Genomic DNA, 144,179 nt, shown 5'->3' with positions numbered 1-144,179 from the left:
TCAGCAGAGGACCCTTTAAACCTTTAAGCTACCCAGTTCTTCAATCCTTCCTTAAGCCTTCCAGTTCTTCCATTTGACCAATTTGGCTTTTCAAGCTGTTGACTTTTTTTTCATGACACTCCTTCATCACTCTCATTTTTCTTTCTATTTTTTCCTCTACCTCTCTTACTTTTCCCTCTACTTTATCTTCAAAGTCCCTTTTGAGCACTTCTATGGCCTGAGACCAATTCATATTTTTCTTGGAAGCTTTGGATGTAGGTGCCCTGATATTGCTATCCTCTTCTGAAGGTGCCCCTTGATCTTCCTTGTTACTAAAGAAACTTTCTCCAATCCGCATCTTTCTCTATCTGCTCATCTTGCCCATCTTTTACTTGACTTTTAACTCCTTCTTAAAATGGAGCCCTGCTTCCAGGATGTAATTTCCCAAGCTTCAGGGGGTCTAAAGTGATACAATTTAAGGAGGGGCAGGTTCTTCACTTGCCTGGCCTGTTCTCTGCTCTATGCCAACTTGCTAATTTACCAGGCAGCAAAACTTTGTGTGCTGTGGTTGTTAGCTCTGAAGATCCTGCACCCCTCCCCCACCTGGGCCACCACCACTCAAGCCTGCTTCCTGGTTCCCAGCAGGGGCAAAACACCCTAGTTCTGCCTCAGCGCCAGCAGAGACCCCTGTAATCTTCCCCTGGACAGCTGCTCAGCCCTCTCAGCAGACCATGACCTTAGTTTCAGATGACACTGGTGCTGCAACTGATTTAGAGGCTCCAGGGGCAAGGCCTGCCCGGGATTGGATCTGTGTCAGCCTGATCACAAGGTTGGGCTCCACTCCTGCCCTGGCATGGCAGCTCCCTCCTGCTGACCTTCTAAGCTGTCTTTGGCTGGAAAATAATCTCAGCCCATTCTTTTGTGGGTTTTGCTGCTCCAGGAATTGTCCTATGGAATTATTTGGAGGTTTTTTTGAGCAATCATGTCATGAGTTCCAAGAGCTTTCTTCTGCCATCTTGGCTCTGCCCTGGAAATCCCCCCCTTCCAGTACTTCAATCTCCCCAACTCTCATGATAACTGTCTCCATTCCACCTCAACCATGGACAAAAGTTGTCAAACCTTCTCTTCCCCTACTCCATGGTCAATTGAATTTGTCTCAGGTGCCAGAATTCCTAGTTATGGCTCTGATCAGTATAGTCCATCTATTGAAGAGGCAACCCAAGGGATATTGCTAAAGAAGATGATGTGGGAGCACTGTCGCAGCTCCCTCCTACCTAACAAATACTAGAAATTCTACCATTAGACACTTATTCTTTTGGTTCTAATAGACTGTCCAGGGGTCTATTACTACAATAGAAGTGACTCAAGCAGGGAAACACATCCCACCCATAGGTTGGGACCCAGACAAAGTGGGCCTGAAAAATCTGTTGGATTTGAAGACCTGAGTTAGAGTCATAATTCTGCCAAGAACTAGTCATCCTCTGTGAACTTTAGTTTCTTCATCCCCAAAATGAGACCAATCACATTTACCTTGACAAATGAGCATCACATGAGACATTGTAGGTAAGAGTGCTATGTACATGTGAGTAGTCAGGTGTCATTGGAAGTTTGTCTTAGGTGCCTTAATACTAGTTTTGTTAAAGTGGGAGGAAAAAGAACCAATATATATATATATATGTGATGGTCAGTGACCTTCCACTCCAGGGAGTAGAAGTGACATAAATACTAGTAGATACAAACTGAGTTTGTTTCAGGCCTGCCTCACAGGCTTGGAATTCTGGGTGGGTGTTGGGAAAGGGGAGGCATAACCTGAGACACACCCAACAATTAATTTCTTCTCTACCTTATCAGCTGAGCCAGGTGAAACTGAAGCCCAAGACAGGACAAATTCCAGTTACAGGGCTGATAACAGCTTACATGGAAGTGACTAGCTCAAGAAACGAAATTCTATTCCAATATTCACCTGTACCTTTCCAATTCCACCATGCTCCAATCACATGAGTAGGGAGGGATCAGAGAATACTTAGGCTATACCATGGAAAGCTTGGCAGGGGCAACATTATAGACAGAGGGATTTGGTGAAACCAACTCCTACCTCCCGAAGCTATATCCTTTCTTATATCATCTTATGATGTCACCTGACTCCTATTGCTTACCTTGCTCCTACCTTTTTGATTCTTCTGCCTCTGCCTAGAGGCAGCTAGCTGGTGATGCAGTGGACAGAGCACAGACCTCAGACACTTGATAAGCTGTGTGACCCTGGGCAAGTAATTTAACCTCTGTTAGCCTCGATTTCCTTAACTATAAAATGGGGATAATAACACCTATCTCCCAGGGTGGTTGTGAGGATCAAAAGAGTCTGTTTGTGAAAAACACTTAGCACAATGATTGGCACATAGTAGGTGCTATATAAATGCTTATTCCTATCCCACACTTCCCTTCAACCTCTCAAGTTTGTGGACACATTGTAACCCCAAATCTGACTGTGGAGGTGGTAAAAGAAGAAATGAAACTCTCATGGGGTGAGAGAAATCACTCCATCCTACGCCCATTCTTTTTTGCCCTAGCCAAGATTGGTGTTGAGGCAGAATCCAAGATGTGACCCACTCATTTTCTTTGATTCCCCAAGGCAACACTGAGGAGGGCAACTGTGGCTAGGGGGTGGTATGGGGGTGGCCCTAGAAAAGACCAGGGTATGACTCGGAAAGCAGAGGTCTAACATGTCTTGACTGTCAATTTAAGGAGATTTTAGGTATAGAGAAGGAAAAAAGAGGAGAGAGGAATAATGAATGGGGGTCATATCACAGGATTATGGCTCTGGAGTAAAAAGGGATCCCCCAAATCATCCAGTCTAATCCCATTATTTTATAGAGGAGAGAAGCAGGGTGGTTAAATGTTCCACCAAGGCTGGGCAGATAGTAAGCCTCAGAGGCAGGATTTAGCATCAGACTATAAATTTAGGACTAGAAGAGGAGCCTTAGAAGTTATCTATTCCAATCCCTTCATTTTGCTGCAGAGAAAACTGAGGACTAGAAAGTCTACATGATTTGTCCAAGGTCACACAGGTAGGAAGCATCAAAAGCGAGATCTGAACCCACATTCTCTGACTCCAAAGCCATTCTGTCATGAACCCCAGGCCATTCAGCCATGGACCTTGGTTCTTTAATCCCAAAGTTAGTGCTCATTCCCCTGTAACAGAAAGAAACTTGAAGGGCAGCAAAGAAGGAAACCATGGGGAGGAAAAGAGAGGAAAATGGGAAATGGGATGGGGAGGAAGTACCTGGAAAGACTTAGAGAAAAAGGAGGTCTGAGAGTAGGAAAGAAGAGAAGGGGATTAGGAGGGGGTGGAGAATGAGGGTGTTGAAATATTAAAATGGGGAGAGGGTAATGAGGGACACAGAGGGAGAGAAGAGAAAGGGGGGGGGAAGACCTAAGAAGAGGTGTTTTGTAAGGAGAGGTCTCCAACACTAATCTTTGCCTCACAAAAGACTCCCCTTGTTGGGGATAGAGACATCTGAGGCTTGGGAATCCAGGAAGGGAGCTCCACTCACCTGTCTTAGCAGCAACGAACTGGGAAACTGGGAGCTGAAGTACAAAAGGCAGGAGCCAGAAGGTCAGCATCTCCTACCCCAGAGGTTCCAATTCTGCCCAGCCCTTCTGCCTTTCAGTCTGTCCCTGTCACCCTTGGCAGTGTCTGGAAAAGTGATCTCTCCAGGAAAAGAAACCAGGAAATAAATGGATCTTGTGAGAAACCTTTGACCTCTGAAGTTTTATGTCAATCCGGAATCTAAACCTGGACCAACCCAGGAAAGCTATCTCCACTGAGTGGGTTATGGAGAAGGGTCTCCAGTCCCCTGGCTAAAGGGCAATGGGTGGGGAATCCCATCTGTTTGACATTTTCACAGCCCCATTGGCAGACAAGTCAGGAGAAAGAGATGAGGAATTACAATTTATAACCCTAAGAATAATGATACTGGGGCTAGGAAGCAGCTGATTGCAAAGTAGTGGAGGGAATAAGAAACATTGGGGGAGCAAATACTAGAGCGTGAGTGCTAAAGCTTAGAAAACTGTGGAATATCTGGGAAGGGGAAACTGAGGCAGAAAGTAGAGCTGACACAGAAATTGTTGATTTGACACATTCCCCCTTGAAACGAGAGAGAGAGAGAGAGAGAGAGAGAGAGAGAGAGAGAGAGAGAGCAAAGATAGGGTGGAGGGCAAAGGGAACCAGTAGGGAAAAAAAAAAGAAGTGGGGAGACAAATGCAGAAAAATAATAAATCCAGGTCTCTCTGGTCTTAGTATAATTTGGGGGCTCTTAGTTCATCCTCTCCAGTTTCCCTTTGTACTTTTGCCTGATAATTATTTTGAGAATAGCTCCAAACTCACAAAGCATATTAATTTTTTCCAGCCAAGTACAAATTACTATTCTAAGCTTGATTGATATTACACAGACCTTGGCACCTAGTTAGCAAGAATAATTATGCCCTGGGTATGCTTCTCCCCAGCCTGCTCCATCCTAATTCCCTGACCCCACCCTGAAGTAGTATAGGGGTGTCCCTGGGTCTCTCTGTCTCCCAACAACTATATGCAATGTCTAATTAACTTTGTTTTCAAAAGTTAATTTGAAGGCACTTTGCAAACTGCCTGTTCCCAGGTGTTAGAATGATTAGTGAATGGCTCTGGGCAGGGAAATATGATAGGCATACAGCTGCATGTGAGGCCCCTGCTCTATCCACTGAGTCACTTAGTAGCCCATTCTCCCCTACTACCTTTACCTTGCCAAGTGTAAGTAAGGGGCTTTCTGGAGCTTGGGAGAAGCTGGGCAGATGAGTGGGAGATTGAAATAAGAGAGAGACCAAAGTAGAGCAGAGGACATTTGGGGTCATTTTGGGGAGTGAATTCCAATGTACTCAGTAATTGAACCTTAGCATGCAATATTTTAGTAATGATATTACATAATATACAAGATATAACATACAAAGAAGACGTAACTCCTCCCTTTGTCATACCAACCCAGATTAGGGTGTACTTCTCCTTTCCCCTGGATTAACAGGGTATATATCCCATGCTAAAAAAAAAAATCTGACACCTCACCCATCATCCCCCTCCTCTACTTTCCTAAAGTATTAAGGAGTTAAAGAAATTCAGGGTACTTCCCACCATAGCCTAGGCTTAATGGCTTGCCTTCCCAACATGCCAACACTTCCTGGATCCACCCATCCCTTTTGCCCCTCTCCGTCAGGGTCATAGGTAAGCTCATATAAATGGTTCCAACCCAGAAATAAGAATTCCTGTGAGGTAAAGAATTCTTGGGTTGAGCTTCTCTCTGGCCGTCTTTCTCCCAACCCTCCAAGTCAATAATTACTTCCCCACCCAGGCGTTATTGTTTACTAGTGTATCTCAGCTTTTAACAGTCTTTTAAATTCCCTAAGGACAAGAGGCATGTCGAAGCTTCTTTCTTAATCATCTTTTATTTAATTACATTCTTTTCTTTTAAAAAATTTGAGGTCCAAGTTCTCTCCCTTTCTCACCCCTTCCCCATCCACTGAGAAGGCAAACAATATGATATCAATTATATATGTGAAATCGTGCAAAATGCACTTCTATATTAGCCATATTTCCAAAAAAACAAAAAGTGATAAAATTATACTTCAATTTGCACTCAGAGTTTCACAGTTCTCTCTCTGGAGATGGATAGCATTTTGTCGTCATGAGTCTTTTGGAACTCTCTTGGATCATTGTATTGATCAAAGTAGCTGTTATGTTATTATGTACAATGATCTCCCAATTCTTCTTACTTCACTTTGCATAGATCGACACCTTCATTATTTCTTATAGTACAGTAGTAGTCTAGTATAATCATATGCTACAAGTTGTTCAGACATTCCCCAATGTATGGGCATCCCCTCAATTTCCAATTCTTTACCACCACAAAAAGAACTGCTATAAATAATTTTTACATGTTTTCCTTTTTCTTTTATCTCTTTGGGGGTACAGACCTAGTAGTGGTATTACTAGATCACAGTTTTTATACTCCTTTAGGCATAGTTCCAAGATTATACTCCAGAATGGTTGGCCCAACAATTCATTAATGTACCTGTTTTCCTTCATCTCCTCTGGCATTTGTCATTTCTGATATGCATGAGAGTTGTTTTAGTTTACCTTTCTCCAAACAATGATTAAGAGCATTTCTTCAAATGATTATAACTAGCTTTGATTTCTTCTGAAAACTGCCTGTTCATATCTTTTGATCATTTATCATTTGGGAGATAGCTCTTATGTTTACAAATTTGACCCATTCCCTAATATATTTGAGAAATGAGACCTTTATCAAAGAAACTTGTAAAATTTTAAAATGTTACTTCATTGTCTATGGTATCTTTTATCAAAGTGTAGTTTTCCTGATTATCTCTTTCAATTAGGTCTAATTTCACTTTTGTTTTGTCTGAGATCATGATTGCCACCCCTGCCCTTTTTATTTCAGTTGAAACTGCTCCAGCTCTTTATTTAAACTCTGTGTATTGAAAATGTTTCTCTTGTGTACAACATATTGTTGGATTCTGGTTTCTAATCCATTCTACTATCTGCTTCCATTTTATGAATGAGTTTATCCCATTCCCATTCCCAATTATGATTATTTTGTTATATATTAGTTAAATATTATGATCTATCCTATTTTCTTCTGTTTATCTTTCTCTCTCTCTCTCTTTTTGTGTCCCTCCTCAAAAGTCTATTTTGCTTCTGACCACTGCCTCCCTTAATCCACCCTCCCTTTTATCATCTCCCTCTGCAATATCTCTTATCCTCTTCCCCTCCTATTTCCTTATGGGGTAAGATAGATTTCTATACCCAATTGAATGTATATATTCTTCCCTCTTTGAACCAATGAGAGTGAGGTTCAAGCACTTCTTGCTACCACCACCCCCATTTTCCCCTCCATTATAAAATTTCTTCCTTGAATGCTTCTTTTGTGTAAGAAAAATTTCCCCATTCTATCTCTCCCTTTGCTTTTATCCTAATGCATACCTATTTTTCATCCCTACATTTTTTTTTTTTGGAGTTTATCCCAACATAATCAACTCACACCAATAATCTTTGTCTATGTAGACTCCTTCAAACTGCCCTAAACTTTATCATTATAAAGTTCTTAGGAGTTACATGTATCATCTATTTCATCTATTCGGGAATACACACATATATATGTGTGTGTGTGTGTGTGTGTGTATATATATATATGTATATGTATGTATGTATGTATGTATTCCCTATATGAGAATATAGGAATGAAACAATTTAACTTTATTGAGTCCTTTTCTATTCAACTCTGGTCTTTTCATCAGGAATGCTTGGAAGTCTGCTATTTCACTAAATATTCCTTCTCTCCCCCCACCCCCTGAAGGATAATAGTGTTTCATCAAAACAGGTTATTCTGGGTTGTAATCCTCATTCCTTTGCCTTCTGGAATATCATATTCCAAGTCTACTCCTTTAACATGGAAGCTGCTAAATCTTGTGTGATCCTGACTATGGCTCCACAATATTTGAATTGTTTCTTTCTGGCTGCGGGCAATATTTTCTCCTTGACCTGGGAGCTTTAGGATTTGGCTATAATATTCCTTGAGAGTTTCCACTTTGGGATCTCTTCCAGAAGGTGATTGGTGCATTCTTTTAATTTCTATTTTATCCTCTGAATATAAGATATTGAGGCAATTTTCCTTTACAATTTCTTGAAATATGATGTCTGAGCTCTTTTTTTTGTCATGACTTTCAGGTAGCCCAGTAATTCTTAAATTATCTCTCCTTGGGGCAGCTAGATGGCGCAGTGGATAGAGCACCGGCCCTGGAGTCAGGAGTACCTGAGTTCAAATCTAGCCTCAGACACTTAACACTTACTAGCTGTGTGACCCTGGGCAAGTCACTTAACCCCAATTGCCTCACTAAAAAATAAAAAATAAAAATTATCTCTCCTCAATATATTTTCTAGGATTGTTTTTTTTTTCCAGTGAGCTATCTTCTATTTTTTCATTAATTTGACTTTGCTTTATTGTTTCTTAGAATTTCATGGACTTACCTAGTTTCTACTTGCCCAATTCTAATTTTGAAGGAATTATATTTTCTTCAGTGAGTTTTTTATAGCTCTTCTTCCATTTGGCCTATACTGCTTTTTAAGGAGTTCTTTTCTTCAGTGAATGTTCATGCTTCTTCTACTATTAGGTAGATTCTGTTTTTTAAGGTGTTATTTTCTTCAGTATTTTTTGTGCTTCTTTTATCAAGCTGTTAATTCTCTTTTCATAATTTTCTTGCATCACTCTAATTTTTCCCCAGTTTATTCTCTATTATTCTTATCTCTCTCCTAAAAAAACCAAACAAACACCCAATTAGCATTTTTCTTTGAGGCTTTGCTTGTAGCTGTTTTCACATTGTTTTCATTTTCTGAGTTTATATCTTGATCTTCCCTGATACCTTAGTAGTTTTTTATGGTCAAGTTTTGAGGCGGGGGTTGTTTGCTCATTTTTCTAGTCTATTTCTTCACTTTGAACTTTATGTTAAAGATGGGCTCTGCTCAGGTTGGGATGGAGAGGCACTGTGCCAACCTTTAGGCTTTTTTGTACTGATATTTTCAGAGCTAGTTCTGGGGTGTCTTCAAGTTTCCAGTGCTTTCAAGATGGTATGATTCATGGAGAGGTGTAGGCACTGCTCTTCTGATCTATTCTCTGATCTTTGTCCAGAAAAGGCCCTTTGCAGTTCTATAGCTAGTGTTTCTCTTCACTCTAGAAATGTGACCAGGTCCCAGATTCACCTGCATCCACAAACACTAGCACTCTTCTTGGCCCTGACTACCAGCACTTCTCTCTGCCCTGGAACTACAACCCAGAACTGCTTATAGGCAATAGTGTTGCCAATCAGAGTCAGCTGCACCCAGTAAAGGGTGCCTTGTAATCGCTTTCTGTCCAATTGCCTGACCCCCTTACTGACTGGACTGAGAGGTCCTGAAGCTGCTACTGCTACTGTCATGGCTGCCTCCAGAGTCCACTGCTGGTGCTCTTGTACCCACCCCAGTGTTACAGACCTCTCCTGCCAACTTCCTAAGTTGTCTTGGGCTGGAAAAATGTTTCCCTCTGAACCTGTGTTGGCTCTGCCACTCTGAAATTTGATTTGAGACATTGTTTTAAAGCTATTTAGAGGAAAATGTTGGGAGAATTCAGCTGGGTCTAGGCCTCTACTCTGCTATCTTGACTCCACCTCCCTTACTTAAGTTTCCTAGAAAAGATTCTTTAGTGTTTACCACAATGCTCTCTGCATCCAGTTAGTACTTTATAAATGTTTAACTGAACTGTCAGAGACTTCTCCCCACACCCACACCCGCCCACAATTAATTTCCCAAGAAGCTGAAGGAAAGTTGATTTCATACTCTTGAGTTCTCTTTTCCATTTTCCCATTATTCCAGGCCAGTTTTTCTATGAAAAATAAAGGAGTACATTGGATTGTTATATGGATTTGAGGTCAAGAAGACATGAGTTCAAATAGAATGTTTCTTAGATGTGGGACCCTTAGCAAGTCACTTAACTGCTTGTGGCCTCACTTTCATCTCTAAAATGAGGAGGTTGTACTCAGTGTTCCTTTCCAATCAACCCTAAATCTATGATCCTTTTAATTTTTTTAATGACATCTTGACTTTTTTCCAGAATGTACTAGGACAATCCCAACTCAATGTGAGTGTGGGGGTAGGACACGGAAGTGTTTCTCCACCACCTGTAGATATAAGATAGAAAGGGGCAAAGCCACACCTCCTTGCCACCCCCACCCCAGTTTCACACAATTCAACACTTACATGTGACTTCCTTGGGTCTCAGTTTCCCTATCTCTGACATGAGGGAGTTGGACTAGAAGGAAACAGGGTTCCAGATGAGGTGGTGTGCCCAAAGTCATGAAGAAGTAGCCTGAGTTACTTATATAAAGTGAGCCCTGCCTGCTCGATGCCAGCTCTTCATCACTTTGTCTCTAGTCCTTAAGTGATCTCCCCACCCCCATCCTCAGAGGGGAATATGCCCAGTTAATAACAGCTTTTCATTTATTTTGCCTATGGTCACTTCTGGCCCAAACTGAAGAATGTGGACCGTATGATAGAGACAAGTGACCCAAAAGGCTGGAGATGTCCTGTCTCTGCACTGGACGCCTCCCTAGATTATGGCCCATAATTGTGGTGGGGGAATTTGTGTGCCAAGTAGGCATATTTATGCTAAAATTTGGCCAGAGGCTCAGTTGGAAGGCAGTGCTCTCCCCAAAAAAACTGGACAAGAGGGATCTCTTGCCAATTCCCTGAACCACACTTAATTAACATTAAAAACTGGAAAAGAGGGGGCAGCTAGGTGGTGCAGTGGAGAAAGCACAGGCCCTGGATTCAGGAGGACCTGAGTTCAAATTCTGCCTCAGACACTTGACACGTAATAGCTGTGTGACCCTGGGCAAGTCACTTAACCCTTATTGCCCCGCCCCCCCCAAATTTTTTTAAAAACTGGAAAAGATCTTTGAGATTAATATAATCTCCTTGAAGGTAATACTTGAGGGAGGAAGAGCATGATATTTTGGACATCCTCTGCCCAACCTCAGGTTTCTCCTCTGTGTCTCCTGGCCTCTCTGGCTGCTCTGATCCCTCTGTCCCTCTTGGCTTAGGAGGAATTCTCTAGCTCAGCCCTACTTTTCTCACTTTTCTTCCCATGATCTTCAAAGGCTTACAGCTGCCCAAGTACCACATGGCAAGCTAAGGCACAAACTGCATTTCAGCCCAACAAAGATACCAGTTAGTCCCTGTCACAATGGGGTGGGGAATGGTGAGGTGAGCTGGGAACTTGCCAGAGAACAACGTCATGATCCCATGGCCAGGTGTGTACATAATGTTCTGAAAGACTCAGTCTTTTTTTTTTTTTTTAACAGCCTTGAGTCACTCAGGCATCCCAATTCTTGGAACAAGGAATTTCACCTGAGATTTAAAAAAATTTTTTTTAATTTTCATAGTGAAAACATTGGACATATAACAGCATTATTTATAATTTCAAGAAAATTGAAAGCAGTCTAAATTTCCAATAATTGGAGATTAGTTTATTAATATAATGGAAAACCATAATGTGTTGGTTTGAACACATACTCTTAAAGCAACAATATTTTGGGGGGCTGATAGATTTCATTCCATTCTAATACTCCTCTAGAGAAAAGAGCACACAACCTCATGGTCCTTCTACAGCTTCCCTCAAAGTAGGAAATACAGTCTTCCTTGGAGAGCATGGGTAAAATCCCAGCAGTATCTATCACTGCTTCACATGTACAATGCTTAAACAACCTGTGTGCAAAAAGGAAAAGGGGAGACCAGATGCCCTTTGAGGTCCATGACTTATTCGGAGTCCAGTATATGTCAGAAGCAGGACTTGAATTTAGCCTTTTCTGACTCGGAGGTTGTTTCTAGTGATGCTAGGGAGGAGAGGCTAAAAAATGGCACAATTCCTGCCTTTAAGGAGGTTGCGTTCTATTGAGGAGTATGGAGGTGAGACGAGAAGAGTTGTGAGACAGATAAGTACCATAGAAGGTAGGATTATGATGGGTGCCATGGAGAGACTCTGACAGCTGTCTCTGAGGTCTCTTCCAAGTTTAAGTCTTATGGCCCTGATGAAATAATTTAGAGCAAAAAACAAAAACCCCTAGAAAAATAGAGCAAACACTAACAGGGACTATGTCAAAGGAAGAGTAAACAGCATTAAAATGGCCAAAGAAAGCAGAAAGAGACTTTTGGAGGAAGTGGCTGATGAAATGGTATGGAAATTCACTTATTCAAAAGTAAACAAGTATAGAATAATTTTGTCCAAATCTTCAATCCAGTTTGTAATATTTAATAAATACACATGAAGAATATTAGACTAGGAGTCAGGAGGCCTGTCTTCTAATTCTAGCTCGTCTAATAACTAGCTGTGATGTGATTGGTCAAGTCCTGTCCCCTTGTGGGGACTCTAAAATAAGGATGTTGGACCACCAGGCTCTAAATCTATGATCCTGTGGTTCTGTGACATCCCCCCTCAGGATCTCAGTTTCCTCATTTGTATAAGGAGATAACTAGATTGGACAATCCCTCAGGCTCATTTGCTAACTACTTCCTTCAGTTGTACACTGCTGTGAATCATGGACAGACAATAAAATTTCAAGGCTAGAAGGAGAGCCAGGTAATAACTTCCTTAGCATTCGTCTTTGTTTTCATTTTCCTGACAACAAGATAATAAAGATCTGCCCTTTGTGACATACCTAGCTAGGAAGAGAACCATTGTTGACCCTCATTCCTTTTACAAGTGAGGTTTTTGTATTCAGGGGAATAGGGATCTGGCAATCCCCCTCAGGCTGCTCCAATTTGACAAGAATTGAATGAGGAGGGAAATACCTCTCCCCCCCACCAAATATCTAGGATCTAGGGGATTTTCAAGGGAACTCAGACCACCTGTCTACCACAGGTGTAGACATGCAAATCAGAATGCAAATCCTCGTTTCTCTCTTTCCTCCTCTCCTTATCTGCCTGGAGTGGTCCACCCCAGCAGCCTTCTCTTCCTAGAAGATCCTTCTACTCCCCAGTTGTCCTCTGCTAATTGGTCAGTTTTTCCTCAAACCTCCATTTTAAGGAATTGTCCAGGCCAAGCCCATCTCCTGGCTCTGCTCCACTCTCAGACTGTCTTCTCCATTTTCCCCTGTCAATTTTTGGTTTTTATGCTTGCCTCCTACAGAAAAAAAAAAAAGAAAAAAAACAGATCAGAAAATTTATTTTCATAATGTCTCCTAAAGGAAAAATCAGATCAGAGACAGACAGGAAAAATATAGTACCAGTTTATTTGTCCCAAGAACAAGCAAGCATGAATCACGGGGAGACCCCTTCCAAAGAAGGAGCTCAAAGACTCCCTCTTTCTAAGGGTATGTAATGGGGGAAATTGGGGTACAGGTTGGGTTAGGGGATGGGGTTCTTAGGAATTCCTCTTTAAAGAATTACACCCTCTTGCACACAAAAGTAGTTAGAATAAGGTGGTAGTTTATTTAGGAGCAAGGGAAGGGAAGGATGGGGGGAGGGAAACCATGACAGAAATCCTTGGACTTCTCATGGGGAGATAGGCACAAAGCACATGGCTCAGAGGTACCAAATTTCCTCGAACAGGAGACTGAAAGGTACTTTTATAGAGGACTGATGGGAGTGGAGCATCTGCCTGTGAAAAGCTCCTTTAGTGAGGGAGAACCATCCCCCACTGGTGGTAGCTGGGGGAATTGGGTGAGGGGTGGAGGACCATCCCCCACTGGTAGTGACTAGAGGAATTCGGTGAGGGGTGGCTCTCTCTTCAGGACACAAAGGCCGCAGCCACACCCAAGGGAGACCAGAATGAAGGGTGGAATCGAAGCTGGCTCAGTCCAATTTGGTTCTGCTTATCTCTCTAGGCATTATCTGTCTTCTGGTTTAGTTTCTCAAGGAGAAGATTCCTTGATGTGCCCCAGAGAAATTCTGGGGTGCTCTGCACCCCATGACAGGTATATAAGTTTTTCTTTGTTCACTGGTTACAGAGTGTTATCAGTTTCATTAGCATGATACAAATCAACCCAAAAGCAAATACTGCAACAAGAATGGATGTAATGAAAAGCAGTTTTAACAATTTCAGTTATAACAAGTATGTAGGAGATACAGAAACACTATGATAAGATTACATGATTCCAAAGGAGTTTGTCAAGGATGAGGAGGCCCAGATGCCTCAGATGTAGGAGGTGAAAAAAGGGTTAATAGAAAAACCTAAGATCCAAGCTTTAATTCAGATATTAGCTCCAAAAGGGAGTTAGATCCTAGTTAATGGATAACTTACAAGTCAAAATGCTAGGTTCTCATACCCACAGTGACCAGCATCCATAATGGACCAAAATGGGTCAGGTCAAAATAACAATAAAGGAAAAGACTATAGAAATTCTGAAGAAATTCTGAAGAAAAATGATTATATTTTGAAACTAGCCATGGGAATCAGAAAGAGACATGCGCAGAAAAGGCCAAATTTGTCCCCAGATTCACCTTATGACGTGTAAACTCCCAAAACACACCTCCACTGAAAACGGTACCCACCTTGGGGGGTTGCTTATTTGATTTTCAGTTCTAAATCCCCCCCTCCCTTGAAAAGGCAAGAAAAACAATACCCATTACAATCTACATATATGCATATATATAGTCACACAAAATAAATTTCTGCATTATCCATGTTCCATGTAAAGATAGTTTTTAACATTAATTTTTTTTGGGGGGGGGCTGGCCAATTGGGTCATAGGTAGTAATTGTCAAGTGTCTAATGTCAGATTTGAACTCAGGTCCTCCTGACTCCAGGGCCAGTGCTCTATCCACTCTACCACCTAGCTGTTCCTAGCCATGTTCCAAAAAAGGAGGAGGAGGAGGAGGAGGAAGAGGAGGAAGAAAGAAAAAAGAAACAATTTGTTCATTAAAAGGGCAGAAAGCAGCCTGTAGAGATAAGGTATTTACTCAGGGTATACATGGCTACTGTGTTTTGTTTCCTAGCATCTGATTTTCATATGACTGACTTCGGAAGTGGTAGCTGGGCAACCATGCACTCCAGAACTATTTGTGATTATTGGACACATATAATTACATGGTTATGGTTTATCTGGCAGAAATAGGGATTTTATTAATCACCATGAGCTAGATATGATTTTTATTTTTTTCAACTGTTAAAAAATGATTGGTGGGAAAGAGCTGTGGCAGAAGAAAGGAAATTAATTCCCTGCCACCTGCTGCCAGTAAGAGAAAGAATTTACTGCTGTAAGAATAGAGTTGCCTGTGCCCCGCCCTGCCTCCAACCCATTTTTTGCTCTGATATCTTAACTAGATGAGATTATGATTGAATCAGACAATCAGAAATAAGTGGGAACAAGGCTTTTTGAATCAGTCAAAGCTTGTTTGGGACACAGTCAATCCTTTAGCAATTTGTATAAATTTGTATATCTCAGAACCAGGAGGGAGAGATTTTATGGGTCTGGGCTTTGATTTTGGAGCAAGCATGGCATTTCCAGAGCACATTTGAGTAGCAAAGGGAGGATTGAATTAAGGCAGAAATGGGAGATATCATTAGCTCTACAGGACACTTGGAGTGGAAGACCCAGGAAGGGTTACCTCTTCCCCCAACTTCCCTTCCAAAGACCTACCTATCCACCTGCCATTTTAATTACCAAAACATTTCCAGTGAATTGAATTTTGCCTCTACCACAAAAAGGTCAAGGGTCAACAACAGATAGAGAGTGCAAACATCTGCTTATGTCATGGGGCGCAGAGCACCCCAGAATTTCTCTGGGGCACACCGAGGAATCTTCTCCTTGAGAAACTAAACCAGAGGACAGATAAGGCCTAGAGGAACCAAATCGGACTGAGCTAGCTTGGGATTCCTACCCTTCATTCCGGTCTCCCTTATCCTGGGGAGATAAGTTTGGGTGTGGCTTCGGCCTTTGTGTTCTGAAGAGGGATCCGTAGCCACCCCTCACCCAATTCCTCTAGTCACTACTAGTGGGGGATGGTCCTCCACTCCTCACCCAATTCCCCCAGCTACCACCAGTGGGGGATGGTCCACCTTCATTAAAGGAACTTTTCACGGGCAGATGGTCCACCCCCATCAGTCCTTTATAAAAGTACCTTCCGGTCTCCTGTTCGAGGAGATTTGGTACCTCTGAGCCATGTGCTTTATGCCAAATCTCCCCATGAAAAGTCTAAGGATTTCTTTCATGGTTTCCCTCCCCCCACCCTTCCCTTCCCTTGCTCCTAAATAAACTATCACCTTGTTCTAACTATGTTTTGTGTGCAAGAGGGTGTAATTCTTTAAAGAGGAATTCCCAAGAACCCCAACCCCAACCCGTACCCCATTTTCCCACCATAACACTTAGATGTTTAGAATTTCCCTAACTTGGGGCTTAGAGTTGATAGGAATGCTGTGTCTGCCTCAGTTGGTAGGATACATTATTCAAGTCCTGGGGGCTTCTCCCCCCTACCATCTCCACCATTCTTCCCTTTTTTCTGCTGAGTTGACAGTTAACTAGTAGAGCATATTCCTCTCAGATAAGAAAAAAATAGTAATTCAAGCCCTAAAGGCTTATTACCACTCCCCAAAATTTCCCTTCCTTTTTCCCTGCTGAGTCAACAGAGGTTTCCTGAAGTTAGATAACAAAGAATTGTAAAATCTCAGGGTCTGGTGGTCTCACGAGGTGGGGGCAGCAGTGACGCCACATCTGGGGGTGGTCTACATATTTAGAAGTGTCTGGAAGAATGTGAACCCAGATGGGGGAGGGACCTTGCATTAGATCTAGGATAAAAAGGGGAACTTCACTGGGACAAGTCGCACTACTCCTTTGGAATATCTGCCCATTTTTGCAAGATTGGAAATAAAATGGCCTTCCTTCTTTGTACTAGACCAAGAGTCGTGCCTCAGTTTACCCATTTCTAACAGAATTATTGTGAATGAATTCAGTAATTTTCACCAAAAATAAACTCACTAAAGCTGAAGACAAGGAAAGCAAGTAGACTTTGTAGACCATTAGGGCTTAAAATGAATTATTGTTGGAATACAGTATTACACGACCTTTACTTGTACTGTCCCCTGTTACCTGGGAGATAGAAACCCCCTCAGATCCCAGACAAGGATGCAGAATTGGGAAAATTGTACAAATCCCAGGCTAAAGGTCTCTGCCCTTTCTCTGAAAGAATTTAGCACCACCTGAAGAAAAGAGTGGCCCACCCTGAAAAGGAGCAGAGTAATCCCCAGAAAAGCAGCCCAGCTTAGTAGGAAAAGACATCCAGGCCAGAAGTTCATGGGCTGTGAATTGCCTGCTCTTCATACAGGACACATGTGTATTAGTGACAAGGGTAGGCTTGGTTTTATGGATGGCATGTTACTGTTATAATTATTCTTGCTTAACCTTCTATTATCCCGGGGCAGCTAGGTGGTGCAGTGGATAGAGCACCGGCCCTGGATTCAGGAGGACCTGAGTTCAAATCTGGCCTCAGACGCTTAACAATTACTAACTGTGTGACCCTGGGCAAGTCACTTAACTCCAATTGCCTCACCAAAAAACAAAAACAAAAACCTTCTATTATCCCAAAGCCTCCTCATTAGTAGAAATGAATGCTCTGCCCTGCATGGGGTGTAGGGGTGGTGAATGGGGCAGAGTTGGCAAGAGGTGAGAGAGCTCCAGGCTTTTCCATGTTTTGGGGGGTTTTCAAGTTTTGAGTTGCTTTGGGCACTTTTGGCTTCTGTGAGGGAAAAAGCAATCCTCTTCTCAATAATTCTCTGGAACTCAGCAGCAATGTGACAAAGGCTCTTTATTTCCTTCTCGTGAGAAGGAGGCACCCTAGTGTGCAGCTAGTGGGTGCAAAGAAAGGGGGCTCACAGACCCTGTTTTATACCCTAGTCCATAATGGGAATGGACCCTCCCCTTTTCATCATTGGTCCAATTACTCAAGGGTTACAATCTATGCGCAAAAAGTAGCTAATCAGAATGCGGTATTCCCACCCCTCTTCCTTGTATGGGCATAACTCAGGAGTGGACCTTATACTTCCTTATATGGACACAACTCTGGAGCGGACCTTATTGAGACCAGGGCTCCTTGAACCATGTGACCTTGCTAACCTGAGGGGGAGGAGGGGATCTGGGACCTTTGTCCTACAAACAGGTCAGGGGAAGTATGACTGACTGTTATATCCACATTGAGAGGAGACAACTACCGATTTTCTCACAGCTTCCAGCTTTGAGAGAGAAGATAGAAGGGGTCAACACCCCTTCAAGGTTGCTGAAGGAAAAGACTCTGGGAAGAAGCCAACATGAGAGGAGCTGGCAGTCTCCATCATGTCCCTATTCCCAGCTAGCTACTATAGAGACTAAAGGGAATCCCCCTTGGGTGAGATCTAGCACTCACTCGTGCTCTCTCTCTCTTTCTCTCTGTCTCTGTCTCTGTCTCTCTCTGTCTCTGTCTCTCTCTCTCTCTCTCTCTTGTTACTTCATCCCCAGTGAATGAAACAGAAATCAGAAGTTAGCTTGAATCTGCAAATCATATCTCCTAGACTAACAATATTTAAGGGAGCAGATAAATAGAATTCTAGGAGGAGAGAAGAGAAGAATCTCTGGCCCCAACTTCCTGCTCCTCTTTCTGGCAGGAATTAAAATCTCCCTTGGAGAAGAAGAGACTAGAGATGTCTATTCTGCCTCTCTTTGAGCCACACAAATGATACTCTCATACTATGGGCCTCACTACATACAGGGCTCTATATATTTGGATTAAAACTTAATGGAAGGGGGCAGCTAGGTGGCACAATGGATAGAGCACCGGCCCTGGAGTCAGGAGTACCTGAGTTCAAATCCGGCCTCAGACACTTAATACTTACTAGCTGTATGACCCTGGGCAAGTCACTTAGCCCCAATTGCCTCACTAAAAAAAAAAAAAAAAAAAAAACCTTAATGGAGGGGGCAGCTAGATGGAGTACTGGCCCTGGAGTCAGGAGGACCTGAGTTCAAATCTGGCATCAGACACTGGATACTTACTGGCTGCATGACCCTGGACAAGTCACTTAACCCCAGTTGCCTCACCCCAAAACAAACAAACAAAAAAACCCCACCTTGATGGAAGGACCAAAGAACTGGAGATAAACTGGCCATGTTTATTCTGGCTGGTTTGTCAAGTTCAGGTTTCAGAGAACCACTGGCAGACTTTGCTGTTGACACTGTGACTGTAAGAGGAGAACCTCTTAAAAAGAAGGTGAACCCTGAAAAGAAGCAAGCAACTCTTTCAAAATCATCTAAAAATGATTAATCACTCAAAAAAATCAAGAAGCTGGAAAAGGTCACTCATTAGATGATCACTACTGAAGATGCTATATTTCCTGTGAAACATTTGGATAAAGAAAGACAGTGCCCTGACTTGGAAGGGAAAGTGAAAAGAGGGTAAAAGCTGCTCCTAGAATCTGAACTGCTCTACAAAGTATCATCTCAGGTAAGACTGAAGCCTGCTTCCCTATGATAGAAAAGGACCCACACTCCTCAGCAACCCTCAGTGACCAGGCTCCTATCACTAAAGTTGGAATGAAAGATAGTCTGAGGGGAGATTGTTCTTCCTTGTAGGATTCTGAGTTCACAGAAAATGGAGCAAAGTAAAAAAAGGGAAAAGGACCCACATGTACAAAAATATTTATAGCTTCTCTTTTTGTGGTGGCAAGGAATTGGAAATTGAGGGGTTGCCCCTCAATTGGAGAATGGCTGAACAAATTGTGGTATATGAATGTAATGGAATTCTATTGTGCTGTAAGAAACGATGAGCAGGAGGAGTTCAGAGAAACCTGGAAGGACTTGCATGAACTGAGGATGAGTGAGATGAGAAGAACCAGAAGAACATTATACACAGTATCATCAACATTATGTGATGATCAACTGTGATAGATTAGATTCTTCTCACCAATACAATGGTACAAGAAAGTTCTAAAGGACTCATGATGGAAAAAGCTCTCCAAATCCAGGGGGAAAAAAAGAACTGTGGAATATGGATTCTGATTGAACCGTACTATTTCTTTTGTTTTGGGTGCTGTTGTTTTTCTTTTTTGAGGTTTTTCATTTTTTGCTCTGATTCTTCTCTTATGACATGACTAATGCAGAAGTATGTTTAATGTTATTATATATATATATAATTTTATTTATATATATATATATAAAACCTATATCAGATTACCTGCTATCCAGAGGAGGGGGGAGAGAGGGGAGGGAGGGAGAAAAATTTGAAATTGGAAATCTTATATAAACAAACGTTGAAAACTACATGTAACTGGAAAATAATAAAATACTTTTATCAAGAAAAAAAGAAAATGGAGCAAAGTAGAAAGACATATTCATCTTCTTGGCAACCTTTTGAATTGGTGTCTGAGTGAACTCAAGGCTGATTCTGGCTGCCTTGGCTTTTCACTGAATGAGAAAGTGTGGAAAATAAAAGTTAATAGTAATAACTAACATTTATATATGTTATATATATACACATATATGCATACACACGCATATAACATATTTAATGTGCCAGGCACTGTGCTATGCACTTTACAATGATTATCTCATTTGATTTTTACAACAACCCTGGAGGTAGGTGCTATTATCCTCATTTTACAAATGAGGAAACTGAGCCCAAGAAAGGTTAAGTAACTTGCCCAGGATCACAAACCTAGTGAATGTCTAGGGCCAGATTTGGACTCACATCTTCCAGACTCTAGACTTAGTGCTCCAACCATTATACCACCTAGCTGCCCCCCAGGGTGGGGAGAGATTAATGGAATCAATTGGTTGATTCCAATGGGAATCAGAAGCTAAAAAGTAGTAGGAAAGTAGCACCTCCTCTTCTCTCCTCTGAGAGAGTTTCTTAAAGCTATAGCTGCTCCTTCTGGGAATTCCCTCTGCCTGTTAGAGGAGTTCAGGTTGTATGACCAAACTAATTCAGAGAGAGAATTAGGAGAGAGAAGTTCACATGTTTACTTCATACACTGAATCCAGGAGAGCTGGCCCCAGAGGACTCTAGAGGCCTGACTGGGAACAATGACTGCAAGGTAATGGCCAGGGATAATGGGGGTAATAGCCAGGTAAAGAATGAGTTAAATCTCACAGGCAGCAGTCTGAGGCTCAGCTTGGAGAGGGGACTGGGGAGACAGGAATGGGATAATGTCTTCACTTAAGCATTACCCAGAATAAAAGGAAGAGGACAGAGCTAGACAACTCATCAGCTTTATAATCTCCAGACTTCTGAATTGGAAGACTTGGCTTATCTGAGACCAAAGCAGACACTGCATTCCTAGCTGTCTCCTCATGCTCTTTGCCCTGTGATGGCTAGAGTCTCTCTTAGTCCCCCTTTTTAGAGCTCTTGCAGAGCACCACCTGGAACTAATCAAGAAAACTCTGGAGAATAACCATGATCCAGAAGCCAGTGTGATAATATAATTATTAATAATGTGGTATTTTGGGGACACAGAGACACTGCCCCCCCCAACTCAGGAACTCTGGCTGGTTTCTTAGTAGAAATTCAAGGAGCAGCTAGGTGGTGCAGTTGATAGAGCACCGGCCCTGGAGTCAGGAGTACCTGAGTTCAAATCCAGCCTCAGACACTTAACACTTACTAGCTGTGTGACCTTGGGCAAGTCGCTTAACCCCAATTGCCTCCCTCAAAAAAAAAAAAAAAGAAATTCAAAAGAAATGTAGATTGACCTTCCTGACTACCTAAAGGAAGTTAACTCACCTTGGTGACTCCCCCTCCCCCCAAGTCATGTCAATCAATGGACTTAAATGTTACTGGACAATTGGCTTGGATCAATGTGCAGTGACCCACCTCTACCAGAGAGAGGATAAAAATCCTTAGGGAGAGGGGGCTCTTCTTCTTCTTCGTCGTCATCGTCGTTGTTTTTGTTTTTGGTGGGCTCTTCTCTTCTTGCTGTGCCTCTACCAGATACTTATTTACCTTACCCCAGGGCAGGCTCTTCCCAGCCCCACTTCCTGGGATTCTATGCTGGGTTTGCATGCAGTCAAATTAATAATAAATGCTTGCTGACAAAAATTGGTGCAATATCCTCTAATTTATAAGTAGCAATATATTAGAAACCCCAGCTAAGTTCCCCAATAACTTAGAACAGGGACAGGCTTCCCCCCAATATTTCAAACTGTGAGATTTAAAATTGGATACTAGAGCATTAACCTCCCCTCTTTAACCTTTCCTTTAATTTATCTCCCAGACTAGTAAATAGAAGAAGCCTCTGTTCTCTAGTTAGAGCTTTTATTGTTTGGTAGTTACAAGGTGATGTTGATTAGAGGGATAGGAAAGTAGAAATACATAACAAATAGTCTTAAGTCTAAGCTTAGTCTATATTCCTATAAAACTCACCAAAAGCCCAAGGCCACCTTTGGGGGCGGGGGGGGGGGGGGGGGGAGCCTCGTCAAACACGTCAAACTGCGAGCTGGGCTGAGTCGAACTCCAGTCATTGTCTGTCTGAGCAGCGTAGCCAGTGAACCAGGAGAGCCGAAAAGACTGCCCACTTCCGTTCTCTCCTTGCCTTTTAAGCTCGCACCCCAGAAGTGGAGTGTTTAGCAGCCGGGCTGGCGTGCATAGCCCATGCCGGCAGTCGGTCTCCTCCCCGAAAGGGTGGTCCTTGAAAAACTGGCGTCTTTCCGTATTCACTAACCGACTGTTAAAAACTTTTTTACCACAAAACAAAACACCAGGAAGTGACTTGGAAGACTATTTAGAGGTTCATGATTCCAACCCCTTCATTTTATAGATGAAGAAACTGAGGTTGAGATGGATTTGGTGAATTGCCCAGGATCTCATACTTAGTAAATGACTGAAGCAGGATTCACTGATTCTCTCCATTGTGTCACCTGGGATGGGATGGGGCAGGAGGATGTAAGAACCTTTAAGAAAGGTTTACCCCTGTAAGCATAATCTAAGAAAATCCATTTCTGCACCTCCCAGAAAGCAGTGTCTCAGCAAGACTGCTAGTGCACCCTACCTACTACTACTTTTGTTGGCCACACCCCAATGTCAAAACTGCTGCAGTTGAAAGCTGGAAGGGATCTCTCCTCAGCAGCCATTAGTCCAACCAATGTGCTAGAGGAACATCCACAGTAATAGACCTGACAAGTACAGCTTCTACTTAAGGACCTTCAAGGAACTCTAGTTGGAGACAACTCTCATTGTTAATTGTTTGAATTTCCTGACATCAGGACTAAATTTTCCTTTTTGCAACTTCCACTCATTGCTCCCAGTTCTACCTTTTAGAGCTAAACAGAAAAAGACTAATGGAACATGCCCTGCTTTCTTCCTGGTCCTCACCCCACCCCTGTCCCCAACCAAATCCTCCCAAGGCCAGTTCCTTCAAGTAATTCTCATATGGCCCTTCTTCATCCTGGTTGTGCTTCCTCTTGACAATCTTATTAATGTCTTTATTACACTGTAGTGCCCAGAACTGCACACTCAGGTTCAATTGAGAACTGATGAAGGAAGACTACAGAACAACTATCACTTCCCTATTACTGGAAGCTCTGTTTCTATTCGTGTAGCCCAAGGTCACATCAGCTTCTTTGATTGTTAAATGCATATTGAGTTTGTAGTTCACTAAAACTTTCATATCCTTTTCAGAACAACGGCTATAAAATCCATGTGTCGCTCATCTTGTACTTTTTTTTTGGTGAGGCAATTGGGGTTAAGTGACTTGCCCAGGGTCACACAGCTAGTTAAAGTGTCTGAGACCCGATTTGAACTCAGGTCCTCCTGACTCCAGGGCCGGTGCTCTATCCACTGCGCCACCTAGCTGCCCCCACATCTTGTACTTTTAAAGTTGATTTTTTGTACCCAAGTACTATATTTATTTAATTGCATCTTATTAGATTCATCCCAGTATTCTAGCCAATTGAGATCTTGGATCATGATTCTGTCATTCAGTGTGTTAGCTCTCCCTCCTTCCCAACATTGTGTCATCTGCAAATTTGATGAGCTTGTAATTTACACCTTAAAGAAGTCATTGATAATGATATAAGTAGTAGCACAGGGCCAGGCTCAGATCCCTGGGGTCCTCTACTGAAGACTTCCTACATTGTGGACAAAGAACCACTAGCAACCATTTCCTGAATCCAACCCCCCATCCCCTACAACTAGTTCTGAATCCCTCTGATGGAATTATTATCTAAGACACATTTCTCCATCTTCTCTATAAAGAAGCATATGAAATACTTTCTTAAAATTTTGCTAAAATCTATTATCAATAACATTTTCCTCATCTAGTAGTTTGGTAATCCTGGTTTTTTTGTAAAAGAAAAAAAAAGGTTAATCTGGCATGTTCTTGATGAAGCCTCTTTTCAATCACCTCTTCCTTTTGTAGATGTTATCATCCACTCTAGAATTTCCCCAGGAATGGAAGTGAAGCTCACTGTCCTATCATTTGCAGAAAAGTACTTATTAAGCACCTGTCAGATACTCTAATGCTAGAGTTATGTATAAGTATATGTGTATATAATATGTATGTGCACAAATCCAGTCCTTGCTCTCTAGGAGCTCATAGTCTCAACATACAAACAACTATGTACAAACAAAACATATATAGGGTAAATAAACAAGCACTAGGGGGGATTTGAAAAGACTTCTTGGTGAAGGTGGGATTTTAGCTGGGACTTGAATCCAGAAAACAAAGATGAGAAAGAGACAGACAGACAGACAGACACACACACACACACACACACACACAGAGTTAGTTTATTCATTCGTTCATTTGTGTGTTAATTCCAGGAATGTAGGAAAATACTTGGAGTTGAGAGATCAAGTGTCTTGTGTAAGAAACAGCAAGAAGAAAGTGTCATTGGATGGCAGACTATATGAGGGAAAATAAGGTATAAGAAGATTGGAAAGGTAGGAAGGGGATATAATATGAAGGGCTTTAAAAACTAATCAGAAGGGGCGGCTAGGTGGCGCAGTGGATAAAGCACCAGCCCTGGATTCAGGAGTTCCTGAGTTCAAATCCAGCCTCAGACACTTAACACTTACTAGCTGTGTGACCCTGGGCAAGTCACTTAACCCCATTGCCCCGTAAAAAAAAAAAACAACAACTAATCAGAAGATAATATATTTTATCCTGGAGGTAATAGGAAGCCACTGGAGTTTATTGAATGGAAGGGAAGTGACAATGACATGAACTTCAGGAAAATTATTTTGGTAGCCAAGTGAAGAATGGACTGGAGTCAGGAGAGACTTGAGGCAGAAAGACTGAGAACTAGCAGGCTATTATAATAGTCCAGGTATGAGATGACAAAGGCATGTACCAGAGCAAGAGCTGGGTGAGTATATGACTTGGCAACTGATTGGATATATGGAGTGAGTGTGATGGAGGAATCAAAGATGAATAATAGTAGTTGTAGTAGCAAGCATTTATCTGGTGCTATGAAATTTGGAAAGTGCTTTATAAACATTTCATGTCATCTTCACAACATCTCTCTGAGATAGATGTTATTATTATCTTCATTTTACAGATGAGGAAACTGAGGCAGATAATAATTAAGTGACTTGCCCAGACTCACACAGCTTATCAGCGTCTAAGGCCAGATTTGAATTCAAATCCTCCTGTCTCCAGGTTCATTGCTCTATCCACTACAGTCTGGGAGGATAGTGGTATTCTCTTTTTTCTTTTTCTTTCTTTCTTTCTTTCTTTCTTTCTTTCTTTCTTTCTTTCTTTCTTTCTTTCTTTCTTTCTTTCTTTCTTTTTGGTGAGACAGTTGGGGTTAAGTGACTTGCCCAGGGTCACACAGCTAGTAAGTGTTAAGTGTCTGAGGTGTGATTTGAACTCAGGCCCTCCTGAATCCAGGGCCAGTGCTTTATCCACTGTGCCACCTAGCTGCCCCTAATGGTATTCTCTAGAGTAAAAGGGAAGTTAATAAGAAAAAGAGGGGTTTTGAGAAAAAATAATGAGCTTTTTTTAGACCTGTTGAGTTCAAGATGTCTATGACACATCTGGTTCAAATATTTAATAGGCAGTTGGAGATGGAAGACTTGGAGGTTGAGAAAAGACTGGATAAGTAGATCTAAAAAATCCATTAAATTGAGGTAGCTAGGTGGCACACTGGATAAAGCACCAGCCCTAGATTCAGGAGGACCTGAGTTCAAATGTGGCCTCAGACAGACAGTTGACACTTACTAGCTGTGTGACCTTGGGCAAGTCACTTAATCCTCATTGCCCTGAAAAAAAAATCCATTAAATTGTCTTTTGCCACTTTTTGTATCTCCAGCATAGTGACTGGCACATAGTAGCTGCTTAATAAATGTTTATTAGTTGATTGAAATAATATGAAAGAATATTTATATTTTAGATATGAGAGAAAAGAAAGAACATTTATGACAGTTCTTTTTGTTATAACTAAGAACTGTAAACAAAAGAGATAGTCATCAATTGGAGAATGGCTAAATACATTATAAGTATATAGACAGAATATTATCGCACCATCAAAAATTAAGAAAGGAGGGGGCAGCTAGGTGGCTCAGTGGATAAAGCACCAGCCCTGGATTCAGGAGGACCTGAGTTCAAATCCGTTCTCAGACACTTGATACTTACTACCTGGGTAACCCTGGGCAAGTCACTTAACCCCCATTGCCCCACAAAAAAAAATTAAGAAAGGAATGAGAAAAGTGGGAAAACTTGTATGAATTAATGCAGAGTAAAATGAGCAGGATAATTTATATAGTAACAACATGTCAAGTCAAACAGTTTTGAAAGATGTAAGGACTCTGATCAGGGCCGTGACTAGCCATGACTCCAGAGGACTGATGGAGAAACCTGCTACTCACCTCTTGACAGAAGGATGATAGATTCAATATGTAGAACAAAATATACATTTCTGGACATTTCGCAAATGTGTGATTTCTTTTTGCTTGACTATGCTTATTTTTTTTCCCATTGGAGGAATGTCAGGGGAAAGAGGGGAACTATCAGTAATCTTGCCTATAAAAGAGGTGAAAAAATGACCTAGGTGAAGGATTATTGTAAAATGCACAAAAGAAAACAGAAGGAAGTTAATAAGGAAACACAGACAAGCAAGACAACTTGGAATAAGATGCTAGGGGCAGCTAGGTGGTGCAGTGGATAAAGCACTGGCTCTGGATTCAGGAGGACCTGAGTTCAAATCCAGCCTCAGGCACTTGACACTTACTAGCTGTGTGACCCTGGGCAAGTCACTTAACCCTCATTGGCCAGAAAGAAAGAAAGAAAGAAAGAAAGAAAGAAAGAAAGAAAGAAAGAAAGAAAGAAAGAAAGAAAGTAACATGCTGAATTTCTTATATCCTCCCCCCAAAAAGCAAGCCGTATGTAGTAAAGACTCATGGTTTCTCATACAATCTCTCTTTTCTGTTTCACTTTGTATATGAAAATGTTCTCTCTTTTTGGTGTTCATTACATTCAGGAGAAAAAAAAATCCTACTGTGGAGCAGAAAGACACAGCGTTAACTTGAAGGCAGAATGGTCTTCCTGAAAAAGTAGCCTAAGTGGTTCTCCGAGGTAGTCTTGAGTGGTTCTTCAAACTTTTTGGTCCCAGGGCCCTTTACACTCTTAAGAATTATTGAGGACCCCAAAGAGCTTTCGTTATATGTTTATTCCTATAAATATTTAGAAATTAAAACATTACAAAATAATTTTGACCTCATGGACTCCTTGAAAGGATCTTGGGTCTCCTGGGGGTTTCCAGACCACATTTTGAGAACCATTGGCCTAACCCAAGAAAAGGGGGCTGAGGGAGCAGTTTCCCAAATATGCTATTGTTCAGCTAGAAGGCTTTGACTGGGCATGGGCTAGCTTTATTGCAGCCAAGGCTGTGACTGCACAGCTGTTCTTGGAGCTGAATGACTCCTGGTCTTGCTCATGAGCTCCCCCTTGTGGTTAGACTTACATCAACTCTTTCTCTTCAACCCATTTATTGCTCCTAGTTCTGTTCTCAAACTCTAACAATCTCCAGCTTTCTGGAAGCTACTCAAGCTTTCTAGACCTTTGGGTTTAGTTTCCATGACCAGGAGAAAGGTCCCTGGTTAGAAGGATGTGGGGATATCTAAGCCAGGGTAAACCCTGAATAAGGAGACATGATAGGGACCCTCCACGGGGCCCTTCTTACTTCTTTCTTTCTCCATCTTCACTTCAGACAATCCTCTTGGATCACTGAGGGAGCTCTGGGAGAAACCTCCAAAAGGAGATTAAAGTGTCAAGTCCTCCCCATGGACAGGAAGGAAAGGAAGGCCTCCCTCCTACCTTTCCTAGAAGCTACAGGTGTGATCCCACTCTCCATCTCTCCCTGGAATAAGGATGGGGGTAAAATCAGGGGAGCCAGAATTAGTTCACGTAAAGATGGGGCAGGTTCCCTAATCACCCTGCTTAGCAGCAGCAACAGGAGAGGCAGAGACAAGGAATGTCAAGGGTAGGAACTAGGGCTCCAGGGTCTTCCAACTTGAGGGTCACATTCCACAAGCAGCTGTTGTTTCTGTCCTTAGCAGAACCCAATAATAAAGGGAGGGGGTGGGGTGTTCCTTGGAGAATTTTGTCCCTAAATGGGACAGCACTCAGTTCTTTAGTAGAGGTAGTGATAGTGGGTTGAAGGGAGAGAAATGACCTACACCCCCTAACCAAAGAGGAACTTCTCCTAACCCTCCAGTGCCAACTATTAGGGGACAGTGGGGTATGATAGTAGCAAGGAGAGAGACTTAAGATTGTGGTAGGGATGGTTACTCAAAGGCTAGAAGTTAAGTCTGTAGAGTAGGGACACATAGTGCAGAAAGGCCAAGGTACAAAAGATTAGAGGCAAAACATGAAGGAATCCCTATGTGAAGTTCTTTTCTCAAGCCACCTCCCATGTTAGGCCACCATACACCACAACTGTCTTCACCCAGGATTCTCCATCCCTGTCCTACTAGGAAAGCAACCAGGCAGCCCCACCAATACCATCCCCCTATTCCCACTATGGGGCAGTTAGGTGTTACAGTGGATAGAGTGGCAAGCCTGGAATCAGGAAGATTCATCTTCCTGAGCTCAAATCTGGCCTCAGACACTTAATGAGCTGTGTAACCCTGGGCAAGTCACTTAACCCTGTTGGCCTCAATTCTTCATCTGTAAAATAAAATGGAGAAGGAAATGGCAAACCATTTCAATATCTTGGTCAAGAAACCCCCAAATAGGGTCACAAAGAGTCAAACTTGACTGGAAAAAAACACAAAACAAAACAAAGAAAAGATTTCCATTAGATGACCTCTAAGCTATCTTCCACCTACTTTCCATGACCCTTTGGGATGCCATTGAAGGCAAACCTCAGTAAATGCACAATTCTAGGATGATCTCTACCCACACTCTCGATGCCAGCCCCTACAACTCTTACCCTCCTGCACACCTAGGTGACAAACCTTCCCTAAAATGAAGAGTAGATAGGTAAGGGGATCCTACAGGTGAGGGGTAGAGGACCAGATGAGTAAGGGGAAAATATGACTTCTCTGCCACAATAGAAATTGATACTTACTTGCCCTGATCTTTTTGAGATTTCACAGAGTTGGGTTGGGATGCAGAGGAGTTAGGGCACAAATACCTCCCCCCAGGCTACCCAAAGACTTTCACACCCACCATTCTTCCTTGGAGTACTTGAGGCACATGGAATGAGTGGAGTGGGCAATCAGCCTCACCCAATGCCTCTGTTCCCCAGAGACACCCTTTTTCAGCTTACCTCAGGTCCCAGTGAGAGATTTATCACCTCTGGCCACAGAACCCCCTTTTCCATAAGGGGCACCTGTTCTTAACTCACACAAACTAGGTTCATCCCATGAGCCCAAAGAGGGTGGATCAGACTTCTCTTTCTGACTCATTATGATCCCACCCTGAAGTAGGTAAGATTTCTAAGCAAAATTTAGGTATGACTCATATCTATGGTCTCTCCACAAGGAATTAACAGTGTTCCTTCTGAAAAGGTACTCTAAGTATATAAAGCCCCTCCCACAGAGACTATGGATATTATTACTGTATATAACAATATGTTAGGAATGTAGGCTGGGTTTCCAACCGAGCCTGGAGCATTTTTTGAGATTTTCCTGATTTGTAGAGAGAATGCTGATGTGATAGTATATATCTGCATAAAGGGTAGAGTTAGCTTGAGAGCTTTGGAGAGAAGAAACATTCTTCAGGTCTTCTTTGAGAGAGTCACACGTGATTCCTGCCTCTTTTCAAGACAGATTCCAGAGAGGAGAAAGAAAAAAATTATCACAAAGACATGTAGGAAAAGCTGATTCCTCAATATATCCCTGATTTCCAGCTTGCCTCCCTACAAACTTTGGGGAATTTGCCCTTGCATGAGATCAAGACCTCTCTCAGATAAGCAAGATCTCATTTTATTTCCATATATAGAGCTCATTCCCTCATATATTTACTGGTCTATTCTAATCTGTAAGACATCAATTTCATTTTACTGCTTGCTTGGAGAAATAAGTTTACTTACTATTCACCATGATGATCCTTTGGGTAACCAGGATTGATGAGAAGGGTCCAAGTTGTTGAATTGCTAAGTGCTACCCTCCCCCCCCCCCTTAAGAGATAGTAGCCAGGAAAGACGTTTTAAATTCTTAACTAATCCTAACCCTGGACCAGCATTATTAGCCAGGGGAAAGGGGTGGTAGAGATCGACAAAATTCTAGTCTATCATCCTCTCTCTCCAAAGAGTATAGAGTGATCTGTTTTGTGACCTCTTCATAGTCTCCCTTGGAAAAGGATGGGCGAGATTCCAAAGATATCTCTCAATGCTGCCTGAAGCTGCCTGTCTCTCCATTTAGATAACCATGTGGATACATAATCAACACAGGCAGCATATCCCTTACCAGAAAGAGGAAATAAAATCTTGGGGAGTTAATAGTTAAATGTAATGGTAGAAGGTCTTTGGAGGTTGTTTGTACCCCAGAGCTAACCAAACCCACTGGAAACCTGAGGTTCAGAATGAAAATAATTGAGATTCGACTTCTACTAAGGCATTTAGAGCAGGGAGGAGATGTTCACTGAAGATAGTTGATTTAGCTGAGCACTTCTTTCCTGGGCTGGGGCCAAATGTTATAGGACAATGCTGAGCGGTCTTGGTCCAGGTTTAACCAGAATAGTTGGATACCTTAGGTACAGGATTTGAATGAAATAAGATACTCATAGTTCATTTACTTGTTAAGAAAAGGAAGTTTACTTAGCCATAGCAGGGGAAGGACATTCAATGAGAGAAGGGATGTTCATAAGGATAAAATTGATTCAATTGAGTTCAGCTTTCCTGTGTACCATTGGTCATGCTGCTTATCTGAAGCCTGACTTAGACCCTTGTGCCCTGACTGTTTCTTTACTCAGGTGACAAGGAAACTATGTTAACAATCTGAGTACCCCCTGCACCAATTATAGCTTGAGGAAAGTTTCAATACCTTTTAAGGAGAAACTAGTCTAACCTGCTTGGGCTTGGGCCTTAGGACATTACTCCCACTGCAAAGATATTATGAGAGAACTGAGCTTAAGCTGTTATTTCTTTTCTTTTCTTTAAATTTTAAATAGTATTTTATTTTTTCCAATTACATATAAAGACAATTTTCAATATTCATTTTTATAAGATTTAGAGTTCCAAATTTTTCTTCCTCCCTCCTGCCCCACTCCCCAAGACAGCAAGCAATCTGATGTAGGTTACACATGTGCAATCATGCAAAACATATTTCCACATTAGTCATGTTGTGAAAGAAGAGTCAGAACAAAAGGAAAAAACCAAACCACACACACACATACAAATTATGTGAAAAACAGTATGCTTCAATCTGTATTCAGACTCCATGAATTCTTTCTCTGGAGGTGAAGAACATTGTCCATCATGAGTCTTTTGGAATTGTCTTGGATCCTTGTATTGCTAAGAAGAGCTAAGTCATTTGCAGCTGATCATCACACAATGCTGCTGTTACTGTATACAATGTTCTCCTGGTTCTGCTTGCTTCATATCAGTTTATGTAAGTCTTCCCAGGCTTTTCTGAAAGCATCTTGCCCCTCATTTCTTTTAACACAAAAATATTCCATCACAATTATATACCACAACTTGTTTAGTCATTCCCCATTTAATGGGCATCACTTCAATTTCTAATTCTTTGCCACCACAAAAAAAGAGCTGCTATAAATATTTTTGTACACTTAAAAAAAAATCTCTTACGGATATAGACCTAGTATCACTGGGTCAAAAGGTATGTACAGATTAATAGCCCTTTGGGCATAGTTCCAAATTGTTCTCATGAATAATTGGATCGGTTCACAACTCCACCAACAATGTCCTAATTTTCCCATATCCCCTTCAATCTTTATCATTTTCCTTTCCTATCATATTAGCCAATATGATAGATGTGAGGTGCTACCTCAGAGCTGTTTTAACTTGCATTTCTCTAATCAATAGTAATTTAGAGCATTTTTTCATATGACTATAGATAACTCTAATTTCTTTTGAAAACTACCTATTCATATCCTTTGACCATTTATCAATTGGGGAATGACTTGTATTCTTATAAATTTGACTCAGTTCTCAATATATTTGAGAAATGAAGCCTTTATCACAGACTCTTTCTGTAAAAACTTTCTCTCAGTTTTTTGCTTTCCTTCTAATCTTGGTTGCATTGGTTTTCTTTGTGCAAAAACTTTTCAATTTAATTATATGCTATAATGTGAGCCCTCACAGGTGGGCAGAGCCAAAATGGAAGAGGAAAGGCTATGACTCTCCCATGCTCCCAACAAATCTGTCCACATAACTCCAAAAATAATTCCATAAGACAACTCCTGGACCAGCATAACCCACAAAAGAACAGAATGAGACTATTTTCCAGCCAAAGATGGCTTAATTAGGTGACTGGGATCATCTGTTGTTCAGGGTGAGAGAGGAGTTCAGCGTATGGCGAAGATCCAGCCCCAGGCAGGCCACACCTCCAGAGCCTCAGAATCTTCAGAGGCTTCTTCTGACACTCAGTTCACAGACTGGTGAGGGGGTCCAGCAGTTGACTGGGGGGAAATAGCTGCGGTTTCTGCTGGAGCTAAGGCAGAACTCCCATATTCTGAACCAGTAAGCAGACTAGAGTGGCAACAGTCCAGTGGGGGAGGGACACAGGCACACCAAGCTTCCAACCATAGAGAATCAGATTTCAATCAGACTTATGCTTCTGGGTTAAAGAGAAAGCAGGCCGGAGTTACTTACAGGCCAGGAAGGCTGATAATGAGCCTAATCATACCACCAGGGCCCCCTGTAGCTTGGGTCAGTGCATCCTGGAAGCAGTGCTCCACTTTAAGAAGGAGTTAAAAGCCAAGAAATAGGTGGTAAAGATGAGCAAGCAAAGAAAGCAGCAGACCATCATAAGCTTCTTTGGTGGCAAGGTAGATCAAAATACACTCTCAGAAGAAGATAATAACAAAGTCAAAGCTCCTATATTCAAAGCTTCCAAGAAATATATTAATTGGTTTCAGGCCATAGAAATGCTCAAAAGGGCCTTTGAAGAAAAAATTAGAGAAGTAGAGGGGAAAGTTAGAGAGGTAGAGGAAAAGATGGAAAGAGAAATGAGAGTGATGCAGGAGAGTCATGAAAAAAAAGTCAACAGCTTGGAAAGCCAAATTGGCCAAATGGAAAAGGAGGTACATAAATTCTCTGAAGAAAATCATTGCTTAAGAATTAGGATTGAACAAATGGAACCTAATGACTTTATGAGAAATCAAGACACAATAAAGCAAATCCAAATGAATTTTTTAAAAAGTGGGCAAAATGAAATATCTCCTTGGAAAAACAGCTGATCCAGGAGAGATAATTTGAAAACCACTGGACTACCTGAAAACTAGGACCAAAAAAAAGAGTCTAGACATCATCTTCCAAGAAATTATCAGGGGAAATTGCCCTGATATTCTAGAAGCAGAAGGTAAAATAGAAGTTGAAAGAATCCATGGATCACCTCCTGAAAGAGATCCCAAAAGAAAAACTTCCAGGAATATTATAACCAAATTCCAGAGATCCCAGGTCAAGGAGAAAATATTACAAGCAGCTAGAAAAAAGGAATTCAAATACTGTGGAGCTCCAGTAAGGATAAAGCAAGATCTAGCAGCTTCTACATTAAAGGACCAGACGGCATGGAATATGATATTTCAGAGGGCAAAGGAACTGGGATTACAACCAAAAATCACCTACCCAGCAAAACTGATTATAATCTTTCAGGGGGAAAATGGGACTTCAATGAAAAAGAGGACTGTCAGGCATTCATGAAGAAAAGACCTGAACTGAATAGAAAATTTGACTTTCAAATACAAGACCCTAGAGAATCATAAAAAGGTATACAAGAAAAAGAAATCATGAGGGAGGTTAAAAGGTTAAATGGTTTATATTCCTACATGGGAAGATAATGCTTCTAACTCATAAGATCTTTCTCAGTATTAGGGCAGCTGAAAGGAATATACTTAGACAGAGGGCACAGGTGTGAATTGAATATCAAGGGATGATATCTATAAAGCATTTATTTTTTGTTTATCCTTGATTTTTGTGGGGCAGGCAGGGTGGGGTGGCTTATGTCTAGGGCCGGATTTGGGCTTTGGGCCTCCTGGGTCCAGGACTGATACTTTGTCCACTGTGTCACCTAGCTGACCCATGATGACATCTTCAAAATAAAATTAAGAGGTAAGAGTGGAAGTGGAGAGCATTGTCTAGATTCATGAGTCCTTTGGAATTAGATCATTGTACTGCTGGAAAGAGCTAAGTCCATCATAGTTGATCATTGCACAGTATTGCTATTACTGTGTACAATGTTCTCCTGGTTCTGCTCACTTCTATATATTAGTTCATATAAGTCTTTCTTAGGCCTTTCTGAAATCATCCTACTTATAGCACAATCATATTCTATCACAATTATATACCACAACTTGTTCAGTCATTCATTCAGCAATAGATGGGCATCCCCTCAATTTCTAATGCCTTGACACCACAAAAAGAGCGGTTGTGAATATTTTTGTACATGTACTTCCTTTCCCCTTCTTTATGATGTCTTTCATATATCGACCTTGTAGTAGTAGTAGTGCTGGATCAAAGTGTTTGATAGTTTGTCAAACAACAATAGTTGGATCAGTTCACAACTTTACCAACAGTGCTTTAGTGTCCCATTCTTCCTATATCCTCTCCAACATTTATTATTTTCTTTTTTCTGTCATATTAGTCAATCCAATAGGGGTTATTTAAATGTTTCCTATGATTATAGATAGCTTTGATTTCTTCACTACCTGTTCATATCCTTTGGCCATTTGTCAATTGGGGAATGACTTGTATTATAAATTTGACTCAGTTTTCTATGTATTTGAGAAATTAAGCTTTTATCAGAGATACTTGCTGTAAAAATTGTTTCCCAGTTTTCTGCTTTCTAATCTTGGTTGTATTGGTTCTGTTTGTGCAAAACCTTTTTCATTTAATATAATAAAAATTATTCATTTTTCTTTTGTAATGTTCTCTATGTCTTGTTTGGTCATAAATTCTTCCCTTATCTATAGATCTGACATGGAAAATATCCCATGCTACCCTAATTTGTTTATTATGGTAGCACCCTTTATGTCTTAAATCACGTATCCATTTTGACCTTGTCTTGGTATATGGTGTAACATGTTGGTCTATACCTAGTTTCTGCAATATTGTTTTCCAGTTTTCCAAGCAGTTTTTTTTTTAATCAAATAGTGATTTCTTATGTCAGAAGATTGAGTTTGGGAGTTTATCAAACACTAGGTTACTATAATCATGTACTACTGTGTCTTCTGTCCCTAATCTATTCCACTGATCTATCATTCTATTTCTTGGCCAGTACCAGATAGTTTTAATGATTGCTGCTTTATAATATAGTTTGAGATATAGCACCTTCCTATGCATTTTTTCATTAATTTCATTAATTCCCTTGACCTTTTGTTCTTTGAGATGAATTTTATTATTTTTTCCTACCTCTATAGTTGCTTTTTTTTTGTAGTTTGATTGGTATGGCACTGAATAAGTAAATTAATTTAGGTAAAATTGTCATTTTTATTATATTGGTTCGGCCTCCCCATGAGCAATTGATATTTTTCCAATTGTTTAGATCTGACTTTATGAGAAAAAATTTATGTAATTATATTCATATAGTTCTTGAGTTTGTCTTGGCAGGTAAACTTCCAAGGATTTTATATTTGCAGTTATTTTAAATGCTATTTCCCTTTCTATCTCTTGCTGCTGGGCTTTGTTGGTAATATATAGAAATGCCAATAATTTATGCGGGTTTATTATATATCTAACTTTGCTAATGTTGTTAATTATTTTAAGTAGTTTTTAGTTGATTCTCTATCATCTGTAAGGAGTGATAGTTTTGTTTCCTCATTGCCTATTCTAATTCCTTCAATTTCTTTTTCTTCTCTTATTGCTATAATTAACATTTCTAGTATAATATTGAATAATAGTGGCAATAATGGGTATCCTTGTTTCATCTGTGAATTTACTGGGAAGTCTTCTAGATTATCCCTATTAGAGATAATGCTTGCTAATAGTTTTAGATAGATACTACTACTAGTCATTTTAAGGAAAGCTCCATTTATTCCTATGTTTTCTACTGTTTTTAATAGGAATAGGTGCTGTATTTTGTCAAAACCTTTTTCTGCATCTATTGAGATAATCATATGTTTTTGTTGGTTTTGTTATTGATATGGTCAACTATATTGTTTTCCTAATATTGAACCAGCCCTGCATTCCTGGTATAAATCCCACTTGGTTATAGTGTACCATATTGATGTATAGTATATGATATTGATATAATCTCCTTGTTAGTCTTTTATTTAAAAATTTTGTATCAATATTCATTAGGGAAATTGGTCTATAATTTTCTTGCTCTATTTTGGCTCTTACTGACTTAGTAACATGGTACCATGTTTGTGTCATAAAAGGAATTAGGTAGGACTCCTTCACCTGTTTTCCCAAATAGTTTATATCGTATTGGAATTAATTATTCTTTAAATGTTTAGTAGAATTCACTTGTGAATACATCTGTTCCTGGGAATTTTTTCTTAGGAAGTTCATTGATAGCTTGTTCAAGTTCTTTTTCTAAAATGGGGTCATTTAACAATTCTAGTTCCTATTCTGTTCATCTGGGCAATTTATATATTTGTAAACATTAATCAACTTCATTCAGATTGTCAGATTTATTGGCATATAATTGAACAAAATATTTCCTAATGATCACTTTGATTTCCTCTTCATTGGTGATAAATTTACTCTTTTTTATTTTTGATACTGGATATATCATTTTCTGTTTTTTAAAAAATCAGATTAACCAGTGGTTCTTCTAGGAATTCTTGTTGGACCTTTCTTTGAGGCTTCACATTTTGGCCCTACTGTTCTCTTCTAAGTTTGTGCCTTTATCTTCTTTGTCACCATAGCAACTTTCTGTATTCAAGTTCTTTTGTTGTTGTTGTTGTTTCTTGTTCATTTTTTCTGCCTATTCTGTGATGTAAGAACTTATTGCAATTCGGGACCCCATCTTTGGCTAAAATTAGAAAGCCTTGGGCATGCCCTGCAAGCCCACCACTCAGCAGGGAGATGCACAGAAAACCCGGGCACACCCTGACTCTCTCTGCCCTAGGCATGCAAGCCTCAGGCGTGCCCCACACAGCTCCCTCTGCCCTGGGCACACAAGCCTTGGGCATGCCAAGCCCTGGGTACACCCTGCACAAAATCCCCTAGCCCTGCATGCTCCACACGGAGACGCCGTGCCCAGCTGGCCTTGGGCACCACTCTTAGGGGTGCCAATAAATTAGCTTGGGGTGTGTGGGTGGTCAGCCCAAGTTTCCTGTGAGAGAAGGGTTTTTTATTCTGGAGTGGGGGTAGAAAAGGGCAAGACCAGGAGGAGGACGGCCAAGCTAGAGAAGGAGGAGACGAGATGAGACAGGTAGAGACAGAGGAAGTGACTGAGAGAGAGGGGGAGTGGGTGATAGAGGAGATGGGAGGAGGAGAAGAAGACAGAGAGAGAGAAGAATTCACAGCAGCAGGCAAGAGACACTCAGGGGATAGAGAAAGTTAAGAAAAACAGCAGAGTCTGGTGGGCAAGTTTACAGGTCATATTTCCTACTTGTTCTTTGTCCTTATTTCTAAGTTTGTTCCCCATCAATAAGCCCTGTCTTTTTGTTTTATTGAAAGGAGGCTTTTAAATCTTTTTTCTTATCAGTCTGAGAGAAGCAGTGGGGAGGGGGCAGTATGAAGAGAGGAGGCTCAGGACCCAAAGGTCCCCCTTTGTTTTCAGCCTCCCAATTAACTCTTCCCATATTAAATTTGGCCCTAACAGATTGGTGGCCCCATATAGGGCTTAACGAATCTGGGGGGGGGGTCTTTTAAAACCCCTCTTACACTGTGTGACCCTGGGCAAGTCACTTAACCCCCATTGCCCCACAATAAGTAAGTAAGTAAATAAATAAATAAGTAAATAAATAAATAAATGAAAATTTATGAAACCCCTCTTACAGACTGGCGAGGCAGCCAGGAGTTACAGTGACTTGGTGTTTTTCTGTGAGAGTTGGGCTTTGCACAGTCCCAATCTTTTGTGCTGAGGCTCAAGGTCTTACTACCAGAGGTTCTCCATTACCCAGCACCCATACCATCCATACTTGGAGAAATTTTGAATGCTGTTCACTTCCCTTGGCAGTCTACTTTCCATAGATGATGAGGTTGACACATGCATTGCCAGAGCCAGTTCAGTATTTGGGAGGCTCCAAAGGAAAGTTTGGGAGAGAAGAGGTATTAGGTTGCCTACCAAACTGAAGGTCTACATAACCATGGTGCTAATTTAATTGTTGTATGCTTATGAAACCTGGACAATGTACCAGAACCATGCCAGGAAACTGAATTGCTTCCATTTGAATTATCTTAGAAAGATTCTGAAGATCACCTGACAAGATAAGATACCAGATACTGAGGTCCTTTCTTAAGCTGAACTGCCAACTATCCAAACTCTACTACAGAAAATGCAACTCCAATGGGTTGTTTAGAGATGTCAAATGTACATTTGCCTAAAAGTCTATTTTATGGAGAACTCACACAATGCAAACACTCATATAGCGGTCAGAAGAAGTGATACAAGGACACTCTCTACATATCTCTGAAGAACTTTGGAATCATTTGTGAGACATGGGAGACACTGGCATGGGACCTCCCAGCATGGCATGCCCATATCAAAGAAGGTTCTGTGGTCTATGAACAAAGCAGAATTACAGTAGCTCAAAGGAAACATGAAATGTGCAAATTTAGAGTCATCTCCAAATGTTTGTGTGAACTATTTGTGCCCGACCTGTGATTGAGCTTCCTGAGCTTGTAATGGTCTGATCAGCCACAGCTGGACACACTGTACATTGACCCTGACATAGTGATGTCATTTTGGTCCTCATAAAGTATGAAGGGCAACAACCAATCAGAGTTCTAAAGACTTTCTTTTTAAGCTAATTTTTATTTAATTTTTTTCTCAATTACATGTAAACAAATTTTTTTAACATTCATTTTTGAAAATTTCAAATTTCAAATTATCTCCCTTTCTCTTTTCCCTCCTCCCCGCATTAAGAAGGCAAACAATTTGATATAGGTTATACATGTGTAGTTATGTAAAACATTTCCATATTTATTAGTCATGTTGCAAAAGAAAATGCAGACAAAAACAAAGAAAAACATTAAAAAGCATGCTTTAATTTTCATTCAGACAGCATCAGTTCTTTCCTTGGAAGTGCATAGCATTTTTCATTATGAGTCCTTTAGAATTATCTTGAATCAGTGTATTGCTGAGAATAGCTACGTCATTTACAGTTAATCATCATACAATATTGCTGTTATTGGGTACAATGGTTCAGCTCATTTCACATATCAGTTCATGTAAGTCTTTCTAGATTTTTCTGAAAGCATCCTTCTTCTCATTTCTTATAGCACAACAGTATTCCATCACAACTGTAAACCACAACTTGTTCAACCATTCCCCAGTTGATGGGCATCCCTTCAATTCTTTGCCACCACAAAAAAGATCTGCTATAAATATTTTTGTACAAATAGGTTCCTTTCCTTTTTTAAAAATGAAAACAAAAAACACCTCTTTTGGATATAGACCTAGTATCACTGGATCAAAATTTTATAGCCCTTTGAGCATAGTTCCAAATTGCTCTTCAGAATAGTAGGATCAGTTCACAACTCCACCAACAGTGCATTAGTGTTCCTATTTTTTCCACGTCCCCTACACATTTGTCATTTTCCTTTTCTGTCATATTAGCCAATCTGACAGGTATTAGGTAGCACCCCAAAGTTGTTTTAAATTGCATTTCTCTAAATCAATGCCAGACAGAGCATTTTCATAGCTTTAATTTCTTCTGAAAACTGCCTGTTCATATCCTTTGACCTTAATTAGGGAATAATTCATGTTCTTATAAATTTGACTCAGTTCTCTATATATTTGAGGAATTAAACCTTTATCAGAGAAACTTACTGTAAAACCCACCCCACCCCCCAGTTTCCTCCTTCCCTTCTACTCTTGGCTGCATTGGTTTTGTTTGTACAAAACCTTTTTAATTTAATATAATCATAATTACCTAGTTTATATCCTGTTTGGTCATAAATTCTTCCCTTAACTAAAGATCTGACAGGTAAAATATTTCATGCTCCCTTAATTTGATTATAATACCACCTGTTATTTCTAAATAATATGTTCATTTTGCCCTAAAGATTTTCAAAGTATTTTTTTCTCTTTAATGTTATTATCATTATATAGAATTTTCTCCTGCTTCTCTTCCTTGACTTCCTCAACACTTCCCTCTCATGGAGTTTAGTGGTGAAAACTCTATATTTGGGAACTGAGGATTCTTGGCCCCCAAGAGGGAATCACTCTTGGAGAAAGGTACTCTCTTCTCTCTTCCCCACTGCCCAGTGACCAGGTTACCAGGGAGACTAAACTAATAGAAGTCAACACCTCCAGCTGAGAGTAGAGAGAAATATACTAAAGATGGTTTCTAAAGGAAAAGGTTTCTAGAGTAAAGGCAACCAAATATTCAGAGATAAGAATAACTGTTAACTTTGAAAAGTTGGCAGCTATGGAGGTCCTATTAGTAGGACCAAGTAGCAGCATCCCCAGAGTAGCAGTGACTGATGGCAGTGTCTGCACTGGGAGGACAGGATATAGACAGTTTTGAAACCCTCAAAACCTAGCAGAGAGTGGAACCTCATGAGGACTTCAAAGGGAGAAAATGACCAAAAGATTTCTAGTAACCAGGAGCTGGATTCAGGGCAGAGGACAAGAGGAGAAATCTGAATACCTACATGTGAAAGAGACTCTAAACTGACAGGTTTAGAGTCACAGGTTTGGAGTCACAGATGATGCTGATAATAGATTATATATAGAAGACTCAGTGAACTCAGATAAAGGAATTGACCTAATGAAGACATGGTATATGAAGGAAACAGTCCAAAAGAAACACTGAACCAAGAGGAGACAGTCAACCCAGAAGAGACACTATGTGACAGACAGTCTACATAAAGGACACACTGAACTCAGAAGAGAAAAACACACAGGAAAAGAGTTCAAGCATCTATCTGTAAAACAGAAATGTACCAAGATGGTGGAGGAAAGACATTAAACACACAGAGCTCCTGATACAATCACTGCAAAAACATCAATAAAAGAACCCCTGGAGCAGAAAAACACAAAAATACAGGCTGAGATTATTCTCCATTTATAGATAAATTTCAGGGGGCCGTGCTAGACCACAAGTAAAGTCTAACCCTGTGATCAAGCTGACAGACACACCAGACACGCTGCCGGAGCAATTTAGCCTGGAGCCTCTGAATCGGCTGTAGCACTGGCATCTTCTGGAGCTGAGCATGTGGTCGGGTGAGAGGGCAGATGGGCTAGACAGGGGGCAGACAGAAACTGAAGGGGTGCCAGTGGGACAGTGGAAGAATTTGGCTATCCCACCCCAGCGGAGAACCAGGAAGAAATCCTGAGAGTCAGGAGGTTCAGGTGGGGGAGATGCGCAGGCTTGTCCGAAGCTAAGAACCATACCACAGAAAGCTTTGCTGGTTGGTTGTTTAGTAAGTAGGCTTGAAGTTATCTCTAGACCAGAGAACAGGCCAGGAGAGAGCAAAACCAGCCTTCCCTCAAACCAAAACACCTGGGACCCTCTGGAACTGGGAATAGGAGTGGAGCAAGAAGCAGCCCCCCCCTCCATGCACCCCCTCAGTGGAGAGTTTAAAATCAATTAAAAGATGAGCAAACAAAGAAAGTTCAAAACTATAGAAAGCTATTTCAGTGAAAAGGAAGATAAAGGTGCAGCCTCAGATGAGGAAATCAACCATAGGGCCCCTACATTCAAAGCTTCCAAGAAAAATATGAACTGGTCTCAGGCCATGGAAGCTCTCAAAAGGGGCTTTGAAGAAAAAATAGGAGAGATAGAAGGAAGATATAGAGAGATGGAAGAAAGAATGGAAAGAGAAATGAGAGCAATGCAGCAGAGTCATGAAAAAAAAAGTCAACAGCTTGAAAAACCAAATGGAAAAGGAGATACAAAAGCTCCCTGAAGAAAATAACTGCCTAAGAATTAGGATTGAGCAAATGGAAGCTAGTGACCTTATGAGAAACCAAGACACAGTAAAGCAAATCCAATTGAATAAAAAAAAATAGAGGGCAATGTGAAATATCTCCTTGGAAAAACAGCTGACCTGGAAAATAAAGCCAGGAGAGATAATTTGAAAATCATTGCACTACCTGAAAACCAGGACCAAAAAAAAATAGTCTAGACATCATCTTCCAAGAAATTATCAGGGAAAATTGCCCTGATATTCTAGAAGCAGAAGCTAAAATAGAAATTGAAAGAATCCATCTATTACCTCCTGAAAGAGATCCCAAAAGGAAAACCTCCAGGAATATTATAGCCAAATTCCAGAACTCCCAGGTGAAGGAGAAAATACTGCAAGCAGCTAGAAAAAAGGAATTCAAATACTGTGGAGCTCCAATAAGGATAAAGCAAGATCTAGCAGCTTCTACATTAAAGGACTGGAGGACATGGAATATGATATTCCAGAAGGCAAAAGAACTGGGACTACAGCCAAAAATCACGTACCCAGCAAAACTGAACATAATTTTTCAGGGGAAAAAAATTGAATTTCAATGAAAAAGAGGACTTTCAGGCATTTGTGATGAAAAGACCTGAACTGAATAGAAAATTTGACTTTTGAATACAAGACCCTGGAGAACAATAAAAAGGTAAACAGGAAGAAGAAATCACGAGGGACATTAAAAGATTAAACTGTTTACAGTCATACATGAGAAAATAATACTTCCAACTCATAAGAACTTTTTCAGCAAGGAATACACAGTGGACACAAGTCTGAAATGAATATGAAGGGACGGTATTTGTAAAGCATTTATTTTTTTGTATATCCTTGTTCTTTGTGGAGCAAACAAGGTGGGTTGTCTGGTGTCTGGGGCTGGATTTGGACTCTGGGCCTCTTGGGCCCAGGGCAGATGACATCTTTAAAATGTAAGGGGCTAAGGGGCAGCTAGTTGGTGCAGTGGATAAAGCACCGGCCCTGGATTCAGGAGGACCTGAGTTCAAATCTGGCCTCAGACACTTAACTAGCTGTGTGAACCTGGGCAAGTCACTTAACCTTTATTACCCTGCAAAAAAAAAGACACAAAACAAACAAACAAAAAATGTAAGGGGCTAAAATTCTAGCTAGTCTGTCTAAAATATCTAAGGAGTGCTCACCAATAAATTATAAGCTTTAGCAAGAGTTTAGACTTTTAAGCATTTATTAAGGAGAATAAGAATTTGGTGAAGAGAAAGAGAAAGGCCTAGATTCATCTATCTATTAAAGGGAGAGTACATTTCTAGCTCCACTCTCCACCAGCGTTCTGAGGAAAGAGAGTGAGAGCGCCAGTCTTGCCCCCTCTTCCTCCCACAAGCAAACGTCACTTCCTAACGCCAAAGAGCCAGATGTCCTGCCCTCAAACATTTTCTCCTCATGGCAGAGCTTTGTTACAGTAAGTCTCCAGCAGGTGGCATCATTCCAATTGTTACAGTCCCTGCTTTGTTTCTTCAAGAAACACAGGGTGTTTCCTTGATGAAACAGTCAAAAATACCCGATGCTAACAAACAATATGTTAATAACAATATAGAAAAGGGAGAGAGGAAAGTTTTGTTCAGAGGGGCAGTCCCTCATGAACCAGCACTTTGACACTGGCCTGCAGAGGGAGGGCCTCTGCAGAGAGTACATGTTACATATGGTATAAAAGAAAAACAACAAAACAAAACTGTTCATTCAAAGTCTTTGAAAGTCTTTTCTCAGGTAATTCTTGATATTTCCTCTGGGTACAGTCATGGAATGGAAGTCTTTTCAGGGGTTGATGTGTGGATGCTGGTAATCAGACAGGAAAATTTCCTACAAAATTGAGCAACTTTAAAATAGCTTTGTCAATAATCAAATCAAACAATGAGAGTTCTCAAAAACATGTCTATGGGAATTCAGAATCTTAGTTGTTATACATGAAACATATAATAAAACAAAAATTGAAACATTCTCTAAAACTTAATATTGCTAAAGTCCCCCCTTGAGGAGGGTAAATTGAGAAGACAATTGCTGTGATATTAATTTTTTAAAATAATTTTTATCTTTGTTTCATCACTTTTTGCATCATCTGCCTAATTATGCTCATGCCATTATGAGAAATTAAAGAATCTAATATAATTGGTAACAGATGTCAAGGCCAAATCCAACACTGTATTTATCATGACACCTGAGATAATTATGGGAGTTACCATAAAAGAACAGAGAAATGATGGGATATGAGTATTCCCACACTTGAGCAATATATACTGCCCTTGCAGTATGCCAGGCTTAAAATAGGTGGGTGGGATATATGTCCATGTCACTGAACATATGGAGGAAACTGAGTCAGACTTAATCATATGCATGGCATTGAGATGTCCATGTCATCAGGAATATAGGAGGGGGCATAGAAGCCAGGTGTACAATATTGTGGGAAAAAATTAAACCAAGAGAAACCAACCTCAACGTTTGTCAAAAGCCATTCCCTCAGCCGTACCTTGACTTCATGCATGTCTCCCCTCATGTGACAGTTCAGTGTCTGCTCTTGCATGTATTCTTCTTGTGATCAGATGGCATCCTGCCCAAATGGCACCTGATAACTCAGAATGAAGGCAATTAATGTCTTAAATGATAAGTTCCCATAATCCAAGTCTCATATGGATTTAAAAATTGAGGATAGTAATGATCGCAAAAAATGTGAATGTACCTTGACTCAGAATATAATATACAATTATGCAATAATTTCAAATAATACCCTTTTCTAAACTAAGTATACAATTACTTTTGTGAAAAATCGGAACATATTTAAATACAAGTTAAAACACAACACAATCTTAAAGAAAACTTTTTTTTAAAAAAAGAAAACTTTTACAAATGTTCCCCTCTTTTTAAAAAAATATGCTTATCAAAAATAATACTTCTAGAATCACTTTACACTTGCCATGGCAACCAATTTGCCAGGGAAATACTTTATAGAGTTGAATCAAATAATCAGTTGAGAGAAAAAAATAACAAAAACAAACAACTCAGAATATGGGAGCACAATACTCCCAGAATTAACATTGTATTATGAAATCAAAACCATCTTGCATTGTTTCAAAATTAGATAGATGAATGCATAGAAGAAAATACACATGGAAGAATAAAAGACAATGAAATTCAAACTAAGGAAATCTAAATGAATATAAACTTAACATTAATAAGAGTATTACAAAATATAAACTTGATCACATGACTATAAAAAGCTTTTACAAATATTCTCTTTGAAAAAAACTAAGTATAAATCACAATCTCAAAAGCATGAAAATCTCTATGAAAATAAACCCATGCCATTAATTTCAAAATGTAGATGTAATAGCATAGAAATCCTATGTAACCTCTGAACTGACATTATTTCTCTGAGTGAATTTAGAACACTTTTGATTCCTATACCTAAAATCCTCAATACTCATATCAATACCTTGCTGTTTACTTCTACATTTCTGTAAAATATATATTATTGAAATATGATGATTGTCATTTTTATTCAGCTTAAATTTGTCTTCTTTAACCCCTCTATTTTCTCTGTCAGTCCTTTCATAATATAAATGCTTTATAAGGTTACTAATTAAAGACAAAAGCAGGTTAACAAAATTATGAACAAAACAAGAATATCTGGAATTTAAAGGGTTTTCTAAGATTGGTTTGGGAGAACCACAGCCAGTCAAGTCAGAATCATAGCCAGGCTGGGGAAGGGCTGAGCCTGACTGCTTCCGTACCTGAGTAGAAGCTGCAAATGCAGGTAGAGAAAGCTGCACATGCCCAAGATCAAGTGATGGGCCAAGAGAGGAGATCTGGTGGTAAAACAGAAGCTATTTAAAATGACTAACGAATGCATAGTCTACCAGTACCAGCTGGAGCACCAGAAGCAAGAGCTGGAAGATGCTGGTGAGAATCAGAAGGAGCAGTTGTGACAGCAACCACAAGCACCCTTGACCCAGATTGGGGGATGGTCATGTCCTGCAGGAGAGCTTGCAGCTGCCTGCTGAGTTGGAGTTTCATGGCAAGGTGTGGAGGAAGAATAAGAAACCCAATTGATGTGGCTTCTGGAGAGAAGGATGCTGGGGCAAAGACACTAGAAAGAAACAGATTCAGAAGATGACAAAGGTCCTAAGGTCACTGCAAGCTGTGGCCAGACAGTGCAAAACAGGAATCCAGAAGACCAGATCTCCCTTTTTTGTATGACAGAAATGAAATGAGGAGGTGGAGCAGTTCGGGAAACAGATAGGAAAAAAAAAGATAGCTGGCATTTAGAAAACACTTCAAGGTCTGCAAAGTGATTTCAAATATTATCTCATTTGACCCTCACAACAAACCTGGGAGGTAAGAGCTTATTATTCCCCTTTTATAGATAGGGAAACCAAGGCAGACAGAGGTTAAGTGATTTGCTCAGGGTCATACAACTAGTAAGTATCTGAGGCTGGATTTGAACTGAGAACTTTCTGATTCCAAGCCCAGAACTCTATCTACTGTCCCTTCTAAACAGAAACAGCTGAAAAGCAGATTGCAATTCTGTTAGAACAAGTATCTAACACTAAAGATTTCTTTGTTTTTAAGGGATGCTTAGAAATCAGATTGATTCTGTAAATCTGGAAACAAAAGATAAAACTGCTTATTAGCAAAGAACTTGGTAAAATGCCCTTCTAGAGGTAACAGGGAGCCACTGGAGTTTATTGAGGAGAGTAGCGATATGGTCAAAATAGAAATCGAGTGAGGAGAAATGTGAAGCAAAGAGAAGACCTCCATTGCTCCCCCTAACCAGAAGTGAATTGCATTGACATGTAAAACAATCATCTGCATATCACTTACATGGTTGAGTAGACAGGGACCAAGTTCCAACTTGGAGGCTTTCTCAATAATTAAGACTTTTCTAGCCAATTTTGATCCTTCTTAGAATTTCCTCTGAAAATTTCCAAATATGACTCATTTCTAGCTCTCATCTAGAAGTCTTCTGTTATTTTGCAAGCATAGTGCTACCAAAAACTTAGAACAAAGAAGAAGTTCATTACATATAAGAGAGAATGCACAAAGAACTTTTGACTGAGCCCCTGAGGACTTCATGAACCTTCCCTTCCTTGTCTAATTGACCTCTTCCTGCCTTGCTTCAAACTTGGAGCACCTCCCTAGGACCTCAGGACCTCTAATAGGCTCCTACTTGCTAGAGCAAGGAGTCTTTAGAAGCAGTATCAAGTGAAGCAACCCACTCTTTTCATGGGCCCCACATTCACCAGTGACCTACCAATTCAGATTTATAGTGGTACGCTGGGACTGAAGCCTATTCAAGCAGGAAAAGAACTCAGAGTCACTGGAGAGTTAACTCTCCTTCCCTGGACTCACACAGTCCTAGTGAAAGCCTGCTCTTTCTTCCACGTTGTGCTGCTTTCCCAGTGCTCCAGTTCCCACAACTCTCAGCTTAAACCAACAACTCTTTGCCTGGATACTGGAACTCCCCACTGGTCTTCCATTCACTACCTCTACCTCCCACTGCCACTGTCACTGCCTCCACCTCCACTGCTGCCATCCACTGAAAGTGATACAGGAAACATAGTCAGAACATTGGGAAGAGTGCTTGGTTCAAGTAAGTTTGGGGCATGAATCCTAACCCTGAAACTGACTGTTTTCTGTTACCCTCTTCTCCAAGCCTTAGTTTTATTATTATGTTGCATTCAAAACTATATGTGATCACCTTATTTCTGTCCCAGGTTTAGGGAAAATTAGCTGGAGTTTCTAATATATTTGTTACTTATATATTAGAAGCTTTAGCAGCAGTTTTGGGCATTAAGCATTTATTAAAGCATACCAAATATTAGTAAAGAGAAAACACTTGGCTCAGAAAGTTAAGAAAAGGCCTATCAAGCCTAGAGCTCAGCCTGGCCTGTTTCTTCCTCCAAGTCCTCCTCCATGACCACGTCCGAGAGCCAAACTGAGAGTGGAAACTTCCTCTGGGTCCGGAGGAGAGGCAGCCCTTCCACACTGCTCTAAGCTCATTGGCTAGCATCATTCAAGTCTATTGATTTACTGGACTTGAGGGTGGTCCATAAGCAGAATGTGCTGAGGTCAGAGTTCAGAGAACACCCCCCCTGAGGACCAGGCCTCCAGGTAGATATGGTTCCAATCAAGTTCACTCCAAGTGAGTCAATCAGCAAAGTCAATCCAAACAATCTTAATATAATCTCCTCTAGTGGGGGCCTCTTGGCATCCCAAAACCCATTATTTTCTCACAATTATCTATAAAATAGGTACCATAATATCTACAGCACCTACTTCACAGGCTTGTTGGAGGAATCAGATGAGATAAGGTGAATACTTTGCAGCCTGTAAAGACATTATAGTTTTGTTTTGTTTTAGTCAAGGTCAATACGCCTTCAATCTAGTTAAGGTAACTCTAGTTAAAGTCTCTTTCTAGTCAGAACCACAGCCCTGCCCAGACAACATGAAAAAAGACAATTCGAGTGACTGAACCAACTTCATGGAGAAGGTCCATTTGAGCTGAACCTTCAAGGAAACTAGAGACTCTGAGAAGGGGAGAAACCAAAACTTAAGTAGAAAACCCAAGTTTAGTACCTGAGTATGTAATTACCATGTTGAAGGTAAATGGAGTATAAGATTTGGGCCTTTCAGATTTATTCCTAGACAAATATTATAACTGTCATCCACCACACTTACATAAGTCAGTATTTGAATGAATAATGAATGGAAGAAAAGCATTTCTAAAAAGCTCACTGTACCAAGCACTGACTGGGGATACAAATACAAAATCAAAGACAGTCCCTGATCTGCAGAAGCTGACATTCCAACAGGGGCTAACACACATAGATAGAGAGGCACTTTGGAGGAGATTATCAGTTGATCACATTTCTGCTAAATTTTTTTGGAGAAATTTTTTTGAAATGCCCTCACAGGCAGTCCTTTGGTAATTGAGTTCAAGTGCTACATTCCTAAAGCCTAGGGAAAGATAGTTAATTTTGCAGCAAAGGCACTTTAATAATTAAAAGGGTGCCTACTCTGAATTTCCCACCAGATACAAATTTTATTTAAACTAGTAAAAAATAATAAAAATCAAATACATTAAACATAATGCAACAAAATAATATTCAATAAAGGGTTACTGAAGAGATAATTAAAATTAATTAGAGGCTTCCTATTTGCTGATGATCTAATGGTTTACTTTATGAATCCTAGAAAATCAGCAGATACTAATTGAGACAATTGATAGCTTTAAGCAAAGTTTTATACTATTCAATAAACCCTCAGAAATCAACAGCATTTCTACATAATAATGACAAAATCCAAAAGCTAGTAATAGCAAAGGAAATTTTATTATAAATAACTACAAAATACATAAAATATCTGATGATCACACAAACTAGTCCTTAAAGAAATATTGGAAGATTGTTCAGTGCTCATAGCTTGGCCATATCTACATAATAAGAATGACAATGTTCCCAAAGTTAATTTACAGTGTTAATGCTATCTCAATCAAATTACCAATCAAATTATTATGTAAAATAATTACATAATTCATTCTGAAAAATTAAAGATCTAGAACATCAAGGGAAATAATGAAAAGATATGGGAACAAAGGAAAAGTAGCAATTCCAGATACCAAACTATATAATAAAGCAACAGTCATCAAATCAATCTGATATAGGTTAAGAAATGAAAACGGACTAGACAAGGAGAATCAGAAACAATTAACTGAATAACAGTATTCAATAAACTGGAAAACAAATTACTTAGGAAAGAACTACCCATTTGATAAAACCTTCTGGGAAAACTAGAAAGTAGTTTGACAGAAATTAGATCAAGACCTTATTCCACAATATAAATAGGCATATAATGTTTTTGTTTTTGTTTTTGTGGGGGAATGAAGGTTAAGTGGCTTGCCCAAGGTTACACAGCTAGTATCAAATGTCTGAGGCTCGATTTGAATTCAGATCCTTCTGAATCCAGGGCCAGTGCTCTATCCACTGTGCCACCTAGCTGTCCCCTGCATATAATCTTTTTTTTTTTTTTTTAGTGAGGCAATTGGGGTTAAGGGACTTGCCCAGGGTCACACAGCTAGTAAGTGTTAAGTGTCTGAGGCTGGATTTGAACTCAGGTACTCCTGATTCCAGGGCTGGTGCTCTATCCACTGTGCCACCTAGCTGCCCCTCCTGCATATAATCTTAATATTAAAGCTCATTTTTTAAAAAGCTCATAATTTGAAAAATTTTAAATAGCAGATCATATACCTCTCACAGCTCTGGGTCGGAGATGCATTCTTTTGTGTGTGTGCGTGTGTGTGTGTGTGTGTGTGTGTGTGTGTGTGTGTGTGTGTGAGGCAGTTGGGGTTAAATGACTTGCCCAGGGTCACACAGCTAGTAAGTGTCAAGTGTGTGAGGTCAGATTTGAACTCAGGTCCTCCTGACTCCAGGGCTGGTGCTCTACCCATTGTGCCACCTAGCTGCCCCTGCAGATGCATTCTTAACTAAATATGGTATAGAGACAATTACAGAAGATAAAATATATCATTTTGATTACATGAAAACAAAAAGGAAAGCAATCAAATGAGAAAAAAATTTGTATCAAATGTATCTGATAAGGGTTTGCTATCTAAGATATATAAACAATTAATAGTTATACATGTGTGTATGTATATATGTTTTATATATGCATAATGCATAAATATATGTGAAATATATTTGCACATATTTATATATATATATAATGAGATAAAATTCTCAACAAAATACTATCTAAGAGACTACAACAATATATCACAAAGATTATACATGGTGACCAAGTAGTATTTATATTAGGAATACAGGGATGGTTTAACTAAGGGAAAACATTAACATAATTGTATCAGTAACAAAAATCATATGATTATATCCATATATGCAGAAAAGGTTTTTGACAAAATACAAAACTCATTTCTATTAAGAAAAAAACAAACACTTGAAAGCGTAGGAACAAATGGTAAAAAGCTACCTAAAACTATTGCTAATCATTATTTGTTATGGGAATAGGTTAGAAACCTTCACAGTAAGATCAGGGTTGAAGAAGTCCGAATTTGAACTCAGGTCCTCCTGAATCCAGGGCCAGTACTCTACCCATTGTGCTACCTAGCTGCCCCAAGCTGACTGATTTTAGAAAAACATGGAAAGACTTGCATGAAATAATGAAAAGTGAAGTGAACCAAACCAAGAGAATGTTATATACAGTAAGAGCAATATTTTCAAAGAATAATTGTAAACAAACAAGTTATTCTGTGAACTATAAATACTCAAAGGAAAAGAAGGAAAGAAGGAAGAAGGAAGATGCTATCCACATTCAGAGAAAGAACTGAAAAATAGAACTATGCATATATATATATATATATAACATTTATTTATAAATCTGTGTCAAATAGTGGCCTTCTCTAGTGCGGGATAGGGAAGGAGGGAGACAATTTAGAGGAAAAGCATATATGCAACTAAAACAGACAAACTAGAAAACCAACAAATTTGAAAATCCCAACTATAGAAAACCCCCGAACAGAAATTCTGAAAATTAAAGAAGATATTAACAAAATGGAAAACAAAAAGAAATTGAATTAATAAATAAAACTAGGAGCTAGGGTTTTGAAGACAATGAAATAGATAAGCAATTAGCTAAATCGATTTACAAAAAGAAAGAGAAAAGCCAAATTACCAGTAATAAAACTAAAAAAAGGTAAATTAGCAACCAGTGAAGAAGAAATCATGGAAATTATTGGAAACTTTTTTTTGTCCAATGATATACCAGTAAAACTGACAACCTAAATTAAATGGATAAAATATTTATGAAAATATAAAATACCCAGATTAACTGAACAAGTAATAGAAGATTTACACAATCCATTCTCAAAAAGGAAATTGAATAAGCCTTAAATGAGTTCTCAAAGAAAAGTGCCTCAGGACCATATGGATTTATAAGTGAATTCTATCAAACCCTCAAAGAACATTTAATTCCAACATTAAATAAACTGATAAAATAGGAAAAGAAGTCCTACCAAATTCCCTTTATGATACAGAAATGTATATTAAAAGGAACAGAGAGTAAAGGAAATGTGGAGAGAAAAGGAAAAGAGAAATAGTTTAGAGGTCAGAATGACCTACGTGTAAGTGCTGCCTCTGATCTATATTAGCTGTGTAACACTGGCTAACATACTGCATCTCTCCATGTTCTAGGCCAGGGCTTCTTAAACTTTTTCCACTTGAGATCCCAGAGACATTTTTACACAACCCTTGGTATATAGGTATATAAAATGGGGCAGCTAGGTGGCACAGTGGATAGAGTGCTGGCTCTGGAGTCAAGAGGACCTGGATTCAAATAACACCTCAGACACTAGCTGTGTGACCCTGGGCAAGTCACTTAACCCCAAATGCCTTTAAAAAAACCATTCAGAGCCATCTCTACTAGTCCTGATGCATATATCTTGCCACTGGACCCAGATGGCTCTGGAGGAGAGTGAGGTTGGTGACTTTGCACAGCCCTCCCTCGCTTAAATCCAATTTAGTGCGAGTCATGACATCACCCCAATGTCATGGTCCTCTTCAAAAATGAAGGACAAACAACAATAACATAACCTTTTTACTATTGCCAATTTTTTGGGACCCCCACAAACAGTTATGTGACCCCATATGAGGTCTTGACCCACAGTTTAAGAAGCTTTGCTCTAGGTAACTCTTTTTTTTTCTTTTTTTTTTTTAGTGAGGCAATTGGGGTTAAGTGACTTGCCCAGGGTCGCACAGCTAGTAAGTGTGTGTTAAGTGTCCGAGGCCGGATTCGAACTCAGGTACTCCTGACTCCAGGGCCGGTGCTCTATCCACTGCACCACCTAGCTGCCCCTCTAGGTAACTCTTAAGACTATAAATTGCAGGGAAGGCACCAATCTGCATTGGTAGAGGGAGTTTCCCCATCTGGTCATTCCCTCTCCTGATAAAATCACTAGTATCCCTATTCTAATTGTTCTGTGTCAACTGTCCGCTTAAGAAAGGAACCTCTGATGCCTTATGACAGCCTGCTCTCAAGGACAGAGTTAGATTGTCCCTTATTTCCAGTATTCTGAGCTAAAAACAGATAAGTATCACCCAGAGTTGGTATAGGCCCTTAGGAACAGCTCAAGGATAATGGATTCTATTGCTTAACTCCTCTAAATGAGCTCAATTCAATTAAACAAATATGTATTAAATACCTATCATTGCAAAGCACAATTCATGGCATTGGGAAGATTCAAAATATACTGAGGTGGTAAGAATCTTCCTTGCCCTGATTGCAGGCTCTTCTTTCTCTGGTGAGGCCTTCCTGGGACTGGATCTGTGTCAGGGTGACTGTGGGGTTGGGCTCCACTCCTGTCTCAGCACAGCAGCTCCCTCCTTCTGACCTTCCAAGCTGTTCTTGGTTAGAAGATGATTTCAGCACATTCTTCTGTGGGTTTTGCTTCTCCGGGCATTGTCCTATGGCATTATTTCGATGTTTTTTGGAGCGATCATGTCATGAGTTCGGGAGCTCACTGCCTTTCCTCCACCATCTTGGCTCTGCCCCGGAAGTCCCAGGCCCTTCTTTCTCAAATATGGGGAGTGATAACTCTTCCTACTCCCTTTTAAAGGGCTGCATAAAGCAATCTGGAATGATTTGCATAATCTTCCCTAGGAAGGTGGGAGGCAAATGGAGAGTGGGAGGGAGCACCTTTCCAAAATCCCAGAAAACTCATTGGGAGGTGCTGACTGAGTGGGAGGCAGATTGCCCAGGTACTGACTGACAGATTGAGATAAATGAAAGGGACTCAACGAGAGTAGAAAATCAGAGCTTCAAAACGAGCAGAGAAAAAGTGACATGACAGCTTTGTGTGGGGTCTCCTCAGCTCTACCACTGAAAAGACCCCTTGTGTGAAAGGTGGATGCCATCTGTGTGAAAGAAAAACAAGACAATCTTCGAATGCTGCTGCTCCAGAGATGGCACTATCTTCTAGGGAGGAGAAACAAAGAAAGCACTGGAGTAAAGGGGAAGGCTGGGAAAAGAGGCATCTGCAGTTGAGTTGAGTGGTATCACAACTGACAAAGGCTCCTGCTGGAAGGCCCTATTCCAGCATATTACTGTAAGTCATTACTTGTTGTCCTTGCTTAAAGTCATTATTACTTTGTCCTGTGGACTGTCAGGTGTCTGGGAGAGGGTTGGCTCACCCAAAAATCTTTGAGGAATCTCTTCCCTTGCCTTGAGTTTAGATGCAAAACCTTTCTAGTCCTTTACTGTGTAAATAAAATTTTTGTGCCTATAGACCCTTTGTGTCTAAAGTGCCTGAGTGTTTTCCTTTCTTTTTTATTATATCAATATCACTTGTCAATCACCCCTCCCTTCCCAAATAAGCCCTTAATGCTAACAAAGAAGCACAGTTAAGCAAAACAGACCAACACATTGGCCATTTCTGACAACAGGTGTACAATAGATGGCACAGTGGATGGAGTGCTGGGCCTGAAGTCAAGGAATTGGACAACAATGTTGTGATTTGGGGTTTTCTTGTACAAAGAACCATTTCCTTCTCCACCTCATTTTACAGTTGAGAAAACTAAGGCAAACAGAAGTAAATGACTTTCCCAGGGCCACACAGCTAGTAAGTGTCTGAGGCCAGATTTTAATTCAGGAAGATGAGATAGGTCTTCCTGACCTATCCAATGTGCCACCTAGCTGCCCTCACACTTACTAGTTAATAGTGCCATAAGCCCTGTATGCCTTGATTTCCTTATCTATAAAATAGGGATAATAATAGTACTTATCTCCCAAGGCTATTGTGAAGATCAAATGAGATAATATTTGTAAAGTGCATTGGTAGAGGGAGCTTAGCACAGGGCCTGGCATATAATAGGTTATAATAGGCATATAAAGGTTAGCTAACATAGTAGTTCTCCTCATTTGGCACCTATAAACCATTTCTTTCTGACAGAGGACAAAAACATGATTGACTGCCAGGCCTCAGATATAGTTGGTTACTACATTGATCAGAGTTCAAAGGCCTTTCAATGCTTTTCCTTTACATTATTGATTAGCACCCAGTGTTTCCATAAAGATCCCACTGTGTTGGAGCTGGGACTGTTGACAAGAGTTTTCATAGAGACTTCTGAGGAAAGGCACCAGAAAAATGAGAGAAAGGAAACAGACAGAGTTCATATCCTCCATCTTGCTGTCACGTGAAGCGATGATGTGGCCAAGTGTTTTGTTCCCCTCTCTACCCTTAGCTAAGTTCTTCAGAGAGAAGATAACAAATAACTATTTGCTTCCTCGATAAGGATGATGATTGGTGAGATAACCATGTGATTTCATCAGGGTAGGCAACTCCTAGTGAGGACCCTCCTCTACCAGTGCAGATTGGCATCTTCTCTGCAGTTCAGAGAATCTGTCAGTGGACAGATTAAGTGAATTGTCAAGGGTCACACAGCTACTATGTGTGAGAGGCACAGATACAAAATAATATAACAGTATTTCATTCCATTCATATATCACAATTTGTTCAACTATTCTCAGTAAATGGATACCCTTTTTGTTGCTAGTTCTAAGTTACCACTTTTAAAAAAATATTGCTATAAATATTTTGGTATAGATGGGATCTTCTCCCTCCATATTTGACCTCCTTGGTATATATGACTAGGTATCACCAGGTCATTTAGCTATTTTTTAGTATAATTCCAAATTATTTATGGTTGGACCAAAGTATAGCTCCATTGACAATATATAGTGACTATAATAACATGGTAAAGAAAAACAATTTGGAAAGACTTGTGAGCCTTGATATACCAGGAATTCAGAGCACCAATAATGAACTTCCTGTCAGAAAACTTCCTGACTTAAGATGCAGAAGGGGACATATATTTTCAATGCATGAAGTTGTATTTCTTTACTCTGCTTATTTGTCACAAGGGAGGGCTTTCTCCACTTTTAATGAGGTGAGTGGAATTTGAGGGGGAATAAAGGTGATGCTTTAAAAAAGAAAAATGGAAATAAAGGTCATTAAATCATTTTTAAAATGTATTGAAATGCCCAGGAGAAAACAGAAAAAGGTTCAGAGGGAGAAAGACAATTAGGACACAAGTTCTGAGCCTATAACTTATTAGATGTCTGCTTGAAGTCTGGCCCCAAAATGGGAAGCCACTGGGAGTGGAGTGGGGGGCTACCTAGTTGCCTAAATCAGTCCAGATTCTTGACCTTTTTTTTTCCTCCAGATAAAATTGATTATAATTCTATAAAGTAACTATTTGGTCATTTTATTAGCATGGCAGTACATCTAAAAATTAATTTAGGTACTATTATAATTTTTGTTATGGTGGTATGGCCCTACCTTGAACCAAAAAAAAATGTATCCAATTATTTTTCTTCCTTTATTTCTTGTTTTTTGTTTTTTTTGCAGGCTAGTAAGTGTCAAGTGTCTGAGGTCAGATTTGAACTCAGATACTCCTGAATCCAGGGCCGGTGCTTTAACCAACCACCATGCCATCTAGCTGCCCCTCCTTTATTTCTTTAAGAAAGGCAGCATTCCAGGAAGCTGGCCAGAAAGACCTGGGTTTGAGTCTTGCCTCTAACGTAGTAGCTCTGTGACTCTGAGCAAGTCACTTCATCTCTCAGTGCTCTAAGCAACTGTCTAAGTTGTCTCTCCTGCATGAGTAGAGGGAGTTTTCTCTCCTCGGAGTTCCTATATCAATGAAATAATATGATTTCTATAAAGAGCATCCAGAATGTGTCTTGATAGCATAATGATATTGCTTAGAATGGTACATCTCTTTCTGCTATTTTTTTGTTAGTGTGTCTGAGCATTTCTAAGGGAAGACCTTTGAATGGGTCACCACTGGATGAGTTGTCTCAGGTACCAGCTGAGTGAGGATAAATAGTCAGATCAGTGAGACTAGTAATCTGATTCCACACTAGAGAGAGTGTCTGAGAACATCACATCATGGATCATCATGACATTATCACCACCACCTGGGTGGGGTTAATGAATAAAAGAAGGAAGAAGCCCCTCCTCAAAATGTACCCAGACCTTTTATGTCAGGAAAAGTTAACAAGGGTAATGAAAGTTAAGATAAAACATGGTCTTTGCCCTTTTAGAGTTTATAACCTAAGATGTGAAGCTAAATGGGGCTGGGCTTGGAATCAGGAAGACTTGAATTTAAATCTGGTCTCAGACATTGATGAGCTGTGTGATGCTGGCAAGTCACCTAACCCTGTTTTCCTCACTTTACTCATCTGTAAAATGAGCTAGAGAAGGAAATTTCAAACTACTCCAGTATCTTTGCCAAGAAAACCCCAAATGGGGTCACGAAGAGTTAGACACAACTGAACAACAAACCGAATGAGAAAAAGAAATAAGTGCAGCTAGTTATAATAGAAAAATCATTTATACTATTTTTAATATATTTATTAAAGAGGTACAAAATGCCCAAGGTTTTACGAAGGTGATGTGGGCTCATTGGGTTGTCAGCAGTAGACATGAGGAGAAAGTGTATTTTCAGGTGTAGGGAATAGTATAACCATGGGGCAAACCACCTATGTGCGGAGCCTTTTGAGGAAACAAATAGTAACCCAGTTTGCCTGGGGACTAAGAAAGCAGCTATATGAAATAAGGCTGAAGAGGTGGAGGAATACCAAATTCTGAAGAGCCTTGAATGCTAAGTACACTTTTTTTTTTTTACTTAGCAATAGGGAGCCATCAAAGAATTTTAACATTTAAGATTTTTTTTATTAAAAAGAGATGACTTTAGGGGGCAGCTAGGTGGCGCAGTGGGTAAAGCACTGGCCTTGGAGTCAGGAGTACCTGAGTTCAAATCCAGCCTCAGACACTTGACACTTACTAGCTGTGTGGCCCTGGGCAAGTCACTTAACCCCCATTGCCCCGCAAAAAAAAAAAAAAAAAAAAGAGATGACTTTGATAGTGATATGGATTGGGAAGGGGAGAGAGTTGAGGTGGAAAGACCTGTTAGTTGTTAATGAGAAGAAAAGAGAAACAGAGAAGGATGTAATAGGTCAAATCAATAAGCATTTATTAAGCCCCTATCATGTGCCTGGCACTGTGCTAAGTTCTGGTCTTAGTAATGTTGGTTATTAGAGGGGAGAAAGAGAATAATCAAAGAAATAACACTTAAAGTTATGTCCAAAGTCATCATTATGAAATCAACATCAATGCCAAATCAACAAAAGAGGCAATAAAATGGCTTTTTTATAAATCATCTTTCATCTAGAGCACTCAAAAATGTATAAGAACCTAAGGGAGAGACTACCCAAACTAGGTAGGCGACAACCCCATTTGCCATGTTCTGGGACCCCCCCTAAAGTGGATATCAGCCCCAGGTCATGAAAGTCACTTTGATTTACCCATGGGAAGGGAACTTGGAATTCATCTAGTTCAACCTCTTTATTTTAAAGAAGAGAGAAAACTGAGGCTGGGGAACTTGACTAAAGTCACACAATTAATTAATTAATAGCAAATCTGTGACAACCAGGCCTCTTTGCTCTCCACCCTTCCCATACATGCTTTTAATCCTATTTTCTCATTCAAAATTTAGCCTTATCACCCAAGTAACAATAATTTGAATAACTAGTCAAAATTATAACGATCATGTTCCTAAGGGGCGGAGCAGTATATGTTGCAGTATAAAGAGGATTTGGCTCTTAGAATCAAAGACCCTGGATTGCAATCCTGGCTCTGCCACTAACTATCTGGGGTACCCTAGGCAAATCCCTTTCACTTCTCTGGGCCCCATTTTCTTAATCTGTACATTCAAGGACTAGAAGACCTCTAAAATTCTTTCTACCTCTAAATCTTGTGATCTACTTTCCCCTCCATCCAACATCTTTCACTGCCCCTCAGGAGGTGAGAATAAAGGGAACAAGCGACGGAGAACGGTAGGAGAAACGGATCAAGCCTTGCAGGGTTTTTTTTCCACCGGACCCCCTACCCGCAACACATCTAAAGTACTGAGAGTCCCTGGCGCCACCTGGAGGTCTCCGCAGTCTTATAAGGGAGGATAGAGGAAATTTAGAGCTGATAGTGAAGATGAATCTTTGAGCCCAAGGGTAGGAAATGGCTTGGGGTGGAGGGTGGGGGGCGGGGGGAGCTGAGCTGGGACAAGAACCCTGCAATTGGCATGTCCAGGAGGGGGAACCTCTGGGTCGGACTCCTGGAAAAAATGGGGAAGGGATAAGATGTGATATCCAAGAAGAAAAACAGTCACAGGCCTGGGTTAGCCCTCTGGAAAGTTGCCTGGACTCATTAGCCGGAGTTTCTAACTAGATTAAGCAAGGGCGGAGGTGGCAGGGAGCTCAGCCTGGAGCCAGAATGGTCAAGAAGGGAAGACAAGAAAGGACACTTAGGGTCCCCATTTTTGAAGGAGCAGGAGGGACCAGCTTAGCGGGTTCTAGGGCCGGGCGGAGCAGGATGCAGAGAACAAGGCTTCCCTTAGAGCCTTCTTGCCCTGGTCCAGGGAACTTTGCCTCCCTCACCTACCTCCAGTTCTCCCCGCCCTCACTGCATGCCCTCCGCGAGGGAATTAAGATTGCCAAAGAGAAAGGCTGATGCTGACCCGGGAATGGCAGTCCAGGTATGAAGTGAGTGACAAACCCCCAGATACCCGCAAGGAGTATGTATGTGCAGCAAATGTGGGTGGATGATCGATGCCACAACCGTCCCATCCCAGAACTGCTCTCATACAAGGCTCGGGAACAGGTTGGACCCACAGGGACTAACCCGCCAATTTAGTTTTTCTCTACGAAACAAGTGATCTGCATGCTGCCCCATGCCAAGATATGTGGGGTGGGCGATAGCATGACAGACGAGGAGGCGTAACCTCCTCTCTAATGGGACCCCGGGACGTGAAGTGGTTCCGCCCCACCCCCAGTCCCGGGGACTTAGAGTTGAAAGATGCGGGGAGGTTGGCGGGGGGTAGAGTCCGGGGGCGAGAGAGATGAACCGAGGAGTGAGGGAGAAGTGGTCACGATCACGAAGGCACGGATCCCACCAACTGCCGGTGGCACTGACCAATGAATACCCATTCTGGTGATGTCATGGACCAGCCGGTTTCTGATTGGTGACCAGGGTCCGAGAACATTCCCTCCCTTCCCCCCAACACACGTTCTTGGGGAACCCAAGCCCCAGCTTCAGGATCCTCCTGAGGTTTCCAATGTTGGGTGGGGTTGAGAACCCCAGTCCTACTAAGCAGTCTTCATATTTCTTGTTGTCCTTCCCCAATGTCCACCCTCATCCCTCCTCCACGGGTTTCCTCAGTCAGGTCTTTCAAAGAGTCTTCTCCGCCCAAGGTCTCTCTCCTCCACATACACCCCATCTCACCGTAGGGAAGCTGAGAATTAGGGGGTTGGGATAGAAAGGCCTGCACTCCTGCTGACCCAGCTAGGGGAAAATATAGGTTGTGTGGGTAGACAAAACGCATAGGCAGACGTCTCCCAGTTCTGAGTTCTTTCATTAAACTGGACTCGGGTTTCTCTGCCCTAGTGTCAAGTGCCTGTGTGTTGGAGGGAGGAGGGGGTGGAATTGTCTAACACCATGTTTTGGTGTGTCTGCATCTCCGCCACACTGTGTCAATATGTGCACGGCTGACATACTGTGTGTCTTTCACTGTGTCAGTGTGGGTGCCCATGTGGCTCTATATTGTATATTATCTATAACAGTGTATATGTATAGTTGTGTTCTAACGTTTGTGTCCGTGTCACGTCTACCTCTAAAACTGGGTCTACCCCTCCCTGTATGTCAGTGTCTCTGTCACTGTAAGTGTGTCTAAGTATGTCTCTCGGCGTCTCACAGAGGGAAGGGGGGGGGGGAGATGGGCGGGGGAGCCGGAGCCCAAGCAGCCCCAGAGGGGGTGTGTGTGTGTGCCAGAGGCTGGGGGCGGGGAGGAGGCGGCGGCGGCTGTCAGAGCCGGCTTAGCCTGCGTTGGGAAAGCTCCTCCGCCTCCTGCTCCCGGCCTGCCCGGCCCAGGTAAGACCCCGGCCCCCCAGTCTGGTCTCCTCCCTCATCTCCCATACAGCGATTCTGAAACATCTGGGAAGGCGCAACCCGGGTGTATGCGTGCATCCTCAGGGCCCACAGACCCCTCACACATCCCCTGCCAGCCCTTCACCTCAACACACAACCCCCCCTCCCCCAACACACACTCCCTCCAACTCACACAAACCCCCCCACCCCCACCCCACCCCAGGCCTAGAGCCCTTCTTCTCCCATCACCGAGAATCCCAAACATACCAGTCCTCACGTTGGGCAGAGGGGGAGTAAATTCAGCGCCCCTCCCTGCCTCCCAAAGACCTGCACACACACTTCACCTTCGCTCCCCGGCAGACGCTCTAGGCTTTCCATTGCCCCTGCAATCCTAGAGAGGCCGCCACCTCCCAGGGCCAGAGCATTTTATTTCGTGTCTATTAGGTCCCTGGGGTGGGGCCGGGACTGCAATGTGGGCTCCCGGGGCCCCCAGTCCCAATATCCTCAGCTTCCTTTTCCCCAAGTCTCCTGATCCCTCCGGGGTTCCCTGCGTCCCCGCCCCCAAGGGAAATCCATCTCTATTTTACCGCTGGGGGGAGGGGGCAAGGGGGGGGAGTGTCAGCGGAAGCCCCGGGTTATAATTAGCCCCTTTCCTCGTGTTTCCTAGTTAATCCTCCTCCCCTGCTACCCCCACCCCACCGCCGAGGCGCAGAACCTCACGGGGGATCCTGAAGGCTTCAGAAGACTGGGGGGGGGGGGGAAGGGAAGGGAGATTTCCGTCCTGATCTGGGGAATTTTGATCCCTGGATGGAAATACCGGAACAGCAGCAGCTGCTGTCCCCAAAATAGAGGCTGGCTAGCCGTCCGTTCTTCTCTCCCCCTCCCCGGGATCTGGGGACCACTGGACTCCTTAGTAACCCGGGGGTCCCGTGTCCTCTTCGGACTCCTAACCCTTGCGCCCTTGCCAAAAGCCGAGGATTTCCCCACCCGGTTTCTCCGTTCCTGGGTTGGAAGTGGGGGGCATGGAAGGGGGTGAGTAGAGATGGTGGGCGGGGGGGAGGTAGGGGAAAGTAGGAGGATGCACTTTTGTCAGTGGCTGATGACCCTCGCTGGCTGAATACTGCAATTGCAGCCCCCGTACTGAGTATTGGGGAGGTGGGGAGGGCGGGGGAAGAGGGAGCGGGTCACCGAGGGCAGCTAGTTCTGGGGAAGAGCACAGCAGCTGACAGGAACCTGTGTGCCAGAGAATGGGGTCAGAACAGATCAGGGGAAGGATAGGCAGCAGGCTGAGGTTTGAGGCAGGTTCCTGGCCCAGCCCCAGAACCCCTGACCCAAGGACAATTCCACGACAGTCCTTTCTCTCTTCTTGGTCTCCAGCTTCCCCAAACTCTCTCTGGCCCCACCCTCGGTGGACTGTGGCTTTGAGGGCCATATCGTCCTCCACAGCCTCATCTCAGTTCACACAACCCAAAGAGGACGGTATCTCGCCCTTCTGAGCATGAAGCAAAGTCTCTGGGACTTTCTCTGCCTCTATCAGCCTGCCCCTCCTCTTCTGTCTCTTCCTGATAACCACTACATCCAAATCCTAATTTGCTTCTTGTTTTCTGACTTTCTTCTTCCCCTCCTCTCTCCTCTGGCCATCTCAACTCCTGTTTTTCTTTACCCTTGCAGGCACCAGGATGGCCGCTGGACTCTCTCTACTGCTTCTTCATAGTCCTTCCCCACCCCTTCTCCTTCTCCTCTTCCTCCTGGGCAGGGGGGTAGAGGCTGAAACCATTGAGGATCCTGACCTGCTGGTGACAGTAAAGGAGGGCAAGCTTCGTGGGATTCACCTCAGTGCCCCAGGGGGTCCCGTTTCTGCCTTTCTGGGTATCCCCTTTGCTGAGCCCCCAGTGGGACCTAGGCGATTTTTGCCTCCAGAACCCAAACGGGCATGGAATGGGGTCTTGGATGCCACGTCCTTCCAGCGTGTCTGCTACCAATATGTGGACAACCTGTATCCAGGTTTCCAAGGGTCTGAGATGTGGAACCCTAACCGGGAGCTAAGTGAGGACTGCCTATATCTCAATGTGTGGACACCCTCCCCCCGACCAGTGGTTCCTGCACCAGTTCTGGTCTGGATCTATGGGGGTGGCTTTTACAGTGGGGCCTCCTCCCTTGATGTATATGATGGACGATTCCTGGCCAGAGTTGAGGGCACTGTGCTTGTTTCCATGAATTACCGAGTCGGTGCCTTTGGCTTCCTGGCACTTCCAGGGAGCCGGGAGGCACCAGGCAACATGGGGCTGCTGGACCAGCGTCTGGCAATGCAGTGGGTGCAGAACAATGTGGCAGCCTTCGGAGGGGACCCAAGGTCAGTGACACTCTTTGGGGAGAGCGCTGGAGCTGCCTCTGTAGGCATGCACCTGCTTTCACCTCCAAGCCGGGGGTTATTCCATCGGGCAGTGTTGCAGAGTGGGGCTCCCAATGGACCCTGGGCCACCGTGGGGGCAGGTGAGGCTCGTAGACGAGCCACCCTGCTGGCCCGGTTGGTGGGCTGTCCCACTGGCAGCAATGACACTGAGCTGGTGGTGTGCCTGAGGACCCGTCCAGCCCAGGACCTTGTGGACCAGGAATGGCAAGTGCTGCCCCAACAGAGTGTCTTCCGATTCTCCTTTGTACCGGTTGTGGATGGAGACTTCCTCAGTGACACTCCTGAGGCCCTCATCAACGCTGGGGACTTTCACGGCCTGCAGGTAATTGTGGTTTCTGGCTCCTCATTCATTCCCCAAATTCACAAATCCTCTCAAACTCCAAAACAGCTTGGTGGAGAAGGAAAAGAAAGGAAAGTCAATGTATTTCTCCCCAATCTTACAAATGTGTTTCCTCTTTTTCTCCCCAATCTTACACATTTTCTCTTTTGCTCTCTATATTTGTCCTTTCTACCTCTCTTGGAGAGATTCTTATCTGCCCTGGTCTCTCTTTTCATCTCTCCTCCTCTTCTTGGTTCCTATTTTTCCTGTGTCTCTGTGTACCTGACTTTTTTTTTTTTTTGTCTCTACTCTTTGTCCTGTTTTTCCCAGGTGCTGGTAGGTGTAGTACAGGACGAGGGCTCCTATTTCTTGGTCTATGGGGCCCCTGGCTTCAGCAAGGATAATGAATCTCTGATCAATCGGGCCCAGTTCCTGGCTGGAGTACAGGTCGGGGTTCCTCAAGCAAGTGAACTAGCAGCAGAGGCTGTGGTTCTGCACTACACGGACTGGCTACATCCTGATGACCCCGCACGGCTTCGAGAGGCCTTGGGTGATGTTGTGGGTGACCACAATGTGGTATGTCCCGTGGCCCAGCTAGCAGGAGGACTTGCTGCACAAGGTGCTCGTGTTTATGCCTATGTCTTTGACCATCGAGCCTCTACATTGTCCTGGCCTCTCTGGATGGGTGTCCCCCACGGCTATGAGATTGAGTTTGTCTTTGGCCTTCCCCTCGAACCAACACTCAACTACACTGGCTCTGAAAGAATCCTTGCCCGTCGCTTGATGAGATACTGGGCCAACTTTGCCCGTACAGGGTCAGTTGGGTTAGGAGAATGAGGGGATGGTAATAAGATTCAGATGAGGAATAGCAAGGAGAGAAACAAGGAGACTGAGAGAAGAGGATTATAAATAATAAAGGGGGATGGATAATTGGGGTGGAGGAGAGATGAGACAGAAAGATGAGCTGGGGAAAGGAGTGAAAGAGCAATGAAAGAAAAAGCTGACTGTAAAACTGTGGAAAAGAAGGAAAGAGATGGATGAGATGAGGGAGACAATGGGAGAAAGAGATGGGGAAAGAGAAGAGATGGAGAGACCAAAGAAAGGATCTAGAACTTAAAGGTCCAAACATTTTGGAGATGAACTGAAGCCCGGGGAAGGTGCTTAAGACCACACAGATAAAAAGTGGCAGAGGTGGGATTTGTACACATATCCTGATTGCAGATCCGAAGCATCTCTTTGATTGGGGCAGGGGGTAAGGGGAAAAGGCAGCAGTCAGTCAATAAGCATTAGGAGCCTAATATGTGCCAAGCTATGAGAAGAGCTAGGGTCAAAGTACGGAAGGGAAGGGAGGAGGCACAGCTCCTGGCCGACCTGGCTCTGATCCTGCCCCCGCCCTTCCCCTAGCGATCCCAACGAGCCCCGGGAGCGTGAAGCCCCGCGCTGGCCTCCCTACACCGCGGGGGCTCAGCAGTATGTAAGCCTCAATCTGCGGCCGCTAGAAGTACGGCGAGGGCTACGCGCTCAGGCCTGCGCCTTCTGGAACCGATTCCTGCCGAAGTTGCTCAGTGCTACCGGTAAGCGGATGGCTAGGAAAGGAGGCTGGGCACCAGAGCGAAGGGCAGGAGGCTGGAGGCAGGCTGGGCAGCAGCTTGAGTGGGACGAATGGGTATCTATCTGCAGGACCCTCAGGGGATGGTGGGTGCTGGTAAGGGTGCAGAGCCTCAGAAAGGCGGTCTTGTCGCCCTATATCTCACCTCATCAGGGTGTAACCCACTCTCTTCTTCCCCTTCCCCTCCCTAGTCGGGGATGCCCAGTGCTACAGCCCCAGCCCGGCCGGAGGTGGGGCTGCCCCAGGGCGCAGGCTTGGCCGCTATGTCCTCCTCCCGCTCCTCCTCTTGTTGCTCCGATAACACACCCATCACCCCTTCCCCGGGCCCGGGTCACGGCGACTCTCCGGAGCGGCCACAGGGAGGCGTCCCGGTGTCAGGGAGCTCCAGGTCACAGCGCCCCTCCCACTCCGCCCCGCGACAGCTGTCGGCAGAGGGAGAGCCCCAGATTGGACACTTCAGGGACACGCCCCTCCCCCAGCTGGTTGTTTATGTGGAAAAGGCAATTTGTCTTTTAAAAAGAATAATCCTTCTCATCCTTCGCATGAATCTAGAGGGGAAGCTGAGGGTCTCCTGGGCGTTTCCACAACACCACGGCGCCCTAAAGGGGGACTGTTCTTTCTCAACTGTCTCTTCTCTTCTCTCCTCCCTCGTGTCGCCTTCATCACCGTCCTGCCCATTCGCTTCTTCTGTTGCATTTCTCCGCTTTCATCCTCACTCTCCTGTTTTTCTCTCCGCCCCACTCCCCTCCAATGCCTTCCCCTACATCCATGTGCTTCGGAATCCCTCCACCACGGCCACCGGCCGCCCTCGCAGATAGCCTGGATGAGGCGGAACGCCAGTGGAAGGCGGAGTTCCACCGCTGGAGCTCCTACATGGTGCACTGGAAGAACCAGTTCGACCATTACAGCAAACAGGAGCGCTGCTCTGACCTGTGAAGAGAATCAGGACCCTTGGATCCTTCCTCACTTCCAGGAAGCCGGCCTCCCCACTCTCTCCCCGGCCCCGGCCCCACAGCTGTATATACTATTTATTTCAGGGCTGGGATATAACACGGATAAAGCCGCGGGGCTGGCACCACCCTCCAGGGCTCTCTCCGCCCCCTGCATGTCCGGGGTCGAGTCCCCAACCCCCGCGGTGCCTTCGCCCCTCTGGGCCGCCAATAAACTTAGTCACAGAGTTTGTGTGAGCCTGGTGGGGGGAAAGGGGTAGGGGCTGGGCAAAGCCCCTGGGTTTGGGAAATTAGGTGAGCGCAGCTTTTGCCCCTGGGACGTTCGGCAGCAGCTGTGAATAAAATGTTTAAAAGTAAGGACGTTACAAGGGGTAGGTCCCGGGCAGCACCTAAGTGCTAAGTGGAAGAGGTGGGGCTGCTGTATGGTGGGAACGCAGGGGGCCGGCCTCTAGAGGCCTCAGACTCCCTCTTTTCCCAAGCCAGTAACGTGGAGCGGCAGGAGGCGGAGCAAAAAAGGGTCTGGTTAAGCTTCAGGGCGACCAAGGTAATTTCCGACCAGCTCAGGTAAGGGCTGCAAGCTGCAGCCCGAGGAAGAGATGGGCTATCAAGTCCAGCATCTCAAAATGTGCCGCTTTGCCCCTCCCCATTCATCTGTGCCCAAAGCCTCCAAAACCCGGAGTGTGCTAACTCAATTTTTTTGTTCTACATACAAGACACTAGGACCTACTTTTGGATGTGCATGGGAGCCAACCTGCCTCAACTTAGCCTGCCTAAACCACTCTTGGGATGGGTTGGGCTTGTGGCTATGGGTTTAGGCCACTGCTACACAGCATTCCTGGCTTGATAAACATGTTCCCGAAGTAGATCCTACATCAGAAGGCCCAGTAGCCTGTGAGAGAGAGAGAGACACATACTATCTTTGAACTTAGTGGAAAGTGTGTGTTAGGAGGAAGGTCAGAGAATTGTGAATGCTGGGGCCAAGGCAGTGTTGGTACAAGTCTGCCTGGGTAAAAAAGCCAAAATGTAGTAACTGGTTTTTCATAGACACAAACCACAAATGTACAGGTTGGTTGGGTGAGCTGGCATGAAATAGACACAGCTTTTGACTCCAAATCCTTCTACAATCTGTGTCAGAATTTAGGACTCCAGGAAAACGGATAAAATCTGATCTGAGGGGCTAATAGAAAGCTTTTATCTCTAACCAAGTCTTTTTTTGTTGTTTTTGGTTTTTTTGAGGGGCAATGGGGGTTAAGTGACTTGCCCAGGGTCACACAGCTAGTGTCAAGTGTCTGAGGCTGGATTTGAACTCAGGTACTCCTGAATCCAGGGCCGGTGCTCTATCCACTGCACCACCTAGCCGCCCCCTCTAACCAACTCTTAAGGATGGTTCTACACACATTTGGAACCTGTGAAAATTAATGACAAACACTAGACATCTTGTTATATGCAATTCTTCCTCACAACTTCAGAAGGATAAAGTCAATAAATAAAAAAGGTCTTAAGCACCTGTGATCCTTCTGTAGGTCATACCCGCCACAGGCTGATATGCTACTTTGGGATTCCACTCTGCAAACCCAGTTGCCTCAATCATGTGGAAAGCTCTTTATTGGCAGTAGGGCTAAACATACAAAAATTATTTTGGATTTGAAAGGGGGAGGAAATTATGGATACAGCAGTTGGGGGAATGGACACTGTGTTCAGAAGAAATCAACATCTTCAGGGGCATCCAGGTCACGATACTCCACAATTGCCCTTGGGTCACCACGAACCATCCTGTGAAAAAACAAGAGAAAAAACAGACAAGAGGTGAAGCTAAACTTATTAAAGTGAAGTAAGAAGAAGAGAGTATCTTAAGTCCGGAAATCTCAGATCTTACCGGTTTCGGGGTTTCCCAGGATAACCACCTTGGCCCCGGAATGAGTCATAGTTGCCACGGCCAGCACCATATGGAGCATGGGGGCCACCATATGGGGGTCCTCCTGTAGGGACTGCAGGGCGGACAGCTGCAGCTGTGCAGGAAACATGTTTAAGTAAGGACATCTATTGTTTCTTTGATTTTCTCCAGCTCCCCCAAACGATCCCACTCATCCTTTACACTCACCTCCATAGCCAAGGATAGGTGGCCGAGGCTGACCATAAGGCATCAGACCCTGGGGTGTCTGGTGTGGGTAGGGGAGTCCTGTCAGGCCTGGGGGGAGTACAGCATGGACCGGAACATGAATTACTGCGTAAGGGGGAGGGGGACAAGGGGAGGATGGATTCATGGGAATGAGTGCCCTAGAATACAGGATACCTTGGTCTTAAGATTCTTGGAAGGCCTGGGAAAAGGTAACAAATAACATTCTATCTTTTTTGGGGGGATGGGGCAATGGGGGTTAAGTGACTTGCCCAAGGTCACACAGCTAGTAAGTGTCCAAGTGTCTGAAGCTGGATTTCAGGTCCTCCTGACTCCAGGGCTGGTGCTTTATCCACTGCACCACCTAGCTGCCCCCAAATAACTACATTCTAAAGCATAACAGGAGTGATATTAATTCAAATCTCCATGAAGCACTTCTTACTTTGAGCAGGACCTGGTGGCTGAGCTGGCTTGACCTCAGGCAGCGCAGGCCGCTTAGCATCAGTGAGGAAATTGTTGAAGAAGGCCACCTCCTTCTTTACTTCCTCAATTTTCTCTGCATGCTTGTTGAAGATGTGCTTCCGTACAAACTCAGGGCCCTGGTACAGAAAAGAAAAGAATCCGTGGCCCCCTGAGCATCTGTCCAAAGACATGACAAATTCTTATTGTTCGGTCTCTGTGATCCTGTGGTTCCTACCCTTCATGGGGTTTTACTGGCAAAGATACTGGAGTTTGCCACTTCCTTTGCTTTAAGGCAAACAGAGGTTAAGTGACTTGCCCAGGATTACAGACCTAGGAAGTGACCAAGGCCACATTTGAACTCGGGTCTTCCTGACACCAAGCCCACGGCTCCATCCACTGAATCATCTAGGAAGGGCAAAAACAGATCTACTTCCCCCTTTGTTCCTTGGAGTTTTCATTTTGGGATCTCTTTAAGGAAGTGATTGGTAGACTCTTTCAATGACTATTTTATTCTCTGGTTCTAGAATACATGGGCAGTTTTCCTTGAAAATTTCTTAAAAGATGTGGTCCAGACTCTTTCTGATCATGGCTTTCAGGTAGTCTAATTATTTCTGTTGTTCCAGGTCTCTATTATGCTACAATTTCGTCCCCCTTTCAAAATACCCTAAGACACCCGGATCCCTTCACCTCAGCCTCCATCATTCCTAACCTTGAATTTCTTGCCACTGAGGGGGCATAGCCACTTGTCTTTGCCGAGCTCCTGGGTGTTGGAAGTGACAAATTTTTCCACCTCTTGCTCAGGATCTTTGCGCCCCATCTTCTGGGCTTCATCCTCTGACAAAGATTCCCGAACACTCAACAAGGGTGTCAGCTTCTCCTCAAATGTCTTCTGCCATTCTACTACTGTAGTAAAGAGAAAACTAGAGTGAAATACAGAATTGGAGGAAAGGAGATAAGAAAAAACACAGATGAGGTTAGTGAAAAATAAATACTACTGAAGACAAAATGGGGAAGTAGAGAAAGGAGGAACAAGGGCAGATACTGGATGTCTTGCCTTCTCCATGGCTGATACGATTTGGGGGTACAGGTCCTCGAACATGAATGATGCCACATCTGTTGGGCATTTCATCCTCATTGGGATATTCACAGGTGTTGTAATAGTCCAAAGAGTGCACAATGCGTAAGTACAGAAGGAGTTTGTCGAGAACCTGCAAAATATGTGATAATGATATCCTTTATTCATGCTACCTTGCCCTCTATTAATACCCTTCTCCCTTATACACATATAGGTAACTAACTCCTCCTCACCTTGAGCAGCTTCTCATCTCGTTCCACATTAATTTCAGCTGGATTCCCCTCTTTTGGAGGCTCCTCAGGGGGTCCCCCTCCACTGTTCCCCAGCAACTCTTCCTCTTCAGCACTCACTTCCTCAATCAGGTAATCAGTGATATTCTTCAGGATTGGGTTCTGAGAGGGCAGGCTCTGAATTGGGGGGGGGGGGGGGTGAGAGGAGAAAGTGGGTTATAAGAAAGGAATAAGGGCACCACCCCAGGTTGGTTGAATTGGGCTGCTTACCACATCTGGCTCTGACAGCTCAGAACCTTCCTATTCAGGAAGGCAGAATTTGAAAGGTGAGGTGAGATTCTTAATTAAATTGTGTGTACGAATCACAGAATAGTGGTCTTTGATTGGTAATGTTTTAACTTTTGTCCAGCCTATAATAGGCTCTGGCCCCACAGTGGGGAGGGAAGGGAAAGCGGCCAATAATGATAGCAGAAGAGTCTCATAATAGCAAAAAAGAAAAGAAGTTACAACCCAGATGTAATCACTGACCGTGGGCAAGGGAGGGGTCCCAGACTCAGCCCCCCAAAGTTGGGTCCTATCATCCAGGGTGTGAATCAGCTTGGCAGCCAGCTTGATGTCATTCCGCACAATCTGTTTGTGTTGAGTGATGCCATTGACATTACGAACCCGTCGAGTTAAGTCTCGATTCACACCAGGGCTCAGCTCACACTCCCGAAGCTAAAGAAGAACAGGTAATTGAAAAAGGAGCAGAAAAGAATCCAGGATACCCCGAACATGGCCCATGTTCTTATGTTTAACTACAACTACCATGCTCATACTACTGGGGACTATGAAATCCTTTAGGGAAATAACTGGTAAAGCTTATCAAATGGAAGCCTGAGATAACCACACAGGCTCAACAGATCTTGCCCAGTCTCATATATATAACCTGATATAATTTATTCCATCTATGGCACTCACCCTGATATTCTGCAGGTTCCAGCAGATTTCCTTGATGTTAACACTTCGATCAAAAGTCACCCAACCTCGACGGAAAAATCTAGGCAAAGGCAGTGGTTGGTAGTGAAAATTCAGATTAATCTAAATCAATCAAACTCTGCCTAGTCCATTCCCCTCATAGTATCCAAATATCCTGTCCTTCACAGCTCACCTCCTCTCAGGCTGGGGTTCTGACAAAGCCACGCGCATGAAGCCTGGGTATTTCTTACACAGCTGGGAGGAGAAAAAGAAAGAGGTATATTTAGAATTCACATTTCTTTTCTTCCAAGTCCCCAGCAACTAAGGGTTATTGCCCCTTATCTCGTTTCCTTCTCAGTTAGGGGGAACCAAAGGAAGACAATGTTAATTGGTCCTCTATAATGAGGCCATGATCCATTTATAAGAAAGTTTTGTAAAAGATAACCCTGAGATATCTATATCATCACAAACTGCAATCCCTTCACAAACACCTTCCCTAAAAAATAAGATAGCCCTATCTCACTCACAGAGATAATCTCAGCTCGAGGGATATTGGGTGCAATGTTGCGCATGAAGAGGGAGCAAGTCTTGTGTAGAGGTCGGGGTTTGAATTCCAGTCCAAGTGTTTCCTTGGTCTTCTCTTTAGGCTTTTCTCTATCTTCCTCTTTAGGCTTCTCCTTTTCCTTGGCAGCGTCTTCTGTGTGAGTTGGGGTGGGGTGGGGTGGTGGTGGTTAACAACTGATCTCATACCTCTTCCTCCCTCCCAATTGTATCCACCTAACCACCCCCTCATAAAAAAAGAAAAATAGATCATCAACAGGAAGTTAAACCCACCAGTCTCATCTTTCTCCTCCTCAGCCTGGACACTCTCTGACTCAGATTCAGACTCAGACACACTGCCTTCATCAAAGCTGTCATCCCCACTGTGTTTCCGGTTCCGCTTCTTACTGCTCTGTAAGGAATGGGAGGTGGGGTTGCAAAAGTCAAAGGATGAGCAGGAAATCAGGAACCAACCCCTGTCCCCAAGGCTCAATTCCTGCCCTACAAGCCCTCCACCTTCTTAGCTTCTTTCTCAGGCTCTTCTTTCTTCTCATCTTTCTCCCCGTCACCATCAGGCTTTTTGGCTTTATCATCAGACATACTATCATTCTCAGTCTACAAGCAGAGAAAAAACATGAAGGTGTTGTATCTCCCAAACAACCCACACTGGAGGCACCTTTCTCCTTAAAGGTGGGTCAGAATTTCTATCCATACCACTTCTACCCTTCCCACATCCTAGGGGCCCCCAACATTCCCAACCTGTTTGTTGTCTTCTTTGTCATCCTTATCAGTTTTTCGTTCCCCATCAGCAAGTCCTAAGCCTCCCCGTCCATCTTCTTTCTTGCCAGGTTCTCCAGGTTTCCCTGACTGCTCTTCTTCTTCTTCCTGGTCCAGAATCCGCAGGTCATGTTCTGTGCCTCCTTCCATCTTAATCACAGCTGCAGACAAAAGTTCAAAGGTTACAACCCAAACTTCCTAGTCCTAGCTTTTGACTTTCCAATACAACAAGCAAATTAAGCACCTATTATGGACAAGGCACTGTGCTAGGTGATATGGACACAGAAACAAAAAAGTCACTTCCCTCAAGCTCACGTTCTACAAAAATTCAAGGAGGAAAATAGTACAAACTACTAAGGGAAATCATATAAAGCTTTCCTTGGAGATGCATATACATTGAGCCTTGAAAGAAGTGAAGAATTCCAAGAGGCAGAGGTGAGAAGGGAATATATTCCAGACAAGGGAATAGTTTTTGTGCAAAGACATGATGATATGATTATCTAGTTGGGGGAACAAGGAGTAGGTAGGTTTAACTGGTACATAAAAGTACATGAAGGAGAGTAATAGGTAATGACTGCCAAGCTGAGGAGTATTTTATCCTGAAGGAAACTGACAGCCACTAGAGATTTCGAAAAGGGGAATAACATAGACCTGTATATTTCAGAAACAGATTTGGCATATGTATGGATAGACTGGAGAAAGGGTGACCCTGAAAGCTCAGAGTTCTACTGGGAGGCCATAAGAGAAGTGATGAGAACCTGAATCAGGGTTCTCATGTAAGAAGGGATGGTGAAACTTGTTAGAGGCAGAAACAACAATATCTGTCAACTGAATAGATGGAATGATGGAGGGGATGATAGAAAAGGAAGGGCTGATGATTAGACCATGAAAGAGTAATGAATTAGGAAGGAAAGAGAAAAAGAGAATGAGTTCTGTTCTGAACACAGAATCAGAAAATTTGAGAGCTGAAAAGAATCTTAGTGATCTTAGTTCATTCCATATAACACTGAATCTAAGATTATGATAAAAGGCTAACGTTGTCCAATAAAGTGATGATGGCTGGCAATAAGTGATGTGGAATTATAGTTTAGAAGAGGGCTAAGGTTACAGAGGACACCTAAACAAAGAGTCTACTGTAAGAAAATGAGAATTAAGTCCACAGAAATTAAGTCCATATGTCCTCTTGGGCCCAGGACATATGGGTGGGTGAGGACACCTATAGTTGGGGTTCAGTACATGGGTGATGATCTAGTAAGAGACAAAAGAATAGTCAGACAAAAGGAAAAGTAAAAGAGAAGAATTCCAAAAACTCCAGGAAAAGACAATGGTCAACAGTTTCAAATGCTAGAGAGAGATTAAGGAAGAACACTTTCAATTGAGGTCAGAAACCAGAATCCTTGGGGTTAAGAAATGAATGGGATGAAAATAATGGAGAAAAGTATTGCCTAGGTTCTCCCAAATTTCCCTCAAAACAACTAAAATAATGCCTCAAGACAAATTCTGGCATGACTGAACCAACAAAAGGATGAGGTGAAACAATTTTCCAGCCCAAGACAACTTGGAAGATTGGCAGGAAAGGTCTGTCTCACTGGGGTAAGAGTGGAGCACACAGTCCAGCAGCAGACCTTGGGGGGGGGGGGGGGGAGGGGATTGGGAGGTAATCAGCAGCAGTGGTTTCCATTACTTTCAGCCCACAGAAGGTAAAGGGGTCAAACAACTGGTCAGGAGGAGATTACAAGGGACCCTTTGCTGATACTGGGTGCAAGACTCTCTTGCACTACCCATACTTGATTCTGGGTCATAGTCCCAGGGTGAGGAGCATTAGCACACTAGAGCATGCAGCTACAGGGGTGTGGAGACCTTGGTCACAGTTCCAGGGCAGAAAAGAGTGCTTGTAGTCACTCAAAAGCCAGGATAGTAGTAAATATATCTCTCCTTAGATTATAAAGCCACATTGGAAGAGTTGAAAACTTTACAGATCCTCAGAAGTAACTTTGAAAACAACAGTGAAAAAAACTTGAAGCTTGGGATACTGCCTCCTTGACTCTGGAAGCAAGGACCAACTTTAACATAAAGTTACAAGAAATAAGCTAGAGAAATGAGTAAACAACAAAGTAAGAACCTGACCACAGAAACTTACTAAGGTAATAGGGAAGATCAAAATACAAACTTAGAAGACAACAAAGTCAAAGTAGCTACATGCAAAGCCTCAAAGAAAAATGTAAATTGGTCTCAGGCACAAAGAGATTTCTGGAAGAGCTCAAAAAGAATTTTGAAAATCAAATAAGAGAGGTTGAGGAAAAACTGGGAAAAGAAAGAAGAGTCAATGGCTTGGTAAAGATACAAAACAAAACAAAACAAACCCTGTAGAATATACCTTAAAAAAAACAAAATAAGCCAAATAGTAAAAGAAGCACAAAAATCCATTGAAGAGAACTCCTTAAAATGCAGAATTGATCAAATATAAAAGAAAAGGTACAAAATGCTCAATGAAGAAAATAATTCTTTAAAAATCAGAATTGGGCTAGGGGAAGCTCCATGAGACAAAAAGAAACAATAAAACAAAGTGAAAAGAATGAAAACAAATGTAAGAATATATGAAGTATTTCATTGGAAAAACAAATGACCTGGAAAATAGATTCAGGAGAGATAATTTAAGAATTATTGTACTACCTGAAAGCCATGAGCCAAAAAAGAGCCTAGATGTGCTCTTTTAAGAAATTATTGGTGGGGTGGGGGGCAGCTAGGTGGCGCAGTGGATAAAGCACCGGCCTTTGATTCAGGAGGACCTGAGTTCAAATCCGACCTCAGACACTTGACACTTACTAGCTGTGTGACCCTGGGCAAGTCACTTAACCCTCATTGCCCCGCCCGCCCCTCCCCCCCAATGAAGGAAAACTGTCCTGATATCCTAGAACCGGAAGGTAAAATAGAAATGGAAAGAATCTTCTGATCACCTCCTGAAGGAAATCCCCAAATGAAAACTCCTAGAATTATAGCCCAAATTCCAGAGCCCCTAGGTCAAAGAAAAAAAACAAAATTGAAGTAATGTGGAGCCACAGGCAGGATAACACAAGATTTAGTAGTTTCCACATTAAAAGAGCAGATGGCTTGGAATATATTTCAGAAGGCAAAGGAGCCAGGATTATAATCAAGAATCACCTACCCAATAAAACTGAGTACAATCTGACTTCAGACACTGACACTTAGTAGCTGTGTGACCCTGGGCAAGTTGCTTAACCCCCATTGCCCCACAAAAATAAATAAATTGGGACAGCTAGGTGGCGCAGTGGATAAAGCACCAGCCCTGGATTCAGGAGTACCTGAGTTCAAATCCAGCCTCAGACACTTAACACTTACTAGCTGTGTGACCCTGGGCAAGTCACTTAACCCCAACTGCCTTACCGAAAAACAAAAAACCAAAAAAACAAAACTGAGTACAGTCCTTCAGGGGGAAAAATGGATATTTAATGAAACAGAAGACTTCAAAGCATGCCTGATGAAAAGACCAGAGTTGAATAGAAAATCTGACTTTCAAATACAACACAAGAGAAGCATAAAAAAGATACAAACACAATAGAAATCTAAGAGATTCACTAAGGTCAAATTCCTACATGAGAAGTTGATAATTCTTTTTTTGGGGGGGGGGGTGAGACAATTGGGGTTAAGTGACTTGCCCAGGGTCACAAAGCTAATGTCAAGTGTCTGAGGCCTGATTTGAACTCAAGTCCTCCTGAATCCAGGGCCAGTGCTTTATCCACTGCATCACCTAGCTGCCCCAGGAAGTTGATAATTCTAACTCCAAAGTATCGCTATTAGGGCAGTTAGAAGGGATATATATAGAGAGAAGGCACAAGTGTGAGCTAACTATGCTTGTACGATATCTATAAAAGATAAAATTAAGGAGAAGAGGATAGCTACGATGGGATGGATAATAATCTAAAAAAAAAGTATGGAGTAGGGGCAGCTAGGTGGCGCAGTAGATAAAGCACCGGCCCTGGATTCAGGAGTACCGGAGTTCAAATCCAGCTTCAGACACTTGACACTTACTAGCTGTGTGACCCTGGGCAAGTCACTTAACCCCCATTGCCCCCCCAAATAAAAGAAAAAAAGAAAAAAGAGGGGAAAAAAGTATGGAGTAAGAAAGAGGGATGCACTGGGAGAAGAGAGAAGGGAGAAATATAATACAGTAAATTATCTCATATAAAGAAGGCATAAAAGAGCTTTTACAGTGAAGGGGGAAGATGAGGTGGTGGTAGACAACGCTTGAACCTTATTCTCACTGGAACTGGCTCAACGAAGAGAGTAACATACACAGTCATTTGGGTATAGAAATCTATTTTACCCTAAAGGGAATTAGGGAAGAAGGGATGGGGGGTGGAGTGGGGGGGTTGGGGGATTGAGCTGATAGAAGAAGAGTGGATGGGGTAGGAGCAGTCAAAAGCAAAATACCTGAGTCAAGGGACAAAGTGAAAGGAGAAACCCAGAAGGATAAACAGGAAAAAAATAGGATAGAGGGAAATAAAGTTAATAAAATGTTTATAAGGTTCTCTGAAAGACCTCATTTCTCAACTACATGAGTCAAAATCATTACTCATTCTCTAAATTGATAAATGGCTAAAGGATATGAATAGGCAGTTTTCAGATAAGAAATCAAAGTTATCTAGTCATATGAAAAAAATATTCTAAATCACTATTGAGAAATTGAGAAATGCAAACTAAAACAACTCTGAGGTACCACCTCCCACTTATCAGGATTGACTAATATAACAGAAAAGGAAAATGAGAAATGTTGAACGGGATGTAGGAAACTTGGGACACTATTGCATTGTTGGAAGAGTTGTGAACTGATCCACCCATTCTGGAGAGCACTTTGGAACTATGCTCAAAGAATTATAAAACTGTACACCCTTTGGACCAGCAAATACCATTATTAGGTCTGTATCCCAAAGGAAAAAAAAAAAAGACCTACATGTAAAAAATATAGCAAGCACTCTTTGTGGTGGCAAAGAATTAGAAACTGAGGGGATGCTCATCAACTAGGGAATGGCTGAAGAAGTTATGATACATGTAATATTGCTTGCTGTCTAGGGGAAGGAGTAGGAAAGGGAGGGAGAAAAATCTGAAATTCAAAACCTTACAAAAATGAATGTTGAAAACTATCCTTACATGTAATCATAAAGAACAAAATAAAATACTACCAAAAAAGAAGTTATGACATGATTGTGATGGAATGAGGCTGTAAGATCCTTTAATAATCCTTTAAAAATTACAAGTAGGATGCTAAGAAACTTGAGAAGACTCACAAAAATTGATGCAAAGTCTGGCAAACAGAACCAGGAGAACAGTGTACAGAGTAACATCAATACTGTAAAATTATCAACTGTAAGTGACTTAGCTATTCTCATCAATACAAAGATTCAAGGCAATTCTGAAGGACTTATGATGAAAAATATCATCCATCTCCAGAGAAAGAACTGATGGAGTCTGAATGAGAATTGAAGCAGCTTTTTTTACTTTGTTTTTCTTGTTCTTGTTGTTTTTAAACTTTTTATTTTTGAGTTTTCTTTCACAACATGACTAATATGGAAACAAGTTTTGCATTTATAATCTATATCAAATACCAAATTCCTCGTCTTCCCAATGTTGTTGTTTATCCTTCATCTTTAAAGAGGACCAATAGCATCAGAATGGTAATGTCTTGACTTGTAGATCTGAGTGAAACAGAGCTGTGCAAAGTCATCAGTCTCACTCACTCCCAAAGAGTCCAGTGGCAAGACATGTCTTGGCAGGTAGTGAATTCAGAACTTAAAAGTGCTAAAAATTATTTTTACATGTGATTGGAAATATATTAAAATATTTAAATGAGTGGCAAGAAATGAAAACAGAGCACTGGAACCCTTTTCTAGATTTGGGGGGGGGGGCGGTCCCTTCATTTTATTTCATCGTGATAGAAGCCCTGGCCAATCCTGGAGCAAAGAGGTCTATATTTGTGGCTACCTAGGATAAGGCTATCACTAGGCTTACTGAGAAGAAGGAAAGATAAAGTACTCTTTCCTAGCTTGAGAGGATGGTAGGGTCAAATGCAGGTTTTTAAAGAATGGAGATCTGGGCACATTTGCAGGAAAGGAGAAAAAGTAAAGACTTAAGACTAGGGGCAGGAGAAGAAAGGGGGAAAGCTACTTCTTTATCACAGACTGGAACAATGAGAAAATGGGAGATGTTGAAGGGGAATGAAATGGAAAATAGGAAAAGAGATGGATGGAGGCTCTATTTTCTCAGGAGGATTTCTGCTCCCTACCCCCAATTGGCCTTTTGCTCTCTCCAGACCCCCCACTCCTTTCAGGAACAAAGCCACCTGTACTCTGCAAACCCACACCTGCATCCAGCATCTTGATGATGGCATCAGCCTTGTCAATGTCCAAGAGGAGGTTATCAAACCAGCCACTATCCATTAGAGATAGGAACACCTGAAGTCTGTTCTGTAGGGCTCCTCTGGCCTCCTGCCGACGCTTCCCCACCTCATCAGGGTGGTATTTGGACCGAAACCTGAGAAAGGAAATGGGAAGGGGAAAGACAAAATAGTCACAAGTAGCCAGGGCCATGGATGTGAGGGGGAGTCCAAGAGAGGCATGGTATACTCCCACCCTCCTCATATACCCACAAAAGATTGTAAGAGCTGGAAACTGTGGGGAGGGGGGCACAAAGAATTATCATGCCACCCCAAATGGGACAAAGAGACTGGCTCTAGGTGAGAAGATTTGGGAAAAGCTAGGATCAAGGAACTCTGGGTTCCAGAAAAATGGAAAGACTAAGGGAGAATGGGGTAAATAAGGCAGAATCCCTTGATTCATCTCCCTAGGTTTCTAGGATATTAAGATAAATGGGGTCAATGTTGCCAGGGCCCCATAAATAAAAGAGGAAATATTATTATGCCCCAAAAGATATCCCTCTCCTCCCTTCAGGAATTAAAAGGACCATTACCCCCAATCCCTCTGGCTTGGGGAAAGGGCCTGAAACACATGAAGTAGGAAGAGGGGCCAAGAAGGACCTGACACATCTATCTCCCCTTGGGAAGACAGACAAAATGATTATGGGAGCAGAGAAAGGAAGTGGAAGAAATGACTGTCCCTTATAATTAAGGCACTGCCTAGGGGGATGAAGAAAGCAAAGAGAAAAGTATGGGGATAAAAGTAAGGATAGGAGGAAAAGGGAAAAGAAAGAAAAACAAGAAGTCCTGGAAACAGAAAAAATTAAATTGAGATGGGGAGATTGGGGAGTAGGAAGTGGTGGTGGGGAGCATGAAAAACAGAGGTAGATTCGAAGACTGATAGAAAAGAAAAGACAAAGGGGATAGACAGAGGTAAGGAAACATGGACCAGAGACGAGGAGAAAAAGAGACGCACAAAAATATATGAAAAGGAGAAAAGAAAACCAAAAGTTCAGTGTGAGAGGGAAAGAAAAGCCGCAGGCGTCGCCTCCAGGGACTTTACCTTGGCTGCTTGGTCAAACAGAGCTCAAGATTTAACTAGCCGGGCCGACCCGTGCTGGCTGGTGGGCCTGGGCCGGCTGGCTCCTGGCTGGGGCGGGCTCCCGGCCCGCCGCCCCGCCCCGCATGGCTTGGCGGTGGGGGCCCTGACTGACTAACTGCCTAAGCATTCACATTCATCTAAGCCACTGCATTGTGCACAGTGGTGCCCTTTCTCTCTGCCTGGCCGGGGGGGAGCACGGCTCGGCCCAGGGGGGCTGGTGTATGGGCTGGGTGTGGTGGGGGTGAGATGGGTTTGCTCCGAGCTCCGGCGATGGGTGGGTGTAGTTCCCGGTTCTGGCTCTTTTCAAAGAGGAGGAGCAGGAGGAGGGGGGAAAAGATGGTTGATTAAAATCAAAACATCCACAAATGAAAAAAAAAAAATCAAAGGGCTTTTTTTTTCTGGGTTTTTTGTTTTTCTTTAAAGATGACCCCAAGACTTCTGCTTTTCTCGTTTAGATTCACCTGTCACTTTTAGGAGACCACCAGTCACAAAGGGCACAAAGATTGGGGATGACACAGCCCCTGGTTCTCTCTGTGCCAGCAAAAGTAGAGAACAACTTCTCTGCCACCCACAGGAGAAAGACAGTGCAGGAGGGCTCCAGCCAGCTCCCAGAAGGTATCTCATCCACTCAGGACAATGGCATTGTATTGGGGGTTGGAGGTGGAGGAACACAGGAGTTTAATACCCAGGAGACCACAACAGCCAATGTTGGGCACTTCCCCAAACCCGCAGGAACTCCAGGGCACATAGGGCTTCGGGCTCCACCTCCTAGGCCAAGGGTGACATGCCAAGGGAAAGGAGTATGGGTATGTAGGGGGCACTCACCACTCCTCATCTTTATGAGCCAGAAAGAAGTCCTGCATCTGCTGCCTTCGGAACTCCAGCTTATAATCATTGTAGCGCTTAACAGCTTCTGTCTCATCCACAGAATCATCCAGTGACAGCAGAAACTCCTTAAAGGTCTTCATAACAGGTGGTGGTACACCCAAGTCGATTTCTGCGATGCTGCCCAGCCTGGGGGGGGCCCGGTCGGGGGGTCTTGGTTGGGGGGGAAGAGGGTGGGGGGATGGGGGGCCAAGGTAGCCAACAGCCCCATTCCTCACCTAACATGGACATTAGTCCATGTACTAACTAGTGCCCATTTCCATTTCCCACACTATCAGCCCTTTTTGTAATTCCAGGTACCTCCCCTCTTCCAAAAAAAAAAAAAAAAAGCCTTCACTGTTTCTACTTCCCACACTTCTCTCATTTTCCCCTGGGTCTTTACCTGGCTTGGATAGGTAGAACATGATGTTGCATAATGTGAACGTCTGGATGGCCCCAGGGCTGAGGAGGGCCATAAGTTGGGCCTCCACCTCCTCCAGCATAAGGCATCTCATAGCCACTGTGGTATGGGTCAGAACTGTGCTCATCCCTGAGAGTAAAGAACATCAAAGTCAGAAAAGAGAAAACTCTGCAGACCACAACAAAGGATGGGAAAGCTAGAATTACTCAATGTTGGAAGATCTAAGGGGGAATTACTAAAGAGAAAGACATGACTTGGTGAGAAAGGGGTAGAGTGCAGAAAAGAAAGTTTCCAAATGGAGTAGATAGGTTGATGGATTTGGGGGAAGAAGCTTCTCATTTGGAATTTGAAAGAATATGGTGGAAAATCTCTGGCATTCATTATTGGTAAAGCAATGAATTAGGCCAGGAATTCTCAAAAGCAATTTTGGAACTATGCCCCAAAAGTCACTAAATTGCACATGCCCTCTCACACAGCAAAAGCTGCTACTTAGGACTACACCTCACCAAAGAGATTTTAAAAAGCAAAAAAGAACCCATATGTACAACAAAAACGTTTATAGCAGTGATTTTTATAGTGGCAAAAAAACTAGAAGCTAAAGAGTTCCCAGCAACTGGGAATAGCTGAACAAATTATGGTAATGGAATAGTATTATGCCATAAGAAATGACAAAGGAGGGCAGCTGGGGGGCACAGCGGATAGAGCACTGGCCCTGGAGTCAGGGGTATCTGAGTTCAGATCCGGCCTCAGACACTTAACACTTACTAGCTGTGTGACCCTGGGCAAGTCACTTAACCCCATTTGCCTCACTAAAAAAAAAAAAAAAAAAAGACAAAGGGGAGTGTTTCAGAAACCTAGGAAAATCTGTATGAAAACTGGTACAAAGTGAACAGAATTAAGAGCCCAATTTATACAATAGCATTGTGAAGACAACTTTGAACTTAAGAATCCTGATCAATATAATGATCAATCAAGAACCCAGAGGACCAATAAAGCATGCTAGCCATACCTCCTGAGAAAGGTAATAGATTAAAGATGCTGAATGAGACACATTTTTGGATATGGCCAATTAAGGAACTTCTTTTGATTTGCATATTTGTTACAAGGGTCCCGTCCCCCCCTTCAAGGAGGCGGAAGAAAGGGAAAAAATGGATGAATGTTAATTAAAAAAACAAAAAATAAAGCAAGAAAAAGCAAAACAAAGCATTTCTGGCATTCTTACCAGTCTCGCCTCATTCGTTTTTGGGGAGGACTGAGTTCATGACGTGGTGGAGAAAAGCGTTCACGCCGATTTCTATCATAGTCACGATATTCGCCCCTGCTCCTCCGATCTCGTCCACGGTCCCACTCTCTAAAGTTGTAAAAATAAAGTTAATTAATCAATAAGTACTTATTAGTCACCAGGAAGAGTGCATTAGATGCAAGTAATATCAAGACAAAAAAGGAAACAGACCATCCCTGTATGAATTTATATTATATTAAGGGAAATAATATTTAAGTAGGTATAACAGGAAGACCTGAGTTCAAATCACAAATCACTTAAAGCCTGTTTGCTGCAGTCTCCTCATCTGTAAAATGACGATAATTGCTTTTAGCTAGCAAGATAATATTTATAAAGCACTTATTATATAAATTACTATCTAATGTATTACATAAATATACCTGCATTATATACATGCTAGCTAATATAGCTGGACTCGGGAGACAGAAGACATGGATTTGAGTACCAACTCCAACAAATACAAGTCTTTTCAGTACAGCAGGCAACTCTCAGAAACTATAAATTGCAGAAAAGATGCCAAAATGTATTTGTAGAGGAAATACAATTTGTTTCCTCATCCTGAAGTTTCCTATACCAGTGAAACCACAGGTCGAATCCTTATCTCTATATAAAATACAAGGTAATGGGGCAGCTAGATGGTGCAGTGGTTAAAGCACTGGACCTGGATTCAGGAGTACCTGAGTTCAAATCCGGCCTCAGACACTTGAAACTTACTAGCTGTGTGACCCTGGGCAAGTCACTTAACCCCCATTGCCCCTCCAAAAACAAACAAACAAAAAAACCCCCCAAACCAAAGTAAAATACAAGGTAATGTTGGGAAGGAGGGCATTTAGCAGTGGGAGAGAGATTAAGAAGTCTTCATGAAAATGTGATGCTTGTGCTGGGACTTGAAAGAAAAAAGATTTTGTGAGGCAAAGGTAAGTAGAATGAATTTCAGGTTTGGGGAGAAAACCACTGCAAAGTCATGGAGATGGGAGATGGTCTTTAAGAACATAAAGTGGAACAGTTTGGCTACAAAAATGAAGTACAAGAAAAGTAAGGCTAAAAAGGTAGGTTGGGTCCAGAGTGTGAAAGGCTTCAGAAGTTGAACAAAAAAAGTTAATATTTGATCTTAGAGTAAAGCCACAGGAATTTAACAAGCAGGAGAGTGATATGGTCAGAACTATGCTCAAAGAAAATCACTTTGGCAGGTGAACTGATGATGGACTGAATACAGGGGAGAATGGAGGTAGTAGGGAGGCCAATTAGAAGATTAATACAAAAAGCAAAGCAGAGATATGATAAGGAGTGGAGAGTAGAGAAAGGGGCAGATTCAAGAGGTATTGTGCTGATAGAAACCAAAATTTTGGTTTTCAATTCAATTTGACCAGCAGTGATTGGATATGTAGAGTGAAAGTGAAGAGTTGAAGATAATAACTCTGAGAAAGACTAAAAGGATGGTGATGCCCCTGAGAGAACTCGAGAAATTCAGAAGTGGGACAAGTTTAAGTAAAAAGATGAGTTTTGTTTTGGGCACATAAAGAATTTGAGCTATGTATGGGGACATTTAGTTTGAAATGTCCAGTAGGCAGTTAGTGTTACAGAGCTGGAGCTCAGGACAAAGGGCTAGGGCTGGATTTATAGATCTAGGCATCATCTAAATAGACAAGGTCACTACAATCAAAAAAGCAACAAAAATAATACTGACCTGGGGAAGGAGTTGAGGGAGGGGGTAGGAAAGGAAAAGAGAACAGCTTCTGATACCCAAATCAGGAGTAGTAAAGCAAAAAAAGAAAACCACAGACCAATGTCACAAACAATTATTGATGTAAAAATATATAAGATATTAGCAAAGAGCCTATAGAAACATATACAAAAGATTATTCATAGGGGTGGCTAGGTGGCGCAGTGGATAAAGCACCGGCCCTGGATTCAGGAGTACCTGAGTTCAAATCGGGCCTCAGACACTTGGCACTTACTAGCTGTTGTGACCCTGGGCAAGTCACTTAACCCACACTGCCCAGCAAAAAGTAAAATAAAATAAAAAATCTACAAGCAAGGCCAAGACAAAAATCTACAAGCACAAATTGAAGTAGAATTCCTGGAAGAAAATTTAATGACTTTTTAAAAAATAAATGAATTAAGAATACTAGAGGGGAAAAAACCAGGAAAGAAATGAGAGCTATGGAAAAAAAGAACTGGAAATAGAACTGGCAGATTGGCACAAAAGATACAAAACCCTACCCAACTAACAAGTTCCCTGAAATATTTTGTTGTTCAATCATTTCAGTCATGTCCAATTCTTCAGGACCCCCTTTGGGGTTTTCTTGGCAAAAATACTGGAGTGGTTTGCCATTTCCTTCACCAGGTTAGAGAGGAGCCCTATAAAAGGGAAGAATGTCTCCAGGACACTGGAGGACACACTATGAAAGAACTTCCAAGCATCTGCTACCTGTTTCAAATAGGGTAGGGATGGTTTGATTAGCTTTGCTTCAGGCACATATGACTTGAGACTTAAGAAACAGCACAATGCCTGTATCAGATTGGTTGCTGTCTTGTGGAGTGGGGAGAAAGGGAGGGAGGGAGAAAAATTTGGAACTCTAAATCTTATAAAAATGAATGTTGAAAACTACCTTTACATGTAACTGGAAAAAATAATGAAAGAAACAGCACAATGTATCATTAATTGTGCTTTTTATATTTTACTGATTACCAAATTTGGGCCAATATTCCATTGAGAAGTCTCTCTTCTTCCCAAGGCTGGTCCTTAGACAGCATATGCTATGCCCAAGAACCCTACTGGAAGTTCCTGAGTTGTTTTTTAGCCGTGTCTAACTCTTCCTGATCTCTTGAGGTTTTCTGGGCAAAAATACTGGAGTGGCTTGCCATTTCCTTCTCTGGCTCATTTTATTAATAAGGAAACTGAGGAAAAAAGAGTTAAAGTGACTTATCCAGAGTCACACAGCTATTAAGTGTCTGAGGCCAGATTTGAACTAATTAAGTTTTCCTGACTCTAGGCCTGATGTACCTAGCTGCCCTGAAATAAGAAGAATTAAATAGAGGACAAAGACTCCATAAGATAAGAAATATCAAAACATAGTTAAGACTTAAAAATTTTAGAAAATGTAAGGCATTTCATAGCAAAAAACAATTAACCAGGAAAAAAGATCAAGAGGAAATAATTTAGGAATCACTGAAATACTTGAAATCCACGACTCCAAAAAGAGTCTAGCCATTTTACTTTAAGAAAATATAAAAGAAAACTGCTCATGTTTTTAGAACCAGAAGACAAAGGGGAAATAGGAAGAATCCATTTATCACCTCTTGAATTGACAAAATGAAAACTCTCAGGAATATTACAGCCAAATTCCTGAGGTTTCAAGTCAAAGAAAAAAAAAAGAATTTAAGTACTGACAAACTATGGTCTGGAACACAAAGATTTAGCTTCCATTACATAAAGTGGAGAAGCTGGAATAGGATACTCCAGAAGGCAAAAGACAGAAACTTATGACCAAGAGTAAAAATGAATATAATCCTACAGGGTTTAAAAAAAAGGGGGGGGGGGCCTTTTAATGATTTCTGACCAGTCCTGATAAAAAGATCAAAACTGATTAGAAACTTTGAAATACAAAGAATGAAACATCTTTTTGAAACATTTTGCTGTAAAACATGTTATTGCAACATTTTCAATAGAAACAAAAAAGTAAACATGAGCAAGAAATCATGAGGGACTAAACAAGGATAAACTATTTATATTCTAATATGGGGAGATGATACATGTATATCATCAGAGGTCACAGAAGGAATCTAGTAAGCCAGAGAGCAAGGTGGAAGAAATTACATAATCTGGTCTACGAACAAAGATGGAGGAAAGCATGTGACACTAGAACGTCGCTCTCACTTTAACTGCTCAAAGGAAGAAAGACTACCCATACAAGTTAGGTACAATACATTTAATTAAACAGGAAAGCAGGAGGGAAAGGGGAGAGGGAATAATAAAAGGGAGGGCATTTAAAAAAAAATTTTTTTATTAATAAAGTATTTTATTTTTTTCCCTGTTACAAGCTTTCCAATTTCAGATTTTTCTCCCTCCCTCCCTCCCCTCGACAGCAGGTAATCTGATATAGGTTATTTATATATATGTATGTATATGTATATGTATATATGTATATACACACACACACATAATAACATTAAACATATTTCTGCATTAGTCATGTTATAAGAGAAAAAATCAGAGCAATGACGAAAAACCTCAAAATAGAAAAACAACAGCACCAAAAACAAAAGAAATATGGTATGGTTCATTCAGCATCTATACTCCACAGTTCTTTTTTTTTTTACCCCCTGGATTTGGAGATCCTCTTCTATCATGAGTTCCCTGGAACTCTTCTGTACCATTGCATTGGTGAGAAGAATATAGTCCATCACAGTAGATCAACACACAATATTGATGATACTGTGTACAATGTTTTTCTGGTTCTGCTCATCTCACTCATCATCAGCCCACGCAAGACCCTCCAGGTTTCTCTGAACTCCTCCTGCTCATCGTTTCCTACAGCACAATAGTATTCCATTGTATTCATATACCATAACTTGTCCAGCCATTCCCCAATTGATGGGCACCCCCTCAACTTCCAATTCCTTGCTACCATGTAAAGAGCAGTTATAAATATTTTTGTACATGTGGGTCCCTCTCCCCTTTCCATGATCTCTTTGGGAAAAAGACCCAAAAGTGGTATTGCTGGATCAAAGGGTATGCACAGCTTGATCCCCCTTTGGACATAATTCCAAATTGCTCTCCAGAATGGTTGGATCAGCTCACAGCTCCACCAACAATGCATTAGTGTTCCAATTTTAAAGGGAGGGCATATTAAGGGAGAGGTTAGTCACTGGGTGCTCAGGACCTAATGAAAGAGGGTGAATTTAGAAGAGAGGTTTAAAAGAAAAGAAAGGTTAAGAACCTGTGATTGAGTTCTGGATAAGGGAAAGAATGAGGGACTAGAGAGTAGAAGAAAATTGTACCAAACCCCAAAGCTGATGCTAAACACACTCAATTATCTTTCACCACCCTCTTCCTCTAAAAAAAAAATAGAGGAAACAAAGAAAAGGAAAAGTATAAGGGACTAGTTAGGATGGAAGGAAATACACAATTAACAACTGTGAATGAGATGAACTCAGCCATAAATGGTTGAGAATAATGAAAGCAGAATGAATTAGAAAACAGAATCCAGCAACATTTTGATTACAAGAAACACACTTGAAGCATTCATACAGTGTTAAAATTATGGGCCAGAGCAAAATCCATGGTGTTTCAGCTGAATTCAAAAAAGCAGAAGCAAAAAAATCATAATTTCTGATGAGGGTACAGTAAACATAGACAAGTTAAAAGGAGAAACTGCATTATACTCAAAAGCACCATAGATAATCAATCTTCTCTCTCTCTCTCTCTCTCTCACACACACACACACACACACACACACACACACACACACACACACACACACAAAATAACACAGCATCTAAATACTTAGAGGAAAAGTTAAATGAATTGGAGAAAGTACAACTGCAATAGTGAAGAATTGCAATGTACCACCCCCTTCAGACCAGAAAATCTAACCAAAAGATAAAAAGGAAAGATGTTAATGACCTGAACAGAATTTTAGAAAAATTAGGTGTCATTTCTCTAAGTGCCTACTAAATGAGAATAAAAATTAATTTACATTTATTTCTCAGCTGTACAATATATCTTTACAAAAACTGTTCATGATCTCACCAAAAATTGTAAAGTATAAATGTTAAATAATTTACTGATCACAATAACATTTTATCCCATAAAAGGTCCTCAAGAAAAGAATTAAAAGTAACTGAGACTAAATAACAATTCTAGAGAACTAGTAGATCAAAGAACTACAATTTTAAAACAAAAGAAAATTTCACGAAAGAAAATGGCAATGAGACAATGTACCAAAACTTAAAGGATGCAGCTAGTTCTTATCAAACAAGAGTGATAAAAAAGACATTTAAAAAAGGGGGGGCAACAGCTCAGAAAAAGCACCAAAAAACAGAAAAAAAACAATTCCTTCAAAAGTAAAACTGGTGAAACTGAAAAGGAGGTAAAAAAGCTAACTGAAGAAAATAATTCCTTAAAAATCAGAATAGGGGCAGCTAGGTGGTGCAGTGGATAGAGCACCGGCCCTGGAGTCAGGAGGACCTGAGTTCAAATCCAGCCTCAGACACTTAACACTTACTAGCTGTGTGACCCTGGGCAAGTCACTTAACCCCAATTGCCTCACCAAAAAAAAAAAAATTAGAATTGGGCAAGTGGAAGCTAATGACTCTACAAGATAGCAAGAATCAAACAAAATAAAAAAATAAGAAAATGTAAACTATCTCATCGATAAAACAACTAACCTGGAAAACAGATTCAGGAAAGATAATTTAAGCATTACTGGGCTACCTAAAAACCATGATCAAAAAAAGAGCCTGTGGGGCAGCTAGGTGGCGCAGTGGATAGAGCACCGGCCCTGGAGTCAGAAGTACCTGAGTTCAAATCCGGCCTCAGACACTTAACACTTACTAGCTGTGTGACCCTGGGCAAGTCACTTAACCCCACTTGCCTCACTTAAAAAAAAAAAAAAAGAGCCTGCACAGGATCTTTCAAGAAATTATTGGAGAGAAGATTCTGGGAAGATGAGGAAGGTTAGAAAACTTTTGGTTCTCCAAATTTCCTCCACGAAAGACAGAAAATTACCTCGGAGGAATGAAACAAACAAAAGTCAGGGTAAAGCAGTTCTCTCCAGACAACCTCTGAGGGAGCAGAAAGAAGTGCAAACACCTCCAGGCCAACTCTGCTGAATGAATAAACAACAAGCCCCGGGGGGCAGTAGTAGGGGTTGAGGAAGCCTCAGCCTAAGAAACTTTCATCTCATAGAAAGTGTGGGGGGTCTGAAGGCTGAAGGATTAAAGGACTTTCCACTGTCAGCACAGCTGTGCTGACCAGACATGTCCCAGGCCGACTGCTGGCTGCTGCTGTGGGGGAGAAGGGGATAGCACACACCTTGTGAGTGCAATAGCAGAGAGGTGGGGACCCAGATGGCTCTAGGCACTTTAAGGAAAATCACAGTCCTTGGTTTCAGTTCCAGGGCAGAGAGGACAGCTATAGTTTACAGCCACCAGAGGGACCACAAGGAACAAGATCATTTGAGAGACAGTGTGGCTGGGGGCCCTAGCCATGGTTTAGGAGTGGAAAGGAGAGCCCCAGGATAGATCTCAGAAAATAACAGTAAGGAGCTGAGACTTATGGATTCCCCATACCTAGGGTCTAGAACTTGATTATACTAATAGCTGCTAGAACCAAAATAACACAAAAATAAACAAAGGAGAAAGAACCCAATCAAAAATAACTACTATGGGGATAGAGAAGATCTGGGGACCTGGGATCATATTCAGAGGAAGATAATGGAGCTAAAAAAGCCACTCCTTTTTCAATGAGAAACATCAAATGGTCCCAAGTCCAAAAAAAGGTCTTGGAAGAACTTAAAAAAAAATTAGAGCAATCCAAGAAAATTATGAAAAGAAAATCAGCCAATTGTAAAAAGAATCAAAAACTTAATAACTCCCTTGCAAACTAGAATGGGGCAAAGGGAACCTAATGATACCAAGATAATGGGAAACTAAGACACTAAGAAATAATAAAACAAAGTCAAAAGAATAACAAAATAGAAGAGAATGTGAAAAATCTCATCAGAAAAACAACCACTTTAGAGAACAGGTTGAGAAAAAATATGCTAGGAATAGTCAAGACTATCTGAAAACCACAATTTAAAAGTATCTTGATACAAAATTAAAAGAAATTATCAAGGAAAACTGCCCTGAAGTTCTAGAACAAGGCAAAGCAGAAATAGAAAAAAATCTACTGATCATAATCTGAAACAGATCCCAGGAGGAAAACTTACAGGAACATAACACACTCTTGGGTCTTTTTCCCAAAGAGATCATAAAAAAGGGAAAAGGACCCACATGTACAAAAATATTTATAGCTGCTCTTTTTGTGGTGGCAAGGAATTCGAAATTGTGGGGATGTCCATCAATTGGGGAATGGCTGAACAAGTTATGGTTTATGAATGTAATGGAATTCTATTGTGTTGTAAGAAACGATGAGCAGGTGGAATTCAGAGAAACCTGGAAGGACTTGCATGAACTGATGATGAATGAGATGAGCAGAACCAGAAGAACATTATACATAATATCATCAACATTATGTGTTGATCAACTGTGATAGACTAGATTCTTCTCACTAATCCAACAGAACAAGAAAGTTCCAAAGGACTCATGATGGAAAAGGCTCTCCAAATCCAGAAAAAAAAGGAACTGTGGAATATGGATGCTGATCGGACCACATTATTTCTTTTGGTTTTGGTGCTGTTGGTTTTCTGATTTGAGGTTTTTCCTTTGTGCTCTGATTCTTCTCGTATAACATGACTAATGCAGAAATATGTTTAATGTTATTATGTATATATAACCTATATCAGATTGTCTGCTGTCTAGGGGAGGGAGGGAGATAAATTTGAAATTGGAAATCTTATATAAACAAATGTTGAAAATTATTTCTACATGTAACTGGAAAATAATAAAATAATTTTATTTTTTAAAAAGGAATATAACAGCCAAGTTTCAAAGTTCCCAGGTTAAAGAGAAAATATTGGAAGCAACAAGAAAAGCACAATTTAAACATCATGGATAAATAAGGGTTACACAAGATACAGCAGTTACTAAGTTGAAGGACAATAGGTTTTAGAATACTCTATTTCATAAAACAAAAGAGCTGGGATTAAGGTAAAGGGTAATTTATCGAGCAAAGTATAATCCTAAATGAAGAAAGTGGACATTTAACAAACTGAAAGAATTTCAGGTATTTGTGACAACAAGAGCAGAACTTAAGGGAAAATTTGGCATATAGCATCCAGGAGAAATATAAGTAAACATCAAAAACCAATTACAAAGGATTCAATAAGGACAAATTGTTTATGTGAAAATATCAGTTTTTTTTCATGATTGTCACTATTATTTGGGTCATTCGAAAAAAAATGCTTGGGCTGAGCTGAGTAAGATGGTATGATTCAAAAAAAACCTGTGATGGGAGAGATAAAAAGAAGTAATTATCTCATACAAATGAGGCATAGAAGGAAAAATTGATAGAAAAGAAGCTAGTTAGGAGGGAGAGCAGGTAGTGCTGGAAACTTACTCTCATTGGAATGGGTTAAAGAGGGAACTATATATATATATAAAAGCATATGTCTTCTAAATTCAGAAAGAATTAAGAGGGCAAGGGGATAGGGTGGAGGGAGAGGATAAGGGAGGGACTCTTGGAAGGGTGGGTAGGTTAAAGAATAGGAGGGCAAAGTAACAGGTAGAAGTAAAGCAGAGGAAGCATAGGAATAGAGTGAGGAGGATAGTGAGGAAAAATAGGATATACACAAAGATAAAATAAAGGGCAGGAGTAGAATTTATTATGTAAAAAGAGCAGGGGAAAAAAGCAAGGGTATTAATCATGATCTCAAAATTAAGGCTATATTAGATTTAATCAAAAGAGAAAACAGGGAAACCATACTACATGTAATCAACATTATTCAATAGTTTTAGACCATTTAAAATAACTAGACAGTATAAAATGCCTGAAAGTATACCTGCCAAAACAGACACAGGAAGTATATGAACATAAACATAAAATACTTTTTATACAAATAAAGTCAGATCTAAATAATTGAAGTAATATTTATTGTTCCCAGGTATGTGTGCATATATATATAAAATTTTTTTAAACCGAAAAATTTTATCTAATTAACTCATCTATGTAATGTCATGCCAATTAAATTACTAAAAAAAAAAAATAGTATCTTACTGAATTAGAAAAAAATAACAAAGTTCATTTGGAAGAACATATGGTCAAGAACTTCAAAGAAACCAGGGGGGAAAAGATGTAAAGGAAGTAGGTTCAGTAGTATCAGACCTTAAACTTTGTTATAAGGTGAGAGCATCATTGCAGTACAAGATGGGTAATTTATTATTTTTAATTAAAATTTTCTTGTATAAGTAAAACCTATATAGCCAAGAATTAATAGAAGGAATGCAGAAAACTGGGGGGGGGGGGAGACTTTCATAGACAATCTCTTAGATAGGATGTGACTGGGTTGGAATATCACTGTAGTGTAGGAAATGATGAGCTGGCTGACTTACAAAAACAAGGAAAGACTTGGAATTATGAAGGAAGATGCTATCCACCTTCAGAGAAACATGACAAGTAGAAATAAGCATAGTATGGCCATCCATATATGTGTATGTATATATTTATAGATATCTGTGTGTATGTATCCACATTTAATTGCAGCCTTCTTGGGAAAAGGTTAATAAAGTAAAAAGTACATAGGAAAGAACAAAAGAAAACCCAGAAAGAAGCAAAGCTGGGCAGCTTTGAAAACAATGTGTACTATTTATCGAGCAGCCACGTGGTGCGCTGGCCCTGAAGTTGGGAAGACCTGAGTTTAAATATGACCTCAGACACTTACTAGCTGTGTGACTGGGCAAGTCATTTAATCCCAACTGCCTTAAACATCTGGGGCCATCTCCAGTTATCCTGATAATATATCTTGCCACTGGACCCAGATGCCTCTGGAGGACAGAGTGGAACTGGTGACTTTGCACAATCCTTCCTCACTTAAATCCAATTCATTCCAAGTCATGACATCTGTCATAGTCCTCTTCAAGAACAAAGGACATGTATTGTTTTATATTGAATCCTCTTATGTTCTGCTATGTATATGACAATGTTTTTTTTCCCTCTCTCTCTCATTTTGTATTTAAGTTTAAAATAAATTTTAAAATTTATCCCACCCTGCCCCCAAAACAAAGAAATAATCAAGAAAAACTGCTCTCATGGGGCAGCTAGGTGGTGCAGTAGATAAAGCACCAGCCCTGGATTCAGGAAGACCTGAGTTTAAATCCAGCCTTAGACACTTGACACTTATTAGCTGTGTGACCCTGGGCAAGTCACTTAACCCTCACTGCCAAGAAAGAGGAGAGGGAGAGGGAGAGGGATAGGAGAGGAAAGAAAGGAAAGGAAAGAAAAGGAAAGAAAGACAGACTTCTCTAATGTCCTAGAACCAGAGGATAAAATAGTAACTGAAAGAATCCACCAATTACCTCCTGAAAGAGATCACAAAATGAAAACTCCCAGGAATATTATAACCAAATTCCAGAACTCTCAGGTCAAAGAGAAAATGCTGCAAGCAGCCAGAAAGAAACAATTCAAGTATCAAGGAGGCACAGTCAGGATTACAGAGGAGGTCTTGGAATATGATATTCCAGAAGGCAAAGGAGCTTGGATTACAACCAGGCATCAACTACTTGGCTAAATTGAGCATAATCCTTCGGGGGGAAAACTGGACATTCAATGAAATACGGGACTTTGAAACATTCCTGATGAAAAGCCAGAGCTATACAGAAAATTCAATTTTCAAATGCAAGATTCAAGCTAAGCATAAAAAGGTAAATGGGGGGGACCCTATAAATTACTCAATAAAATTCAACTGTATATATCCATATATGGGAAGATGACACTTTTAACACTTAGAAGAACTGTATTACATAGATAGAGGGTGCTGACTTTGATGTGATGAGTTTTTTTAAATTAAGGTGTGAGAGGATTACACTGGGAGAAGGGCGGAATGGGGAGGCAGAATTAGGTAAATTACATCACATGAAGAGGCATGAAAGCTATATTACAGTAGAAGGAAAAGAAGGTAGGGGGAATGAGCATTGTTTGAACCTTACTTTTATTGGATTTGGCTCAAGCATACATACTTAGTTGGGTACAGAAATCTATCTTACCCTAAGGGGAAGTAGAAGAGGAGGGAGGAAGGGGGCTGATAGAAGAGAAGAGCAGATTGAGGGAGACAGTAGGCAGAAGCAAAACACTGGTGGGAAAGGACAAGGTAAAAGGAGAGAGGAAAAAAAGTATAAACAGGAAAAATAGGATGGAGAGAAATACACAGTTGGTAATCATAACTGTGAATGTGAATGGGATGAACTTACACATAAAATGGAAACAGCATAAATATGGGGTTTTTTACAAGAAATACATTTGAAGCAGTGACACACAGAGTAAAGGTAAAAGGCTAGAACAGAAGATATGCTTCAGCTGAAATTTTTTAAAAAGCAGGGTTAGCAATCATGATTTCTGACAAAGCAAAAATAGATCTAATTAAAAGAAACAAGGAAACTACATCTGGCTAAAAGGTAACACAGACAATGAAGTAATATCAATACTAAACATATATGAAACAAATGGTATAGCATCCAAATTTCTAAAGGAGATATTAAATGAGTTAGTTACAGTAGAAAATAGACAGTAAAACTATGCTAGTAGAGGACCTCAACTTTCCCCTTCCTCCTAAACAAATCTAACCACAAAATAAACAAGAAATAATTTAAGAAGGTGAACAGAATTTTAGAAAAGTTAGATATGATAGACCTCTGGAGAAAATTGAATGGGGATAGAAAGGAAATATAGCTTTTTCTCAGTGGTATATAGCACCAACACAAAAATTGACCTTGTATTAGGACATAAAAACCTTTTATTTAAGTGCATAAAGGCAAAAATATTAAAGGCATCCTTTTCAGATCATGATGAAATACAAATTATAGTTAAAAGGCGATGGAAAGACAGATGAAAAATTAATTGGAAATTAAATAATCGAATCCTAAAGGAGGAGTGGATCAAAGAACAAATCATAGAAACAATCAATAATTCCATCAAAGAGAATGACAATGAGACAACATACCAAAATTTATGGGATGCAGCCAAAGCAGTACTTAGGGGAATTCTTATAGCTCTAAACAATTACATCAACAAAACAAAGAAAGAAAAATCAATGACCTGGGCAGGCAACTAAAAAAACTAAAAAAAGAACAAATTAAAAATTCCCAATTAAACACCAAATTGGAAATCCTGAAAAATCAAAGGAGAGATTAATAAAATTGAAAGAAAACCAGTGAACTAATAAATAAAACTAAGAACTGGTTGTTTGAAAATAAACAAAAAACCAACAACAGATAAACCACTGGTTAATCTGATTTTAAAAAAGAAAATGGGGCAGCTAGGTGACACAGTTGATAGAGCACCAGCCCTGGATTCAGGAGGACCTGAGTTCAAATCCGACCTCAGACACCTGGCACTTACTAGCTGTGTGACCCTAGGCAAGTCACTTAACCCCAATTGCCTCACAAAAAAAAGAAAACCAAAATACCAGTATCAAAAATGGAAAGGGTAATAAATTCATACCAATGAAGAGAAAATTAAAGCAATAAATAGAAGCTATTTTGCCCAATAAATCTGACCATCTAAATTATATGGATGAATATTTACCAAAAAACCCAAAATTACCCAGATTAACAGAAGAGGAAATAAAATACTTAAATGATCCCATATTAGAAAAAGAAATTGAACAAGTATTCACAAGTGGATTCTACCAAACATTTATTTTTTGTTTTGTTTTGTTTTTTTATTTTTAACGGGGCAATGAGGGTTAAGTGACTTGCCCAGAGTCACGCAGCTAGTAAGTGTCAAGTGTCTAAGGCTAGGTTTGAACTCAGGTCCTCCTGAATCCAGGGCCGGTGCTTTATTCACTGAGCCACCTAGCTGCCCCCCAAACATTTAAAGAACAATTAATTCTAATACTATAAAAACTATTTGGAAAAATAGATGGAGTACTACCAAATTCCTTTCGTGACACAAACATGATACTGATACCCAAACCAAGAAGAGCCAAAACAGAGTAAGAAAATTAGAAACCAATTTCCCTAATGAATATTGATGCAAATTTTTAAATAAAAAATTAGAAAAGTGATTACAATAATTTATCAACAAGATCATGGACTATGACCAGGCGGGATTTATATTAGGGATGCAGGACTCACTCAATATTAGGAAAGCCATCAGCATAACTGACCATATCAATAATAAATCCAATAGAAATTATCTCAATAGAGGCAAAATTTTTTTTTTGACAAAATACAGCACCCATTCCTATTAAAAACACTAGAGAAAGCAGAGAAATCAATGGAACTTTCCTTAAAATGATAAAAAGTATCTAAAACCACTATTTGTAATGGGGATAAGCTAAAATACTTCCAATACTTCCCAGTAAGATCAGGGCTAAAGCAAGGATGCCCATTATCACCACTATTATTCAATATTGTACTAGAAATGTTAGCTATAGCAATAAGAAAGAATTAGAACAGGCAATGAGAAAACAAAACTATCACTCTGCAGATGATATGATGGTCTACTTAAGAGTCCTAGAGAGTCAGCTAAAGAATTTAAAGAAAAAACTACTTGAAATAATTAACTTTAGCAAAGTTAGAGGATATAAAATAAGCCCACATAAATCACTGGCATTTCTATATAGTACAAACGAAGTGTAGTAGCAAGCAATAGAAAGAGAAGTTCCATTTAAAATCACCATAAGCAATATAAAATATTTGAAGTTTACCTCCCAAGACAAACTCAGGAATGATAAGAGCACAATTACAAAACATTTTTCACACAAATGAAGTCAGATCCAAACAACTGGAAAAATATCAATTGCCCAAGCCAAAATAACAAAAAATTTATTTATTCAGTGCCATACCAATCAAACTATCCAAAAACCTATTTTATAGAGTTAGAAAAAATGATAAAATTCATCTGGAAGAACAAAAGGTCAAGAATATCAAGGGAATTAATGGGGGGGGAAATGCAAAAGAAGGTGGCCTAGCTGTACTAAATCTAAAACTCTATATAATGTATCAAAACTATCTGGTACTTGTAATATGCTGCATATATCAAGTTTACATGAGTTATATTTTGAAGAACTCTCACTGTTTAATTTGATCATTGATAATACTAAGGATTAATGGAAATCCAGTTCAGCAGCCCGCCGTTTCCTTAAAGAAACAAAAGGGGGAGATGTAGAGAACACCCTGGACTCAGTCCAGTAATCGGAATTCCATGGGTTAAGTTCCCCTACCCCTTTACCCAGCTCATCAAGCAGTACTTGGAACAACCTATCACAGGAGAACCTCTGCTAATGTGCGTTCCCAAAACAAAGACTAGGTAAACATGGACAGCTAAGCCTGGGAACGAGAAAAACATCCGCATTCCCATGAAAATGATTTTTTTGCTTTCTTGTTTTTTAGCATGCTGTGTTTGCGGTTTTGGGGGTATATAAGGTGTGTGAGAAAGAGCTTGGAAAGCTTGCCTGCCTGGCCTGCTTCACAGCCTGCTACTGAGTTACAATGTAGTGCATAGGTTCAAGGGCTGTCTTTATGCCTTCTACTGTTATGATTAAAGCCTGTTATTGAACTGTTCCCATTTGAGTTCTGTCTCATTCACTCCCACCCAGTGAAAATTTTCGACAGGTACTGGCTAAGAAATAGAGTGGTGGATCAGTGGAACAGATTAGGTACACATTACAAAATAGTAAATGACGAACATAATCTACTGTTTGATAAACAAAGAACCCAGCTTTTAGAACAAAAACTGATAAAAACTGCTGGGGGAACTAGAAAATAGTATGGCAGAAACCAGGTATAGATCAACATCTTATACCATAAACCAAGATATGGTCAAAATGAGTACATGATTTAGATATAAAAGGTGATACAATAAGCAAATTAGGAGAGCAAGGAATAATTTATCTGTCAGATCTATGGAGAAGAATTTATGACCAAACAAGAGACAGAGAGCATCAGAAAAAGTAAGATTAATCATTTTGATTATAGTAAGTGAAAAATGTTTTGAACAAATAGAACCAATGCTACCAAGATTAGAAGAAAAGCAGAAAGCTGGCAAACAATTTTTATAGCAAGCATCTCTGATAATTTCCCAAATATAGAGAGAAATTAAATTAAATTTATAAAACTACAAGTCTTCCCCAATGGAGAAATGGTCAAAGGATATGAACAGGTAGTGTTCAGATGAAGAAATCAAAGCTATCTAGTCATGTGAAAAAATGCTCTAAATAATTATTGATTAGAAAAATGAAAATTAAAACAACTGTGAAGTACCACCTCACACCTATCAGATTGGCTAATTTGACAGAAAATGATAAAGTTGAAGATGTAGGAGAATAACAATACTAATGCATTGTTGGTGAAGTTGTGAACTGATCCAACCATTCTGTAGAGCAATTTGAAACTATGCCCATAGAGCTATAAAACTGTGCATACCCCTTGATCATAAAAGGGGGGAAAGGGATCTACATGTACAAAAATATTTAGAGCTGTTCTTTTTTTGCGGTGGTAAAGAATTGGAAAGTGAGGGGATACCCATCAACTGGGGAATGACTGAACAAGTTGTGGTATATGAATGTTATGGAATAAAACTGTGTTATGAGAAATAATGAGCAGGAGAATTTCAGAAAAACCTGTAAAAGTTTAAAGGAACTGACAAAGTGAAATGAGCAGAACCAGGAGAACACTGTACACAGTAACAGCAGCACTGTAGGAAAATCAACTATGAATGACAGCTCTTCTCAGCAATCCAATGATCCAAAACAGTTCCAAAGGACCCATGATGGAAAATGTTATCCACATCCAAAGAAAGAAGTGATAAAGTCTCGATGCAGATCAAAGCATACAATTTTTTTTTACTTTATTATCTCCAAGGTTTTTTTTCCCTTTTCATCTGTTTCTTCTTTCACAACATTACTAACGTGGGAATGTTTTACATGGTGCACACATATAACCTATATCAAATTGCTTAATGTTTTAAAGAAGGGAGAGGGGAAGGAGACAAATAAATTTGGAACTGAACATTTTTTTAATGGATGTTAAAAATTGCCTTTACATGTAACTGAAAAAATTAAATACTATCTTATTGCAAAATAAAAAGCCAATAAAAATCATAATTGAATTAGTGATCAGCTAGTGCCCAAATTAAAAATTCTATTCTAAAACCCTGCAGATGCACCATAGCATCAAGTACAGGTTCTCAATTTGTAAGCTGTGGAACCCTGGAGAAGCTTTATCATTAGTGGTGGTGGTGATCTTTTAATAAGTTTTGACCCCATATGTGAATCCCTAAATAGGCAAAAATACATTGTGTACACTGAATAACACATTGGTATAAAACATGACCCCCCCAAATGTAGGTGTGTTTTCCATGAATAAAAAACAAACAAAAAAATTTTTAGACTTAAAAAAATTCAATCCTTATGTGTATAATGCATTTTAGTTTCTACTAACTATATTTCATCTTCATGGCTACATTACCATTTAGAATCCTTGGAGGCAGTAGACAAGAGCACTGGGCCTGAAGCCAAGAAAACCTGAGTTCAAATCTAGCCTCAGACACTCACCAGCTGTGTGACCCTGGAAAAGTCACTTAACCACTGTTTGCCTTAATGCCCTAGAGAAGGAAATGGCAAACCACATCTTTGCCAAAGAAACCCCAAAAGGGTCAGGAAGAGTCTGACACAACTGAATGACTGAGCAACAGAATCCTGGGTCTGAACCTGGGGAAGATCTAGGTTCAAATTTCATTTTTGCTACTCACTGACTTTGGGAACTTGAGTAAGACCCAGTTTCCTCATTCATAAAATGAAGATAATACCTTTGGTACCATCACTGGAGGGAATATTATAAACCTAAGATGAGACAATGTAGTAAAGTACAATATAAAGATTAGTGGTCATTATACTCATTTTACAGATTAGGAAACTGAGGCCCAAAAGACAAGAAATTTGACCCAAATCATAAAGCTGAGTTCAGACCTTAGATTCAGTGTTCTTTCTACCTCAAGTGGTAACATACATGTGATGCTGAGAATCCCCAAGGCTTCCTCCTGACTCAGTTGTGAGATGTACTCAGATCTAAAACACGGGGATGACCCTGATCTTAGCACAGTATTGGGGGGGAGGGAGGGTGACATTTTAAAGAATGCTCTAAATCACTAATAAGAGCACTACAAATTGAAACTGATTTTTCACCACATATCCATCATATCAACAAAGATGACAAGACAAAAATGACAAATGTTAAAAGGGCTATACTATTGTGTCCTGGAGGGATGTTATTGGATTTATTAATCTGTCCAACTGTTCTGTAGAATAATTTAGAATTATGCCCTCAAGTCATTAAATGTGTATACCCTTTTACCCAAATCATACCTAATCATACAAGCAGAAAAATGGCCAAATGTAAAAACCATAAGATTACTTTTTTGTGGTAGAAAACAACTAAAAACATCAACTGAGAAATGAAAGAACTGCAGTGTATCTACATAATGGAATCTTATCATATAGTAAGAAATTATGAATATGAAAATTCAAAAAACCTCAGAAAGGCTTGTATGAACAGATGGAGAGGGAAGTAAACAGAACCAGGTGAACAATGATAACATTGTAAAGGAAAACAATAAAAGTTTTTAGACTTTTGATCATTACAGTAACCAATCATGATTTCTGAGAACCAGCAATAAGCTAAAAGTTTGGCCTTGAACATACATTTTCAGAGATGTTACAAGAAAGGGCTGGGGAAACTTTAATGGGAAGTGGCAGGGAAGTCCTCCAAAAGAAAGAAAATCAATAAACCAGAAAAAATACACAAAAGAATATTAAAACTTCAGAAAGTCCCTCAGAAAACACTAATTTATTAAACATATTTTTAAAAATCTAGGGGCAGCTAGGTGGCGCAGTGGATAAAGCACCCGCCCTGGATTCAGGAGGACCTGAGTTCAAATCCGGACTCAGACACTTGACACTTACTAGCTGTGTGACCTTGAGCAAGTCACTTAACCCTCACTGCCCCACACACAAAAAAAGAAAATAAAAGAATACAATTATCTTACCGATCATTCCAGTCATCCCCCCTCCGTCTCTCATCTCTCTCCCTTGAACGATCATAATCACTTCGTTCTCTTCGGAACTTGTCCCTTCGCCTGCGGTCATACTCATCATCACTGTCACCCATAGTAGAGGCTGGAAAGTGACCAGAAGCACCTGGTAGTTAGAAGAAAAAAAAAGAGTAGGAAATAAGCATTTATATAGCTCCTATGTAACAGGTGCTATGTTATGTACTTTACAAATATGATCTCAATTGATCCTCACAACAACCCTTAGAGGTAGATGATATTATAATAGGATTACACAATTATTAAGTGTGTGAACCCAGATTTGAACTTTATTCCTCAATGCAGGCCAAGTGCTCTCTCCACTGAAAAGCCATTCATTTTGCCACTAGGGAGAACAGGGTACAGAAGGGAAGAATGAATCTCGCTCCGCCCCCTTACACCACCTACCTATGTCAACCTTACATACCTCCCCAACAAGGGTGCTACTAGTGGCTCCCCTATGCAACCCTTAAGTTGCTTCACCTCTGGTCATCTTATCTAAAAGGACAATTTCTCCTCCCTTTCCCTCCCCCCATCAGGAGAGTCCCTTATGTTTCTATTCTTTTCTAATATTCTCCTACATGTTCAAGAAAACCTGCCAAGGCCCTTCTACCAAGACACCCTTACTTCCCTCATCAAAACAAAAATAAAATAAATGACTTTATGTAGCCTTTAAAGTTCGCTTATCTTGGTAAAGAATGGCTAAAAAAGAAGGAACCAAGCTTTCAGAATTTTGGTCTAGTACTGTTTTCAATGTACCACATTAGTCCCTAGATAGTCCTAGCCTTCCCTCCCAAACCCACCCCAGCCCCATCCTGGTAAAATCATAGATTTTATCTTAGATTTAGCGCTGAAAGGGACCCAGAGATAAAGGACATAGGCTTCAACCCTAATAAAATCTATTTTTAATCATAGATTTAGAGCTAAAAGGGACCCAATGATAAAAGGACCTTGGAGATTATCTAGTTCAATCCTTTTTTACAGATGAGTCTAAAGCCAAATCATTCCTTATCATGGCAGACACACAACCAGAATTCAGGTCTTTCAACTTTAAATCCAGTGTTCTGCTCACTTTACAATGTTGTCCATAACTAAGGCCCCATCACCTCAACAATCCAAACTAGCTCTTGAGCCCCACTCAGAGGTCTTTCAGTTACCCTCTCCACATCTTCCAAGCTTTAAACTCTTTGGCCTTCAAACTAATACAAAGACGACACGCAAGTGTGCTCCCCGCCCATCCCAACCCACCCAAGTTGTGCTCTCAGAACCTCATCCGGGACATACTTCCCCCACCTCTGAGCGGCCAACATAAAAAAGATTTTTAAAACCGCATCTAAAGTTTGTTCAAAGAGTGCCCAGGAAGGAGACGGGGGTGGGGGGTGGAAATGGGCCCTGTAAAGGACACTAAAAGCTAGGTTCCGGCAGCAAAGGAAACTGAGGCCCAACGTGGGTGGGGGTAGAGGGCGGCAAGCAAGGGACGGAAACGCTCTACCCAACGCAGGAACCGCCTCGGAAACCCAGTCCTTCCTCACCTCAGGCCCGCCTCAGGCCAAGCCAGTCTCTGCCTTTACTCTCAAGGCAACCAAAGACGGATTGGTTTAATGGCAGCCGCGTCGAGTCTTTTATCCCTTTTACTGCTGAGGGAGTTGGGGTCGGGGAAGCAGAATCCAAGGAGTGGGTCTGTGTGAACTGACCTGTGGTGGGGTACGGGGCAACTAGGGACTGGAGGGTGGGGAGGGCTGGAGGGTCAGAACTAAGAGGTGACGAAAACAGCTCACTGCCTAGTCCGCGCGCGCCGTTCCTTCTGCAATGTCTGCTGGGAGCGACTGTGGCGTTAGCGTCGGCGTCGACGTCGGCGTCGGCGCCTGCGCCTGCGCCTGCGCCGCTCTTGGGCCAAGTTCTGCTTCATACTCTCTCGGGGGCCTGGCGGGAAGAATTCCCGGATGGACGGAAGCGGAAGTGCTTGGAGAGACTGGAAGCACCGAAAGGGAAGTTGGGGCAGGTAGTTTTCTTACTTTTAGTTCCGTGTTCAGTTCTATTCACCCACTATTCCTGAGATACCTAATATACGACACCCGGTGCTAAGCTTTTTGGAAATCAGAGATGAGAAACAACACAGTCTAATTGAGGGGAAGAGAGGAAGGAGCAAATACGTATTAAATTGCTTATTGGAAGCCAAGCAGAGTATGTGGGTGGTGCAGTGCATAGAGCACTTGGGAATGGAATCAGGAAGACTCATCTTCATGAGTTCAAATACGGCTTCAGACACTGTGTGTTCCTGGGCAAATCACTTAATCCTGTTTGCCTCAGTTTCCTCATCTGTAAAAAGTATCTTTGCGATGAAAACTCCAAATAGATTCACGAAGTCATCATACACAACTGAACAACGGCAACGCACTAGGACAATGATTTTACAAATATCTCATGGAGAAAGGACCAACGACTGCCAATGGTCTCGTAAAAGTGAATTGAGTAGGGGAAAGAAGGGAAGGGTAGAATGCAAGCAAGCTAGCCAATCAGCCTCTGCTAATTTGTAAAAACTCTCGGACCGGGAACTGTCTCAAAGGTGACATAAGAAAGTACTATTTATCTTGTGTAAGCTGGCAGCTTTCTTAAAGGGAAATAAAACTTCATTTCTTTTTTTTCTTCTTTTTTTGGGGGTGGGGCAATGAGGGTTAAGTGACTTGCCCAGGGTCACACAGCTAGTAAGTGTCAAGTGTCTGAGGCTGGATTTGAACTCAGGTCCTCCCGAATCCAGGGCCAGTGCTTTATCCACTGCGCTACCTAGCTGCCCCCAAACTTCATTTCTGGGGGGAAAAAAAAGTGAAATGAGGTACAGGCCAACATCTCACACCATATACTAAAATAAGGTCAAAATGGGGACATAATTTACACATAAAGGATGATACCATAAGCATATTAAGAGAGTATGGAAGGGGTGGCTAGGTGGCACAGTGGATAGAGCACCGGCCCTGGATTCGGGAGGACCTGAGTTCAAATCCGGCCTCAGACACTTAACACTTACTAGCTGTGTGATCCTGGGCAAGTCACTTAGCCCCAATTGCCTCACTAAAAAAAAAAAAAAGAGAGAGTATGGAATCGTTTATCTGTTAGATTTTTGGGCAGAGGAAGAAAGTAGGACCAAAGAAGACATAGAGAGTAAAACAGATCATTTTGATTATATAAAATTGAAGTTTTTGCACAAACAACTAATGTAACCAAGATTACAAGGGAAGCAGAAAACTGGGAAAGAAGTTTTGAAACAAATATCTCTGAGAAAGGCCTCATTTCTCAATTATATAGAGCACTCAGTCAAATTTATAAAAATACAAGTTATTCCCCAATTAATAAATGGTCAAAGATATGAACAGGCAGTTTTCATATAGAATATAACCCCCCCAGAAGGGCAAATGTAACAAAAATGGGAAATATTGGATGTTGGAGGGGATGTGGGAAAGTTGGGAGACTAATCCACTGTTGGTGGAGTTGTGAAAAGATCCAACTATTCTATAGAGGGATTTGCCCAAAGGGATATAGAACTGTACATACCCTGTGATCCAGCAACACCACTGCTAGGTTTATATCCCAACAATATCCCCCAAAAGAGAAAAAGACCTATTTGTACAAAAATATTTCTAGCAGCTCTTTTTGTGGCAGCCAAGAATTGGAGATCAAAGGAATGCCCATCAACTGGGGAAAGGCTAAACAAATTGTGGTATATGATGGTGATGGAATATTACGGTGTTATAAGAAATGACAAGCAGGATGATTTCAGAAATCCCTGGAAAAACTTTTGTGAACTGATGTATAGTAAAATGACCAGAACCAAGAGAACCTTGTGTACAGAGACAGCAATATTGTTTGATAAAGAACTGTGAATGACAACTATTCTCAACAATACAGTGATCCAAGACAATCCCAAAGGACTACTGATGAAATAAACTATCTACTTCCAAAGAAAGAACTGTTATTGATGGAACACAAACTGAAGTGTGCTACTTTTCACTTTCTTTCATTTTTTATTTTATTCAAGTTTTCTTATGCAAAATTACTAATATGGTAATGTTTTACGTAATTGTACATGTATAAACCATATCTGATTGCTTGCTGCCTCAGGAAGGGGGGAGGAGAGATAAAAATTGGAACTCAAAACTATAAATAAAAATGTTTATTACTTTAAAAAAAATAATGAGGGGCAGCTAGGTGGCACAGTGGATAGAGCACCGGCCCTGGAGTCAGGAGTACCTGAGTTCAAATCTGGCCTCAGACACTTAACACTTACTAGCTGTGTGACCCTAGGCAAGTCACTTAACCCCAATTGCCTCCCTTAAAAAAAAAAATAATGAGACTACATACCAAACCTTATGAGGGTACAGTTTATTTGATTTTCCTCTCTTTAAAAATTAACTAATGATTTATGAATTTTTAAAGTCTTTTAAAAAGAAAATAATTGCTCTTTGGCATAAAGCTAGGAGTTATAATTTGTTCAAGTATTTAAAAATCACTTTATTTTTCATCATCACTATTTTTGTTAATATTTGTACAGAGATACAAATTTTCCCCTCAAAACCTTTTTTTGTGCCATGGAACCCCTTGGAAGTCTAATGAAACCTATAGACTCCTCAGAATAATGTTTTTTAAATGCTTAAAATGAAAAATGTAGAATTACAAAGGAAACCAGTTATATTGAAATAATAATAAAAATATTTTTTTAAATGTGTTCATGAATCTCGGGTAAAAAACTGGATTTTTAACTTTATAATTTGTGGTTTATAGTCTCACAGTTATCACTGTTAAATGTTAATGACTATCATTTTCAGTCATATACAGCTATTTGTGACTCCATTTGGGGTTTTCATGGCAGATACTGGAGTAGTTTACTATTTCTTCACCAGCTCATTTTACAGATAAGGAAAAAGGCAAATGGTGTTAAGTAACTTGCCTGGGGTCACACATTCAATAAGGGTATGAGACCAGATTTGAACTTACAAAGATGAGTCTTCCTGACTCCAGACCTAGTACTCTATCCACTGTACTACCTAGTTTCCCCAATGTTATCTTTAATGATAACAATTTCTTTAATATCATTCTCCTTAAAGCCAGGTAATCTTGGTAGTCCCCTGGAAGATAATCCTAACTGGGTAAGAAAATTATTGGAGAGAGAATCAGGAGAGAAAGAGAGAGATTGAGACAATGAGACATAGAGAAATAGAGAACAGGGTAAGGAAGTGAAGGATAGACTTTGAATGGCAAACAGGAAATTTCCTAGAGTCAAAGGTAAGTAGAGAAAAGCTATCACCCAGCATATCCTTTGCTTGAAATCTTTAATGGCCAAATTTTAATTGGGGAGTTCTAGGCGGCTTGCTGTAATATTGGGGTAAGGAAGGAGATTAGCAGCCTCTTTCAAAAAAGAAAAACCACACCACAAAACAGGGTTTATTAATAAGAACGAATTTAAAACACAAGATTAGTAGAACTAGGGACAAGGGAAAAAGGGACTGGAGGAAGGAAAATAATACTACCTGGAATCACACCAAACTGACTCAGCTGTTCCCAAAGAGAAAAACGGCTGTGCCCCATCTCTCTCCCTCTTACACACCAGAATGGTGAATCTCCTCCCTTCTCCTTCCTAACAAACCCCTCTCTCACGGGAAACAGGGTGGTCACATGCACACAGCCCCAAGCTAATTGGCTTGTAGAATGGCCAGCCTCCCACGTTGCATGCCAAAGGTCACCTGACTGCCCTCACTCAGCTTCCCATCATTATAATTTGGCCGGCCCACATAGGCGTCTTCGCCAGGTGGGTGGAGCACTGTGACAGTGCGGAGGCACAGTGCCTAAGTCCCCGACAGGGCATGCACCAGGGCTTCTAATTTTAGCCAAAAGATGGGGTCATAGAAACCTCAAATCACAATTAATTCTTTACATTCCCCCCGTTGTTTCATCAAGGAACACAGGGTGTTTCCTTGATGAAATAATAAACAATAAATAAAAAATAACAGATCATAACCTATGCTAACAAACAATATACTAAAAACAATATAGGGAAGGGAAAATACATATTACAGATAGTGTCTATAGTAACAGAAGGAAAAAACAAAAATGTTCATTTAAAATCCTTGAAATCTTGTCTTCGTTGAGTGTTAAGATGCCATCAGGGGGACTGGATTATGGTCCGGATTCTGGATTCTGGTTGTCTCTGGATATTTTTACTTCTTTAGCTATCGAACTGCTGGATTTCCACTAATCTTTAGTATACCAGTGTCAATGATCAAATTAAAAAGTGAGAGTTCTTCAAAATATAACTCATATAGAACAAATTTAAACTTGATACATACAGCATATTGCAATCCCCCCCTTTGGAGGATACTTATACCCATATGCAATACAGAGTTGAGGCATTTATGGCATCAATAAAACTTTTTTACTACCATATGTCTGTATCAGGGCCAAATTTGGTAATGTGTCTGTGATGACACCTGAAAATGTTATGGGAAGGTTACCATACCACATCTCATGGTTCCATAGACATCCAGTAATTGTGCTAGGCCTCAGGTGGATGGATTCTGACCACACCACCAGACTGAATGAAAAAGCTAAGTTAAGTTAAACCAGGTTCATGTGTTAGGGCTAACATGACACCAGGCCATTTTTGGAATGAGAGAGGAAGAAACTGGAATATGTCCAGCAATTGTGCTCTACATAGCTGCTATCAAAAGCAAACTATGGACTTCCTGAATGTATTTGGCTGTCCTCTCAGCCTCCATCAGGGCATCTTACATGTACCTGTCTCTTTTCCTGTTGGACATATATTCTCTCCAGGGCCTGCATCATGGAGTTGAACCATCTCCGTCAAGCTCAGGGTAAGAGCAATTAGTCTCTGAAATGGTAAGTTTCCATAATTCATAAATCGCATATTAATTTCATCAAAGACAATATGATGGTAAAAATGCATGTTATGCTGCATAACTTAGAACATGCTTGTAATATGTGCAATAATCCCAAACCATACCCAGAGTATACATAGTCACAATGACATACAAATGATAAATGAATGTAAATGGCTGATAATATTAAACATTATTACAGAATCTTCATTAAGCAAGTAAACCACATCATCTTATCCATGAATTCTCTATCTAGTACAATGGCAATAACAGATACTTGAAGTGATAAACAATTTATCAAAAGGAAATAAAACATCAGTGAGACTCAATATGTTCATTAATTGCCTTATAAATCAAGCAGTAAGGTTCAATAACCCTTTCTAGAAGTTAGAGTCATGTGCTCTTGATGGAAAAGTTCTTCACCTGTACAAGGAAAAACTTGTTTAAGGTAAGAGCTTATATTGCTAGAATTTGGGGTACACCACATTTCTTAAACTGGTTCCCCAATTCTCTGCATTCCAAAGTGGCAGGTGTTTCTGAATCATCATTGATTCTTCTAATACTGTCATAATGACTGTTATAGTAAAAAATATGGAGTTCTTTAGCATTGGCTTTGTGCCACAAATTTTCCATAGAGATCTATTCAACTGGTGAATGATTACATTCAGTTGGTTATGTTTGGCAAAGGCTACAATGGCTTCATTCCCAGTCAATGTACCAGCTTTTATCAATTCAGCAACATATTCTTCAAAGGGAATATCTTTTTTCATAAAAGACCCAAAGTCTTCTTTATGACTGAGCATAGAATTAGCAGTTTATTGCCTATGTTTAATAAGGTTTCTCGATTGACCTTCTCCAAGGGCTCTGAAAAGACAATTTCCATCTCCTGATACCTTACAGAGTTTGAGTCCCAGGGTTTGCAATTGAGTGATAATGCTTTCAAATTGGAACTGTTTATTGCCTCTGGGCTCTGTTCAGTTTCTTTGCTCTTTGGCAGCTGGTTGAGTTTTATCTAAAATTACTTTACCTATAAATGGTGCAGGCTTCACATGGGAAGAATGAATCCAAGATTCTTTTTCTCCAATTTTAATAGCAGTAGGAATTGTCAATAATACCTGAAAAGGTCCCTCCCAAGCAGGCTGGGTCCCACTGGTCCACTGAAAATTCTTAATATATGCATTGTCTCCAGGACTTAAATCATGCAAGGAAAAATCTAAAGGACCAACTTGTACAGCAACTCCTGCCTCATAGAGTTCGCGTAGCCTAGTTTGTAGTTCCTGTATATAGGAAGCAACAGAAGTATCACCTCCCACCAGTGATGTATAAACTGGGGAAAATTTTTTAGCTTGGATAGGAGGGTGACCAGAAAGAATCTCATAAGGAGATATATGGAGTTCTCTTCTAGTGTGCAGATAGAATAATGCCAAGGGTAGAACATCAGGCTATTTTAAATGGGTTTCAGTACATAATTTGCCAATCATACTCTTAAGCTCTTTATTCATACGTTTAACTTGGCCTGAGCTTTGAGGGTGGTAAGGAGTATGAAATCTAGGAGTTACTCCCAAGGAAGAATAAATCTGGGAGAGAATTGAATCAGTAAAATGTGTGCCTCTATCAGAGTCAATGCATGCTGGTGACCCAAAGCAGGGAACTATCTCTTTAAGGAGAGCTTTGGCCACAAGGCCAGCAGTTGCTCGTGGGGCAGGAAAAGCCTCTACCCATCGAGTGAGCTAGTCAACAATAACAGGGCAAATTTTATATTGTCCTGCTTTAGGCATAGAAATAAAGTCAATTTGTAGATGTTCAAAAGGTGTATATGCCAAAGGGTATCCTCCATATGCTTTAGCATGGAAGGCATGTTGATTTTTTTTTTTAGTGAAGCAGTTGGGGTTAAGTGACTTGCCCAGGGTCACACAGCTAGTAAGTGTTAAGTGTCTGAGGTCAGATTTGAACTCAGGTATTCCTGACTCTGGGGGCAGTGCTCTATCTACTGTACCACCTAGCTGCCCCAGGCATGTTGATTTTAAGATTGACATGTGGAATAACCCAAGCAGATTAGAGATGCTGTGTTAGTTATACCTGGTGCTATCCAGGTCCTCCTAACTGAGTCCATAATGCCTTGTGTGCCAAAATGCCCTTTCCTGTGAATAGAGAGGCATACCTGGTAACAGAATTTCCAAGGAAGAAGTGGTTTTCCCTCTGAAGACATCCAGATTCCATTGATCTGTTTATCCTTGAATCTCTTTTTCCACCTTTCTACTTCAGAATCATCATGTTCAGAAACATCCTCAGAAGGTGAGAGGTTAAATACATGTTCAGGGGCTTCTAAAGCAGTGAGCTTAGCTGCTGAATCAGCTCATGATTCCCCTTTGAAACAGGATCAGTATTCCCTGTGTGGGCAGAGCAATGTACAATTGCTAGAGCAAAGTGAAATTTCAGGGCAGATAGGAGGTCCTTGATAATGGAATTAGCAATAGCTTTGCCCGAAGATGTTAGAAAGACCCTCTGTAGCTAAAGCATGACTACAGCATGGCATACACTGAAGGCATATCTGGAGTCGGTATAAATGGTAGTGCTCTTCCCTTTGGCTATGTTATAGGCTTGTGTAAGAGCCACAAGTTCAGCAGCTTGTGCACTAAAATGTGAAGGCAGAGAAGCTGCCCAGCTAATATCATAATCAGAAACTACAGCAACCCCAGTGTAACAGGTACCTTCTTTCATAAAAGAAGATCCATCTATATAGAGGACAATATCAGGGTTCTCTAAAGGTGTATCCAAAAGATCATCACAGGGTTTCTCAGCCATATCAACTAAAGAGGCACATTCATGCAATGGCTCCCCCAAGAGTGGTAAGTTAGGGAGCAGTGTTGCTGGGGTAAGGATTATACAGTGTTTTAAAGTGATATTCTCAAGGAAGGAGGAAAGGGGAACCTGTGCGAAGAGCACTGGCTTTTTGGTTCCTGACTTGGTGGTGACAGCAGGGAAAGACAGAGAGGAGCTGAGGAAAGATGGGATTGCGAGGTTGTAAGAATTCTGTTTTCAATCTTTCTCTTTCTATATTTCAATAAACCCTTAAAAATCTAACAACAACAACAAAAAGTGATATTCTCATGACCTAACAGGGTTACTTCATACTTAGCCAGCCTTTGATCCAAAAAGGCTTGTGTTCTATGGCATAGTAAGAGGGCCTCTACTTCGTGGGGACATTGTATTGTAAAAGGATTACCTAGGACCAAATCAGAGGCTTTTTCTACCAAAAGGGCTGTAGCCGCCACTGTCCCGAGGCACGGTGGCACCCCAGAGGCCACAGAATCTAGTTGGCTGGAATAATGAGCTATTGGATGCTGGACAGGTCCTAATGATTGAGTAGGACCCCAGAAGCCACTCCCTTCTGTTCATGCACAAAAAGAGTAAAAGGCTTACTGTAATCTGGGAGTCCTAGTGCAGGTGCTGATAACAATGCCCGCTTCAATTCTGTCATAGCTGAGAGATGTTGGGAATCCAGCTGTAAAGGTTCTGGGACAGAATTTTTGGTTAGAGCTATAAGAGGCTTAGTAATTTCACCAAAAGAGGGTATCCATTATCTGCAATACCCAGTTGCTCCCAGAATGGCCCTTAACTGCTTCTTTTTTTTAAAGCCTTTTTTTTTTTTAAGTGAGGCAATTGGGGTTAAGTGACTTGCCCAGGGTCACACAGCTAGTAAGTGTTAAATGTCTGAGGCCAGATTTGAACTCAGGTACTCCTGACTCCAGGGCCAGTGCTCTATCCACTGCGCCACCTAGCTGCCCTTAACTGCTTCTTAGTAGAGGAAGCAGAGAGTTGTTGAATAGCCTGGACTCAGGAGAGACAGAGCGAATTCCAGCAGCCAGAATGAAACCCAAATATTCTACCTGAGGTAAGCACTATTGCACCTTTGACTTAGAGACTTTGTGGCCTCTCTTGTATAGTTCTAATAATAATTGGCAGCTGTCTTCCTTCTGAAGCATGTAGCCTCTAATGGGATGGAAGAAACTATGGTGGTAGGACTAGGGACTATAGCATGTCTAGGTATAACATAATTGTTAATCGCTCCAAGATCCTGTACAAAATGATAGACAGGTTTGCCATCTGGCCCAGGCTTGCGTTTTTTAACTAGCAAAATGGGAGTATTACATGGAGAACGATGGCATGGGACTTTTCAGAGCCTCAGTTATAGGGTTGATCCCTTCTGTGGTTTCTTTAGACAGTGGATACTGTGGAATGGATGGAGATGGTTCCCCTTTAACTTTAATAGTAACAGGCATAGTAGATTTAAGGAGCCCCACTTCAGTAGAGGATGAGGCCTATAGGGACTTAGGAATGTCAGAGGGGATTTTGGATGTATCCCCTACTGCTCCTTGAACATCTACAATCAAAATTGGTAATAAATTAACAGTATCCTCTGGCAACTGCAGAGAGACAGCCCCATTTGGAGCATAAGATATGGTTGCTCTAAGTTTACAAAGGAGATCATGACCTAATAAATTTACAGAGGCATCCGGTGTAAGTAAAAATGAATGTTCTACTGTTAAAGGCCTCATAGATACCAAGCAAGAGGTTAATTCTGCCACTCTTTGGGCCTTACTTGAGACTCCTACCACATTTAAAGAGCCAATAGCATTGCATCCAATGTATCTATAATCCTGTATCTAACAAACAATCATAATACATGTCCCCAACTTTGAGGGTCATATGGGGTTCGTTACTCTGGGGAGGTGAATGGATTGGTATAAGAGGGTTAATATATTCAGGGTCTGGAACAATGAAACTTTCGGTGTCTATTGTCCATTCCTCCCCTGTACACCATCATTCCTGTGTCTCCCTCTGAGGGATTCTAGAGTAACCCTGATTCCAATTCTGTCCTTCTGTACCTCCCTGATAGGGTCTACGATTATACTGATTCTGGTTGTAATAAGGCCTGTAATTATCTTGGTTGTTTCCTTTTTGGTAAAAGTTTCAATAATTATTCTGGTTTCTCCTGAAAAAATATTCAAGACCTCAGTTATTGCCTGCCTAAGTTCTTGCTTTCTAATTCTACATTCTCTCAATGAGTGTCCTTGTTTTTCACAGTACTGACACACATTAGCGGTTTTGTTCTGACCTTTAAATGCCTGACCTGAAAGTGCTGGTGCCAGAATGCTTTGCTTAGCCGTACTTTCTTCATTCACCTCAAAGATATAGGTGGCAACTTCTTTAATCTTTTCTATAGCCATATCTTTCCATCCTGGACACTGTGTTATAAAATATTTACAGATTTCTGGCAAAGATTGGTGGACAAATGTATTAAGCACAATATAGGAGTCCTTTGAATCTAGTGGGTCTAGTCTCCTCAATTGCCTAGCAGCTTCACAGTCTATCATAAAATCTATTAGGTTGTTCATTATGCTCCTGAGTGATTTAAAAATTTTTTTTGCCAGTTTTCAGATTTCTTAGAACAGGATTCCATTCCTTTTAGTAGTGTTTCCCTCGCATTTTTTAATTCTTAGAATTGCCGTGGATTGTTATAATCCCAGTTTGGCTCTTGGAGAGGCCATTCTGTTGAAGCTTGGCCTAAGGCTACTAAGGAATTTCCTGCTGTGACAATATCTATAATTTCACTTGAGGATGGTATAATTTCGGACAAGTGACATCGGCCCAAGTGGGTTGATGTGTATTGAATATAGACCTTAATTGTGAAATTACTGACTTCGGATTCTGATCAAACCTAAGTATAAGTTTCTTCCATGCACTCAAATCCTTTGGGCTGAATGGGGTGTATCTTTTAAGCTGTACTCCTGCAGGAGGAGCAGTCTCTGCTGATCTGATTCTAAAGACTGGTCTAAATCTGTTTCTGAACTCAGGTCATCTCCAGTAGAGGGAGATGTTCTGGTGTCCCTCTGAACATGTGACCTACTATGGTCATATCCCTTCCTCTCTTTCCAGTGTTTTGGGAAAATTGCCATATTATAATAATGATAGTAGCGAGAATAAAATTTATAGTCATTTGAGCTTTGATTATACTACTATAGTAAGGTTCAAATTTAGTTATAATGCTTCCAGTAATATTAAACATGTGCTCAGTGGGAAAGATAGGCTCTCCCATGCCATTGTTCCAAAAACTTTTTACTGTGTTTGTGAGGAGGAAACCAATAATGCCATGAAGAAATATTGAGTAAGTTAGTCGTTTAAATCGGGACAGCATGCTGTCCCAAAATATTCCAATGAGAATATACAAGGGGGGAGCAAAATATTCAATCATGGTGCAGTTTAAAATGGACTGGCTTTTCTCTGACCAGCAAGATAAATGCTAAGGCTTTTAAGAGCAAGGGACATTGCCTAAGGGAGGCAGTGGGGGAGGATTAAAGAGATCCCCTAAGTTGGCTTGTGGCCAAATAAGGGGGTGGGGGTGGGGTTAAAGAAATCCACTAGCTTAGTTAACTCCTGGCTGGTGCGTCAATCTGTAAGGGCCAAATTTTAATTTGGGAGTGTTAGTTAGGTGGCTCACTGTAATATTGTAAGGGTAAGGAAGGAGATTAACAGCCTCTTTCAAAAAAAAACCAACACGAAACAGGATTTGTTAACAAGAACAAATTTAAAATACAAGTAAGATTAGTAGAACTAGGGACAAGGGAAAAGGGGAATGGAGGTAGGAAAATAATACTACCTGGAATCACACCAACGGGACTCAGCTATTCCCAAAGAGCAAAACAGCTGTGCCCCATCTCTCTCCCTCTCATATGCCAGAATGGCAAATCTCCTCCCTTTTCCTTCCCAGCAAACCCCTCTCTCACAGGAAACAGAGTGGTCACACGCATGCAGCCCCAAGCTAATTGGCTTGTAGTATGGCCAGCCTCCCAGCTTGCTCACGCCAAAGGTCATCTGACTGCCTTCACCTAGCATCCCATCATTATAATTTGGCCAGGCCCACGTAGGCATTGGGGCAAAGTGGGTGGAGCACTGTGATGGTATGGAGGCATGGTGCCTGAGTCCTGGCCAGGGCATGCACCAGGGCTTCTAATTTTAGCCAAAAGATGGGGTCATAGAAACCTCAAATCACAATTAATTCTTTACAAACCCCAGAGACTAATAAGGGACTACTCATTTGGTGAGATCATTCTTCCTACAGTTGAACTGAGATTTAATCTCATTCCCCAGCCATAGAACCCCCAGACTCTTGTGTATTCTATCACTTAAACTAATCTGGATGACTCTCCTCATTACCATTGCATTGCTTGCAATATGTTTATTCACCACCTGTGTCTTTTGTGTAATAAGCATTTGGTGAGAAAGAAAGCCTAAATCAGGTTAACTTTTGTTCCTCAGGTCTAGAATGTTGGTCTAGAATTCCTTGGGTCTAGAATTTCCCCCTTCCCAGCAACCAAGGAAAGTAGCTTTTATCCTAAATCCCAAAAGACCTATACCCAAAGACTTGAAATATCTGATATGATAGCTCTAATTCTACCCAATAACCCCTTTTCTTTTTCTTTTTTTTCTTTATTTTTTTTTTAGTGAGGTGATTGGGGTTAAGCAACTTGCCCAGGGTCACACAGCTAGTAAATGTTAAGTGTCTGAGGCCAGATTTGAACTCAGGTACTCCTGACTCCAGGGTCAGTGCTCTATCCACTGCGCCACCTAGCTGCCCCCAATAACCCCTTTTCAATATAGGAAGACAGGAAAATAATCACCCAGCAGCAGCCATCCTACTACTTCCAAGAAATGTAATAGAAAAAAAATTTATCATTATCTCTATCTCTATCTATCTCTATCTATCTATCTATCTATCTATCTATCTATCTATCTATCTATCTATCTATCTATCTATCTGCATACATATATAATACACACACTCGTGGGTTAGCCTTATTCTTTGTTACATGGTCACATTCATGTTATTCACAACAGCTTGTCTATGAGAATAATTTTACACTTTCTTGGTTCACTTGCAATAATTTTTTTTTTTTTGCAGGGCAATGAGGGTTAGGTGATTTGCCCACAGTCACACAGCTAGTGTCAAGTGTCTGAGGCTGGATTTGAACTCAGGTCCTCCTGAATCCAAGGCCAGTGATTTATCCACTGCGCCATCTAGCTGCCCCACTTGCAATAATTTTTAAAAACAATTTTAAGTATTAGAATTTTTAAAATAATTATGAAGTAAAGGGCTTATCCAAAATAGCTTATTTTTATACTCCACCTAATATTTATAAGGCACGTAGTAGTCTCTTACTCATAGTAGGCACTTAACAAATGCTTGTTCCCTTAAGTGTGTGAGAAAATAATAGGGTTTTGGGAACCCCAAAGGCCCCCCCCCCCAAGGGGATTGATTGGATTAAGATTGATTGGATTGACTGACTTTGCTGATTAACACACTTAAAGTTAATTCAATTAAAACCCACCTGCCTGGCCCTCAAGAGGGTGTGTTCTCAGAGGGTGTGTTCTCAGAGGGTGTGAACTCTGACCTCAACACAGGACCACCCTCAAGTCCAGTAAACCAATAGATTTGTATGATGCTAGCCAATTAGCTTGAAGCAGTGTGTAAGGACTACTTTTCCTCTGGACCCAGAAAAAGCTTCCACATGCAGTTACTGTGAGTCAGACTCTCTCAGAGGCGCTTTTGGTGACAGAGGACTTGGAGGAAGAGGCAGGCCAGGCTGAGCTCTTCTCTCTCCTCTAGGCTAGAAGACCAGGATGAGCTCTAGTCTATCTTCTAGGCTAGATAGGCCTTTTCTTAACTTTCAGAGACATATGAGCTCTCTTTACTAATATTTAATATACTTTAATAAATGCTTAATGCCCCAAACTCATGCTAAAGCTTTTAATTTATAAGTAGCAAATATATTAGAAACCCCAGCTAATTTTTCCCAAGCTTGGGACAGAAATAAGATGACCACACATATAATTTGACTCACCACATGTGACATAACTTTCTGAACTATATTGATGTTCTATGTACATATTTTAAATACTTGTTATATGTATCATTATATAATATGTATTGATACATGAAAAAGTTATTGTAATATATACTGATACATGGAAAAAACCTCATGGTTTTGAGTACACATAGTACATTATAGTACATAGTACATTAATTCCACAAAACATTATTTGCTATAATAACGTGCATTTATTATTTGTAGTAACATTTGGGTATTGATGTTATATGTGGCGCAATACCCCCAAAAATATGAGGACTACTGCATCTGAGACTTATTTACATTTGAAAATAATTTAGAACTCCAAATATCAGAAGTAGACCCTATTTTAAAAATAAGAACATTTTAAGAATATAGTGCAGGAATGTCAAAAAGCTTATGAGAATCTGCAATGAAGGACACTAACTTTAAGGTAGGTGAGGAAATTCAGGAAGTTTTTCTAGTTTTACTTGAGGATTTTGATCATGAAAACATATCTGAGGAAAGGGAGAGTCAAGATGATAGTGAAGCCAGCATTTTTGCCAAACTCTCCTGATACCTTCCTCCCCCACAACAACTTTTGGTGCATTTTTTGTTTGTTTGTTTGTTTTTTGTTTTTGTTTTTTATGGGGCAATAGGGGTTAAGTGACTTGCCCAGGGTCACACAGCTAGTAAGTGTCAAGTATCTGAGGCCGGATTTGAACTCAGGTCCTCCTGAATCCAGGGCCAGTGCTTTATCCACTGCACCACCTAGCTGCCCCTTTTTGGTGCATTTTTGAAATTTGGCTATATAAAAACTGATTCCTTCTTTTCCAGATTTAGAAAACTGAGCTGGGGACAGAGAGGGAGGTTACCAGGGGTCACAAAGCCAGTGGGACCTATTCACCATGACTATACCATCAATTCCACCTGGATTCATATAACCTCATAGAAAGATAATGGTAATGATTGAGAATGTAGATTGCAATATTATCCTGAAGAGTAGATCTCAAGTTCATTTATGATTATAATCTCATTTTCCATCATAATTTTCTACTATTTTTGACAGATATTTAAGAAACATACTTGTAAAACCTATGACAAGGTGCAAAAATAGCTACCTAAACAGGAATCAAGCTACAAAGTTCCTTCACACTGACTCTGACAAAGAAAGAATCTACTTATTACTTCCTGAAAGGGATCTCAAAAAGGAAAAGTCCCAAGATTGCTGTGATCAAAATCCAGAACTCCCACATCAAAGAAAAAATATTGCAAATGTCCAGAGAGAAATAGTTCAATCACCAAGGAACTATAGTCAAGATTACATAATAACTGGAAACTTCTAAAAAACAAGAGGAGATCTTGGAAAACAATATTCTAAAAGGAAAAAGATAAAGTCTTACAAGCACAAATGAAATTCCTGAAATCCCTGAAATTCCTACAGGAAAAAAAATGGATCTTTAATGGATTAGAAGAATTTTAAGCATTTCTGATAAAAATACCAGAATTTAGTATGAACTTTGACGTGTAGTAGTAGTAGCAGTAGTAGTAGAAGAAGAAGAAGAAGAAGAAGAAGAAGAAGAAGAAGAAGAAGAAGAAGGAGGAGGAGGAGGAGGAGGAGGAGGAGGAGAAGGAGAAGGAAGAGAAGGAGAAGGAGAAGAAACAAACATACAATAAACAAACATACAATAATACAAATAACACCCAAACACAGGAATCTAGAAAAACCTAGAAAGCCAAATTTGTTTGGAAGAGGGGAGTGGAACTTACTCTAAGGCAGAAAGCAGTTAAGTGGCTTTCCAGGGCCACACATGTGAGGATGTATTATGAAACATGATACTCATTTCCTCACTGAAAGGTAAAGACAAGGTGTATTTGGATGTTCTTTACCTGGTTGAGCTAAGTTTTCATCTTTCCGCCATATTGCAGGGTCACCCAACTCTTGTATATTCTATTGCCTAAATTGGATGACTTCCTCAATTACTCTTTCTTTGCTTATATTGATATTTGCCTGCAATCCATGACTGTCTTTCATGAATAAGTCTGTGGGTTGTCTAAATATATAGATGTGGCTTGAGCTAAGGGCTAAGGGACTTTCAAGCACCACTAGTATTCTATCTTAGGGGCAGGGCAAGCAGTATCCAGGACTGTTATAAAACAGATTTCTCCTATCTCCAAGAGGGGAACAGGGATAGAATTATATAAACTCTATTATAGGAATATGAAACAGAGTTCAAAAAGAAAGCCTCATTCCCTGATTACTCTTTTTTTTTTTTGCTGTTATGAAAACGCTTGTTTTATTCCATAAATTTAAAAGAAAAGAAGAAATGTAGGGGATATTACAAAGAAAAAGGATCAACAGAAGGGTAAGGGCTAAGTAACTGTTAAAGGTAAGCAAGAAAAATTCTAATTCTAATTTGATCCTTTTCATCCAAACAGGAGTTTAATTTTGTGGTATATCTAACAAAAGCATAAAATGTCAAGATTTGTTTTTATTATGGTGTTCTGGCCTAAGAACTCAAAGTGTTAACCATCACATCACAGTCACCTACTTTTGTAACTTTGTGAGACATACCACTGGAGATTTTTTTTTAGCAACATGCTAAACAGGAATGCAAAGTATCAGTCCCAGAGAGCTATTTAAAAGGACTGATTTGGACCAAATATTTTAAAAGTACAAAACTGTTTTCTCAAATTTTGAGGACAAATTATATGCAAAACTAAACTCATGTCCAGGTTTCTGTATTCCTTCATCCACTCTTTAATTCTTTCTAATCCTTCATCTTCCCAGTGTGGCTGGTTTCTAAAGTCATCTAATCTCTATCATCTCTTGTTTTTGTTCCTCTTGTTTTCATTCACGAATCCTTGATTCAAGGTCTTAACTGCCTTCAAAAGAAACTCATAGGGCAGCTAGGTGGCACAGTGGATAGAGCACCAGCCTTGGATTCAGGAAGACCTGAGTTCAAATCTGGCCTCAGACACTTGACACTTACTCGCTGTGTGACCCTGTCACAACTCCAATTGCCTTACCAAAAAATTTAAAAAAAAAGGAGATGCACAACTCTGGAGTCTGCAACCTCAGCAAGTCTACGGTTTTCTGAAAAGGCAGTGGCTGCTGTCTTCAGATCCTGGCCTGTCCTGGGGTTTCCCCTGATGAGCAGCACTAGAGAATGTGCTTCAGGCTTTGACCTTGAGAAAGCCCCTGGAGGATGCAGAAGGTATATAGATGAAAAGCTGCATAGGAACTCCTGTACTCATTCCTTCTTTGTTCAGGCAAAGCTTTCCAAAGCCCACAAGGCTTGATTTCAGTCAGGGCTGCCATTGTTCTTGCTATCTTAGGTCATTAAATCTCTTGAGGAATACTTAGCAGTGACTCACTCACTTAAATTACCATCCAGAAACTAGAAAGTAGCAGGTATTCTCCTTCAGAGAGTTCTTGAAGTAAGGCTATTTAATTGTACCCTTATTACTCTTTTTTTTCTTTTTTTTTTTTGCGGGGCAGTGGGGGGTTAAGTGACTTGCCCAGGGTCACACAGCTAGTAAGTGTCAAGTGTCTGAGGCCGGTTTTGAACTCAGGTACTCCTGAATCCAGGGCCAGTGCTTTATTCACTGCGCCACCTAGCCGCCCCCCCTGATTACTCTTAAAGGTCACACTTAGCTCCTTAGTTCATCACACACTTGTCAGTTTAGTTCCACCTCACCAAATGTTATTTAGAGGATCATCATACAAATGGCAAATAATGAGTGCATTTTTTCAAGTAAGAGAGCAAACAAATTGGAGAACCTTTAAAGATTAGATATACCAAATAATATACAGAAATAAATTAACTCTTCATTTGGGAACAAGATATGATCTCAGTTCAAATCATGAGAGAGAACACAATCTTACTTAGGGGAAGTTCTTTGTCAGCAGTTTCTAGAAATTCAAGCACTGGAAGTCAGGGGACATGATGGGGCTGGCTTCCCATCCATGTCACTGGCTCTGAGGGCTCCAATCCATGATTCAAATAGATTTTTCTCTCAACCAGTTCTCCTCTCTGTATGCTTCTCCAAAGAGTATCTAGGACCAATTGAAGTAACTTAAGAATGGTGTCATGCTTAGCATTCTTTCAAACAAAAAGGAGTCACCTCTTCCTCCATGTACAAAGAATTACGGCACAGAGATGACTCTCCACAACCCTGCCTAGGTTGGTAATGAGCATTTGGTGGAAGAGGAAGCTAAACCAGCCAATATTAAGTTAGTTCTTACTTCAGATGAGAGATATAACTACTCCCCCCAAGGAAAAGTGGCTTTTATCTTGAACCCCAAAAGAACTGTGCTTTGTTGTTGTTGTTGTTGAGTCATTCAGTCATGTCTGACTCTTCTTGACCCCATGGATCATACAAACCAGGCACTTCTGTCCTCCACTAACTCTTGAAGTCTGTCCAAATTCATGTTTGTTGTTTCCATAGACACTATCCACTTCATCCTCTGCTGTATCCTTCTCCTTTTTCCTTCAATCTTTCCCAATATAAGGATCCTTTCCAATGAGTTGTTTTAAATTTAATTTTAATTAAGCTTCAGTTTCAGTATTTGACATTCCAGTGAATAGTAGGAATTAATTTCCTTAACTATTGATTGATTTGATCTCCTTGCCATCCAAGGGACTCTCAAAAGTTTTCTCCAGCACCATAATTTGAAAGAACTATGCTACTAAATTTCAAATATCTGATGTAAAATAGTAGACAGACACAATTTTAGCCCAATACTCCCTTCTGAAGATAGAATCCAAAATGATAGAAACCAGTGGGATAGCCCAATTCTTTATTACATGGTCCATCCATTAATTGCATTAATATAATTTACTTTATCCCCTAGAATTTGTGTTTTGACCCACTCATTATTTAGGATATTATTATTTAGCCTTCATTAGGTCTTCATTTTTTGTTCATATTTTTCTCACTAAATATCATTTTATGGTGGTGTGATCTATAACTTCCCCTAAAGTCCCACTCAAATGTCTCAGCATTGTGAGGCAGTGACTCTGTTCTAAAAGTCTGTGTCAGTGGTGTCAAGTTCTCCTTTTGAAGGAAAACACAGGTCTATCTCTTGAGTCTGTGTTTTTTTCTCAACTGAACTGAGAAAGGTGTTTGACCGCACCTTAGCCCAGAAAGGGAGATTGGAGAGTCTCCTAGAGGCCCAGTGTGATGATGATGGTGATCTCAATTACCTGTGGAAGTCAAAGAGTTAAAAAAAGAAAATGAGAAGTCAAAGAGTTGGTTAAATTGGTAAAAACTTATGTTAGGAAAATGAAAGGAGGCAGGAAGAGATGTTCTTTTATAAACAGAAGCTGAGGTTTTGGAGGAGAATCTGGATCTAATAAGACCTGGTTGAGAATTTATGTAAGAGGGGGCAGATAGGTGTCGCATTGGATAAAGCACCTGCCCTGGACTCAGGAGGACCTGAGTTCAAATCTGACCTCAGACACTTAGCACGTACTAGCTGTGTGACCCTGGGCAAGTCACTTAACCCTCATTGCTCTGCAGAAGAAACAAAAACAAATGAAAATTTATGTAAGATTCAAGGAAGTAGGAGCCTTTTCTTAATTCCCTCATCTTAGCCTAGCCACAAGCACTGCCTGTTAAGTCTATGAAATATCTCTCCACAGTTAGGCTCCTGTATCCCTGGCCTAAAAGCAATGGGTTCTCCAACCCCCAAGAGGTATCTGTGCCATTTTCCTAGTTTTTCCGTGTCTGACTCCATTGGAACATATCAGTATTTCTAGTTTTCCTGAAATGTCTGTAGTGGGTTCTCTGCATCATCATCTGACTTCTAGTTCCTCCAGAATTTGTCTCTCCTCCTAGTTTCCTCACTCTGGTCAAATGCATTTCCATTCCACTGTAACCTGTGAATTGAAAAGGATTCCTAGGAGGTGTCCTTGGTATTTCTTGAGGGAGACACACCATCTTGATTCCATGCATTTTCTGCTGACCTCCAATCTTGGATCTTCCATTGCCTCTCATACATTTCAAATTGACATTCCAATAGATATCTTAAAGTCAATATGTCCAAAACAGAACTCTTTATCTTTTCCCTTAAATGCTCCCTCCCCTATCTGCTGTACCTGATCTCTTACTGTAAAGGGTAATACTATCCTCCTGTGATGAAATAATGGGATTTAGCAGATACTCAAAGACCCACCTGGAGATTAATGTAACTGATTGAATCAAGTGAGAGTGATTGACTGCTGATTAGCCTACTTCAAAGTTAACTAGATTGTAATCACACCTGGCTAGCCCTTAATGGATTTGGAGGATGCCAACCAATCAGCTTGAAGCAGTGTGTAAGGACCGCCTCTGTTCCAGACCTATAAAAAGCTTCCACAATCAGTTTGCTAAAGAGTTCCTGATTAAAGCAGGCTGGTGGAGGAGGACTTCAGGAAGAACCCAACCAGGCTGGAACTCTAGGCTAGGTAGGACTTCTTTTTTCTTAACTTTCTGAACTCCTTGTGAATACCTCTATGCTTTAATAAATGTTTAATGCCCAAAGACTGGTGCTAAAGCTTCTAATTTAAGGCGACCACAATTTAGATTTTAAACATCACAGTGCGTCTGCTAAGCACTCCACTTCTGGGGTGCGAGCTTAAAAGCAAGGAGAGAACGGAAGTTGGCACACACACGCTGACTCAGGTTTGATAGCATGGTCCTTGGTGATCGGCCTGGTCCTCCGTAATAGCACGTGCTTGACGCTGTTCTCAACCTCAGAGGTGGCTTTGGGATTTTGGTGAGTTCTATACGGAATATAGACTAAGCTTAGATCTAAGACTATTTATTTGTATTTCTACTTTCCTATTTCTCTAATCAACATCACCTTGTTTTGTTGGCTAATTAATTCCCAAACAATAAAAGCTCTAACTAAAGCTCAGAGGCTTCTTTCACTTACTGGTCTGGGAGATATATAAGGGAAAGGTTAAAGGGAAGTTTAATGCTCTTATATCCAATTTTAAATCTCACACTACCAATCCCTCAGGTTTACAACCTAAAAATTATCATGGGCTCCTCACTATTGCTCACCCCTCCCCATACCTAAGTTGTTACCAAGGCTTGTCAATTTCACCATTGCAACATCTCTTGAATCCTGTTTCTCCTCTGACACTGCCACCACTCTAGGGCAGACTTTTATCACCTCATGCATGTCTTGCTTACTGAAATAGCATGAATAATTTACTGAAATAGCTAGTAGGTTGACCTGTCTCGAGTCTCTACCCACTTCAATCCATCCTCCATTCTGCCACTAGTGTGATTTTCCTAAAGTGCAGTGCAATCATATCACTTCCTACTCAATAAACTTCAGTGGCCTCCTATTGCCTCTAGGAGCAAATAGAAAATGCTCTGTTTAGCATTCAAAGCTAGCTTCTTCCTACCTTCTAGTCTTTTTTTTTTTTATGGGGCACTGGGGTTAAGTGACTTGCCCAGGGTCACACAGCCAGTTAAGTGTCAAGTGTCTGAGGCCGGATTTGAACTCAGGAACTCCTGACTCCAGGGCCGGTGCTTTATCCACTGCGCCACCTAGCTGCCCCTTTCTAGTCTTTTTAAACCTTATTCCCTAACATGTAATCTTCAATCCAGTGACACTGGCCTCCTGGCTCTTCCATGAACAAAACATTCCATCTCTTGGCTTCAGGCTTTTTCTTTTTTTCTTTTCTTTTCTTTTCTTTCTTTCTCTTTTCTTTTCTTTTCTTTTTTTTTTTTGCAAGGGAGTGAGGATTAAGTGACTTGCCCAGGGTCACACAGCTAGTAAGTGCCAAGTGTCTAAGACTGGATTTGAACTCTGGTCCTCCTGGATCCAGGGCCAGTGCCTTATCCACTGTGCCCCCTAGCTGCCCCCTCCAGGCCTTTTCTTTGGCTGATCCCCATGCTTGGAATGCTCTTCCTGCTTTGCTCAGACTACTGACTTCCCTGGCTTCCTTTAAATTCCAACTAAAATCCCTTAATCCCTTTTAATTCCAGTGCCTTCCCTCTGTCAATTATTTCCTGTTAATATTATTGTGCTATACAAGCAGAATGATTTCAGAAAGGCTTGGAAAGACTTATATGTACTGATGTATAGCGAAGTGAGCAGAACCAGGGGAACGTTGTGCACAGTGATAGCAGTATTGTTTGATGAAGAACTGTGAGACTTAACTCTTCTCAGCAGTACTAATGATGAAGCATACTATTTGCCTCCAAAGAAAGAACTGATATTGATTGAACACAGACTGAAACATGCTATTTTCACTTTCTTTCTTTTTTTTCTTTTATTCAAATTTTCTCATACAAAATAATTAATATGGTAATTACACATGAATAACATATCTGCTTACTGCTTCATGGAGCAGGGAGGAGAGGGAGGAAAGGAAAGATAGAATTTGGAACTCAAAACATTAAATAAAAATGCTTATTATAATGAAATTATTTTCTGTTTATCTCGTATATGGCTGGCTTTGTTTAAATGTTGTCTTCACCATTAGATTGTAAGCTCCTTGAGGGCAGGGACTTTTTTGGTATTCACAGTGCTTAGTATGATTTTAATAAATATTGAATGATCTGTTTTTTAAAATCTGCCTTCTTACTCTCCCATCCCAACCCCCATCTCAAGTTGAGAACACACACAAAAAAACCTCAAACTCATTACAAACAATATAGTCAATCAAAACAAAATTTCACATTAGCCATCTCCAAAAAATTTTTTGTCTCTTCCTGAACTCTAAGTCTTTTACCTATCAGGAGGTAGGAAGCATGTCTCATCATTAATCCTCTGGAATTGTAGTTAATCATTATGCTTATAAGAGTTCAGCACAATATTTTTAAGTATTGGTACCTCCTCAAATTCTCATTCTTTGCTGCCTCAAAAAGAGCTATAAATATTTTTGTGCATCCTTAGAATTTATTTTACTTAGGACTAACCCCTTTCTTAATCTATCCTTTCTTTAATTCTCCTTCCCTTCTCCCCTTTCACTTCTTTTGAGCAAAACGTATTTCTGAACCCAATGCTATGTATTCTTCTTTCTTTTGACCAATTCAGATGAAAGTGAGGTTCAAGTATCAGCAGCTCCCCTCCAACTGCTTTGTTTCTTTGTCCACTTGTACACCCTGATAATGTAAGATAATTTTGCCTAACCTTCTTTTCCCTTCCCCCCCCAACTCCCACTCTCTGTGTATTTCTCCATCCTTTTCTTTCCATTCTTTTCTTAATATTATCAAGACATAACAGAACGACTCCCAGGCCTTGTGTAATTGGATTTCCTCTATGAACTTTGATGATATTAAGGTTCAGAGGGGACACATGTATCATCTCCTCATACTTGAATGTAAGCAGTTTATGCTCATTTAGTCCTTTATCATTTTTCATCCACGTTTACCTTATTATATTTCTTTTCACTCGTATTTGAACTTCATAGTTTGAACACAGTTCTGGTCTTTTCATCAGGAATGCTTAGAATTTCTCTGTTTCATTAACAATTCATTCTTTCTCTTCTAGTATTATATTAAATTTTGTTGGGTAGTTTATTCTTGGCTATAGGCCCATATCCTTTGCCTTCTGGAATATTGTATTCTAAGTTCTCTGTTTCATTATATTGATGACTGCTATATCACTGTGATTGTGACTATGGCTTTTGAATTCTTTCTTTATGGCTGCTCGTAGTAATTTTTCTTTAACCCAGAAGTCTAAGATTTGGGCTATGAAGTTCCTGGGAGTTTTCATTTTGGGGTTTCTTTCAGGAAGTGCCTGATTGATTCTTTTTACTTCTACTAGGAAGATTTTTTTTAATTAAATTAAATTTTAATTTAATTTAATTTTTTAAATGATTTCTGGGATCTTTTTAAAAAAATTTCAGTTACTATGTTATAGTATCTATTATCAGTCTTTTGAATTTGTTTCAATATTTCTTTTTGTTTTCTGTTTTAATATTTCTTGTTACGTAATGGAATATTTAGCTTCTCTTTGGTCCGTTCTAATTTTCAGGAATCTTTTGCTTAGTCAAGGTTTTATAGCTCTTGTAATATGCTGTTAATTCTCATTCCAATTCTTTTTTTCTAAAGCTCTCATTTTTTCCCACTTTTTTCCCCTCAAGTGCTCTCTTTCATTGATAAGATCATTTTAAAATTCCTTAAAAAAACACAAACACTTGCATCATCTCTGCCAGGAATTCTGGTTGAATTTTTACATCAAGCTATGGCTTTTCACTGAGGCTTTGCTTGTAGATAGATGTCTTGGAGTCATTATCTTCTTCTGTGTTCATGTCTTGAGTTTCCCTGACACCATGATAGCTCTTTATGGTGGGATTCTTTTTGTTTGTTTGCTTGCTTGTTTGTTCTTTCAGCCTACTTCCTAACTTCAGACTTGATGTTGGGGGGGACTCTGTGACTCTTCTGGAGGGAGGGTCCGAATTAGTTCTATAAGGTATTAAGTGTTGTATTATTCCATGATCTCAAGGACAGGATGTGAGGTGATAATTCACTTATAAACTGTATGTTTTCAGTACTCCCGAAGTGGTTGATCTAGTCTAGTCTAGTCTAATTGCTGCCCTCTGGTCTGATCTCTGCAAGTTCCTTACCTCAGCAAGCTCAGGCTATTCAGTTTCTCACCTGGGCAAGTTTAGCCTACTGCTGGATTCAGCCTCCATCAGCAGCTGGAAAGCTCTGTTATTTCAGAATGGCAGAATTGTGGACTCCCCTTTCATCTGGGATTCTTGCAAGCTAGAATAGATGCTGGAAATGAGACCCTGCCCAAACCTGGGGGCTGAGCCATACTATTTCTGCTTGTTTCTGAACTGCCTTTGTACCAGAGAACCCCACTCTTTTTCATAATCCACCCTGAATCTGTGACCCAGAACTGAGTAGTGGGCAACAAAGCTGCCAGTTTGCATCTATCCCTGATAGAGTGCTACAGTTTGGGTGAGTTGTTGTGCCCTGGCAACAACTTCTCTCTGGGCAGTGGAGTGCTTGTACATCAAATGCTCCTGGCCCAAGCCATCCCTCAGACCTTTCAGTCTGTCCTCCTATCTGAGTTTGTATGGGTAAATGACTCACTATTACTTTTTTCTGTATATCCCCATCAGGATTTGTTCTGGTGCATTTTCTTTTTTTGTTTGTTTTTTGGTTTTTTGGTGAGGCATTTGGGGTTATGTGACTTGCCCAGGGTCACACAGCTAGTGTTAAGTGTCTGAGGCCAGATTTGAATTCGGGTCCTCCTGAATCCACGGCTGGTTGTCTATCCACTGTGCCACCTAGCTACCCCCATCATTTGTCTTTCTTAACAAAACTTATTTTTGTGGTTAAGGCATATGATCCTATGTTTGCAACTCTTGTTTCTATGGAGTCATATGGAAGACAATACATTTTATTCTAGTCACTAATTTTTTTATGCATCTTTATTATTGAAGTGTTGCTTATATGCTGCATATTGTTGGGTTCTGTTATCTAATATATTTTGCAACTCTCAATTTTTACAAGTGAATTTAGCCCATTAATATGTAAGATTATAGTTCTTATATTTGTTTTTTCCTCAATTAAGTCCAATTAGTTAATTTTACCAAAAAATGACAATAAGTACTTGCAATTTGTTTTACTCTAAAACTATCCAGTTCTAATTTCTGCTATCAAATACAGACAGGTTCAGTGCCTCTCCCTATTCCAACCTAGAAAAGAGAAGAGTTTTATGTGTCACCATGATTTTAAGAATAATCACTTTTTTTTACCCCGTTATAAGAAATGTCTGTCTAATCATCCTTCAAGGGACTGACCTTTAAGTATTTTTCCTGTTCCCTCAATGGCCCTCAAACAAAGTAAGACTTCTAAAGGACAATAGTTTTGTCTCCTCCTTGTAGCTTGTAAACATTGGTACATTATAGAACTTTTTTTGTTCTATTTAGAGTTTATTTGCTGAGTATGAAGTTCAAAGGCTTTGTTTATTTCTAGTTTTCTTTTAATATATGCTTGAAAGTCTTTCTTTCTATTCAAGGTTCATATTTTTTCCACAAAGGAGTATGTTCATCTTAGTAGCATATGTTATCCTATCGTGGAAGTAATTTTCCTTTGTTACTTGGTGTTCTGGGTTTTGTTTTTTTCCAGTTCCTATGATCAGTGAGTAATTCTGTACAATTACGACTGTCTCCTCCTTGTTCCTTGCAAAATTCTTTCTTAAATGCAAAAGATTCTAAAAATTAACCATTCTAATTTAACTACCTCAAACTTGGAGTTCTTTTCTGACCATGTCTATTTTTTGTTATTTAAAATAATTTTAAATGTATGTCTTTTGCCTTCATATCACATTAATTTCCAAATATATGCTTCTTCCCTCCCCTGACCAGAAAGCCATCCCTTTTCAACCAATGAAGAATTTATTAAAGCCTTCTGGTTGATATAGAAACAAGAAAGGTCCTAGAGAAGCCTAGCTTTCCCACATAAACTCTCACATTTAGCTGAAAACAGTCTCAAGAAGACCAATTATAAACCCCAAAAGAAACAAAGATAAGCTTCAATTATAAAGAAACCCCAAAAGAAGCTTCTCCATCCAGTCCAGAGCTATGCAAAAAGTTGGCCAGAAGAGGGCAGAGGCTAGTAGAGGGGTCAGTCTGGGACAGCCAGTGCCAGCTCAGTTAAACACAGAAGCAGTAAAGACTGCGATAATGTCGTGCTAGGGAAATAAGAACAAATTTCAGTAACTGTACTAGAAGGTAATGGAGGTTGGAAAAAGATGGGAGGTCACATTAATTCTTTTTTTTTTTTAGTTGAAAAGAAATTAATTTTGTTTTATTTCCATAGAAGTATTTTATTATTTTCCAGTTACATGTAGAGATAGTTTTCAACATTTGTTTTTATAAGATTTCTAGTTTCAAATTTTTCTCCCTCCCTCCCTCCCCTCCCCCCTCCCCAAGACATGCAATTTGATATAGGTTATATATGTACAATCATATTAAACATATTTCTGCATTAGTCATGCTGTGAAAGAAGAATCTGAACAAAAAGGAAGAACCTCAAAAAAGAAATACAACAAAAAAATAGAAACAGTATGGTTCAATCTGCATCTAGATTCCATAGGGTTTGTTTTTTTCTGGATTTGGAGAACATTTTCCATCATGAGTCCTTTGGAACTATCTTGGACTATTGTATTACTGAGAAGAGTCAACTCTATCACAGTTGATCAACACACAATGTTGTTGATACTGTGTACAATGTTCTCCTGGTTCTGCTCATCTCACTAAGTCCTTCCAGCTTTCTCTGAAATCTGCCTGCTCATCATTTTTTACAGCACAATAGTATTCCATTACATTCATATACCACAACTTGTTCAGCCATTCCCCAGTTGATGGGCATCCCCTCAGTTTCCAATGCCTTGCCACCACAAAAAGAGCAGGTATAAATATTTTTGTACATATGGGTCCTTTTCCCTTCATTATGATCTCTTTGGGAAAAAGACCTAATGGTGGTATTGCTGGGTCAAAGGGTATGCACAGTTTTATAGCCCTTTGGGCATAGTTCCAAATTGCTCTCCAGAAAGGTTGGATAAGTTCACAGCTCCACCAACAATGTATTAGTATTCCAATTTTTCTATAGCTTCTCCAACATTTATTATTTTCCTTTTTTGTCATACTAGCCACTCTGATAGGTTTGAGGTGATACCTCAGAGTTGTTTTAATTTGCATTTCTCTAATCAATAGTAATTTAGAGCATTTTTTTCCTATGGCAATAGGTAGCTTTGATTTTTTTCATCAGAAAACTGCTTGTTCATATCCTTTGACCATTTCTTAATTGGAGAATGACTTGGATTCTTATAAATTTGATTTAATTCCGCATATATTTTAGAAATGAGGCCTTTATCAGAAATACTGGCTATAAAAATTGTTTCCAAGCTTTCTGCCTCCCTTCTAATTTTGGATGCATTGCTTCTGTTTGTACAAAAACTTTGTAATTTAATGTAATAAAAATCATCCATTTGGCATTTCATAATATTCTCTATCTCTTGTTTGGTCATAAACTGTTCTACTTTCCATAAATCTGAAAGATAAACCATTCCTTCCTCTCCTTATTTACCTATGGTATCACATTTTATGTCTAAATCATGTACCCATTTTGGTCTATGCCTAGTTTCTGCCATACTATCTTCCAGTTTTCCCAGCAGTTTTTGTCAAATACTGAGGTCTTATTCCAGAAGCTGGAGTCTTTGGGTTTATCAAACAGTACATTACTAAAGTCATTTACTACTGTGTCTCCTGTGCCTAACATATTCCATTGATCCACCATTCTATTTCTTAGCTAGTACCAAATGGTCACATGAATTCTTGCAGATGGACATGAAAGCAGTTATATTTTGAATAGGGCCATCATAAGCTAAGTTAAATGTTGTTCTGTCCTTGACTGCATAACTACAGTTAAAATGGGAACCCAAAGCAGACCATAAATGTTCTAGGAGGCCTCCACACACCTGTATTTCTTATCTAGCTGACAATTACCAAGGCACATCAATTTCTAACCAGTGGTTTTCTATCCTCCATGTCTATAACTGCTTTCTTGTAAACTTTACTCCTTTAATTGATGAAAGATGGGGTTTTTCTTGATCTGCACTATGCATATAGTAAAGGACTTGTTTCCAGTATAATTCTCTGCTGTGACTGTTCCTCACTTATCGGTAGAGTCCTGGGGATTATTTCCTTGAAATTTGGGGGTCAGAAGCAAGATGATGGTATATAGCCAAGGACTCTAAGAAATAATAAAATACTGGTGAATACATTTGTAGAATTATAATTCCAATTGATTCCCCCTACCTTGGTTGTTTCCTGTGGCCACAGTCCATCAAACCTGTTTTTCTGCTTTAGTTTGTTACATATTCTGTTGATTTTTCTTTTGGAACAACTCAGCAGCACTATCTATTTGGTCTTTTCTATTTGTGAGGTCTTCTGTTGTTATGGGAAGAATTACCTCCAAGACCTGCTATATGTTCTTTCTAAAAAGGGACTTAGGCAAATTTTTCTGCATGATCATGATCCATGAAATTATGACTAAGTGGAATTTGTATACTAGAGATAGTCCTCAATTACCATTTCCCTTAAAAGGATCCTTTGATCATGGAATTCTTAAACAGTGTTGTAAGAATTTGAAAATTCATCACCTGGAAGGAGAGCCAAGATGGCGGCGAAAAGCCTGAGTTGCCTGAGCTCTCCCTAGTTCCTATGAACAATGTTAAATCAGACCTTTAAATGAATTCTGGAGCAACAGAACACACAAAAAGATGGGATGAAAAAAATTTCCAGTCTGAGATAACTTAGAAGGACTTCAGGAAAGGTCTGATTCACTTGAGTAAAAAGGGAGCACAACCCAGCACAGGCAGTGTCAGGGCAAGCCGGCAAAAAGCTTCCTAGCCATAGTGCCAATAAGCAACCTAGACTTGGCTCAGGACATCATCAGCTGTGAGGCCTTCAGACCCAGTGCAGCAAGCAAACTACCAGCCCAGGAAACCCTGATACAATAGGCACCACTAGGCTGGGCCATCCCAGAACAGTGGGCAAGACACCAGCCCTGAAGGCCCCAGCACAGAAGGCCAGTGACCCTGGCCCCCAGCACAAGAAGCTTGGAATAGTGCCCCCTGTGCCCCTGGAGCAGAATTCAACTTTAAAAGTTATAAAATAGGCTAGAAGATGAGTAAACAACAAAAAAGCACCCTGACCAGGTCAGAAGCAAAATACTGTTTAAGAGGGACATGATGAAAGGAAAGAGAGAGAAAAGAATAAACAGGGTAAAAATAGAATGGAGGGAAATACAGTTAGTAATCAGTCATAACTGTGAATATGAATGGGATGAACCCACCCATAAAATGGAAATAGATAGCAGAGTAGATTAAAACCAGAATCCTACAATATGTTGTTTACACAAACAGAGTACAGGTAAAAGGCTGGATCAGAATATATTATGCTTCGTCTAAAGGAGATAAAAACCAGGGGTAACCAACCATCATAATCTCAGACAAAGCAAAAACAAAAATAGATCTAATTAGAAGAGACAAGGAAGGAACTACATCTGACTAAAAAGTAACACAGACAATGAAGTAATATTAATACCAAACATATATGCACCAAATGGTATAGCATCTAAATTTTAAAGGAGAAGCTAAATGAGTTACAGGAGAATATAGATAATAAATTATGCTAGTGGGGGATCTCAACCTTCTCCTCTCGGAACTAGAGAAATATAACTACAAAATAAATGAGAAAGAATTTAAGAAGGTGAATTTTAAAAAGCTAGATATGATATACTTCTGGAGAAAATAGAATGGGGATAGAAAGAAAATAAAATGGGGATATATCTTTTTCTCAGAGGTACATGGCACCTACACAAATACTGACCATGTATTAGGGCATAAAAACCTCACATTCAAATGCAGACAGATCATGATGCAATACAGATTACATTTAATAAAGGGCCATGGAAAGATAGATGAAAAACTAATTGGTAACTAAATAATTGAATCCTAAGGAATGGGTGGTCAAAGAACAAATCATAGAAACAATCATTAATTGTATCAAAGATAATGACATGCCCTGTCTAGGTGCTAGGTGGCGCAGTGAATAAAGCACCGGCCCTGGATTCAGGAATACCTGAGTTCAAATCTGGCCTCAGACACTTGGCACTTACTAGCTATGTGACCCTGGTCAAGTCACTTAACCCTCATTGCCCTGCAAAAAAAAAAAAAAGATAATGACAATAATGAGACAACAAAATTTATGGGATGCAGCCAAAGTAGTACTTAGGGGAAAATTTATATCTCTAGATGCTTACATCAATAAAATAGAGACAGAATGCATCAATTAATTGGGGATGCAACTAAAAATACTAGGAAAAGAACAAATTAAGAATCTCCAATTAAACACCAAATTGTAAATCCTGAAAATCAAAGGAGAGATTAATAAAATTTAAAGTAAGAAAACTATTGAACTAATAAATAATTAAACTAAAAGCTGGTTTTGTGGGGGGGAAAACCAATAAAATAGACAAGCCTTTGGTTAATTTGATTTAAAAAAAGAAAGAAGAAAATCAAATTACCAATATCAAAATTTAAAAGGGTGGGGCAGCTAGGTGGTACAATGGATAAAGCACCGGCCCTGGATTCATGAAGACCTGAGTTCAAATCGGGCCTCAGATACTTGATGCTAATTGTGTGACCCTGGGCAAGTCACTTAACCCTCTTTTTTTTTTTATTACACTTAACCCTCATTGCTCCACAAAACAAACAAAAAACAAATAAAAAATGAAAAGGGTGAATTTACACCAATAAATAGGAAATTTAAGGAATAATTCTGAGCTATTTTGCTCAATTATATGCCAATAAATCTGACAATCTAAGTGAAATGGATGAATATTTACAAAAATGTAAATTGCACAGATTAACAGAAGAGGAAATAGAATGTTTTAATAACCCCATTTTAGAAAAAAAAATTGAACAAGCCATTAATGAATTCCCTAAGAAAAAATCCCTAGGGCCAGATGGATTTACAAGTGAATTCTACCAAACATTTAAAGAAGAGTAAATTCTAATACTGTAAAAACTACTTATGAAAAATAGGCAAAGAAGGAGTCCTATAAAATTCCTTTTATGACATAAATATGTTGCTAATACCTAAGCCAGCAAGAACCAAAACAGATTAAGAAAATTATAGACCAATTTCCCTAATGAATGTTGAAGCAAATTTTAAATAAAAAATAGCAAGGATTTTATAATTTATCAATAAGATCATATACTATGAACAGGTGGGATTTATACCAGGAATTCAGGGCTCATTCAATATTAGGAAAACTGTCAGTATAATTGACCATATCAATAACAAAACCAACAGAAATCATCTCTCAATAGATGCAGAAAATGCTTTTGATAAAATACAGCTCCCATTACTATTAAAAATACTAGAGACAGGGGCAGCTAGGTGGTGCAGTGGATAGAGCACTGGCCCTGTTGTCAGGAGGACCTGAGTTCAAATCCGGCCTCAGACACTTAACACTTACTAGCTCTATGACCCTGGGCAAGTCACTTAAGCCCAATTGCCTCACTAAAAAACAAACAAACAAACAAATACTAGAGAGCATAGGAATAAATAGAGCTTTCCTCAAAATGATAAGTCATATATATATAATTATCTGTAATAGGAATAAAGCTAGAAGCCTTCCCAATAGATCAGGGGTGAAACAAGGATACTCATCATCACCATTATTATTTAATATTGTACTTGAAATGTTAACTATAGCAATAAGAGAAGAAAAAGAAATTGAAGCAATTAGCATAGGGAGTGAGGAAACAAACTTCACTCTTTGCAGATGATATGATGGTATACTTAGAGAATCCTAGAGAATCATCTATCTTGAAATATTTAACAACTTTAGCAAAGTTGGAGGATATAAAATAAACCCACATAAATTATCAGCATTTCTTTATATTACCAACAAAACCCATCAGCAAGAGAGAGAGAAATTCTATTTAAAATAATTGTAGGCAGTATAAAACACTTGGGAGTTTACCTGCCAAGACAAACCCAGGAATTATATGAACATGATTACAAAAGACTTTTTACACAAATAGTCATATCTAAACAATTGGGAAAATGTCAATTGCTCAAGGGTAGGCTAAGCTAATAAAAATGACAATTCTAGGGGCAGCTAGATGGTGCAGTGGTAAAGCGCCGGCCCTGGATTCAGGAGTACCTGAGTTCAAATCTGGCCTCAGACACTTGACACTTACTAGCTGTGTGACCCTGGGCAAGTCACTTAACCCTCATTGCCCTGCAAAAAAAAAAAAGACAATTCTACTTAAATTAATTTACTTATTGCATGTCATAACAATCAAACTCCCAAAAATTATTTTATGGCACTAGAATAAAATAACAACAATTCATCTGGAAGAACAAAAAGTCAAGAATATCAAGGGAATTAATGAAAAAATGCAAAAGAAGGTGACCTGGCCATACCAGATCTCAAGCAGCAATCATCAAAACTATTTAGTACTGGCTAAGAAATAGAATAGTGGATCAGTGGAATAGATTAGATACACAAGACACAGTGGCAAATAACTATAGTTATCTACTATAATATGATAAATAAATATAAATAAACCCAAAGACCTAGCTTCTAGAGAATTCAGTATTTGACAAAAACTGCTGGGAAAACTAGAAAAAATTGTGGCAGAAACTAGGTATAGACCAGCATATAGGTATGTATATACCATGTAACTAAATTGGGTCAAAATGATTTAGATATAAAGGGTGATGCCATAGGCAAATTAGGAGAGCAAGAAATAGTTTATCTGTCAGATCTATGGAGAAGAATTTATGACCAAACAAGAGATAGAGAGCAATACAAAAGTAAAATGAGTAATTTTGATTATGTTTGATGAAAAAGGTTTTGCACAAACAGAACCAATGCAGCCAAGATTACAAGAAAGCAGAAAGCTGGGAAATAATTTTTTCAGCAAGTTTCTCTGATAATTTCTCATATATAGAGAGAACTAAATTAAATTTATAAGGACACAAGTCACTCCCCAATTTATAAATGATCAAAGGATATGAACAGATAGTTTTCAAATGAAGAAATCAAAGCTATCTATAGTCATATAAATAATTATTGATTAGAAAAATGCAAATTAAAATGACTAAGGTACCACCTCACACCTAACAGATTGGCTAATATGACAGAAAATGATAAATTGTTGGAGAAGATGCGGGAAAATTGGGACACTAATACATCATTGGTGGAGTTGTGAACTTATCCAATTATTCTGGAGAGCAATTTGAAATTATGTCCAAAGGGCAATCAAACAGTGCATACCTTTTTATACAGCAATGCCACTATTATATCTGTATCCTAAGAGATCATAAAAAAGGGGAAATTATTTACAGCAGCTCTTTTTTGTGGTGGTAAAGAATTGAAAATTGAGGGGATACCCATCAATTGGGGAATGACTGAACAAGTTGTGGTATATGAATGTAATGGAATACTATTGTGCTACATGAACTGATGAGCAGGCAGATTTCAGAAAAAACTTGGAAAGACAAGAACTGATGCTGAGCAGTGAGCAGAACCAAGAGAACATTGTACACAGTAACAGTAACATTGTGCAATGATCAACTATGATTGACTTAGCTCTTTTCAGCAATATGATGATTCATGATAATTCTAAAAAACTAATGATAGAAAATGCTATCCACCCCAGAGAAAGAACTGATAGAGTTTGGATGAAGATTGAAGCACAGTATTTTAACTTTTTTGTATGTGGTTTTTTCCTTTTGTTCTGTTTATTCTTTCACAACATGCCTAATGTGGAAATATGTTTTACATGATTACATATGTATAACCTATATCAAATTGTTTGGTGTCTTGGGGAAGGGGAAGGGAAAGAAAGGAGAAAAATTCAGAACTCAAAATCATTCAAAATGAATGATGAAAATTGTATTTACATGCAATTGGAAAAAAATACTATTAAAAAAAGAAAATACATCACCTGGTCTTATTCCTTTCCTATACTCTCAAACATATTTTTGCAGTATATAAAACCACTTAGGTAGATATAAATGAGCCTTTGTCATACTTGTTGCCCAGTGCACAATGATCAGTCTTCTGCATAAGTGCAAATTAACCAAATTCTATACCTTCACTTATTAGAATCTCTTAATGTATGTCAGTGTTTCCTTGATGCAGTCCTATGGGCATCCCATCCTTGCATTGATTGGGGCTGGAAAGTAGCCTGTAAACGGAAGCATGATGAACACCCTTTTGACTATTATAACTGTTGTAATCCATGGTCTCCTGGCCCTTGCTATCTGCCTAGCCTCTGCACATTTAAAAGACTTCGAGGTCTTTCTATTTGTTCTGTAGTTGAATTTTATTTTATATATTGTCTCTATTATAATGTGAACTTCTTGAGAGCAAGGGCTATCTCAATTTTTCTATTTGTATCCCCAGCACTTAGTATAGTGCTTGGCACATTGTAAGGGCTTGATTTATACTTTTCCATTCATTCTTTTTTTTTTTTAGCAGATTATTAGAGCTTTTTCAAGACACATTCGGCATCCCAAACCTAGACAATTCAATTCTTTTACAAAATTTAATTACTGGCATCCAAAAGGCTATCTTCCAGGATGTTTGGAATACTATGAGAGAAAGTGGGAATCACACCTCATTGCTGAGGATATTATAGTAACGGCAATGCATTTTTATATGTACAATCCACAAGTGTTCTTTTTATCAGTTCTTTCTATAGGGGTGCATAGTAAGCTTCCTCATTAGTTCCTTGGGATTGTCTTGGATCATTGCACTGCTGAGAGTAGTTAAGTCATTCACAATTGCTCATTGAACAATACTGCTGTCACTAAGCACAATGTCCTATGGCAATGCATTTTTACAACAAACAAGCCACAGAAAGGAAGGAAGCAAGGAAGAAAGAAAACAAAAGAAAAGAAAGGAAAAAGAGTTCCACCCATTCCAAATGTATGGCTCTGAAAAATCAAAATGAAAAGTCTTCTTTCCCAAAAATGTTTCTCTCTCCAAACCTGGCCATAATTCTAAAAGGCCACCATAATCTCTCTATGAGAGTGAGATTGGTAACTATTTTTTTTTTAATCAAAGGGGAAAAAAAAAGCAAAGCTCCTCATAGCAAAGCTTAGCTTAGATTCTTAACTTAGGAGGGAGAAAAGATTAACCTAAAAGTTGCACAGAAAAATAATCTTTCACAATCCATTTAAAACAAAGCTATCTCTTTCTGCAATAAAACAGCTGAAATACCCCCCGCCCCAATTACTACTTAGAGACTACCAAGGTCAGTAGTGGAATGCTCAAACAAACAAAAGATAACATTGCTTTTGCATACTCCCTCTGAAGGATAGAATGAAACACATCTGAGTTGGTTTTAATGTTTTACTTGTTAGGTTTTATTTGTGTAGGGGTAGATTGAATGAATCCTGGTATTTGAGGAAATGACTGAGACTTGCTCAGAAAAAGGAAACAGCTACTAATTAAATTGGAGTAACTTACAAATTTAAACTTTTAAAAATATTTTTCAGTAATTAAACTTCCCTAAAATTATCTGTTTAAACACTGACCATATTTTTTTCTCTTTTTTAATCTGGCCAATCATGGGAGGAGAGAAAAAATTGGAAAAATAAAATATAAAAATTCTTGGTTTCTTGCAGCTTGTGTTGAAGATAAAAAGGGACAAAATTTGTGATTCAAAAGCGAGCCAGATATGATCTTTTTATATTTGGATTTTCAAACTGTGATGGCAATGAATTTTAACTATTTTCATATGTTTAAATTAACAATGATGGGGTTCTATACTCTTCCCTGGGCCCTGTATGCCTGATGCTGTATCTGGGACATAGGGAAATTTCCTTTTTGATACTGAAGTAACTCATTCTATGTGTAATGGACAACTGGCCAAGGGAGGCCCACTTCTCGACCTATGCAGAGTATGCTCTGCTTGCTGCCAAACCACATGGGAATTTGGTGAACTACTTATAGAAATGCATTATGACATACACTGGGGGAACCTTGTATCCCCATTAAGAACTTGCAATGGGTATTTTTTTCCCATATAACCACGATCCATGTTGGGTTTGTGACCAAATTCCCCTAATGTAAATTGAAAGGATAACCATGGTTGGTATATCCTGGAAGACCCCAAACTTCTACTAGGTCCATGCTAGATTTGGTGTAAATATCTCCTGGCATGAAGCTTTGGATTTTCATGAGATCCAAATAGTTGCAATAGAAAAGATGTCTTTGTACCCAAAGTATCATATATTGATGATTTCTATGGATGGCTGGGAACTGCTGTCTCTGCTATGGTGTTTCAAAGGCAATTTGCAAGAGAGCTAGGAGGCACAGTAAATAGAATACAGGGCATGGAATCAGGAAGAACTGAGTTCAAATCCTGCCTCAAACACATAGTAGCTATGTTCCTGGGCATGTCACTTAACTGTTGTTGTGAGGAACAGATGAGCTCATACCTGTAAAGTGCTAAGGAATGTGATTTCCATCCCTTTTCCCTGACCCCAGCTCAACTGATGCAATCACACATGATAAGTTTTTCATGTGTAAATAAGTGTAAATAAGATGTACACTATGATCTCTTTATGAGGGATTGCTCGGATCAAAAATGGAAAGGAGATGCTGACTGAACAAACAAGCTAGTTTATACCTCAGGATGGTTTTTAATACAGTAGTTGGGGGTGAATTTCAGTAACAAGAGCAGTAAGAATCTAGTTTGGGATTTGGAGGTAGTTATGGAAAGGAAATTTTTGCACCTAAAACAGAGGGCAGCAAGGGGAGAGGAGGATATTTTCTTTCCTTGTCACTACTACCACCCCAATCCACTAGCTATGTTATCAGAGTTACTGGACAATGTATCCAGCCAGGAACAAAGATATACACCTCAGGACAGATATAGATATAGTTGTCCAAGGGAAGAAGCATCTTCAAGGAACATAGCCCTTTAGAGCAGAGTACTATTATGGATTCAAGAAAGGAGCAGATTCTGGGAGTCCAGCTGAGTTGCCCACATAAAAGAAACAGTGCACCTAAGGGGAGCTGTGTGAGGACTCTATGAAGAAAGTACTTCCAAACCATGCAGTGCCAGGATTTGTGAATTACTCTTTGCCACATATGTATTCTACATGTGTGAGTTTGAACCCATTCTTCCCATGAACATTATCTGTATTTATGATAGAGTGAATGAACTTCAAGTTTAATAAATCTTAGTAAATGCCTTTGCTAAAAGCTAATTAAATAAGCTAGCTGACTTAAGGGGAAGCACAACAGCAGAGGTTTGTAAGCCACAGTATAAGTCCAAGGAACAGATACCCAGAAGTTTACCCCTAGAACCCAAGGTAATAGCCACTTTCTCAGCACCCAATCCACAAATATAAGCACAAATTGGGAGAATACTCTGAGAGGGGCTATTTAAAAATAAAAATAACTTCCCTGTAAAAGTAAGAATACTCTTATAAGTTTTTTTTTTCTTTAAATGGATCTCTTTTGGAATAGAGGACTTTAAAGTATTCTAGATGACAAGACCACAGCTGAGCTGAAACTTTAAAATGCAAACATGAATTGGTGTGTGTCATGGTGGCTAGGAAGCCAGCCTCAAAGTTGGGAAGAACTAGGATCAAGTCCTGTCCTTGAAACAATGATTATGTAACCCCAGACAAGTCATTTAACCTCTTAGTGCTCTAAACAACTTTCTAAGACTAGGGGTGACAGAGGTGATGACCTGAATTGGCAAAGGAGAGTTCTTCACTGAGTGAAGGGATCAATTAAATCATAGGTCTAGTCCCTACTTAATAGAACTATGTACCAAATGGTATAGCATCCAAATACTTGAAGGAAAATTGAATTGAATTATAGGGAGTGTTACACAGCAAAATTATAATAGGTAAGGATCACCCAGTCTGCTCCTTTCAGATATAGACAAATCTAATAAAAAATATTTTTTTTTAAATATTTAGGACCCAAATAGAATTGTAGAATGCTTAGATATGGTAGATCTTGCAATTACAGAATACAAAGAGAAAGCAGCATGCATGTTTTTCAGTTATACATGGCATCTTTACAAAAATTGAATGTGTGTTAGGTCCTAAAAACATTATAAACAAATGCAGAAAGTGGGAATATATATATATATATATGTGTGTGTGTGTGTGTGTATGTGTGTATATATATATACATATATATATACATATATATATATATATATATATATATATATATATATATCTTGTATTGACCACAATGCAACAAAAAATATAATCAGTGGAAGGACCTTTGAAGAAAAAATTCAAACAAATGAAAACTAAATAATTTAATTATAAAGAGTTGGTGGGTCAAATAACAAATCATAGAAATAATAGGTAATTTCATTAAGGAAAATGACAACAACGAGACAGCATTCCACAACTTTTGGAATGAAGTTCTTAGGGGGAATTTATAAGTTTAAACACATTCATTAACAAAAGAAAGAATTAACATATCAGTTGAGATTGCAACTAAAATAACTAGAAAAGCAATATTTTTTTTAGTTTAGAGAGTACAATCATGTTAAACATATTTCCACATTAGTCATGTTGTAAAAGAAAAATTAGAACAAAAGGGGAAAATCACAAAGAAAAAAAAGTGAAAATAGTATGCCTCTACCTGCATTCAGAAACCATAGTTCTTTTTCTGGATGTAGAGAGCATTTTCCATCATAAATCTTTTGGAATTGTCTTGGATCATTGTATTGTTGAGAAGAGCTAAGTCTATCATAGTTGATCATCACACAATGTTGCTGTAAATGTGTATAATGTTCTGGTTCTGCTCACTTCACTCAGCATAAATCTTTCAAGGTTTTTCTGAATTCTGCCTACTCGTTGTAGTGCAATAGAAATTCCATTACATTCCTATACCATAACTTGTTCATCCATTCCCCAGTTGATGGGCATCCTCTCAATTTCCAATTCTTTGCCACCACAAAAAGAGCAGCTCTAAGTATTTTTGTATATGTGAATCCTTTTCCCTTTTTTATGATTTCTTTGGGATACAGACCTAGTAGTGGTATTGGTGGGTCAAAGGGTATGCACAGTTTTATAGCCTTTTGGGCATAGTTCCAGATTGCTCTCCAGAATAGTAGTTGGATCAGTTCACAGCTCTACCAACAATGCATTAGTGTTCCAATTTTCCCACATCTTCCCCAACATTTATTATTTTCATTTTTTGTCACATTAGTACCTCAGAGTTATTTTAATTTGCATTTCTCTAATCAATAGTGAATTAGAACATTTTTTCATATTACTATTGATAGCTCTAATTTCTTCATCTGAAAGATGCCTGTTCATAACCTTTATTTTTTTGGGTGGGGGAGGGCAATGAGGGTTAAGTGACTTGCCCAGGGTCACACAGCTAGTAAGTGTCAAGTGTCTGAAGCCAGTGCTTTATCCAGTGCACCACCTAGCTGCCCCTGTTCATAACCTTTGACCATTTCTTAATTGGGGAATGACTTGTTTCTTATAAATTTGATTCAGTTCTCTATATATTTGAGAAATTAAGCCTTTATCAGAAACTGACAATAAAAATTGTTTCCCAGCTTTCTGCTTTCCTTCTAATCTTGGTTGCATTGGTTTTGTTTGTGCAAAACCTTTTTTAATTTTTTTTTTTTTAGTGAGGCAATTGGGGTTAAGTGACTTGCCCAGGGTCACACAGCTAGTAAGTGTTAAGTGTCTGAGGCTGGATTTGAACTCAGGTACTCCTGAATCCAGGGCCAGTGCTCTATCCACTGTGCCACCTAGCTGCCCCAAAACCTTTTTTAATTTAATTTAATTTAATGCAATCAAAATTACCCATTTTGAATTTTATGTTTCTGTCTCTTGTTTGCTCATAAATTCTTCCCCTCTCCATAGATCTGACAGGTAAACTATTCTTTCCTCTCCTAATTTACTTATGGAATCACCCTTTACGTCTAAATCATATACCCATTTTGACTTTATTTTGGTATATGGTGTGAGATGTTGGTTTATGCCTAGTTTCTGCCATACTATTTTCCAGTTTTCCTGCAGGTTTTGTCAAATAGTGAGTTCTATTCCCAGAAATTGGAATCTGTGGATTTAGCAAACAGTAGATTACTATAGTCATTTACTGCTATGTCTTGTGTACCTAACCTATTCCATTGATCCACCACTCTATTTCTTTGCCAGTACCAAATAGTTTTGATGATTGCTGGAGAAGC

The 144,179-nt window shown here is 40.3% G+C and overlaps 2 protein-coding genes and 1 long non-coding RNA gene across 15 annotated transcripts; 1 reads left to right on the top strand and 2 right to left on the bottom strand.

The window, feature by feature from the left end:
• Nucleotides 1–43,833: 43,833 nt before the first annotated feature.
• LOC122753561 lies at nucleotides 43,834–61,905 on the bottom strand. Its single transcript, XR_006356287.1, has 3 exons — nucleotides 61,463–61,905; nucleotides 44,678–44,773; nucleotides 43,834–44,013 (listed from the first exon to the last, which is right to left on the bottom strand). It is a non-coding gene; the product is annotated as an uncharacterized LOC122753561 (long non-coding RNA).
• ACHE (acetylcholinesterase (Cartwright blood group)) lies at nucleotides 61,085–66,714 on the top strand. Of its 3 annotated transcripts, none has more exons than XM_044001004.1 (5): nucleotides 61,085–61,198; nucleotides 62,867–63,930; nucleotides 64,258–64,742; nucleotides 65,332–65,501; nucleotides 66,351–66,714. In XM_044001004.1, exons 2-5 carry the CDS (start codon nucleotides 62,875–62,877, stop codon nucleotides 66,470–66,472), a joined length of 1,833 nt encoding a protein of 610 aa, XP_043856939.1. In that variant the 5' UTR covers nucleotides 61,085–61,198; nucleotides 62,867–62,874; the 3' UTR covers nucleotides 66,473–66,714. The 3 variants fall into 3 exon arrangements, with proteins under 3 accessions (XP_043856939.1, XP_043856938.1, XP_043856940.1); XM_044001003.1 differs by lacking the exon at nucleotides 61,085–61,198 and adding an exon at nucleotides 61,968–62,227; XM_044001005.1 differs by lacking the exon at nucleotides 61,085–61,198 and adding an exon at nucleotides 62,473–62,493.
• A 1,359-nt stretch (nucleotides 66,715–68,073) lies between these two features.
• On the bottom strand, nucleotides 68,074–107,236 carry SRRT (serrate, RNA effector molecule). Of its 11 annotated transcripts, none has more exons than XM_044000991.1 (20): nucleotides 107,175–107,236; nucleotides 101,611–101,761; nucleotides 82,683–82,811; nucleotides 81,443–81,589; nucleotides 81,001–81,213; nucleotides 79,023–79,192; nucleotides 72,626–72,804; nucleotides 72,383–72,481; nucleotides 72,161–72,278; nucleotides 71,854–72,023; nucleotides 71,520–71,581; nucleotides 71,330–71,408; nucleotides 70,898–71,086; nucleotides 70,373–70,546; nucleotides 70,119–70,272; nucleotides 69,774–69,967; nucleotides 69,045–69,201; nucleotides 68,588–68,710; nucleotides 68,363–68,495; nucleotides 68,074–68,259 (listed from the first exon to the last, which is right to left on the bottom strand). In XM_044000991.1, exons 1-20 carry the CDS (start codon nucleotides 107,230–107,232, stop codon nucleotides 68,184–68,186), a joined length of 2,775 nt encoding a protein of 924 aa, XP_043856926.1. In that variant the 5' UTR covers nucleotides 107,233–107,236; the 3' UTR covers nucleotides 68,074–68,183. The 11 variants fall into 11 exon arrangements, with proteins under 11 accessions (XP_043856926.1, XP_043856930.1, XP_043856932.1 ...); XM_044000995.1 differs by having other exon boundaries at nucleotides 68,588–68,686; XM_044000997.1 differs by having other exon boundaries at nucleotides 68,588–68,674.
• Nucleotides 107,237–144,179: the final 36,943 nt, after the last annotated feature.

This window comes from Dromiciops gliroides, chromosome 4 (assembly GCF_019393635.1).
Source record: "Dromiciops gliroides isolate mDroGli1 chromosome 4, mDroGli1.pri, whole genome shotgun sequence".
NCBI classification, from domain to species: Eukaryota; Metazoa; Chordata; class Mammalia; order Microbiotheria; family Microbiotheriidae; genus Dromiciops; species Dromiciops gliroides.
This window is presented reverse-complemented; position numbering and strand designations above follow the sequence as displayed.

Coding starts and splice junctions, on each gene's coding strand:
- ACHE (XM_044001003.1), top strand. Junction 64,743..65,331: donor GCCAACTTTGCCCGTACAGG/GTCAGTTGGGTT, acceptor CCCTTCCCCTAG/CGATCCCAACGAGCCCCGGG. Junction 65,502..66,350: donor GAAGTTGCTCAGTGCTACCG/GTAAGCGGATGG, acceptor CCGCCCTCGCAG/ATAGCCTGGATGAGGCGGAA.
- SRRT (XM_044000991.1), bottom strand. CDS start 107,232: ATGGGGCACAGCCGTTTTTCTCTTTGGGAACAGCTGAGTCAGTTTGGT. Junction 70,547..70,897: donor GGACCCCTCCCTTGCCCACG/GTCAGTGATTAC, acceptor CCCCCAATTCAG/AGCCTGCCCTCTCAGAACCC. Junction 68,496..68,587: donor ACCTATCCTTGGCTATGGAG/GTGAGTGTAAAG, acceptor TTTCCTGCACAG/CTGCAGCTGTCCGCCCTGCA.